Raw genomic sequence first — 144,179 nt, 5'->3', positions numbered from 1 at the left:
TTATACTTGCTTATACTTTCACATGAACTATTGTAATCACGGAGCTATGTCTTCCTGATTAGTCCCACCTTTGCGTAGTCTGTTGTAGGTCAAATGCTTATGGAATATTCATTTTTGCCCATATTTGTCCCCGTTAGAGGTCTTTCGAAGTGTGCTGCTGTCCTGTTTGTGTTGCAACTTGCATCATTTTGTCCTTGACTGTGTGCTTCACTGTTTTAAAGAAGGTAATGACAAAAACATAACCTAATCTTAACCTACAAACACACTCATGTTATTCCAGGATGAATAGCCACACAATCCCCTCAGCCTTTGACACATTTTATGTTAAGTACAACAGGGGTACATTTACAGCATTTATTTGACACTCTTATCCAGACTTACAATCAGTAGTTAAAGGGACAGTCCCCCTGGAGACACTCAGGGTTAAGTGTCTTGCTCAGGGACACAATGGTGGTAAGTGGGGTTTGAACCTGGGTGTTCTGTTTCATAGGCAGGTGTGTTACCCACTAGGCTACTACCACCCACCCATAAATCATAAATGCACACTGAACAGGTCAGGAGAACTAGAAAGCAAAAGCTCCCATTGAGAATAAAACTGAAAATAATAGGGATTTGGCCCCAAAAAGGCATAATTCCAAAACAAAAAGCAAAGGACCCCCTGGTGCAGGCTGTATAGACACTTACACAAAGGATGAGGCAAAGCAAGGGCACAAACAGGTGAGAAAGCAACTTGCTAAGGGTACAGATGTGTGACTTCTAATAATGGGGAGCAAGGAAATTAGCTCTTATATTTTAATGATTTTTTTAAGCCACTAGGGCACAGGGGAACACAGGTTCAGAGAGGTTTAGCCACTTCAGCATTGTGCATTCACTGCAGTAACATCAGCTGCAGACTGTTAAATGATGGCGAGGTATCTCTATTTATATGGCTAAAATGGGGGGATTTATAAAGCCTCTCTAGACTGGTACTAAATATAAATGTGTCCTTGTGATAGTGTCCTAAAATGTGACATTTTTCTCTGTTGAAGAGTGGTCATTTTTAAAGTTTTCAATAAATCTAAAAAAATGTTTTTTCTATGGATACAAAACCCACTATAAAGCATGAAATATGTGTCACAATCACAATAAACCATCCCGAGAAAGACAGGCCCATTAAGTATGGTGGAACTCACCTGAATACACCCCACACCCGCCTGGACCTTGAATCAGCAAACTCAGGGAGATTAATGACTGTTCATTTTTCTCCATGTTCTCTCATTCTGCTTACTCATTCTAACAGAAAATAGCACCAGTTTCACCGAGCAGAAAATAGAGGTGGGGTATAGTTTGGTAGTTTGGATGCATCCTCTCATTTATTGTTCACAGGACAATGAAATGACACACATGAGGTTATGTAATAAATTATTTATTATATATATATATATATTTTTTTTTTTTTTACATTTGAGGCTCCAAAGCAGCAAACTTCTGCTGCGATGGCAACATGTCATGTTCGTGGCTTCTCTTGACCATCTTAAGTTAGAAAATGGGGATGGTTTCCAACAGTTCTTAAGGCTTATGCAGAAAAAACAGATTCATCAAGCATACTTGATCCGACATACATACACTTTTTTCTGCTTCCAAAAAATCCGAAATATGTTATTTGCATTGGATTCTTGACACGTGAGTAATTTGAGAGAGAATGTTGCATTCAAAACAGAGGAGGTTACGAGAGTGGATGCAGAGTGTGAGTTTGTATGCGTGTGCTGCATTACTTCCATGTTAGTCATGTCAGTCACAATTCCGTGCTCACCTATATTCACATTCCACACCAGTGGTTGGATCTTCTCAGTTTTTCTTATCTGGCTTTATTTGAGAATTGCACCAGATAGACTCAGCATGTTTATGCCTATCTGTGTTGTTTACAAAAAAAATCTCCTTTTTACAATGCTGGAATTAAACAGGCAAAGAAGGCTTCCTGAAAATGACCTGCCCCCTTTGTGTAGGGGGTGGAGATGGACCTTCTTCAATGTTTCTTACTAATAATTTCCATTTGAGAACTTCTGGATTGTCAGTTTTTTTTTTGAAGAAACAATGAGGAAGAACACTATGCTGTGACTGGTTGATTTGCTTTATGTTCAAAATCTCTGTATGGTGAGGGCTCTTGGAACACCAGTGGCTACCTGCTAACAGCAAGAGGCTCCAGAAAGCTTATGCTTGCATTGCGTTCTAAATGACAAATATGGACACACACACACACACACACACACACAAATAGGAAGCTGTGTTTGATATAAATCATTTTACATTAAATTATTTTTTAGATTAAATGTAATTAATTCAGTTGATCTTCCTTTAAATGCATTTACTAATATTAGCTTTTGGAGACCAAAAGGGGGCTATTGTCATTGTTAAACACAGCACAGCACACGGTGACACAACAAAATGTGTCCTCTGCTTTTAACACATTACCCTTGGTGAGCAGAGGGGCAGCCATGACAGGCTCAGTGGTGGCTCAGGATTCGAACCAGCAACCTTCTGATTACGAGTCTGTTTATTACCCGCTAGGCCAAACACTGCCCCCACTTTGGTTGCATAGTCCCAGTGAGTCACATATGACATATGGAACTGAATGCCAACAAGTATGCTTAAAAAAGTTTACAATGATTGACTGTTATGACTGACAGTTGTGTGCATGTGCTCACTTAAAACCTCCTTCTGTAAAGATGTTACACTCAAAGGTCTCTTCATCATTGGACATCACAAGACAATACCCTCTACCTAAACAAACATGCAGACAACATGCACATTTATTTCTTAATTCTGATTGGTCATGGATATGACATTAATGAATTTCATGATGTTTGGGTGGAGGTGGGTATGTATATGTATGCTGGCCTGGATGAACATGAGCTTCAAAAAGGACTGTGAGGGCAATAGAGACACAAGTTATCTTCTTACTATTCAAATGTTCCATTAAATAAATAAAAGTGATAAATGTTCTTGTGATCTCCTTACATATTATACTGAGGGTCTCATCTGTTGACGTATCTAGCAGAAAGACCAATGGTGCCCATTAAGATATGTCAGAACTTTGGTAACCATTATAAATATTGATGTAAATTAGCAAATATAAAATTGTCCAGAGTGGGTGACAGCGGAACTCCTTGTAATTGCTTCCTTATTGCCTCTTGGCTGCACAAGGTGGCATATATGAAATATTATTGTGGGTAATAATACATCTCTGCCTAATTCAAACTTGTGACAATTTAAATGCCCAGGCAGATTTCTTGCCCGCCGTGCTCTTGGTTTTTTTTTAACATTCCTGATCTTTGGACACCAGGCTCCCAGTAATGATATTTGGAAAAGTACGACCTCCCAGGAAGACTGATTGCTACAGGCCCTATCCATTCACAGCAGCAACAGGATTCATGCTGAAAACTAAGGTAGCTTTGGATAAACTATGAAAAATCATTAGACTTGTTTAATTTTTTTTACATTTATTCCTGACTTTATTTGTGCAAGTAACACTGAAATGTTTTACAGTGATGTCATATACAGAAAACAACAAAACATTATTTCCTGTAATGAAATTTACATACAAAGAGCAATAGCTGACATTTACACTAGTACACTGTCATGGAAAAATAGCATCAAACAATGTGTATTTGTTTATTTGTTTATTATTTATTTATACTTTATTAATCCCGAAGGAAATTGCTTCTCTGATTTTAACCATCACCCTTAGTGAGCAGTGGCCAGCAATGACAGGCTCCCGGGGAGCGGATCAGAATTCGAACCGACAACCTTCTGATGGCCGCTTCCTTAACCGCCAGGCCACCACTGCCCCTAAAAAAATTTTTCAAGCGGAAAGCAACATTAATTTGGATGTTTACTCATGGCACAGTAGGTCAAAACTACAATTCTAATCATCATTTACTAAAATTTGTAACTGTTATTGTTTGTAACTCTCATGTCATGTGTGTGCATGTATGTGAAACGCTGAAATACATTTCCTTTCATAGCTGGCTCTGAATTGTGTGTTGATGCCTTCGGTGAATAATAAATAAAACTGAACTGGGCTTTCCTTCAACCATCTCAACCGTCCCCAACCTCCCCCCTCCCCAAATCGTCAGCAATTAGCACAGTCCCGCGGCTCTGTGTTCAATTAGCTCTCCATCTTTCTGGCCTACTTTAAAAGGCTGCGACTTGTTTGTGCTGCCACACCACAACTAGGCTATCTTAACAGCGGTTGGGAATTCGCATCCTGCTGCGCCATTTAAAACGAGACAAGGACGACTACAGTCTCCCTTGCATCAGAGGAAATGCCCCACGCAGCCTTAGGTTCTTGCAGAAGTGACCCCTCATGCCATCATCTGCCAGCGGCAACGTATCACTGGGTGAGGAGCGGGGTGTGGTGAAGATGGTTTCAGCAGTGGCGTGTGGGTGGTCTGGTCGGCCTGTTGGACCCGCGCCTCTGTACTGCAGCCATATGGCTCAGGCGGTGGGACTGTTCAGCGTGCTGAGCTGCATTATGCAGGAGCTATGCCACCGGCAGCCCACTTGCAACACTTCATGGGCTACCAACCAGAAACATTTCTGAGCAAAAGAAATTATTTTATTGGAACTTCAAGCTTAAATGTAACAACCTGTTTTTTTTTTTTTTGTTTTTTTTAAACCAAATTGAGCGGCGTCGTGGGAACACACACAGGCAAGAAAAAAAGGAATCACAATCTTGTCTCTTTCGCTCAGCGTCCATCAACATTTGCACACAATTAACGCGTTGGCAACTGAGTGACCAGATCAAACGGTGCTGGGCTGGCGATGCAGGTCCAGTTACAGGCGGGGAATTCAGATGCCGCGTGCTGAAAAATAAATAAATGAAAGGTCATTGTTGGCAAAAGCTCGTAATCAACTGGTGAAACCCGAATCTCAAAAGCTCTTCTCGGGAGGTCGGTGCCGATGGCTCAGTGTTCAATATTTTGCGGCGGCCCTTGGCGTTCTCCCAGAATTCCAGCAGGTTTATTGTTAACCAAAGCCAGGGATTTCTCCTTTTTTTTTTTGTTTTTTATCCTTCCCCCAACCGCTACCCCTCACTTTCTTCCTGAGAGGAATGAGGCATATTATTACAGCGGCATTCATACCATTTGGCATTATAGTTGTCACAAGCCTGCCACTGCCAAAGGATGATTGGGGGCTGCAGTGTGCTCTGACTGATAATCAGGAAAAACAAGACACAATAACAAAATGGTGCCGGGGCCCGCAGCCGTCCCTCGCTCTTCACCGGATTTTCACCGGAGTACAGGCGCCGCTATATAAACTGATCTCTAGATGAATAATGAAGTCAGGGTCACGATACTGGGACACGCATGTCATTTTATGCAGATTCATGCATAAAGGGTAATGGCTCTGCATATAGCAGTGTTCTCAACAGGCCATCAGATGAAAGAAAATGATTCTAATTACCTCCCCCTCGTTGGCTCGTCTCTACCTATAGCTTCCTGTATTGCTCTGCAGCTCTCTTCTAAAGATCCGCGTGAAACCCAGAGCCTTGAATAGCCGCAATTTCAGCACACGCACTTCTAAGTTGCACTTCTCACTTTGAGAGGAAGTAATGATCATTGCCTTATTTTTAAACATGAGCATGTTCTCACCCACGACAGTCGCTGCTGTCTCCTGGAAGATCTTTTAGAACAGTTTCATGGCCCAGGGGTCTTGTCTTATGGGTCTTGCTGGTTAACCTCAGTAAGATAGACATCTCGTCCATTCAGAAGGCTGGGGCCAGTGCCAACATCATCAAGGGAAGGTGAGATGAGGGCATCTGAAATTACATCTATTAGGCAGTAGTCTTCTGTGCACAGAGAGAATAATGGAATAAAGAGAGAGAAGGAGGAAAATGGGAGTTCAGTGTCAAGACAGGTGTTGAGAAGACGAGGTGAACAGAAACAGGGAAGGAGGCATCTGTTGAGCTTGAGTCCTGTGGCTCATGCTGTCCCCGCGGACACACACAATGAATTCAGATCGGTTTAAGCAGATTTTCCACACTGCTGTTCTATGCCAAGATCTGTTTATGTCCCCATCAGTCAGCCTCTGTGGAACATTTGAGATTGTCCCTGAGATTTATATGTGGCAGGAGAAATGTCATATAGTGGGAAATACAGCGTGTGAATTGGAATCATCTCCAGGCATTTCACTGATTTGTCTAAAACGAATTAACAATGAAATTGTTGGAACAATAGGGAATTTTCCGTTAAATGCTGCATGGTTGTTTTAGTCCCACAGCAAATACAACCAACAGACTCCTTATAAATACAAACAACATATAATCAATGTACTGTATTTTTGATCTATTGTGGGTCTAGAAATATCTGTGGCTTAAGGTTCATTTTACCCTCGACCCTTAATTCATTTGGTCTATGACTGTTTGTTGTCCACTTTGACACCTCCAAAACCATGAAAAAAGAAAATAATGGCTAAAATATTTTTTTTTAATTAATTTGTCACACCTAATATTTTAAAAGTGAAGTGATTGTCACATGTGATACACAGCAGCACAGCACACGGTGCACACAGTGAAATTTGTCCTCTGCGTTTAACCCATCACCCTGAGTGAGCAGTGGGCAGCCATGACAGGCGTCCGGGGAGCAGTGTGTGGGGACGGTGCTTTGCTCAGTGGCACCTCAGTGGCACCTTGGCGGATCGGGATTCGAACCGGCAACCTTCTGATTACAGGGCCGCTTCCTTAACCGCTAGGCCACCACTGCCACCACCACTAGGCCACTTAGCATTGTCATGATGTGAATTACTATAATGTACTGCTACCAGTACATTATAGTAAAATTAAAGGATAATTTAGACAGGTTGGTTTAAAAGTTAACCCATCAACCTTTGTGGGCAGCCATGAAAGGCGCCCGGGGAACAGTTTGTGGGGACGATGCTTTGGAGGATCAGGATTCTGATTACGGAACTTCTGATTACAGAACTGCTTCCTTAACCGCTAGGCCACCACTGCCCCCAAAGAGCAAATAATGTTTTTTAACCACCTTAATGAAAAAAAATAACACATTAAACAAACGACAGCTACGGTTTACTTTTTTCAGTGTATGCACTGGAGATGAACAAAAGAAATGTTTCACCGTGACAATGTGTGGAATTTATAACGAACATACCATCAGAGATGCAGGCTTCTGAACTGAGTGTTGATAACAACTTGTGTTGTCCTTGTCCTCTTTGGTCCTGGTCCTGACAGATTTCCAACAAGAATCATGACTTGTCTGACCATAGAACAGTCTTCCATTTTGCCACACTCCATTTTAAATGATCCCTGGCCCAGTAAAAATGCCTGAGCTTGTGGATCTTGCTTAGAAATGGCTTCTTCTTTGCACTGTAGGTCTTCTGCACAACATTGTGGAATTGGTGATCCTCTACCCATCTTGGCTTCTGAGAGACACTACCACTCTGAGAAGCTCTTTTTATACCCAATCATGTTGCCAGCGGCAATTAGTGTTAATTGGTCTTCCAGCTCTTCGTTATGCCCAAATTTACTTTTTCCAGCCTCTTATTGCTACTTGTACCAACTTTTTTGGGATTTGTTGACACCGTAAAGTTTTAAAATGATACATTTACTCGGATTAAATGTTTGATCTGTCATCTACATTCTATTACTAATAAAATATTGACATCTCCACATCATTGCATTCAGTTTTTATTCACAATTTGTTTAGTGTCCCAACTATTTCTGGAATCCGGTTTGTACTTAAGATTAACTGACTGACTTTCAAGCAAAGAATCAGAATGACTTTGAATTAATAATAATATTAATAATAATAATAAAAAGAAGAAGAAGAATACAAGAGTGTCTGTTCACACTCATTCCAGATGTATGTACACTGTAAAAGTGAACACTGGCTAAACATAATATTTTAGCCCTGATGTAATGTAAATAAGCCAATGAAGCCTGTTGCAATCTGTTTATTTACATTATATCAATGCTAAAATATTAGGTGTGACAGATTACTTCAATTTAGCCAGTGTTCACTTTTTACGGTGTGTGGATGCACTGAAAAAAGAAAACCATAGCTGTTTGTTTAATGTGTTCTTTTCTCATCACAGTAGTTAAAAAATATTCTCTCTTAAACTGAGCTGTCTTATTTATGCTTATGAATAATTTTGATTTTACTTTAATATAATGCTACTGAAATCAGGTTTGTGACACCCTGGAGCAGATCCTACATCTTCTGATGGACACATTGCTCTGCCAGGTCTGTAGTTAATGACTGAACACTCTCAGTAACGTTTGCTTTAGATGTAACATGGTGCATTACGTCATGGCATCAAACCATGACTTGGAAGTGCTCTCAAAGCCCCCAAAGTGATTCCAGAACATCTGGCAGCATTCACAAAGGTCTGGAGGATGCTGAATGGAATAAACATTCCGTTTTCCACCTCCTTGCTTCTAATTTTCCTCTAGATTTACGACATTGGTTTTGACAACAGGCAATAAATAGAACCAATAATTTAAACTGTCTGCCTATGAATATGCCACCACACTCTTTCTGTAATCAAGAGGAGTGTACAGCATTTCTGTGATGTGGGTCTGTGTATGTTGTGTTGCTGCGCTGTGCCTGCGCGTGTGCGTTCATGCCGCTTGTCATAAATGGCCTAATGTGAAGTGATGAAGTCTCTGCAGGGCAGGTACATGGTGCTCAGCGACTCAGCTTATTGCTTTCATCTCAAAGCAAGAGAGAACGTGCGAGAGAGAGAGACAGAAAAAAGTGATGCCTAAAGGAGCCACGGACATGTACTCGGATAACATTCTGAAAATACAAAGTAGAACAAGATTATTGCTGAATCGTTTTCTCATACCAGAAAGTAGTTTTGGAAAATCATTGCAGAGTAAAAAGATTAGAAACTAGAGCGGTTTCTTCTATACCCATTACTCATAAACAAATAGTATACATCTGTATTTAAAATATGAACATGAAATTCATGCACATATGTTTTGTGTTTATGGTATTTTGGGGTCGTAACATAATTAAAATTAACTCCTTATTCATTAATATTAGTAATAAAGTCTAATTAGCCTAAGTGTGTTTCCCCACACTTATTTTGATTCCCCAATCAAAATTCTCCTATTAAAGCACTAATAATCTATCTGCATTTTGGGATTGGTCTGGCCAGGGTCCCCAAGACCGAAAGTGGACATGTGACATCCACCAATGTCCAGGAAAAGAATTGTGCTTATGACGTATTGGCATTAGCCAATGGTCCAGAATGAGGACTTAATGTACATAGGAGCTGTCAAGTTTATCATCTGTGTTTCAGAAATAATAACATGCAAACACCGTTATTATGCATTATAAAGCTGATAGCCAAAATGAGCTCACAGTCCTAGACAGTACGTTGTAAAGCACCTATGTAAAGTCATAGGTATTGCTGGTGATGGGCTGACAAGGACAGCAGTCCACTAAACCACTAGTCACATTTTGTACAAGATGACACCTGTTCACATTATTTAAATGCACTCTGTGTAATGCTTATATTCTCACAGGTCCAGAGGAGGGGGATTGTGTACATTCATTGAAAATGTGTTGTTGTCACAGTAAATGGGAGGTCATGGAATTTGGTTAGAATTGAACAGTACCGGCAGGGGATTTTTACTTATATTTTCTAGATAGCTCAGAAGCAGGAGCTTGAGTTTGTGAAACATCTGTAGGATTCCCTGAGCCACGTACCTTGTTCCTGACCAACTTCAGTGTTCATGTCTACAAGAGCAACTGGAGACCTCTGGATCAATGGCAGTCCAGCTTTGGAGACTGTTCAACAGCCTTGCTCATGTATATAGATCCTGTTTCATAAAGAAACTTAGCCACGTCAGATCAATAGCCAGGCTCCACGTAAAAAAAAAAAAAAAAAAATTCCATTTAGCTTCACTACTTCTACACAGGTTTAAAATTCACCCTCCGCTTTCCAGCTGTTGTTTAAAGCTAATGAGCAGAGGAGGCATCTCTGACAGCTCGATAGGCCATCTCCACCTGACCTCCCTCAGCATTGCATTGGGGAGACACGGACTCGGGGAGGATAATTCGCAGAGTCCCGTCTGTCTGCTGAGTCAGGCACCTGGTTTGGCTCGGCCATCGACAGCCCGGCCACATTTCAATAGCGGATCCATAGCACGGCATGTGTTTCATCCCATGGCGACAGCCATATTGACACAGTCGTTTACTCGTCCCTAACAGGGCAGATTGTTTCAAATCTTTTCACTGCGCTCCAGATCCCCCTCCCCTCTGCCCGAATGGCCAAGGCTTAGTGTGAGGGGCCAGTGGGAGTCACAGACAGTGTCTGTCCCTTTGTCACCAGGTTAATTGATTAGGTGCCTTTCTCTTGAAAGGGCAGAAGTGTCCCTAGAGCGGCCAGCGAGAGACAGCAGAGATGAGACAGAGGCATTAGAGGCGGCTCGGTTCGGGTAAAGACATATTGGAAACACTGTCTGACATTTCAATGACACAGAAAGCCACATGTGATCTAATGAGAAAAACTGGGAAAAGCAGGGGGGGCATAGAGAGGCAGAGGAACGTGAGACAGTGATGGAGGAGGTGTGGAAGGACAGCCAGGAAGCCTCTGGGCATTCTTCTGTTTCCAAATACATGTCACTCGCTTGCCGCGCCGTGTCGTAGTGTCGTGTGTCCTGTCGGTCTTGGCGTTCGCAATCAGGGGGATGGACAGCCATGACATTTGTGCTGATTAATATGCTAGGTATTGTCTCCACGTGTTTCAGGGGCAGGACAGAACCGTCCCCGCATCGGCATCATCCAACCTCTTCCCACCCCTCTTTATTTCACTCGCCCTCAACTGTGGTGTTACTGTAGTGTTACTGTTTCAGCTTGAATTCCATGTAGTTGCATATGCTGTTTACTGTTTTCAAAAGGGTCAATGTGAGTCAAACATTCATTGTTGAGAACATTGGCAACGTTCTAATTAAGTCAATTATCCAATAATGTGTTGCCATTTGGTTTGTTAATCCTCTTCAACAAATGACATCTCCTTAGAATTCGAAATATCTTAGATGACTGAGGTGATGCGCAGAGCATTTACATTTACATTTACAGCATTTATCAGACGCCCTTATCCAGAGCGACTTACAATCAGTATTTACAGGGACAGTCCCCCTGGAGCAACTTAGGGTTAAGTGTCTTGCTCAGGGACACAATGGTAGTAAGTGGGATTCGAACCCGGGTCTTCTGGTTCATAGGCGAGTGTGTTACCCACTAGGCTACTACCACCCAATACGATTAGATCTTATTAAGCAATGCTATGAAAAGAAATGTATTTCATAGTTATTAACAGTGTAATTATTATGAACCATTTGTTAGTATTTCAGTAATTAGAAAACCATAAAACAAAATTTAATATTGCCTGCAATATTTTAACTTACTCTAATTTGGACAACATAGTTTTCCTTTTGTATATACCTTAAAATAACTTATAATTATATTTATTGTGTTATGTTTTTATGTGTTTCTTCCTCCAATTTTATTTTTAAATAATCGCTTTAAAAAGTCAATTTTCATCCAGTTCATGAATATATTAGTGTGGTAACTGTGTCTTGCAGACTGCTGTCTTATTCCACCTCTCTCTAGCGGGAAGCAGCTTGTCAGATTTGATTATGTGGGTAGAGAATCTGAGATGACATTTGACCCTCAGGACCCCACTCATTTTTAACCTGGCATGTACAGTGGACAGCCCTCAGTGAGTAATCAGTGCCAAATGAACCTTGAAAAATGAGCCAAGCCCCATTTGTACATCTATCATGGTGTCTCTAACTGTTCGGACACATAGCTCTACGGAAGAGCTGTGCTCTCCTGAAATTTAGGAACTGAGGGAAAACGGTTGAGAGATTTCAATTTGCTGCTTTCTTGCCTTTCTAATTTTCTTCGTTCAGATGTTTTCTATTGAGAAGTATGGTGCATTTATCAAATTCTAAACAGTGCGTACACATTTTCAAAAACCAAACAACTTGGAGTACTACTGAAACATGAACGCACCACTATATATCATCAATGTACCGTATCAAATCTCCTTTTACATTATGTACAGGAATAAGTGCAAGGAATTTCATGTTCTATGCAGATGTGCAACAATACAAATGAATATGAATACATTAAAAGTAAGTAAGGGAACTAAGTAGCACATTCACAAAGGAGTCCGCTTCCTTACTGCTAGACCACCACTACCCCGGATCTCCGAGATCCACTAAGTTCCACTAGCATAAAAAAACATAGAATTTACTTTTTGAAGCAGTTTACACAAGATTTAATGTTACTCCTAAAATGACCATGAATCTATTGAGAAATAGGGAAATGGATCATGTAAAAAGTGTGAAGATATGGGTAGATCTGTGAACATGATGTATGTAATCTCTCAGGTAAATTTGAATGAGAGCGAGAAATACAGGCTGTGGTGCTGCCTTGTCGGGGCGCAACTACCAGCCGACAGGCCTGCTAACGCAGTGATGATCCCTGCTCAGGCATCATCTCACATGCGACTGCACACTGTCTGTTTTGATAAATCACTCCAACTCTCCTCCACTCTTCATTCCGTACCTGGCCAAACGAATCCACTGACAGCCATCATGTTTCAGCACAGAGAGGTCAGATTTTCACCCGTAGAACCCAGACACACCATCTCACAATAGCCTCTTGTTATTTTTGCTACGTAAAAGCAAAATTTGCTGAATCTTAAAGACTTCAGAAACCAAATCATCACAGACTATCAAAGTTTTAAATATATACAACTTTGATAGAGTCAGTTTATATCTTGGTTTTTAGAAGATGCTAGAGCTGAACTTTGCATAATGCATCTTTAGCGGTGAGTTGGGTGTTCCTAAGAAGACGGAAGGACTCACTGTTTCTTCAGAAATGAATCAAAACAAAAGGAATGAATTGCATTATAAGATTTTTGTGTGTTGATTGAAGACTTGGGATATCTGCATCTTAAAGAAGGAAATAATTACACACCAACAAAAACGATTATTACTCTGTCACCCAGAACACAATCTTGTCAAAGTACACAATGTTTTTTAAAAAATAATTTAAATGGGAGGTTCCTCATGAATGACAGCTCTCACACGCTAATTCTTCATTCTGGAATCCGTGCCTGTCAATAAATTGCATAACCAAGGAGATCATCTCTCTTGTTTTACCTATTTATTCATGTAAATCCCTTGAATGTACACTAGAGAACAAGCTTATTTCGTATCACATTGTGTTGCGCTTAGCACTGCCATGCTGGTTTGACAGTTGGAAAAAATGCCCAAACTTGTACCACATTCGTGGAACCTTGTTATCTAAGCTATCTGGTCTCAAACAAGTATGACTGCATCAACAAACAGTAAAAGCACTTTCACAAGAAATAGAAGAATAGAAACAATATCCATTACCAGCAGGTTGGTAATGTGTGCCATTAGCTTACTGGTTTTCATGAAAGATGACGCTTCAAAAGTGGTGTAAGGCTCACTCAGGGGGCACCCAATGGAAATCAAGCAGAACTGGAGAATCGGTAGGCCTGAGCCTGACCTGCCTCTTCCTGGAACTTGGTGTCTTCTGGGGGAGCCAGTATTAGATGTTGATCCTATTCTGCTAATTTGTCCCTGATCTTGAAATGATTCCTGTGCGGTATTGGTGGTCATGTATCTGATTATGCCACCATTAAGACGGGGGACTGAGCCGCTCACCAGGCATGCTGGAGTGTCTGACCCAGATTACACAGACGCCACTTTCGCCGTGTTTTCGTGTCCATGTCAATGCACACTCTGCAATGGAATGATCGTTTGTTTTAGCGCTGAGTGTTTATATGTGTGTTTGTGTGTGAGTGTATGGGTGTTGAAGACATATCAAAGACAGTCAGTGGTTATTCGGAATGGTTCAGAAACTGCCGCAGCTCAGTTAATTCAGGTGCTTCTGGGCGCTGCTTCATCTGTGGCTGTAATGTCGGAGACACAAAGTGTTTCTCCCAATGATTTTTCGTGTTGCTCCACTGAAATGTCTGCTGCCAAGTGCATGAGCCATACATTATGTGCTGCTGATGTGATTATCTTCACAAGAAAGATGAGAGACGCTATGCACAAAACCAAGCCGGCTAAATGAAGACAAATGCAAGCATTTGGTTTCAAGGTGATATTTTATTTGGTATTAGCCTATAAATTTGCTAATGCACAACTTTGGCGAGTCGCTGGAGGGAAAAAGTGACAGTAGAGGGAAATGGATATTGATTATAAACGGTTGCTGTTTTTTTCTCTCTTTTTTTCTCTTTTTATCTTTTTTGGACACGCTTCCATGTCTGATGCTGCTCAAAGTATGATGGATGGCCAAAAGCTGATTTTAAAGCTTCAGGACTGAGGGTTCGAGGATAACTGATTGAATTTTAGTCTTTGCTTTCATGAAATCTCTTGGATATGGCTATTGATTTTCAGGCCATGAGCTTTACCATGAAATGGGGATGCACAAGAATAATGAAACAAAACTCAACAGAATCTTTAAATATTTCTTAAAAAATAATACACACAAACAATAGACTCATGGATATTTCTTTACCCTGCCCAACAGTTCATCTTATTACTGCATAGTTTCCTGGAATTATTCAAGTATTAATCAGTATTCATATTCTATTCACTAGCTAGAGAAATGTTATTCCCAAAGTTATTCCATCTAGTTTCCATACAAATGTTCATTGCAAAAACTGTATTTTTCATATTTAATGGGCCTCGATTAGCACAAAAGAGCACATAATTGTCTGCAGGAGTAAATAAATACAGACACATGATTTAAAAACCTTGAGATGTGTCAGTTTCAGGTTTTGAATCACTTTAAAATGGCCATGCTATGGTCGGATTTGTAGAAGTGGAGTTATATTTTAGTATTATGGGACAACTTGTCAATTACTATTTACAATTGTTACAATTGTTATAATCTTTTATAAACTCAAAAAACATCTGTTGCATTGTTTCTCTCAGTCTGAGCATATCAAGATGCGACAGGGGTTTATCATATTTATGTTTTTTAAATATGAATTTTGAAGAATGCATATCAAACAGATATAACGCAATGGACAGTTTTGTTAGCACTAGCATTGATGGGGTGGGTGATTTTTCTATAAATATGATGGTGCTGGCGAGAGAACATAAAAATGTGCTCAATGTGATGAAAACCTGGTACAGCACTGTCCAGTGCGTCCAGTGTGCACTCAGTGAGGAAATATAAAGCGCCTGCTACTTGAACCTCATGTTTGGGCCTCCCAGCACATAGCTGTGGTTTTATGTGTGTTTTCTCTCATCCAAGTGTGTCTGCATAAGTAAGCTTGGCTGTTGTCACCCTAGAAGGCGCTTCTTCTTCTTAGTGAAATGTAAATGTGTTCACCCATCTGCTCAACAGCTGTACAGCTCCACAAGGAAAGGGAGGACGGGGGGTGGGTGGGTGGCTATGCAGCTCCATATTCAACTGGACACAGAAGAGAGGGGTTTGGGGGGGTGGCAGCCGTTTTGAGTTCTTGCCTTAACCTCAGATACCAGATCAGTCTGTGTATCGTTCGTGTCCGTTGCACCATATGTGATTATGTCATTTGACAGGTCCTATTCATTTGAATGTAAAAGAGATAGATCGATATAAATTGATTTTCAGGACCTTATAATTGCCCAAAGGTCCAAGGGTCAATGAGTTTGACAGATTGTTAAGAGGGAAAAAGGGGGAAAGAGACGTTAACACATGGGACAGAGCTCTTTGTCTCTCTTTGCCAGAATAATTGAGTTGTTTATGAGGGTGCTACAGAAAGTGAAAAATGCAACGAAGAGTCATTAAATTAGAAACCATCAGACAGCATAATAACAAGAGTGCTATTTAAGACACATTACGTAAGAACGTAATTGCACTTTCAAGATCCTAAAGAGTTAGTTAAACAGTTTATTCAATTCTTTGGTAGTTTACTCAGCTACATAATTTAATTAGGATATGTTGCTTATCCAGAAATTTCATTTTGAAAGATTTAGATTATAGTAAAATATTTAATGGTCAAAATAGAATATGGTTTGACTCAACAAAATGTGTGTGTGTGTGTTTATTATACAGTCAAAAATATAAGGTTGGTTTTTCCCTAAAAATAAGTTGTCTTATCAGATTGCAGACAAAAAATGCAATCCGGAGAGGTGCAAAATATGAAACTAATTAGATTTAACATCAGGAGTTAATTCTTGACCTAATTTACCTGAAGCTATTCAGTATTTTATAAGAATAAAAGTTTTTTCATTTCATTTGTAGTGGCCAAATATTCCCCTTTATGTCTCTCACTTAATTAATCGCCTTCTTGATTCCACTTTAAAGTCATAAAAACAAAATTGTGAGTTTTTTTGTTTGACAGATGTATTACACTGTGATTGGATAACCTGCTCAGTTTGACAGATTGGGGACATAGCGGGGTTCTGTTTGCTGTCTTCGTTGACACATCAGCCCTCTCTAAACCAGCATAGTGTCTGCATGCTAATCTGGGCATTTGAAAGGGACACATTTATTGCTGAGTTTGACTTCGGAACAATATGGAGGTAAAAACCTCCACAATCTTTGCAGACAAATGTCATTTAAAGATTTCCAAGAGCAGGGAAATTACATAGAAGTCGGAGTGACTCAGTGCAGTGACAAATGCTCTGTTTAACCTGTCTATAGGGATGTGAATTCAGCAAGCGCATTAACTCCGTTTTTAACAGAGAGGAGCGGTAATTAGATGTTAATTTAATTTCTCTGTCTGGCAGGCACTCCAGTGAGAGCCTGGGAACATCTTAGCATCCATCTTGGAAAGGGTCTCCCATTTCCTGGACTGGCCAGGGTGTTGCATGAGAATGCTAAACATGAAGATAAGGACCAGAGTGTGCTTTATTTTCCTGGGGTTTGCTACAATATATCTGTAAGGATAGGATTAAGAATTAGGTTTGAGGTTAGAATTAGGGGACATGATATTACATATGATGATATAGTATAACACATTGCTGTATTATATAATAGTATAGTTTAGTGCTACATTTAGTTAGTACTCTAGTATAAACATGTAAAATGTTTTGCTGGAGGCAGGATCAGCAGTGATCTGACCCAGAGTGGAAAAACATCTAATTCTATTAGTGTTTTATTTGTCACTGATTACAGATTTTCCCATGGTATGGTGCAGAAGAAGGAAGAGGGTAGAGATAAATGGAGAGAGAGAGAGAGAACCAGGGAGGGGAGGATATCATTAACTTCCCCGTTTCCATCCTGTTCATTTCCTGTGTACCAGACGTTATCATAAACCAGTAGGGAAAGTTTATCAAATTGTCCTCCTCACCTCAAAGCAAAGAAATATATTATTTTATTTTTCAGAGACATTACCTCTTGAAAACATTCAATTTTTCATGATTAAGAATTCTGCATATTAAAATGTCATGGACTGGTTTTGCGGGGTGTTACGTACGGGAGATTGCTATAGACTGTGCGGTGTGTTTGCACCTGCAGTTATCTGTATAAATCTCTGTTTGTATTCATTGGGTCATTGCATGTCCTGTCCAATGTGAACATGCTGTGCTTACAATCATTTCCCCTTTATGTGTATAAGTCGAGTAACAGCATCATCCATGTCTACCCTGCAGCTGCAACTGTGACAGAATGATCCGACCCATTCAGGGGCCAGGAGAGCGGAACGAGGGGATCATCACTCTTTTCTTGTTGCAACATCCGGGAGGAGAATTATGCATGCCAGGTGTCATGCCTTGAGGAGGGGGTACTGTCATGGACTGGCATTTTGGGGTGCCACTGGATCCATGCCTGGACCATAGATTACTCTGGACCCCAAATTTGTTTGCACCTGCTGATATCTGTATAAATCTTCCATGTTTGAATCGTGTCTTGATCGGGTAACTTTGTGTGCTATGTGCCCTGTCCAATGTGATCATGCGTGCTTTGTTTCTATGTTTATAATAAATCCTCCTGTAGGGTAAATTGAACCCATATGTGTGGTTATGAGGTACGTTTCATTCACACTCCTTCATACAGACTTCACGAGTACCACAGAGGCAGACTTATCAACTTATAAACAGTCAATGCTAATATACTATGCACGCTCTGTAACGTGTTCCCTATCTGACAGATGATTACACAGTAAGGCACAGAACGGTCCTATTTTATGAGTAATAAGGCGGACGCTTGTGCTGCTGGTCTCTTGTGTCGACTCATGATGACAGGGTGTCAGTGTGGCAGAAAATTAAAGAAGTTGCTGGTTTTGCTTCTTGGTCTTCTTCTTCTGTTCTTCTGACCTGCTATGCTCAGTTGAGTTCAGTTTCCTTTTTTGTTTCATTTTTCATTTCTTCTTCCCTACTTCTCTGCTTAGTTAGCAATAGGATGCCAACTTCTTCTGCAGTGAGACCACACCCCAGGTTGTGATGCTGCAGAGAGGGCTGGCATTGTTTCTCCCTTCCTAGACCTTCTGACTGGAGATTACTTCATTTTGATGTTCATTATAAGAAAGTGATATAAGACTCATGCAATACACTCTCGCTATTCAATCATTCCACATTCACTCACGTAACAAATTGCTGGTTAGAGACACCAAACAGTACATCTGTATAATAGTGTACCACATTCCTGTCAATAACTAGAGAACCTGATTTACCTTGGATTTTCTCATCTTTAGATCAACAGAGAAAGCTCTGTAAACCTTGCTATAAAACTATATGCATTTATTCTTTATGTCCAATGTGTTTTATTACTATAATATTGTACCATGCTGGATCACTGAATATTAAAAAAAACAGTGGTTGTTTTTTTTGCCTGGCCCCAAGAATGCTAAGCAATACAGGCTGCAACAGGCCCTCAAAAAGACAGTAAAGTCTATGACTGGATAAGGACAGGGAAGGGAAACATTTACACGCTTACAAATAGACAAATAGACCTTCCTGACTGCTTTGCTCACTTTGTCATCATCAAAAGCCCCTTCATGACGTACTCATTAACATGAGTGAATGATAGTTCACATGAGTGAATGAAAGTGTTCAGAAAACTGGTCAGAATTTTCTCAATATTCCCTCTATAGAAGGAGGTGAGGATGGGTGGTTGGAGATGGAGATTTTCATTTTCTGAAAATGTAATGACACACTGTTACAGAACTGGTGATGTTGTTCTGTCATAATTTTTTCCCCTTTGTGGGTTAATTTGGGACTTTATGGTTCCTTTTAATCATGTGCCCATGACAATTTTGCATTAACTACAGTATATTCATATTTAAATGAGTGTAGGTCTTCCTTATTGTAACTAAAGCCATCTAAAACTTTACATACTGTCTGTTGATATTACATTGTTGAACTATGAAGTTATGCTCACTAAAATATGATGTGAAGAATTGTATTATAGTTTAAAGAATTACATGAAGAATCATTAAATCATTGTCTAAAATAAAACAAATCATGACTTGATGCAACAGTCATTCAAAATGTTTCCTTCTCAGATCTGTGACAATCTCTTTGATTTGCAAATGTTACTTAATTTAAGCTAGAAATGTTGCAGCACCATTTTAAATTTGTTATTGATTTGTATTTGTACTTTCAAAATGACACGGGCTTATTCTTATGGGGCATCAGTGACATTTCACTCATGCTTACAAATGCATGACTGCTGAAAAAAAAAATAAAGTAAAAAAGAAAAAGGCAGCAAGATCTCATTTTAGCTAGCAAATTATCCCCCATTCACTTTCTATCAGAGAAGAAAGTGGTCAAATTGAGATTTGAATTTTGAGTACTTAGATCTGATATTCACAATCAAAGCTTTCAATTATGACGAGCCTGGCAGAGCGAAGCCATGTGTTTATGTTGATTTCTGCATCTGTGGCCTTTTTGCTCCAGTTTAAATGCTCTGTGATCTCTGTGACTGAGGCCGGCTGCTTTACAGCAGTGCTCTCTCCAAAGCCTGGGGACCTTTTTTATCAGTCACAAAATAATGAAATGGACTCTGCTCAACACAATACAGTGCTATTCTAACATATTAAAATGAATTTAATTCTGCAAAGTTTAAGAGTGTCATCGGCAGTGTTGCTGGAATTTTCCCCTATTTGTTAGCAGCACAGTTGCACCGTCAGTCAGCATGGAGCATACAGCAAGTTGTGTTATAGATTTAAAGGCCAGGGATGCTATTAGGGGCGGAGGTGTGAGCAGTGGCCTCAGGCCTGCCTCAGGCCAACATTGGCCTCTGTAATCTTCAAAAGATCCGGAAGGTCCAGATGCCCCACAGCTGAGGTGCAGAGAAGAAGCGAAGAGATAAACAGGGAAGCTGGGGCCACAGCTGAGGTGCCACAATAAATGGACCTGACCAGCAGTTTATAAAGAAACTCGCGCTCACTTTTTACATCCCAGCTACTGTGCTAATACACAATATATATAATATTGCTTTCTGCTTTTTGTTTTGTACAATTTTATTATCCTGGGTTTAGTTTGTTACCCACTGGACTGTTCGCAGCAAAACAAGACTGTTTCTTTTAAAAGAATGTTGGCCAACCCTCCAGAATAATAAGAATGAAGAATCCATGATAATTAGGCTTTTATAGTGAGCAGTACCTTATTGCCACAATGTGTCAAGCAAAAAAGGTTGCAGGTTTCCTTGGTGTGATGTGCCATGCTACACATAGCCCATCATTATTACCATCGGAGGTCATTTACTAAGATGCACCCAGGTCAGTTGTGACTGTGTTGGTCTGTGTTACTCGTCACTGCATGTCCGGTCATTATTACCACAGGACTGATGTGCAGTGAAGATGCCTCGGCCTTTTTAGCGGCACTCTTAAAGTCAGGTTTTTTTATTAGACCAAAATGTCCCAGGGGTTGCGTTTTCCATAATGCATAACTTCATGTTTGAGATGAGAGGCCACTGATCTTGCATCACTCTTTGAAATGAATTTAAGCCATTTGAAGGGTTACAACGGAGGGAAATAAACAAATAATTTAACAGCAAATGCGTACAAATGAACTGTTCTTTTTCCTTGCCCCCTCCCCGGCCATCACGAATAACCCAATTTTCTTTTCATCATGACAAAGTAAAGGAGAGAGAAAAATGCAAGAGATAAACAACAAGACCACCTCTGTTCATCCCTCCACAGCATAAACATCATCTTTCATGAGGTCCGAGTGCTCGTCCCTATATTCAGAATATTCTCCATCACATGAGCAGACAATGAGCTCAGTGTGCACACTGCTGCAAGCACACCGCTTCCTTCCAAAGCCCTTCACGTTCGCTGCTTTCACTCCAACAAGAGGATTTTTGTTAAAGTAAGAAATTAAGGGAAGAACATTTTTTTGTCTTAAATGAAAAAATCGCGCACAATTTACGACTTGAAAAATGGGGTCGTGTCCTGCATACACTTTAGCCCCCTGGATGCTTCTGAACCAGCACATGCTTGGCTTTTATTAATCACAGGAGTTTTGTGTTTAATTTATGAGTGCTGTGTACTTTTACTCTGTGAACGCGTGTGTGTAGCTCAAACTTGAATAATCATCCTTGTTCATTTTTAAGACTGTGTGTGGTTTAAAATGGAACTTTACAACCAGAAAGTGGGTTTTATTGTTGCAATTCATCACTGCATCATAAAGGAAAATAAATCTGTGGAAAAATGCCGTTTATTGAGTCATTTTCGTTTTCACTAAAAGCAGCTGGAAGACGATGCAACTTGAAGAGAGGCAGACAGTCTTTGAAAGTTCCCGTCACATAAGTTCTTGCTTCTTAAACCCATTCAAAATCCATCATCAAAAAACTCTCACAGCAACTCTCAGAAAAACGTTGCTTAAAATTAGAGGGGCAATTGATTTTTCATCAGTATGGGTGATTCACGTCGGTGATTCACGTCTATGGAACATTTTACATGCTGCCAGGCAGAAGGAACAAGTACGCAGAGCAACTGTTGTGCTCGCTTAATTTACTTTTCAGTCGTGTTTTCGCACATATTACTTAAATATGACGCCACGGCAGCGTTTCATCCTGATGGCAGACGGCATTTATGTAACCCCCCCCATTCCCCACACCTCTGTCAACAACATAACTTTGCAATAGCCACCTATGCATTCATATGTGTTCATGAATGTTGGCAAGTGAAGGTAGCAGATGGGTGCCATGTAACAGATTGTTCAGTATGACAAATGCCCCTGATAGTCGTACACTGCTACATTATTAGGAGATGCTTTTTGGACTTGACTGCAGCATTTGTTTGGTTCATCATAAAGTCTTTTAATATTGGTACCCCTCTCCCTCCATGGTGTGCCACGGTGCCAAGTCTGTGATCCAAAACTCCTGTATTACCTGTGTGTTGGTGTGTGTGTGTGTGTGTTGTTCTTAACAGTAAGAGCCGGTTCCCTGCAGGCAGTGCACCGAGAGAGGCCCGGGGGCGAACTGCTGAAGAAGCAGAATACCAAATGAAAGTTGGGGTCTCTCTGCCTCCACCCTCAACGCTCCTGAGATTCTCTTAATGCGGCTGCTCTCCTCTTTCATCACACTCCACTCGCATAGCACTGGAGCTCGGAGAAAAACGCGAGCGTAACGGGTGCGGCAGCATTAATTGTGCCACTTGGTTCGCGGCGATCTGCTTTTGGGCAGCTCTGGTGATGGGGTTCATGCATTAGCCGAATGATTAAAAAGTGCAGTCATGTTTATATATGGTGCATGCTCAGAATTTGTGAGCATTACCGAGACGAATTTGGCTGGGTGTGTTGAAAGCTACGAATTTGTTAAATCATGTTTCTGTCAACGGGATGCCTACAACATGTGTGGGTGAATGATGGTGAAACAGAAGACTCATTGGGCTGTGTAGCAGATGAGACTTGTTCACTAATGTCACTAGAATGTCAGAAATAATGACTATCAAACTAGATAAACTAGATACAGATAAACTAGCAAGCAGCACGTTCTTGTTTTATATCTTGCTTACTGCTGTGACCAACAACCCTGATTGGAGGCAAATTAGAGGTTGATAGATGATCACCAGTCAAGACACACCAAACATGACAAGATACCTAGCATGGTAAATATCTGGTGAAAGTCATTTATGCCAACAAAAGTGCAGCATAAATGCAGCATAAAACCTGCCCATCCATGGATTGACAAATGCCTTACCACATCATCTGTTTATTTTTATAGGGTTGCACTTATCACTCATCCCTTTACAGCAAATTGACAGCTTTGAAAGTCCTGTTTATATAACATCTGGGAAAGTGAAACTGATTGTCAATGTGAATCAGTGCAGCACACTTTGCATTTAACCATCACCCTTGGTGAGCAGTGGGCAGCCATGACAGGCGCCCGGGGAGCAGTGTGTGGGTACGGTGCTTTGCTCAGTGGCACCTCAGTGGCACCTTGGTGGTTTGGGATTCGAACCAGCAACCTTCTGATTATGGGTCCGCTTCCTTACCCGCCCAGGAAAGGTGGGCTGCTATGTAAATTTGAGTGACTGTGCTACATAGCTTTGTTAGGAACTGATCTGAGACTGGTATCTACTGAAAACCTGTTTTTCCTTGCTACTGGTGGTCAATAATCATAGTGAATAGATGAAGACAGCTAGACAGCTATATTGTGGAGTGAAAAATGTATGGGCCTGAACTTCATGTGTTATTTGACCACTACCTTTGGTCATGAAACAATCAGAAGACAAATGTGTATCTTATGTCTGACCTTGTTGACGCAAAAGCTGAACATAAGCTGATAAAGGGAAGGTTCTGTAACGGAAGGAGTTCTTCTTGCGGGTCCTCTCCATGCGCATGGTGAATTAAGCTTGGAAAATCAACTAATTTGACATTCATTTGCAGCTCCCCAGTCGGGAAAATTTCCCACCACAATATCTTCAAATCGCATCCTAGTGAATCAAACACGGGATTTCAATGATGATTTTTAATTGAAATCTCTGGATAAGAGCATTTGCCAAATGCTGTAAATGTAAGTACTGGAAATTAATGCATCCATCCCTTTTCCACTCACTACATTGGGTCAATTTTACTAAACCATGAAAAATGTTGTATAGTTAAATAGAAAGAAAGAAAGAAAGAAAGAAAGAAAGAAAGAAAGAAAGAAATAACAACTTTTCTCAGTGATTTTCAGTTTTAACAGGGTGTCGGAAGTGAAGCTGTGATGTTCAATGAAGCAAGGCTTTCTATTCTTCTATTCTGCTTTATCACATCCTGCTCCTCTTGCACTCGACACAACAGCTTCTGAAAAGAGAAAAAGAGAGAGACCAAAGAGCACATCCCCTTAAATCAGCCTTTAACACCCACATGCCTCTGATTGCATTTTTTTGCCTACATAGTTTTTGCTCTGTTATTTTTTGCTCTGAGTTATTATTAGAATACATCAATTCTAAAATATAATAAAGCCTTCTAGATGTTTGAATGTTTGTTTCATTTCATTGTATTTAAATTCATTACACCTTGTTCATGTGAGGTGAGTGTTTGAAAGCAGTGTCAGAAGAAAAACATTTATCTACTGCACAAGCTTTTTCCCTTTCAATAGCATTCATAGCATTTCCATAGGAATTTCCATTTCCATAGCTCTAAGGTCTAATAATTCATATCATTAGAGATGTAGTAATGAAGGGCCTTACATGGACTACCCTGTAACATGTGTTTCATGTTGGTCCTGTGTGATTATGTTTCCTGATTGTGTTTACCTGTGTATGATTGTATAAAGCGTCTCTGATGGGCTTTCAGTCCTACTATTATTTTATCAATGTATCTCTAAAAAATATTTTATTATTTTTATTTTATTTAATCAGTTTTATGTAGCATGACGTGCCTGTCAAAACCCTCAGCTGGTTGGATGTTTTCACTGAAACTCCGCCCCTGATGCTTTTATTTTCATGTGAGATTTTTCTAAGGCTAGCAGCTTCATGTCTAGAACTCGTGTTTTTGTCTATTCTCTGTAAATAACAGTCACTAATAAATATCTAAACAGCACAGACTCCCTAGTTCTGGTGTCTTTTCCCAGTGTAAATTTGCTTTAGTGTTACTCTGGCCAGATATTTTTAGCGTGAGATGATCTGTGCACACATCTGTCTCCTCTGATGTGTGAACTGTTTCTTTCATACTAAAGAAGTTTTCTTCAGCAAAAGGAGCAAGTCCCCCCAAAATTAACAATTCCCTAGCATGTTATTTTCCTAACAAGTTAGGCCTTATCAAGGCTCTTAGTTTTGTAACTCAAAATCTATAGAAACCAAATGAGAATTGCTGGTGTCTTCCTCTTGTAAGTCGCTTTGGATAAAAGCGTCTGCTAAGTAAAGTAAAGTAAAGTAAAAATGCAACTACTCAAGCAGTAGATCAGAATTCATTGTATGTATTGTTCTATTTCTCAGCCAGTGGCTTCTGTTCCCCCAGATGCTGCAAGGAGCCTGGTGTTTACCCACTGCACTGACTGGACAAACTATCGTCTCCTCTGGCATCACAACCTGGCTTTTTTGCTGCCGGCTTCAGTCTGCACATCTATTCGTAGGCTTCCACACAACTGTTCCAGAACATTTTTTGCTTCAATTTCAAGTTCTGGACTTCACCCCCTAGGTTGGTGCATCTATCACCAACAAGCCTCTGTGAGCATAAACCTCAATCCTATAATCAGTGTCCTGATGTCAAGGCTGCAGCACTACTGAAAAGCAAAAAGTATGAAAAACAGCCGGCTTTTGGAACACACACATGGACACAGACACTTTTTTTAGCACATTATTCTATATTTCCTGTGGGGGCTTTGCAGTACTGGCAGATCACAGCATGTATGTCTGCAGAAACACATCTGTTTGCGGGAACCATGGAGGACACACAGCGTGAGAAAAGCCCAAGGATCGGTGGAGGGCTCTGGCACAATGTAATCGGACACCACAAGTTGTCCGAGAGAGTCATAGAAACCGATGAAGATTTAGCCAAAACTTCCAGGAGGTCAACCCCTAAGCCAGCAGATCTTTTTTTTCACACAACATTTTGCGACAACTCTTAATATTTGGAGACAGCAGCCAGAAAAAGAAGAACATTTATTTGCTTTTAAGGATGACAAAAAAATGGCTGACTCCACCTCTCAAGTTAAAGTTTTTTTAAACTTTATAGGGGAATTAAATAAGTTTCCACTGAGGTCCCCTGGAGTAAGACACCGTCCCTGCACACTGCTCCCTGGGCACCTTTCATGGCTGCACACTGCTCACTAAGGGTGATGGGTAAATGCAGAGGACACATTTCTTTGTCACTGTGCGTCACAATAAAAACAAAAAAAATCAATAATGTTTACAATAATAATATAAAATAATAAATGTGTGTGTTTGTGTGTGTCTGTCATGATGGCGAGCTGACGGAGGAAGGAAGCACAGAGGCGGGATAATATGGGAACAAGGATTTTATAAATAAACACAAATAAAATGCGGTGCGGTGGCCGAAAACAGGGGGAATAACGGGGAGAGCAAAAACTAGCCCACAGGCGTGTGGCAATTGCCAGAGCTCAAAATACATACACATAAGACTTGCCAGGTCACCAAAATGTCGGAGCTCCAGAGGGGCGGAATCAATCAAGGCTGTAGCCAATCAAGGCTGTCTTGATTGGCTACAGATGGCAACATCAGCTGTGGCCAATCCTGCCAGAGCCCCCCCTCCAATGGCTACGTCCTCTGAGCCCCAACAGTAATATTGTTATGGAGTCGGGGGAGGAGGAAGCGAGAGGAGAGTTTTGGAGTTTGGAGTTTTGGATTGTTGTAGAGTTTGAGATAAGCCTTTGTTGTGTATTTGTACTCTCCTTTCATGGTGTGTTGTCCTCCTGTGGATTGTTGTGTTGTTGTTGTATATAGCACTTTAGGTTTGGTTGGTTGTTCACTACTCACTGTAAATAAAAGCACAATATTTCACTTGGGCCCGGTATCTATGTATTCCCACCACACACATTTCCCTTGTTTGTTGTCATGTTTCCCAGCCCCTAGATGGGGACGTGACAAGTGGGGGCTTGTCCGGGATCGTCGCCATTTTGGTGTAGCTGACGGTTCAGTTTTTGTGGTAGTGCAGTGCAGTGGTGCTGCAGTTGGTTCTGCTTGCAGACCTTCCTTCGTGGCACTGCTTTTTATTTTCTTTTGTTATTTTTCCTTTCTTATTTTTGAAGTGACTCCGGGAGTAGGTACACGGTCAGGCTGCTACTTCAGTCTGAAGTACACAGGGCTGGCGTTGTGCGTTTAAAGTTGCCTGCCATTGGTAAGCTTTGAATTTCCTCAATGTGAATAAAGTTAGAGCTGGAAGCCCAGGAAAATGAGCGTGTTTTAGCGTGAGTGTGATCGGGAGGAACGCAACTTCACCTTAAGAAAGCTGGAACTGGAACTAGCTGTCCGTACTTGGGTCGATCCATGACCTGCGCTACCACTCGGTGGTTCCAGATTCAGTTTGCCAGGAGGTTCGCCAGAACAGGGGGAATCGTCGCGGAGAGTTTCGCCACATTTGAAAGAACCAGAAAACATACAAAAGCCTGGTAATCATTTTGATGTTTTGCGTAATATATGTATGGTGCCACCATTTAATGAACAAGAAGTTGAGGAGTATTTTAATCACTTTGAACTTGCTGCCCTTACATTAAATTGGGCAGTTAATGTGTGGACTTTGTTATTGCAGTGCGTGTTGACCGGGAAAGCACAGGATGATTATTCCGCTCTGACTGTAGACCAGAGTTTAGATTATAGAGTACGGAAAACTGCTATTTTGAATGCTATAAACTCGCACCGGAAGCGTATCGGCAGAGTTTCCGTGGTCTTCGAAAATATGAACGGGTCACATTTGTTGAGTTTGCTTGTGAGAAGGAGAATGCATTCGATCACTGGTGTTCTTCACAACAAGGTTACCACAAAGGAACAACTATGTAAGTTAATTCCCACTGCTGTGGCCACCTATCTGAGCAAAGCTAAGGTGACAACATTAGCTTAGGTTGCCAGTGGAGCTGACGAGTTTTTGGGTCTTCTTCATAGACTGTAGGATCGTTCGGGCCAACATTCCCAAGGCGGGGCTGGAGAAATCCGAGGTCGGACTGAGCATCCATTCAGATGGAGTCTCGTGAGTGTTTCTACTGCCAAAAGGTCGGACATCTTATTGCAGATTGTCCTGTTTTGAAACAGAAGGAACTATCCTTGAAAAACCCTGTCAAAAGTGGGGTTGGCCTTGTAGATAATGTTGGTGTGACCCAGGTGAACGAATCCGTACATAAGGAGTTTAGTCCTTTCGTTTTTGATGCATTTGTTTCTGTGGGTGAGTCTGAAAAAGACCGTGTGGCAATTAAATTAGTCAGTCTGTAAAGTATTATTGGGATGACACAGTGGTCATGTTTAAATAGACTCCACCACAGAGTGCGGTGGTTGGTGGTTCCGGCTAGATTTCGGGAGCATGTGTTGACGTTGGGACACGATCACGATTATGGGGGTCATTTGGCCGTTAAGAAAACGTATGATCATATCTTACGTTATTTCTACTGGCCTGGCCTCAAATCGGACGTGGTCAAACATTGTTGTGCATGCCATGCTTGCCAGTTGGCAAGGAAGCCTAATCAGGTCATTCCACCAGCTCCACTTCAGCCTACCCATTTGATTGGAGAACCATTTGCACATGTCATATTACACTGTGTAGGTCCTTTGCCAAAGACAAAGGCTGGAAATAATTGTCAATAATTGACAATTATTTGCCTAGTGAAAGTGCGTGGAGTTCTGGCTGGCGACCTCCCGTCGCCTTGTTCCATCAGCTTACCCTTGCATCACCGTCTTCCTCCTCGCTGTCCTCACACCTCTGGAAGGGACGTGGGTCTCCACAGACCTCGTGACGATCCTGGACGGGCACAATGGGCGGATCCTTCCCGGCACTGAACGTCCACTTTGCGTCTTTGTCAGTGTCTCCCTTGTCTTCCTCATACGCCTGGAAGTCACGTGGGTCGTCACAGACTTCGCGAACATCCCGGCCCCTACTGCCCACCAATCTACGTCATCTTCGCTCTCACTGTCGGTGTCCTCCCACTGGTGGTCCTGAGGGTCATCCACCCTGCTGACATCCCGGACCCAGGGCGCGATCATCACCCACGGGCAGTACTCTGGCCATTCCAGCAGGAGCCGCCCATCCCTCCACTGGAGGAACGCCTCCGTTGCCGCTTTTTTAATATAATTTATTTTTTCAGTTCATTGTGGAGCTGTAGCTTCACAGATTGTATGCCAGGTATCATGCAAAGAAATAGATCAGCACCGTTTGGAAAATTGGAAGGTACCTCTGATTCACATGTTTTTAATAACTAAGCTATATAATGGCACAAATATGAAGGCATATACAGGGAAACTTTATGTCTTGGACTGCAGCAACCTTTTTTCTTTTTGATTATATTTTACTTATTTCTTTATTCTTAATTCTTAATATTAATAATATACAGCATCAAAATTACTGTTCTAATCCAAGATTTGTAAAAGATGAAATTGGTCAAAATAATGCTAAAAAATTAACAAGTTTATATCCACTATTAAAACCAAATGACTGAAGTCAGAAGTCTAAAGTGCAGGACCTTCTGATGACTGCAAAAAAACAGAAGGTTCGAGTATGCGCCCCTCCTGCACCTTCCATTGCAGAAAGCAATAAGACGGGACCACGGCCTGCATTCTTTCCTGCATGGGTCAACAGTATCGAGCGTGCGTCTCATCGCCTGTGCCTGATCAGAGGCGGCGTGATGGGAACCATGCATGTAATGTAATTTAAATCGCCGCGCTCAGTTTTCAAATTGAATAAGGAACTTTGATAGCTAATGAAAATTTGAGGCAGGAAATGCTTTGATAGGCAAATTGAACTCCCATGAGTATGAAATGACCTAAAATGAAAACAAGTGCATTTTTTTCCCCTCCTGCTCTTCTCTCTTTAAGGGCTTGCTGGGTGGATTTGATTAAAATTTGATGCACACAAAGGCTGTAAAAGGCAGCATATATTGCAGTTTAAAGACACAGGGAAAGGCCTATCTGTAAACCAAGGAAGTCATATGCATAATTGATAGCAGGAAGAGCGCATATTAATTTCAAAGCCGCAAAGACACCATGGTCCAGGTCAGGCCTGATCAGCGCATGTCCGGCCGGACTGAACCAAATACCTGACTCATCAGCTGCGTTTGAGTGATGAGTGCAGCATTCTGACAGGCTTGGAATGGACGGACAGTCCCAACAGGAAACCCCAGAGCAACAGGGGTGGAAGTGATATAAGCAAAAGGGCCCGGGATGAAATTACACAACGGCTTGAGTAGGTGCTGTTCTGTTCACCTTGGGGCGAGGGTGTCTGTGTCTGGACAGGTCCGGGTTCTTTACCCAATGTAAGACTGCAGCAAAAGCATCAAGGCATCTGAGCATCTCAGTTCTGTTCTGTTGTTGTCCAGTGGATCATAATCCTTGAAGTACAGCAGAAGTAGACACCAGACACCATGGACTTTTTGAAGCTATTGAACTGACAATGTAGTATTTTATTAAAGAATCTGTTGTCTGGATGCAGTCATCTTATTAATCAGACATTTAGTTTTGAAAAAAAAATTGCAGCCATTATGAAATCAATCAAAATAGTAGTCCAGTCCTCTTGAAGTACTTTACAGAGTGGTTTACTTTTGCTAAAATTTGTTCTTCCATGTGTGTGTTTGTGTGTAACCCACATGTTTGTGCGATTGAGCCAACTGACGTAAAAAGAGGATTAGGGTGACTGCTGGCCTAATCGTTTTAAGTGTGAAGATGGCCATTGTGAGTTGAGTGGTGCATTTTTTTTTTTTTTTGCCTTCGTCCTGTTTGTGAGAGATACAATGGCAGTGTGAGGGGGTTTTATTATTACCCCAACAGTTCCGCACTGCAGCAGCCACTATGGAATCACTCTAGTGAAGGGGGGATGCCCTCTCGCAATGCCACAAGGATGTAATAAATGAATCACGAGGCAAAAAAAAACAACGTCTCCATGTTGAAGACACATGACGAGCTTAAATGATGCGGGTCAAATGATCTTGATGACCGTTGTTCTTAATGTTGTGTGACATAACTCTCAGTGTTCTCCTCAGTATCAGCATGCACAATTATATTTATAGCAGCCCTTTAGGTCTTTGAGAGGATCATTTGAGATACCCACCCTCTGCCCTGATTAAAGTCTGCTGCAGACTGTGTGAGGTTATGAAGCGTACCTTTCTGTGATCGCCAAATAATAGCTGTTTGGGTTAGTGGCACCACGCCATTGTACCTCGGGTACAAATAAAGTTTTTTTGAAATTGAAGTCCTGTTGGCTCCTGGGCCGGGCACATTGTGAGATTCAGGTGCAAATCTGACTCACTGCCTGTATTTGCAGAAGCACTGAGTGCACTTCGCCCTTTGCAATCCCACGTTTCTTGGTGACCCATGTTTTTTTTTCCACGGTCAGAGGTTCTCATCATACTGCAAATGCCAGACCTAATTAGATGAGATTATATTACCTAACAAGGAGAGGACAAACTCCTCTCATTTCTCAGGAAGATGGCGGCACTTTTTTTGTATTCAGCTGGATGTTTTCATGCTTGCTGGTCAACATTAACATCTTGCTTACATCAGAGTAACCTGTAATTTATTCAGCTTTTCAAGAGCCTATAATCAGAAAAAAATCAGAGAAAAAAATGGACCTAATTGTTCTGAATATTTAGTCCTAAAATTTGGGGAATACATCCCCAAATGTATTATCAAAAAATACATTTGGGACACATAAATGGATAAAAAAGGAAAGTCTTGAAGAGAAACAAACTACACTTTTTGGTAATTGGTAATTATTTCTGCCATTCAAGAAAATGATTTTCTTTCTACTTCCGCATTCTGTGCCTATCAGTACGTCTCATGTGCAAAATTAATTCTTGTTTTATCCATTTAATTATGTAAATCTTGAGGATGTTGTATCTTACACTAGCGAAAGAGCCCCATCCTAACACACAGCGTCAGGTTAAGCCTAGTGCCCACAGACTCATATCCATGAGATTTAGCCAATAGTTTTAAAAATGTGTGCGTGCAATATTTCAGAATTTTGCGCAGGAACAGGATGTAAGCATTGTTCACAGCATGCGTTATTATTTGCGTTAAAAAAGGAACAGGAGACAGGAAATCCCTTGTTGCAGGTCAATCACTTCAAACCAGCCTGTAATACCATGGAGGGTACGGACAGTGTGGTGTGGCCATTTAAAGAGGAGAAGATACATCACCATCTGCCATTTTATTATAGTTGAGATTAGCTTCTGATCTTTATCAGAGCAGCTGTGGATTACACTGAGTTATTGATCCATTGCCAAATGCATATTGACATAATTTGAAAAGGTTACATGCTTCTTTGAGCAGTGTTCAAAAGGCCAAAAGTGATAGATGGGCTTGTCAGAGAATACACACTCTCAGCCACTTAGAACCCTCCAAGTATACACACACACAGCCCTAAAAATGTCTCTTGTTCATAATTCCTTCTATACACATCAACTGATCGCTCTCTCTCACTCTCACTCTCTCTCTCTCTCTCTCTCTCACACACACACACACACACACACACACACACACACACAGCAAGTCACTGGGGGCCTCTGGTGTAATTACCCCCCTCACTCATCCTGTCAAGGCTGGGGTTTAGGTGTCTCCTAATTTGGGTGCTGCAGCATTAAAACAACACAGGAGCCCCAATAAGCTATAGATCTAGCCTGACCTCAGGAGGTCTGGACGGCTGTTCAGGAAAAATGACCCTCTCCATTGGCACTCTCGCCTAATGACCTCTGCCTGCGACCAGAGCAATACTGTCCATGTACAGCGTCCACAGTACCAGGCTGAACTTTATGCAGCACTGGTCTTGAGCGGAGGAAGGAGGAGGTTGTGTTAGAATCGGATTATACATTGGAGCTCTATTTTCAGTGAATGCTTGATGGTGCCCAGCGTGTACACTGATCCTCCACTACATTAAAACCACTGGAAGGTGAATGATATTATGATATTTTGATTCCAGCTGTCAAATGGGCATATGTGTTTTGCATGGATTGTTATCAGTATTAGTTACTCTCAGTGGCCCAGAAGGGTCAACACAAATGCAAATGCCGCAGCATGAATGCAAAAGCCATTGTAAGATGAGGGCAACCCAGGTCCATGGCATTTTGTGCTTTTTTTTTCGTGAAGGACTCCTGACTGTGTCTTTATCAAGCTGCGAACCTCCCCCAAAAAAGAAATATCAAAAGCCAGCAAATGGCTTGAGGTGTCATGACGAGAAAGTCCTTGTCAGAAGATGACCGGGAGATGGGTTTTTCTGTAACCTTGGTCCATTTTTATATACAATATTTCCATGTAACTGCAATAGTAATCTACTGGTGTTAATAAATTAGAAACTGTACTTTCTTGTAACCTCTATTGTGCAATGCGTCTTTCAAATATTGTATATTGCGCTTAATATTTGAATTAAATGAATGCAGTGTCCATTATCCCTTACACAAACACATCACAGTGAATAACATTGCTCATTGTGATACATGTGTGGGGACAGTGTGTGGGGATGGTACGTTGCTCAGTGGCACCTTGCTGACCAACGGTTGTGGTCTCATTGGGCTGATCTGTGAAAGTGATACTTCAAGACGAGACTTAAATGAAAATGATTTGCTTGATGCCAGATATGTCCACTTTCAGAGGTCTGACCCACACGGTAGGTGGTTTTAATGTTGTTGCTGGTGTATTTCCTCACAGTCTGTTACATTCTCATTGTCATTTTAATAGCAGGTTGTTAAAAATAAAGAAATAGTATGGAAAATCTGTTCTTACTTTACCTTAAAGTGAACAGTCATGTTTAAATATGGAAATAATAACCCTAATCATGGCTGCAACAATCATTTCTATATTTAAAGCCACTGTAATGGCCTTTATTGAAAAATAAGATTAGGATAATTATTTCCATATTGTAATGACCTTTTACTTGATATTTTAAGTTGTTCAATTACAGTTCTTTTTTTATTACTTTGACAGAACAGAAGTTTAGCAAGTGACAGTCATTTTATTCCCTGGGGGGGTATTTGTTCACCGGTTTTTAATCTAAAACTAGTGAATTTAAGTACTGCCTGTCATGCTTTACACTGGCTTGAATGATGGCAGTTCACCATGGCAGTTCAGTCATTTCCGGCTCGCATGTTAAGGAAGGATGAAAAAATTCTCCTTTGCGTGATGGATGCTTTATGTGTGTGTAGAATGAGAGGGTGAGGGAGCACACGGCGAGTAATGGATTTAACATAGACTGACAGCGGTGGCAGAACTACATTAAAGAGCCTGATGCAGACCAAAAGGTCAGCGACCTCCCTCTCCCAGGAGAGCAGCAGATCCATCACTGGGGGATATTCCGTTACCACACGTTCTGCCAGGTCAACGAAGCCCGCTGGGTTCAAGATTAGAAAGGGGAAAAAAAATGTTGGAAGAATGTTGGATAAACAGCTGTTTATCAGAGTCCCCTTGACAAAGGACACTCTCCATAAAACTTTTATATCCATAGAACTTTTTTTTATTATTTCTAGATTATATATATATATCTCTCATCTGAAACTGAATAAAGTATATAGATTTAATCTTGAAAACAGAAATGAGACGCCACACTTTCAGGTGAGAAATTAAAAATATTAGCATATTTATTACAGCAACATGAAGAGCATCAAAATGCATACATACTCTTTTTTTTATTTTCCTCAACAAGCTTATAGAAACTGGAAATGAGAAAAGACATGGGCACAGCTTACAAAAGAACTGGGAGGTCTTCTCACATACAATCAGCCAATGACAAGAGCAGAAAAAGGCCGACAGGCTAATGGGACAGCAATGGGACACAAATCTGACTTCTTGGGGTTTTAAGAAGATGACAGAGCCTCATGTTCCTCAAACCTCACGTTCAATATGGTGGATGAGCTCCCTCACTGGAATTAAAAAGGCCGACCGAATTCAGTTCAGGTTGATCTAGGAATCATGCAAGGAGAAGAAAGCTTTGTCCCAATCATAACATCAATGAAGTATCCATGGAAACACATTTTCAAAGTTTGAAAGGAAGGAAAATGCAATTTGATATTTATTTATTCATGTGTCTCATAAGAGCTGTCCCTACATATGAACACCTGCTTGCCACACCAAATTTGTGTGCTCTGCATTTAGTGAGATGCAAAGTTCTTGTCCCATCACACCTGATATCAGGTAATAAAGAAATGCTGATCTCCTGGGTGAGGTGCATCAGGAATGCAAAAAGAAAGAGGACAGACTCTCGTATTCCTTAAAAATTTAATGCACAGTTCTGTTGCCTCATATTATAAAGATAAGAAAGACTAATGTTGTTTTACGGTGATTGGAATGATTTTAAAATCACAATGAAGCCTAACGATCAAACTGTGTCTGACACCAATTAGTCACTAATTAGACATTTTTTAATACGTGTGCATCATTTGCACTGACATTCACAAAACAGGGCTGAAGGACTTGCTTTTTTTCTACTGGTCAAAAAAAATCTCACAAGACGTCTTTTAGTTGATGTGACATGGGGAGGCCATCTTCCTCGGCTACTTCTAGGAACACAACATAAAGCAGCAATGCAAGGAACAGGGAAATGGCACACAACTGTCAGCATGGTGCAATCACTGCACTGTAGCCTTGCTGTCTTGAGTCTCTCTCATGCCACTGCATCATGAACGTGGACAGATTGAGTGGAGAGCCATGGTCTCTTGGCCTGCGTTCGCGCTCTAAGTGCTGGTGTTGACATGGAGGACGTCCCGCCTCAAACGGGACCTTCAACGGCGCAAAAAGGAAATGCTGACTGGATCCGTTAAACTCGGTCGAGTGGGAGCGCTTAACAGTGCCATTAAGAAGAAAAGCTGATAAATACTATATACATCATAGTTCATAATACTGCCTCTATATCAAGAGAGAAAAACAAAGAGAGCACAGTCAATAAGGCATCTAAATATCAAGCAGCTACTGAACGCCCACCACTTGGAGTGACAACCTCTGTTACCGTCGCCCTTCAGCCACAAAGCCTGCTTCCCCCTACTACATTCTTCTGATCAGCGGTCCCACGCAACCCACGCTGATCCTGTTTGTCTGATCTCAAGGAAACAAACAAAAAAAAAAAAACAAACAAAAAAAAAACTACATTTTAGCATCCACATAATTTTCCGTATGTCCTTCAATTTCTCTTCGGTCTAAATAAAAGAACATCATAACAAACATTCTAGAGTGTCAGGTCAACACTGTACATATTTACACTATTTACAATCTCATACGCTGTGTTTCCAAGTAAAAAAACAAACAAACAAAAACAACTGATAAATGCACAGTGAAAATGAAGCAGAAGATGAAAATCTCTTCGTTCAGCACACAGGTAACTGACTCTGTGAGGGAAGATGGGAAGACGACAGCCGTGCAATGTAGTCTGTTTTGTTAGTACAGGGTTCTTTTCCAAAGACTCACTTGAACTTCACAGATTTCTGTCAGCATTTTGACTACAGAATGTCCAAATATTGTATTACATTTCCATACATCTCCATGCATGTGAAAGAACCCTGTACATTTACGGATGTTCCCTTACACAATGTTGCAGGGAAAGTGACGACTGCTATCCAGCATTTTGATCAGACCCTTTAATCTCTGTAATCGACATTCTATAGACTATGCAGAAACAGCATAATATTAAGATAAGATAGTAGGGAAAAGGTGAGGTGTTTCCTTTGTGTTTCTTCTTTCCCATATTTTTAACCTAAAAGCCTTGGTGACGAGTAGCTAAAAAGCCATTGGCTAAAGATGATCTTCACTTTGCAGAACTACTAGTTCTACTAGCGGTAGCACAGGAGAACCCTGCCTATGACACTGAGGCATCAGGTTGTTAGTGCAGCAGCTTCTGAGACCATCCACTTCAGTATTATTTTTCTGGCTGAAAATTCCACTCTTCCAACTTTACTAGGTGCAGGGGTGAAGTCTGCGTGTGAGTGACTCTGTGTGTGTGTGTCTGTGTGTGTAATTGTTTGTGCACGTCCTTACAGAAGCAATGGCTGCTTACACAATAGCGAGCTGAGGCTGGGATTTTCAGTCCTTATCTACCCATATAAAAACTCTATTCACAGTCACATAATACCAAAGGAAGCATTAGTCGCACTCGCACGCAGCCCGCCCACACGGTGCCCAGTACATTAGCGGAGGACGGTGCAGCTAATAACCGGCCCACTATTGTGAGAGCAAAATAAATGTGGTCCTAACACAAGCGTGGTTAGCTTACGGCACCGAGAGTCGCCAGTTGCTGGATGTAAGTGTCCATTTTCTAAAGAAGTGTTGGCACCTAGCTGTGTCTCTTCGAATAAATTTCATGTCTTCTGATACAGATTAAAAAAAAACAATTATGAGCAAAACAATTATTTTTCCCTCAAAGCAGTGGTTCTAGCTGTTTCACAGTTCTACATTTTAACCGTGTAAAGTCTTTAAGATGCCCTGGTGGTGACCTAATGTAGATCAGTCTCTCTGGTTCTCGGATGCAGCAGCCATGGCTTGTTGTGTATGAGCTGAAGCTGTAGTGTACCCATTTAAACACAAATATCCAGAATGGAACGGACGGTGAAGGTGAAGCGTCAGGAGTTTTCCTCTTTCGCCCACCTGTCCCTTTGTCTTTCTTTCTCGCTCAGTCTCTCTCGTGCTCTCCTTCTCTCTTTTTGATGGAGAAGGTTATACGTGGACGTGGGTCCCTCGTGCCTGCAGACCCTGCACGCTGGAGAGAATCTTCTTCTGATGTCCAACTAGAGTCACCCCCATCTTAACCAACTCACTGCAGAACAAAGAAAATTGTGAGGAACACACAAACACGTTTCTCAATTTACACACAAATAGCTAGTAAACTCCTCATTAAACATGAATTGAACTGACTTAATGGTCCTAGGTGAGAAGCAATTAATTTTAATAACTGCCCAAAAAGGGGCGTAAATCCTCAATCAATTTACCAAAAATCAAACACACAAACTACTGATATTGAATTCTGTGTAGGTAACACACAGAAATATTGCTACCTACATAGGTACACTTAGGTAGCAATATTTGGACCTAAATACATATTTAAAAAAAAAAAAAAAAAGACTGATGTGGATGTCACTGTGTGATCTGAACTGTGACTTGAACTGTGAACTGTGTAGCTGATTTTAATGTGATGAGCCCAGGGCATCGCCCATCCTGCTTACAGCCCACCTAAGAGAAATGGACAGGCGTGGGGCCATTCTGTGCCACAGAAATGGAACAAATCAAGTCTCCCAACACTGTGACCATTTCCCATAATCCCCGGCAGCCCTGTGGTGGTCTGGCTCAGCGCCTCACTGTCATGAAGCAAATTACACAGCATGTGGCTCAAGCCACTGAACAGTGAGTGGGGAAAAATTCTGCCGACTCACTAAAAGGAGCATTTGTACACCGTACAGACGTGTACCCTGTATCCAAACACACCTATATGTTGACTATGGGTCGTAAAATGGTGTAGTTTGAAATAGGCATTGCCACCCCAATGCACTCACCTGACGCTGATGTACAGGATGGAGTCTAAGGTCACATAGCCTGCACTGGCAAAGTTCTCCTTGTACTGGCCCATCTTGATGGCATCTAACCATTCCTCCACTGTACCAACACTGAACTCTGGGGTGGTGGGGTCCTCCCTGTCATAATAGAGAAGAAGAAAATCTAAATTTAATTCCATCAAGTGGAATGAGCCTGTATGCTTGTATCCCTGTGCAAACAAAGCTTAATAGTTACAGAGTTGTCAGAGTGGCTATGCTGTCCACCAACCAAAAGGGTCTACAATGGACCATGAGCAACAATCCAAGTTGATGGTCCTGTTTGTAGAACCCTCAGCGTGAGGTGGACCTACACATGTGGCTGATTTGGTTTATGTACAAGCATCACCTTAATACTTAAGTGTATATTTGTGTTTGCACGCAATTTTCATTTATCGAGATAAGTACGTGGCCAGTAAAATGATGTGTCTTTAATTCAGATAATCTGCCCATCCTCCCTTCCTTCAACATGCACTCAGCAGTCAGTTGCAGCCAATGTCAGCTAGAGTTCCCAACTAAAGTGAAAGTGAAAGTGAAGTGATTGTCATTGTGAAACAGTGTGGAAGATTTCACGGTTCACACAACAAAACGTCTGCTTTTAACCCAATACCTTGGTGAGCAGTGGGCGGCCATGACAGGCTCCCGGGGAGCAGTGTGTGGGGACGGCGCTTTGCTCAGTGGCAATTACAGGTCTGTTTCCTTACCCGCTAGGCCACCACTGCCCAAATTGTTTTCCCAAATGTTATTCTAAAGACTGACTGAATACTAAACCAGAACCAAACATTTAACCTAATCATTCTCCACCAGGTGGAAAATATGCCTGATTATTAAGACTTTGTGTTTCTTTACCATTTCTCTGGTTCTTAAGAAAAGATTGTGGAGTTAAGAGGGCTCCTTTTTAGTCTTCTGAGCTTTCCCCATACAAAAACTGTAACCATGCTGGTGAGTCTTTTTACTAGTCCTGCAAGGGTATTAAGATTGGACCATAGGAGTTAAAAAAAAAAACACTGGAAGGTTTCTCAGTGTTCATTGCATTCCAAAACCGTCAGCCAAATACATTTGGTGATAAACTACAGAAGACAAAAAAAACTTTACTATCGCAGGGGCTGAACAGCCAAAAACCTCAGGCCTTGGCTGGCGTGGGTTCCTCACCACATCGAGCAGTTGGCCAGCTCCTTCAGGATACTGGGGTTCCGGATCAGTTTGTCCAGGGTGTTGACGATCTGGCCAAACTTGGGCCTCTCACTGCGGCCTTTCTCCCAGCAGTCCAGCATAAGCTGGTGGAGAACCAGGGGGCAGTCCATGGGGGCAGGGAGCCTGTAGCCTTCATCTATGGCCTTTATTACCTGAGGGGAGGAGAAGGGAGAAATACAGGTAGTAGTAGCCTACTATTAAGTCACATGTTTGATCAAGACACCTAACTCCAGGGAGACTGTCCCTGTAGCCTCTGATTGTAAAAGGGAATCTGATAAATCTAAATACACATACACATTTATCTATATTTGAAAAGCGGTCCCACAAGGGTATTACATCTAAATTGATATAGAGTATTAATTAAGAATAATTGCAGCATTCCTCTTGCAAATACATACAGTAATTTATTATGCATTCTCAACATAAAAAAAGAAATTAAAAGAAAAGCAGGTAAATTGTTTACAGACCACTACATGTTATATATGAGCATGTTATGTGTAACAATCTCTCTGGCCACAAAATTGAATCATTTCCAGCACAGTCTCAGAGGCAGATGACGGTGCCTCAAATTCTATTTTATTTGAGGTTTTTCTTCTATTGAAATACTTTTTTCTATTGGGTTGTAACAAGTAAATTTGTAACAGTGTGGGATCAATACATTCTTTTTTAAATATCTTTTTTTTTTTAATTTTTTAAATTTTTTTTTAATTTTTTAAATATCTTATTTACATTTACATTTATGGCATTTATCAGACGCCCTTATCCAGAGCGACTTACAATCAGTAGTTACAGGGACAGTCCCCCTGGAGCAACTTAGGGTTAAGTGTCTTGCTCAGAGACACAATGGTAGTAAGTGGGATTTGAACCTGTGACTCTGTAGTCTTCTGGTTCATAGGCAAGTGTGTTACCCACTAGGCTACTACCATCCCTAACTTAACTTTTGCCTTTTGGGTGAGCAGTGAAGCTCCACACCAAGCTCTTCGGCAGCCTGAGCCGCTATGCTGGCTCTATTTTTTGTGTCACGCTGACTTCTCCTTAAGTAGTGAAAAGACGCAGAAATGTCCAGGAGAATGGAATTATCATTGTGGAGCAGTAATGGGAAGGGGCTTGTGCACTGTGAGTGTCTGGGAGCATTATATCAGAGTATTGGTACAGAGGAGGTTTTTCTGAAGGGCTCTTTGTCTGTGGAATGCGCGTGTTTTTACAGCGCTGACCCTGTTGACATCTGTGTGAGTGACATTTTCTTGACTGTGACCAAAAAGGCTAAACTTGGTTAAGAGGCAGCAGTCATGAAGGATCAGGGAACACCACATCTAGCTGATGACATATTATTGCAGAGAGACAGACAGTAACTTGCATTACCTGTTAACGGAGGCAAAAAAGAAAGGCAGAAAAAAAAATGAAAAGCAGAAATGTCTTACATCAGTATATCAGACTTACATCTTGATTGGACATCTCCCAGTACGGACGTTCTCCATAAGAGATGACCTCCCACATGACAATCCCATAGCTCCACACATCGCTAGCTGAAGTGAACTTCCTGTAGGCGATAGCCTCTGGGGCTGTCCATCGAATCGGGATTTTTCCTCCCTGTAGAACAAATAAACAAAACACTACTGGATGTTCTTCATATTCCCTTTTTTCTCTTTCCCTGTCTCTCTCTCTCTGGAAGTATCTCACTTCTTTGTACTTCATAGGCAGATTTGGGATCAAAAGAGCCAGGAGCTTTCTTCCCCTTATAGCAGCGACAGTCTTTACTTTTGAAACACTGCAGTCCTTGGTGAATAATCTCGACAAAGTCAAACAAAAGGCAAACTGCTGCTACTCTATATAGACAATCGTGACATGAGTGCCAAAGAGCCAAAGCTTGGCCCAAGGGCTGAAATCACTTAAAAGTGTTCCCACAGACAATCTGTACAATTATTAAATTATATTACATTAAAGACAAACAACCCATAATCGAGCTGAGGACGACTGAATTCTTCTGGTGGAAAACTTCAATCGCATGATTCAAACGTTCAAATATAGGCTGTAAAGCATCCACATCACCAAAATGTTCATGAGGGTAATTTTGAGTTCATTGAGGAAATTTTTGACATGCTATACATGACAGTGTGTATGGGGTAATTTTCCACTTCACCAATCACATATCTTGAATAAACGCACTAATAATCTACCTGTATGTTTGGTTTAGTAGTGCATCTCAGTGGATGTGGTCTCAGATGACTATAACAGAGATGGCAGAGATGTTTGCTAACCGCACAGTAAGTGGAGTGGTAAGTTGTACTATAAGCAATGGAAACAAAGGAGAATGCAGGAGGACAGGAAAAGACAGGACCTTGGGCTCGGCTTGCCAGATTGGGAGGTTCTCCCCGGCACAGATAACCAGTCATTTTCCTAATTGATTATATTATGTAAATCCTGAAGACATATTGATGCATTATTAGCAAAGACATTGATTTAAGGGCTACAAAAAAACTGTTTTCATGTGTTCATTTCATGTCCTTATCATTTTGAGGACACTTGGTCCTGATAAAAGTATAAGAGCAAGGATACACACTCAAACACAAATACACAGATGGGCAGAAGCATCACAGTTACAGTGGTGTGGTAATTGGTTCTCCTGCTGATATGGCGCTCAGCACAGCTGACCGTGCTGACACAGACAGGCAGAACAGCGAGCCCCCAACCTCAGGGGGGCAGGTGGGATAATGACATGCTCAAGGTCTGGGGAACCTGACGGCCAGCGGGGTGGCCTTCTTCTCGGACGGGAATGCGGTTAACACATGCTGTGAGGAGAAGGACACTGACCCTGGAGCGGTTGGACAACTTACTCATAATACACACACATACACATGGGTGCCTGAGTGTTGTGTTGTATTCATGCTCACAACTCAACATTAACATCCAAAAAGTGTTCTCCTTCACAGGCTCAACAACAGACAGACCACTGAACCAGAGGAAGTGTGACTCACCCGAGTGGTGTAAGCAGCTTCAGGGTCGTCCTCTAGGACCCTGGAGAGGCCGAAGTCTGACACCTTGCACACAAGGTTGCTGTTCACCAGGATATTTCTTGCTGCCAGGTCCCGGTGAACGTAGTTCATGTCTGAGAGGTACTTCATCCCTGACGCGATGCCACGCAGCATCCCGACCAGCTGGATAATGGTGAACTGCCCGTCGTGTTTCTGCCAGAGGGAACAGTATGAGTGTTGACCCACAAATACTTTTATGGGTAAGGTGAATATGACAATGTACAGGAAATATACAGGAAATCGATGCTTTAACAAGTTCTTTTCACACAGAGACTTTCAGAACTCACCGGAGAACCCATCTGTTTCCAAAACTTTCTCTATTGCACCGATCAGAGCGACAAGCAATTAAACTGTTTTCAGTGCTCCTGTATCTGCACTGTAACCTAATCCATTGAATCCCTCATGCTCTGGTCTTTCAAAGCAATATCCATCAGAAACATGCACCGCTATATCATGCCGCTCGTAGAAGGAAAAGTTAATTATGTCTTGTTTTGTGAAATGCAGCTGGCTGATTGATCACCCACCCGATCAACCGGCAGACCCCTGTTATCAATCTCCCCGGGCCTGTCTCGCCACACCACCCCTCCCACATCCCGCCCGCTACTTACAGTAAGAAGGCGAGAAAGGGAAGAAAAATGCTTTGTTTTTGGGCTAGCAAGTGATGCTAAATTGATCTGTGTCCTAATTAAACACATGTACCCTGAGCGGACGGGGCTATGAGCTATTAGCCATAAAACTGATCCCGTAATTATATTAGCTTTTTATGTGGGCTAAAGGGAATATTTATAGCATTCATTATAGACTCAGCAGAGAGATCGGAAAAATTTCAGAACAGCCTCGCTCTCTCTCTGAGTTTTCATTTTCATTTCATCCCAAAGTACAGGCAATTAAAAAAATAAAAGACTTGCACTTAAAGAAAGCGTGTCTGCTGTGCTGTAATAAAGTTATGGGCGTGATTTGTGACAGAAGAGGTAATAAATTGAGGAGCGGCTCCAAGAAGCAACGGCAATGAGGGAAGACAGGGAATAAATCCTCTGAATTTATGCAACCTCCGTCCCCTGCTCTGGTTTTGGGGTTTTGTAACACCTCACACAATGGAGTGAAATGTTCCCCTTTAGCTCAGACGAGTGTGTGTGTATCCACTCCGTCTCTTTTCAGACAGATAGTTTGTGTTTAATTTCCCAGCATTAATAGGCTTAGCCAGAGTAGCACTGTATTCATTCACACAGCCGGCAATTTCCTTGAGCCCATTAGCCATGAATAGGGCTTCTAGAAGCAGCGTGATCAGACTAACTCTGCTCAGCAGTGGCTGGAATTGAGTTCTTTTAGGAAAATAAAAAAAAAAAACATACACACCTTTAGGAAGGTATCCAAAGAACCGTTCTCCATATACTCCGTAATAATCATCACTGGCTTGCCTGCAGATAGAAAAAGAGAAGTAGTAATAATTTTGTTAAAAAACAAATAGAGAGAGAAAGCAGAAATGCAAAGATTTATACGCGGCCATAACAGTCCAGTTTCCATTAACCTTCAAAGTGCACAAAATGAAATTGTGATAAGAAAATGTGCCTAATGGAAACATGTCTCAAAAAACTGCCCTATATTACATTAATGTTTGTATGCTTGTATGAGGTGGTATTTCAGGTGATTCCAAAAAGATTTGGTCATTGTAAAATTCATGGCACACTATGTCTGGATGGAAGAGCTTTTTAATTTAACCCTTTAAATCCTAAGAAATATTGATTGATTATTGATTGTCTTAGTTAGAATGACATACATCCTCCTAAATACTACCTTATTTTTCAATTTCCTCCCAGTCATTCAGAATGACAGTGGCTCATCTCCCAAAACACTGTAGCATTATGGGAACCAGGTTGTACAGGGCACGTTGAGGATTAGGCCTGGGGGGCATTCAGAGAGTGGGGTTTGTTTGTGATGCACCTGCATGTTGGTGGCAGGCTCGCTTAGGACTGATGATTGATGGCGGAGCTGCAGCGAATGTGTAATGTGAACGCGGTGTGGCGTCCCACAGGGCACCCGGTTTGTGTAACAAATGACGAGGGCAATGCCAAACAGCGCTGAGCCGAGAAAACAGAGTGTCTGTCAAACGACGCCGTGTATGCCACTCCACAAGCACTGCTGCTAACACACACATCCCACTTGTAGCTGGTTGATAAAATTAATAAGAGTTCTGGTCATCCACACATGCATGGATGATTTTTATGAATGCAATGATGACACAGGAGGTTATCAAAAGGTGAAATTTCACAAAAAAGTTATCAAAAGGCCAAGTTTGACTGCCTTGTTTGTTTGTCTGTAGCTAAAATGAGTCCTTAGCATGACTGCATCCTACGTTGTGGCAGACGACACACAAGGGAAATAAAGTCGAGGCAGCAGGAGGGAGGAGGCAAACATGAGGTGCACGAGTCAATTTACACAGCAACACACATTTACACACCCCTCACACAGTGAATGAAACAGACACTAGCATACGGGCAATCACAAAACTCTCTCTCTAACACACACACACACACACACACACACACACACACACACACACACACACTTTCACATGCATTCTGTACCTCCTAATTATTTTGTTCACACAGGGGAACTGACAACCCTGTCTACTAATTAAGCACTAATAGGCTTGTCTATCTCACAGCTCGAACAGAAAAGATCAGAAGAAAGGGAGATGAAGCAGTGTTTGTGTGTGTGTGTGTGTGTGTGTGTGTGTGTGAGCATGTGACCATCTTATTAGAAACACCAACCCACTGCATCCCACTACCAATCACAATGTCCCTGCTTGGTGGAGAATGGAGCCACACTTACCTTATATCTAGTTAACAGTGGTCCACTATCAGCACTGATGAATGGGCTTATGTTGTTGTGGTTTTGCAGAATGCAGAATTTTTTTAGTACAATATGTGCTTTAAGAGAGTGTTTGCTTATGTCACATCATTCGGGGCATTTAAAACACATCCAATGCAATGTAGCAAATGAAGCAAAGTAGCAACAAATATACAATTTACTGAACAAGGAAATTACACAAGACATTGCAATTTTTTCATGGAATCAAAACCTCCATTTTATGTAGAAACAGTGTTTTGTGTGGTTGAGTGTGTGTTTGTGCACATATGTGGTTATGTGTCTTTTATTTTACATGGATAATGCATTATATACTGATGCCCATATTCCTCAATATCGGAAACAAGATGTCAGACCACAGATCTATTTCATCCTATAGGCACATGTGTAACATATGTGTGTGTCAATTCTCCTATTCCTTTTCCAGAGCTAGAATACAATGACTCCATTTTACCCAGAAGCCCCTGTCCTGCAGCCTACCAGGTGTAAACACATGTCTTGTCAGCTGTGATAAACTGAGACCATTTGCTCCATCTCTCCCCTCGTAATACTGGGGAAGTGTTTGTGCACAAGAGGGCGATGGAAGAGATGTGTGTCTGTGTGCATGTGTGCGTGTGTGCGTGTGTTTGTGACATTGTAGACGTCTGGTTGTACATCAGCCAAAATTAAATCACTATCTCAACGTGATGAATGCTCTCCGTAAACTCCCTATTCCTCCTGACACTTTTCTTAATCCCCACCGATCTTCCGAAAAGTGGGAGGGAGAAATAGAGAGTGGGATGGAGAGAGGGAGCAGGGGGAGGAGAGAAATCCAATTCCCTTTTACTTTTCTGCCTCAGACTAATGTGGCTGTCAGAGGGGACGGCGTGGGCGGCAGACTCGCTGCAGGGGGACAAGGGCCGTCTGATATCACTGTGGTTGCAGGTCTGCTCCTTCACTGAGATGGATGAAAAAGGGCCTCAGGCATTGATCCTGTCCCGCAGGGTGGTCCCGTCACTGGATCACATGCAGGCCCAAACACCCCCCTCAAACGGCCAATCATCCAGACCTCTAGACCTGTAGCCAAGCTACAAGCCTCTAGGTGCTGTTAGATGGCAAAAACTGTTTTAGTGGTTACTGAACAGATGGACCAGACGTGGTCACAGATCAGGGTCCTGGCTTGTGAAAAAGTATCTAAACTACCTTGAGCAACAACAATATACTTGTGTGTGTGTGTGTGTGTGTGAGAGTGAGAGAGAGAGACAGAGAGAGAGCAATATATATTACTTTTTTATCCAGTAATTGACTTTCATGCTTTCAGACCCTTGAAGTGAATTCTGTGGAAAAACACGCCTCACGTTCATCTCGGATGTCTAGAGGGGAGGTTTTTCATTACTCCCCAATTCAAACGCTATCAAAAGCCATCATCTGGACATCTGACATGGCAAATTAGCCTGACACGGTACAAAAGGTCACCGCAAAAACCACACGCTCTCCCTCTCGCTTTCCCCCGACAAGTATCCACACAAAAGAGCTCATTGACTGTGCCCTACAGCTTTGTCACATGGCTGGTAAACAGGCCGCAGCCACATCAGCGCTTCAGGCCCCTGAGGACCTCTCGGTCGAGTTGGCTCTCTCTCCGCAGAGGACAGCGATGTGTGAAATGACGGTGCTTTGAACATAACATGGGCTTGCTGTATGCCCTGCTTTAGGAGGAAATGAATCATGTGTCAGTCGGCCCTAGTGCTCAACACGCCGGGAGCAGATCAGCTGGAGCGATGAAATTTCAGTCATCAGTGCTGCGTGGACATCAACAGCGTGTTAGTCATGCGGGGTCGCTGGACGCTCTCCGTTTGCCTTCAGCCCTGTTGCAAACTTCTGTACTCTATCATTACCACTGGATCGCTACGTTGCCGCAGAGCATAGTGCTCAGAAGATACAATAATTACATAACTTACTGCATAGTCCTTTCTCTTCAATTCTTAAAAAAAACGCAAGACCCATAAACGACTAGGTGTGTTCAAACTTTTGACTGGCGCATCTGAGTTGATTGGTGTTGGTCTTAATCTTAAACATTTTGTTTCTAATCCAGATGCATTCTCCTTATTCACAGTAATAAGTGACCTTTCTTTTGTTTTGTGACCCTTCATTGGCTTCTGACCAATAAATTATTTATTCTACTCCAAATTTGGCCAATATCAATCTTTAGCAATCTAACATACAGAATGTATTTTATAAGACGGTGTTGGTACAATAGGTTATGTTACATAAGCATTTATATGCCTTATACACACATACTGAAAGCTGCTAATTCACTGTTAGTTTTCCATTATGGTGTTGAGTGTCTATCCTCTGCTGACCTAGAATCATTAGCAGTGATTTTACGACACAGCTCCATTGGTAATTGGAGCCACTGGATAACAGGGTTGATGCAATAATGTGATGCAAACGATGCAACAAAATAAATTCTTCTCACAAGTACAAAGTGTCTGCTTCACTTTTAAATGGAAAAACATTGGACGTGAAGTGATTGTCTTACACAGCACAGTACATGATGCACACAATGAAATGTGTCCTCTGTTTTTCACCATCACCCTTAGTGAGCAGTGGGCAGCCATGAAAGGCGGAGCAGTGTGTGGGGACGGTGCTTTGCTCAGTGGGACCTTGGCGGATCGGGATACGAACCGGCAACCTTCTGATTATGGGGCCGCTTCCTTAACCGCTAGGCCACAACAGCATAGGTTATAGAAGAAAACAATCTAACCGTTTTTATTTTTACCTGTTCCTTGAATGAGTTTCAGGGGCAGTTGTGGCAGTGGCCTAGCGGGTAAGGAAACAAACCTTTAATCAGAAGGTTGCCTGTTCGAATCTTGAGCCGCCAAGGTGCCACTGGGATGCCACAGAGCAAAGCACCACACACTGCTCCCTGTGTGCCTTTTGTGGCTGCCCACTGCTCACCAAGGATGATGGATTTAATGTAGAGGACATTTAATGTAGAGGACATTAAACCCATGAGTAAAGTTAAATTTCATTGTGCTGCAGTGTTGCGGCAGTGTATCACAGTGACAATTACTTCACTTTTACTTTTCAGTTTTATGCCTAAATAGATTTGCATGTAGTGTAACCAGCCTTCCAATACTTCACTGGAATAATTTCAAGCAAAATCAACCAAAAATTGGCAGAAAAAAAAGGCAATTTGAAGTCACCAAATTATTCTCTCAGAATCAAGTTAGTCTGCCAGTCTCTCTGTTGATTTTTTATTCTTAAAAGAAATGAAAATTGTCACAAAGTACAACATCATTATGATGGCCTTAGTTGTTTCAGTGAGAAGAACTGTCCATAGCAATGTCCTCCAATGACAAAAGGTTTTGTTTTGGGTTAATCAGGTGTACAAATGCCTCTATGTTCTGGTTTTATTACAACACAACTCTGTAAATTTTTACTGTCTTCTGATGTCTGATGGCTTCCCATAAAGACCACATGTGTTGAACGTGTTTTAATTCTCACTCAGGATTTTTATCCTTTTCCTTTTTAGGAAGCACTGTTTTTTTAATTCCCCCCTTTTGTAATTTTGGATTGTTAATGGAGGGCTAAACTTTGCTGCAGATAGGCTATTCATTTTTACACCAGGTGTTAAAGCACTTGGCTAAAGGTACTTTCGATCTTCTATAAGAGCTGCCCTGAATACAAAAACAAACTCATTCTCACCTAACATTGTCCTCCCGGACAAGAGGACGAATTTAAAGAGGCACAACAGGCTTCAAGATTAAGGCAATATTAAACAGGTCCACGACCTGACCCTGCGCCTCGGTTCTGCTCTTTCTTATTCAACAATAAACTGGAGAACAAAAGGAGGCACGTCATTTAACTTCAGTGGCCTATTGATTCCTTTAATGGCTTTTTAACAAATGATGCACAGTGTACTTAGCACAAAATCACTATTCATGCAGATGGTGGCTAGGGCTGGATGGGGGTTGGATGGAGACTCGGCAGCTGATGTTCACAGTTTAAGAGTGGCTTAGTTTTAAAACTTGCATTGTTCTTCAGACAGAGTGTGGGTCACAGTGATAATTACCTGTTTCTGGAAATAGAAATTCCTGTGTTGGAAGAAAATGAAGCACTTGCCTGGAGTGTGAGGTCTTAGATCTGTGAATATGATATGTTTTGGCAAATTGAATGTTACCAGATTAGCCAATTCTTAGGTCTCACAAAAGGAAGATGATGGAGATAGAGATTTGAGGAAAGTGTTTCACATGTCCTCACTGTTCACCAAGATAGCAACTAAATAGCAACTAAAAGAGCTGTTCCTGTACTTTTCATTCTACATTGGCCCTAATCTGCATAACAATGTCAACAATCAACGGCGGGGAGATGCTTTAAATAATATTCTAATGACAGGTCGTTGATTGGAGCCAGGCAGAGTAGCAGGCAATGACAGAAGACACGTGCCCACTTAAATTTGCAAAAACACACTCACTTTAGAATTTAACACTGATCCTCAAGTGCTGCATAACACCTGAGATTATACATTTAACAAGAGGATCTCATCATGGCACCCCCAGTTCCAGCTGGGTCCGTCTCATCATGGCTGCCCCAGGCTGGCTCGAAGGTCGCCTGGACGTGCTCCGATTAGAACGCTGCATAAACTCTGTCGAGCTGAATTTACATCGCCTCAGGCTGGGAGTGTTACTCAGGCCTGTCGCCACCTTTCACCCCAGCCTTGGGGGCTATCTTGGTCATTGATGGATGAAATTGCTAAATTGCTCATTAAGGGTTGAAAACATGTGGGTGCATTCGCCGACTTCCCCTCTGGCATCAACGTAGCCGTAGCTCTATTCATCTCCCTTCCACACATGCCACCTCCTCTCGCTTCCTCATCCATGCAGAGAAAGCCTTGAACCTTCAAGCCTGTTGCATCCAGGGATGTGCCAGACTGTCTGCAACCCAAAAAGTATGCTGGTTCTGCCCTGTTCCGTTCAGCCCCAATTGGAAAGCATTATTCTCCCCATTCCACCTATTGTTCTACTTGGAGTAAAAATAAAATAAACAAAACTCCAAACCAAGTGTTGCTCAGCAAGCCCCAGATATTTGCATAGCCCATTAAATTGCACAGTTACTACTGTAAGAGACGCAATTAGACAGCATCTGCCTTTCTGGAATGAAAAGTCACTTGATTTAATACTTCTACAAACCGTATAAACCATTGAGAATGAAAGGTCAGGATTTGCATTTCATATACAAAAGTGAATGGGAGCTGGAGAGTGAGAGAGAGAGAGACAGAGAGAAGAAACGCTAAGGGACCTCCATGCAGTTAATATGCATGCTGTTGAATATTAATGACTGCAAAAACATAAGCAATTAACTGCTTAAATAATTCATATTCATTGGGTCTTAAATTTGCATATTTCTTTGGTCACATGGTAAATAAAGGTAGAAGTCACGTTGAGCCTTCTGCTCAATGCCCAACAATCATGCTGTTGCATATCCAGTAAAAGAAAGATATTTTCTTTATTGCTTCTCTGCTGTGCAGTCTCATTTCCTTATTTAAGGGCTACCTGACCTTCAATCTGTCGACAGGTTTGAGAGAGCTGAACAGATAAGCGTGTCAACACAAAAAAATTCGCAAAAACAGACAGTCGGAAGATTACAGAAAATTAAAAACTGAACAATAGACACAGCAAGCCACTGACATGTATTTGTGACTGCAATCTAATCTTAGGCTTGTCTCTCTTTATTTTTTCTGCTGCGGTGCGTTTGTTAGAGTGCCTTGCCTTTACGCTGCTCAACCTCTCCTTTGTTGGCTTGTGCTTGGCTCTCAGTGTTCAACAAATCCAATCAGGTAAAGCAAACAAGCCTGTAGCTCCCCACCAGATGCAGCTGGCTGCTATCAGATCCACGTCCCTGCCTGATCACCTCTAATAGGAAAGCGCCCGCTTGATCTCTGTGTGAGATCATATGTTTGTGTTATATTGCAGCAAGTAAAGTTTCATTCTATTCTGAACAGCACATTTAATGACATAAGACACACACAATTATACAAATCATACACTGGGTTAGTGTACAAGGACCAAACGGGGTAGTGGTGGCCTAGCGGTTAAGGAAGCGGCCCCGTAATCAGGAGGTTGCCGGTTCGAATCCCGATCCGCCAAGGTGCCACTGAGGTGCCACTAAGCAAAGCACCGTCCCCACACAATGCACCCCGGGCGCCTGTCATGGCTGCCCACTGCTCACTCAGGGTGATGGGATAAATTTCACTGTGTGCACCATGTGCTGTGCTGCTGTGTATAACATGTGACAATCACATCACTTATTTTCACAAAAGCGGAGCTGCTCTTAAGATGCTGTGAACAAACATGACAGATGTCAGTCAACTCACATCTGGTCACTACACCCTCCAGGCGGATGATGTTGGGGTGGTCGAACTGGCCCATGATACTGGCCTCGCTCAGGAAGTCACGTCTCTGCTTCTCAGAGTAGCCTGCTTTTAGACTCTTGATGGCAACATAGATCTCCCTCTTGCTGGGCAGCTTGAGGCGGCCACTGCAGACCTCGCCAAACTCACCTGTGGGTGACGACAATTCGGTTTGAGAATCAGCATGTAAGGGACTATGACAAGTTGGGTAAAAGTGAAAACTACTTTCGCTATTGTTTAATTTCACTAAAGTATATTATAAACTGATATTATATATATACCTCAACCATTAAATTAAAATAATTGACATACTGTAAGAAAACAGTAGAAAAATGTAAAAAAAAATTGACTGACTGGTTTTTGAAGTGTAATGTAACAACAGACAGTCTAAGTGCAAATCAATGGATGTGAAATTTACATTTACAGCATTTATCAGACGCCCTTATCCAGAGCGACTTACAATCAGTAGTTACAGGGACAGTCTCCCTGGAGCAACTTAGGGTTAAGTGTCTTGCTCAGGGACACAATGGTAGTAAGTGGGATTCGAACCCGGGTCTTCTGGTTCATAGGCAAGTGTGTTACCCACTAGGCTACTACCACCATCTTATGTATAAGATTCATCAACATGCATCACAAATTTTAATCATCGTTTTCAGCAATTCTTTCGAAATAAAGCCTCCCATCACATTTTCAAGCTAAAGAAGTGACATGATAAAGCCTTTTTAGATAAATAATGTGTTGCTGCCGACTAGTGCATTTAGTATTTCTAATTATTTCTTAATTTTTTTGCAGCATATGCACACATTTAAATATGGTTCCTTACAAATGTACTTACGATCCTCCTTTAGCAATAATTGCTGTTTTGAATCTACTGTGCTCTGTACTTGCTTGGTATGCTTTTCTGAAGTGTATGTGACCCAAGTTACATAAAAGTGGTGCTTCACATCTACAAAAGTCTTTACTGTTTTCTGCAAATAGAGGATCTCCAAATATAAGATGCAAGTCTGCTTTAACCTATGAGGTCAGGGCTACAGGAGTGTTTCTTACATGTTACAGAGACAGAAAGCGTCTTCTGTGCCCATACACTCAAATATGAAAAAGTACTGTACACACTCTGGTGAAACACTCTGGTGCTAGAGCTAAAATAAACACTTTATTCTTTTTAAAATAGCCCTTAATTACAGAAGAGCTTTGCTAAAAAAAGTATAATAATTTAGACATTACGAACAGAGTCTCAGAAATTATTTAAAAGCGCATGAAAGAGTTAAAGTTTGTATATTATGAGGAGAATGAGGTGAACAGTTTACTGACCTGCACCGATCACCCTCTCAATACGAATGCAGGACGCATCAATCTCCTTAGCAAAGTCTCGGACGGCTTGATTTGGGTCTTCGTACGTGTGAGGATGAATGTAGGTTCGGCTGCCTGGAAGTTTGACTGCAGGGGGCGGGATGGGGATGGAGGGTGGTTGGGGGGATGAAGGTCCTCTGTTTTAATATGCACGTAACAGGGTCACGGATGCATGCATAAGAAGTCTTTATCTCCTCAGTGCAGAACCATTACCAACAATGTGTAATAGTGTGATTACCCACATCTCACTAACTAATGCGGTCATGGCTAGCGGACCGCTGAAATTATACATGGCGGTGTGTGAAGAAGCCACTGGGCCGTGCGGTAGCCGGCTGTGATGGGCAGCTGTACCTCGTCCATGCTGGAACTGCATTTTCTCTTCATCTGGGTCTTGCTTGGCTTTGATGTAACCACAGTGTCTGTGTAAAGAAAAACAAAACAAAACATAAACAAACAGGACACACACACACACACACACACACACACACAGGCGCATGTCATTAGCCAAACCAAAATAAAACCACGAATAATAAACCAATGTCAGTTCATTTCCTCCAATTTTATGCCTTGAGATATGACTGTGGAAGAAATTTTAGACAAAATTCCTATAATGTATGCAATCACCTTCACATTGTGTTGATTTTTTAGTGTGTGTAGAAAAAAAAAAGTTATTTCCAAACGTTACACAGCACGGACATGAATAAAATACCTAAATGTACATTTACATAAATGTAGAACTAATAATCCTATAACTATACTAAAAGATACATACAAATCTTTTAAACTATCCACTATTAGGCTAATCATAGTATGGCATTTGAATTTACATCAGTACATTGGTATTCCACATAAAATGAGTTGGTCTACTAACAACAAGTTTGTGGAATAGTTAGATAGGTACATTTTCACACTGTTCATATTGACTAAGACTTTTATCAGCAACTTTGACCAGCTGTCTTTTATCGGTTTATAGTTTTTTTGGGGGTTTTTTTTTCCGCAATGATCACACCAGCTAAACCAACTGGTTTCATCTGGTTCATCACCTTTTTAAAATTTCACTCTGAAGATGTTTCTGTAAAAGTCAGACATTCCATGTTCGATCCCAAAATGTCTTCAAAATATCGTGAGCATGTGAATGTTTGTTTGACAAACATTTATGAAAGGCATAACCAATGAGCCTGACTCCCATAAGGAGGTCTCCCAGGGATTATAGCTGCATTTGAAAATACCGATATATCTACTTTGCTCTCACCGGGCCTTGCTGCTCCAGCTCTGCTACACGGCAGAATCCTGATAATTAGTTTACAGAGGCTCTCATTGATAGGTGTTTTAAAAAGCCCAGGGAAGCCTTGAGTTTATTAAGTGAAGAGACATAAAGGCTGAGACAAACCAGTTATAGAATCCTGGAAAGAAATCTATAGTAACCATTCATAATGCCAACAATGGCAGTTGCATGTCCCTTCCCCAAAAGAGCCTTGTAACTGTAATGGTAATCTACTGGTGTTAATAAATTAGAAACTGTTCGTAACCTCTATTGTAACAATGCCTCTTTATGTCCAGGTAACATCAGATTGAGTGTTTTTAATACAGAGCGTGTAGTCTATTATTTTACAAGTACACACACTGTCACCTCTTTGGCAATTCATTTCAAAATAAAAATTAATAAGGATAATAATCAGTCAACACTACATTCTGATTATAATTGGCTTCATATAATTGGGTTCCAGAGATGCTGTGATTATAGACATCAGAGTTTTCATCCGCATTGCTTGTCACAGGAGATATTTGTCTCAATAAATTGACACGTGGCTGTTAATTTCACCACCTCCCTCTTTGCCCAGCTAACTCGGATTGGGCCAGGGCTGAGTTGACTGTGCCGCCAGGGGCTTGGGAAGTGCGACTCTTGGTGCATGAAACCTGAATGACATTGTTGGGCTCCATCTCCAGTTTGACATTGATTTTGTTTGGCTGGTGCAAAACCGGAGCTTGACATTGTGTAAACACTACTAATTGGCCAGTTTGATGAAAATCTCTCGGGTGAGCAGCTGTGTGTGTGTTGGGTGTAATAGATCTCAATGGGTAAAAGGGCTTCATCAGTATTCAACAGTAAATATGATGTTTATTATCACAAAAAAGCTAATAATAAATGTGATGCATCAACAGGGTCTGCATTCTGAATTTGTGTGTGTGAAACAGATCTGAATGATTAAATGGAGCTTCATCAGTAATTCATTTGTAAATGTACTGTTAAAATTAGAATATTTAATAATAAATCAACAATTCTAAATTCCAAACTAAGTGTGTGTGTTTGTGTGTAACCAGACTATCATGGGAGAGTGGAGAGCATCCACCTGTCTCTATTCATGCTGGGAAATAAAGGTCAGAGTGCTGTTGTTCTCATGTGACCTCTGATATAACAGTACCCCATGCTGGACAACGCAGGGGAACATACTGTCATATCAGACTGGTCTACACACGCACTTACACACATCCACACACACTGCAGTCATACACATACAAACACTTTACTTACAGATCAGCCAAGTAAGACTGAACAAAGTGAGGGAAGAATGTGTGTGTGTTTGCATAGTCATTATAAATGGACTCTTTTCTCATAGTTAAATGTGTCAGGATTTATATGGCAAAGTGTTTTAAAACAAGATGCTTTTGTCAAGCAACAGGAAACACACCAAGGTTGTTCTGTTGAAAAGCAACTGACACAAAGTAGACGCAAATAAACTGATGTATGAAGTGTCATATAAGAAAACACCGTATGGAGTCATCCATTTGAACATGATAATGAGATACCAGGTAAATTTCCACCATTATGACCAGCATTTAAATTGAAATACAGCAATGCTTCGAGATGTAGCCATGGAAAAACATATAGCAATGAAACAATCCATTACTGATCCATCAATATCATACAACATAGAAGAAAAAAAAAAGGGGGGGGGGCTAGATGAACAAATCACTATTATCATGTATACATGCAAGAGTTCAGTATTCCGCCGTTCAGAAGCATTATAGTCAAGCTAACAGCATCCCGCTTTGGGAATGTAGGTTTGCTGAAGATGGACGGCTCTGTTTGTTGAGAATGGGTACTTTGTGTTCCTTGCAAGACCTTCGGCACTCATCTTTCTCTCTCTGGCTGAGCCTGTCACACTAAATTAGCATAGTAATTTACTTTTTTCCCCCCAAATAGCTAGTAGTCTGTGACTTGAGACCCATTTTTCATATAACAGAAGAAGGTTCACTTGTAGTCCTGACCCAGCCATCTATTTTTCTCATTATTCTTCCCCTCGATGTTCTTTCTTCCTTTCTTTTGTATGTAAATCCATATCATCAGATGTAAAGCTCTGCACCTTTTCTGGGGTGAAGGTTGATTGTGCTGACAGTGGAGTCTTTGTCTTTAGGTGAAGAGCATGCCTGCTGAGTGCCATAGTCAGAATATTAAAATAAATGTGAGCAAGAGAGAGACAGCAAGAGAGAAAGAGAAGAGACAAGAGGCAGAAACCGGAGCTGTGAGCTACATGGCAGATGCTGACTCAGGTGTCCCTGACTGCAGGATCTATGGATGGAACCCAGCCGAGAATCACTTCTTTAAAAAGCGATCTCGGATCAATGCCAAAAGAAGATGTACGCAAGTACCAGCGTCAGAGAGAGACAAAGAGCTACAGAGAACTTTTTGCTGAAAAGGGACTGAGAAATGCCTTTGACAAAGCATTGCTAACTCAAATATTGATAATGCAGCGCTCACGGCCAAATAAAACCGTGCGCCTGGCTGGCACGACCACTGCACAACCTTGACTAAATATCACGACAACCAGGATGTGCAAATAAATGACGTGCTAAAACAAGCAGCATCATTCAATAATCTTTATATGACAGGAAGCCTTTTATTGGATTAATAAAAGAGTGTGAGCTGGAACAAGGAGAAATTGATATACTGGCATTTTTTGTGCCACTCATGCGAACAAAAGGATAGGTCAAGCCCTCTCCCTACCCAAAAGCCCCTCCGCCCCTGCTGGAATGACGTTTATCTCATTAGATCCTCTTCTGTCACACGTCCTTGCCAACTGCCAGCGACTTACTTTGAATTATAGCTAAAAGAACATAAAAAAAAGAACATGTTCCTCTGCCACTGGTTCTTATACCCAATCAGTCACAACCAAAAAAAATGTAACTTCAAAATAAGAAATGTTTCATGCTGGAATACTTCTTGTGCAAAACTTATACCTTGTATTTACCTCATTACTGAATTTAAAGACCCGATTTGTCAGGATGTAGGGTTGACGTTATTTCTGCTGATAAAGCTTAATTGCCCATTTTGATTACCTTGTGTTTTCACTGGTTTTCTGATGGGATGTGGCTGACCTAAGCTTTTCAAGTGGTAATAAACATTTAACCTTGAGGTAACAGCATTCTGTGAGTCAAGAAACAAACGGGCAGAAGAGCTCATGTGCACTTTTCATTTCCCATCATGCAGGGAAAACATATGTGCATATTCTGTATTAAAATAGCAGCATTCACTATATTATTATAGTAGATAAAATTATAAATATAATAATAAATGGATAACCTGTTAAGTGGCCTAAACATAAAACCACATTTAACACCGCATGAGTAATATCTGGTATTAAAGCAGATATTTTCTGCATAAAAACAAGATGTTTTGGAAAAGGAGTATTTTCTTATATAGAAGGTTTTTAAGTGACCTTTTTAAGTGAAAGCACCTCTTAAACAAGTGAACACCAGGGTTAGGAATATCCAGTTATACATTTGCACCAGTACTCTTACATATTGTTGCTATTATTTTTTCCACAGATTCTCCACAGATTCTCTCTCATTTCAAGTCTGTATTGCTGAGCAGTTATGCTTCATTAGCTTATATTTCCCTTGCAAATCATGACAAGGCCAAACTATTCATTCTGAAAAGCTATACACAAGTTCACAATGCATATTTACAAAATCTCTACTAGTGTGACACACACACACACACACACACACACACACACACACATATATATATATATATATATATATAGTAATGAAAATAAGCGTGAAAGAGAAAGGGTGATATGGGTGTAACGATTTTTTTTCACTCCAGCTATAAGAACTGATGGACAGCTATCTTGCAATGCATTGAATAGCAGCCAGTGTGAAGTGTGAAGTGAAGAATATGATGGGGAGAAGATCTTTGTTAATGCAATTACCAAGTCAGAGAAAAGGCCCTGATATCTAAAGCTAAACCATATTTTCTCAGGCATCACACTTCAGTCACACTGATTTAGTTGGTTAGCATGGGAAGCAATAGGTTATAGCCGTTTACATTTACATTCACAGCATTTATCAGACGCCCTTATCCAGAGTGACTTACAATCAGTAGTTACAGGGAGTGTCTCCAGGGGGACTGTCTTGCTCAGGGACACAATGGTAGTAAGTGGGATTTGAACCTGGGTCTTCTGGTTCATAGGCGAGTGTGTTACCCACTAGGCTACTACCACCCCACCCCAGACAATCCCTAAACATCTCTGCTGTCACATACTACTTGCCAGACCCCCACAAATGGCCATTTCCACTCAAGGCTTTAATCAGTGAGAATCACACTGCAGTTCATGGAAATCAGCCACTGGCGTTAGTTAGTGGAGAATTAGAAGGCAAAAATGCCGAAGGGCTGGACACTATCATATCGAAGTAATGTTGCTTCTGGTGCCAAGCGGGGTGAAAAACAAGGCTGCCAGATATGGAATAGGCTATAATGTGGCGCTTGTCTTTCGATTTTTCATCTCCCCTCTGATATGGCTCCCTCGCGGAGAGGACCTGGCGGGCGCCCAAGGTCTACTTACTGCTTTAAAAAAGATTTACTCCAGCTAAAGTAATTATTAGAAGCAAAAGGTATGATTAAATGGAGATATCAAATGAATTTGGCTAGTTGCTTTTCATAGGTGTGCAGAAACATTTCATTTGGAAACTATTCATTACGGTAATTGAAGACGCACAAGGGGAGGTTACCGATAATGTCTCCTTCATCTTCACTTTTATCTGGTTGAGTCAATGCTGCAATCCACCTCAAATTAATTAAGCTAGCTAGCACAGGACCCTCTGACAGTGGCACCCACCACACTGCTGAGGGCACGTCGACAATAAAAATCCAATTTGCTAAACTGCCCAGCATACAAATACAGCCGAGTCCTCAGAGAACCTAGACATCCAGGCTGGGCTTTATGGCAGGTCACTCAGGGTATTAATGGTCTATCTACAAGAAACAATAGTAAATAAAAAATCATACTTATTTTATCAAGCTAAAATAATAATAATCATAGCATCTTGTGTTGAATAGGGGTTCTCTTTGGTCTACCTCAAACTCAAGATGAGTACAAAAGTACTGGTCATATCATAAGACTATGCCCAATTTCAATGAAACACAAAAAGACATAAGACACAATATTCTACTAATATAGCTTTTTTATTATGACGGCAAATGCAAGGCAACATACATTTCTTGCAATTCGTGCATTTCCATATATCTTATTTTGTGTCATATTTTGAATGTCTTCATTTTTCATTTTATTTTAAAGTCTGTTCATGTTTTCTGCAGTTGCAAAATCACAAGGCTTTAATAAACTCTCGATCTAGTTGTTACACTCTCGAATACAGCCAAACCAAAGATTTCCATGGGGTTCGGCCAAGTTAAGTCTCACTGTATTATGCCAATATAAATAATCTTCAGCCCACACGCCATTGTCTCAGGTAATCAGTGTAAAAGAGCAACAGGCCCATCTGTAATAAAACTCAGTGTGGTAAAAAGTGGTGTGAAACCAGGGCTGACAGGAGGCCGCTTGCTTTGTCGGCTTGTTTGTTCTCTTGCTTTTTGCCAGCTAAGCAATCCTTCACAAAGCGGCTACACTTCAGGGCACAGAGTGGCTCAGGCAACATAACAGCATTCACCACATAATGAAAACTGTTACACTGTGCACACATAAGCATCGCCAAAAGGCCTCCATTAGGAGCATCTGGTCCATTGCAGGAGATAGGCCACTAGATTATATTACAAAGGAGCCAAAAAACCATTAAACAATTACAGTCATTAAAACAGAAGCTTTGCATGACCCTCATTCTATGGTCCTATGGTCATATACAGGAGAAAAATGGACCACATTAGCCATTAGAGTGGGGCTGTTCCCAGTCCAATTTACCAACATTTGGCATGGGATAGTCATTATCACTATTGTGCCGCTATCAGTGCTTCGGAGACACTCAAGCTAACACAGATGCGGTTGAATTTGGCAGGGGATAGGTGAGAGACGTGAGGCCGGCAATCGCAGAAATGAACAAATTTGCATTAGCATTGCTGTTTCCCAGCAGGGGTAGTCAAAGTCGCTGTTTTTTCATTTGGAGAACTGTGAAAAGAGAGCGGAAAGGTTTGGCCGTAGACTAAGCTTCTTGGAACAATAAAATGTGACTTACAGTTCTTGACTTCCACTGATGATAAATACATTTGGCAGTTGTGCAGCCCAACAGTGTAAAATAAGGCCTAAATATACAGCCTTAATCACTTAAGATTTTCTGCACCAAAGCCCACAATATGAGTGTGAGTATTAATTACATGAGCTTGGGGTTTAACGTTTATATTAGCAGGTAGTATCTATGCACTTTCTTCAGGATTCAGATAAATTTTTTTGAATTAAAATAAGCCAAGCTAGGTTAAAAAACTAAAATGAAGTGTGTCTTACACATTTACGGCCTTTAGTGGACACCCTTATCCAGAACGACTTACAATCCTCCTTAACTTAGGGTTAAGTCTCTTGCTCAGGGATACCTGGGTGTTCTGGTTCATAGGCGAGTGTGTTACCCACTAGGCTTCTTAACACTTTCTAAACACTTGCATGCAAATTGCAAATGAACGACAGCGTCCCACAAGTCAAATTGCACTGACCTTTACTTGAAATAAGGATATGTTGTAGGACAACTAATGACTACTGAGAGCCAACTTGCTGACACCTACTCAGTGCGCAGGGAAGAATCTTCCTCTCTGCCGATGCACTCATTCAAAACACCTTCCTATTCCCTTACTGTTCAGGTTTACCAATAACCCAAGGCCATGAACAGATGTTCCTTTCTTTTTTCATTCCCGAAAGACAAAGAGCTTTTTCTTTTCGCTGATTAGCCAGGCTTGGAAGTCTTCCTCAACATTTCATCACTGATTACAGAGACATTTCTATCCCTGCTGTGTTTCACTTTTTTTTTTAAGGCTCACATTCAATACTGTAGACCCGTTATAATCAATATAATTGAAACAACATTTCCCATGAATACTATACTAAAAGTCCAACCACTGTGTGTCCAATTGGGATTATTTCCGGGTGCATCTTATTTAGGTATCGATCTAAGGATGAGACCAAAAGAAAAGTGATCTTCAGCACAGAAACAAACAAAATAAGAAAACAAGCTTCCCTTTGCAAACCTAAGAGGGGAAAAAAGGAAAGAAAGATCTACACATGAAGCTGGCGGGGAGCAGATGCTCAAAATTTTGGCCAGAAAATAAAAGTCAAGCAAACAGAATTCCAGTTGGTAGCAGAAAACTGGCATATTTTAATTAGGGAAACGGGAACAAAAGATGAGGAAGAAAAAAGGGGAAATGAGACACACTTCGATGGGTCCACACCATCTGCTAACTTTACAGCTTGCCAATAGCTTGTATTGTTCCTGCATACCTGCTGGACTGCCAACTCGCCCGTGGACAAAACAGGCAGATTTAAATGGCATACATTGCAATAACATAAGCCATTAGCTGGCTGAATGGTTTGTTCTCAGATGTTTGGGATAGAATTGTATCTTATAAGAATCAAAGAGCTTTTACCACAACAAAATGTCCTGAAATGTTTTTTTTGGTTATTAGATCTGTCTGTCAGAATTCAATTCAGCTGAAATATAGGAAATATTTTTAATTCATGTTAAGAATAAGTGCCAGAATCTGGCCTTCTTACATGTATATAGGCCATTAAGCACAGTACCATGTGGTTGCCATAACTTATACCATAACCTCCATCCTAACCATAAAAACATATGCCCACACTTTAATATTGTTTATATTGTTCATACACTGTATTGGGCTACCTGTCAAGATTGGCTGCTTTATGCTGACAAATATTATAATTTACTAGATATTGTGATGCAAACTGTCTAAATGTGATTTTTATATCACTTGAGATAAAAAGTGCTATATTAGTTAAAGTTTCCCTCCCATGTTGCTCAGAAAAAGTGGGCCAGTGAGAGGCACCGTGGGGTCAGTTGGGCTTTCAGTCCAATCACGAGAAAAGTTCCCAAATTGTGCCTAAAGCTAGGCCAGAGACGAGCCGGCAAGGAAACGTCAGTTCATGGGATAATAAACGTTAGAAGGAAACCTAAAGTACGCTAACCTAAATACTCAGCTCTGATGAAGTCTTTCTTTGTTCTGCTTCTTTGTTCTGTTACGCTTTGAGGAGGGGAGGGCTTGGCACAGGGTGTTATTCTAATCTTTTATGCAAGACTAGGTAATGCAGATCCCCATATGGTGAACCCCAGCGTCTTCCCAGTTGGGCTCTGCAACGCAGGCTGTGGTATAAACACAAGCTCCTGCCCAGGAGATTTGGGCCTTCGAGTCCAATCAAAAAGCGAAAAACAGGCATGTGAATGAAAAAAAAAAAGACAAGAAAAAAGTGGAGAGGGAAAGATAGAAAAAAAAAGCTGTTCAATGGAAAAGAGAGAAAATGAAAACCGAGAGATGGAGAGAACCCAGCCCCACCTGATGTAACATTCCTTCTGTTTCTTCAAAGCTGACGCTGGCAGTGTGCAGGGCGCAAGTGAAATTACACCTAACGGTGCAACAATCTGTCTCTCACCCGCCCTCTCATCTATCTCTCCATAACCATCAATCCTCTCACTGTGTTTTATTTTGAGTGCTAGGTATGCTCTTCTAGGATACGGTAATGTAGATTGCTTCAAGAAGGGGTGACATTTGAGTTTTGCAAGAATTTTGCTCTAGGGATCATATGCCACGTTAGTTGCTTTTAGTTTTATTTTCTTGCTTTTTAACTTTCTCTAAGTATAGGAATGGTGTGGTTTACTATAAATTGGGTGACCACAAAGTTTTCCTAAATTAGAGACTATTATGCAATCAGGACTAAATCCTTCAAAGACATTAACCAACAATTAAAAGTTTATTTCTTCTTTCTTTAGTGGCTTAATGCCCAGAGTCTGTTGCACAATAGTATTATAATTTTGGACCTCTTTTGAATCGGCTGCAGTGATGCAATAACTGACTTGGTTGATGCTGTAAATGTAAATGTATTCTCACAATCCACCATCATTCCTGTGTAGCGCCTTTCTCCTGTCCATTTCACATCCTTAGACAAAAGCTGTGATTGATCTTTTGATGGTCTACAACAAACCACATAACCCAACATATGCACACAAACACGCACACACACACACACCCAAAAAGTCCACAACTTTTCACCTTTCAATTCCAAAAGAGCTAAAGGGTAAGGAATGAGGAGTGTAATTTGTTAAGACATATTGATGTTTTCAGTAAAACCTGGTTAGCACCTTGTATGTCTACAGAGACCTCAGGATTCGTTTTGTTTACATCATTCTTATATTTCTGTCAGAAACAGGAAATTTTTAAGGTATTTCATGAATTAAGGACATGATTAAAGTGTATAGTACTGTGTGTGTTTCTGCTGTGATGGTGTGTGTTTGTCTGTGTGCCTTCATAACCATTACTGTGCTTGTGGGGAAACAAAATTCCCATGCACAGGTGAAAAAAGACAGATAATGTAGGTGACTGTTAGGATAAATGCTGCTTAAAGGTGCACTCACTTAAAATCTTTTTTTAACATATAGTGCACAGTAACTAGGGTGGGGAATATATATATAATTTTTTTATTATATTTATCAGTATCCCATATATATATATATACACACACACACACACACACACACACATATTCTGTTTGTGATTAGATGCACTTCAGCCTAGTCTAAGACATAACAAAAACATCAGATATATACAGAATGGACTGTGTAAAAATACAAAATATCATTTTAATGTCTATTATTTCTCTTTAAAAATACAAATGTCATTCTTTTATAATTAATATGTCTGTTGTCTTAGCTGAAATATATGCTAGTAGGGAGAAAAAGTCACACCAGGAACCACTAGCATATGCCATGCTGGATATTAGAGGGCTGATTAGATCTGAGGCCAGTCACTAGTGACCCTATAATGCAGTCTGGGTCCTGTTTCCGAATCCTGCTCCTGGAGGAGCCCCTGTCAGACTGTTTTCACTCCAGACCTATTTTAATAAGGCTCTGGCAGTTTATTAGGCTAACTATGAGTGTGGCAGTTTGGAGGCAGTGCATGGTCTGAAAGAGAACCTTCTGTTCTGCAACTACCAGTAGAAGGATTTGGGAACAGTCACATCTGCAGACCTTTGAACAAGGCTTTGTTGAGGAACCAGATTTCCACAGTCATCACATAAACATCAGTGACTGCAGTACTGAACATTTCTGGAATCACTACCACATTATACGCCATTAACACAATCTGTAGGAACAATTGGTCCAGAAACTAATTCCAGTGTCTTTGTTCAATGCAGTTTCTAATTTAATAAAATGTAGGAACTGTATAATAACAACAGCATGTGTATTTTTTCAGCATGACTGTGACAAAGCAGGATATCTGAAATATTTAGTTCAATCCAATCACCCATCCACAACAAATTTACCAACGAAAGCCACCAGAAACAGTGAGAAGTAACAAGTACGCTAATTAGCATGCAAGGGAACGAGAAGTGCAAGGAGACACCCAGATGGGCCACAGACACAACAACTTTCTTAGCAACATAATCATTTTACAGAACAGGAATAAAAAATAAAACAGAAGAAGGGACCTTACCTGCCACTCACAACAAAACAAGCCACCAGGAAGATCAGCAGGACGATGCCTCCAGCTATGGACACGGCCAAGATGGTAGACTGGTTAGGATCTCCGATTGCCAGCATGTCTATGAAAAAAGTTAAGTGGGAGAGACTGTAAATGTGTCTGTAGTACAGCCCAAGAGAATTTTAATTCCCAGCAGCATGGTGAATGCCAACGTCAATTGTCTCGTTTTCTCCTGCCACCCAAATGGATATGTTTACATTTGAAATAACAAGCTGCCGGATTAAAAATTTCACTGCAGACTTATGGATTTTATGCTGCTTCAATCGACCGATTACACAAAACAAATAGATCGTTTATCAAGGCAGGCGCTTTGCTTTGAGTAACTGCCCCTCTCTGGAAAATTAATATGCCCAGGAACAGGGATTGATTTAGAACCACGTTTGCTCCAAACTCAGTCAGGAGACGTGGAACTACAGTGGCCCCTCTGAATTTTATAAGAATTCAATTTTTATGAGGCAATCCTAAATAAATTCCAAAAATACTGGGTAGAATAAATTATAATCCATTTAAACATAATAAATATGTGTGGGTATAGTATGACTCAGAGTTAGAAAAGAACAGGGAAATAAAACCAGAAAGCTCGTAAAATGATGATTGAAGTAACACACAACAACAATTGAAAAAAAAAACTGGTGAAAAACAAGTAAACATATTTTGGTAAATATAAGTGGATAAATCAATCATTTTTATGATTGCTCAAATGATTGCACACTTCTCCTTGGAACTGCAACAGTATAATTTGCATTTTGTAAATATTTTAACACAAGGTAGTGTTTGCTTTGTGCATTTTAATCTGGAACCTTGAATTTTATGAATCATAAAAACACTAAAGTAACAGATTTTTAAAAATATTAATTATAAATATTTAACATATTGAAAAAATAACTAAAAAATAAATAAATATACGTTTTTTCTTTACGTCCTGTCTGGGATTCTGACCTATTACATGGATGTGGTATTCATCCTAGCCAAAGACCTTTTACATGTAATATTTTTGTAGGAAGACAACCATGACAAACACATTCCACACTGAAGTCATTTTTCACTTTGGATAGATGTCACTGAGGCTGAGTGCTGTCACAGTTTTTAGAAAGTCTTTCACAAAGCATAATTAAATTGATTGATTCATGAGTGGAGTGGGTTTGAATTGGAGCGTTTCAGACTGGTGCTCTCTGTGAAACGACTCCAAAGAGAGTCAGTGGGCCGAGACCACATTCTAAATGAGGGGCATACTGCTCTCTGACTCTCGTGTTGAATGCCCCCCTACATCTTTTGAAGTGGAGCCAGATTGCTTGATCTAAAAAATAAAAAAACACAGACAGAGGGATTAAAGCAGGGCTGCCATTGTCTTTGGAGACATTTAATGATGTGTACTGTATGTGCCTCCCGGGGAGGAGGTCAGTAAATAAGACACACTTCAGTTCACAGCATGAAAAACCACGCAGATTACACGGCCTCCCCTCCCACATCTGTTCTGCTGGAGAGTGAAACCCCTCTCAGGGGCAAGGGGGAGAGAAACAGGAGAGCACGGGGACATAGAGGTTAGATGGAAAAGGTGAGGAACAGAGTGCTGTAGGCTAAAGAGCAAGAGAATGTGAGTGTGTTTGGGTTCCCCACTTCGTAAAATACTAATTCTTATGTACATCGCAGTTCTTTTTCATCACAGTTATTCACTTTGATTTGACACAACAAAACAAACATTTCTGTGTGTTCAGAATTTAAAATATTTATATATAGAATTTGGATAGTAAGGTTTGGCTACTAAGTTTAGAATTATATTATTTAACATATAGTTATTGCATGTATGCATTAAACATGTATATATATATAAATTAGTGTGTGTGTGTGTGTGTGTGTGTGTGTTTATGTGTAAAAGGTAATATTCTTGACACATTCTGATCTTACCCTCATGACTGGTCTCTAGCTCTATCTCTCCGCCATAGTTCCCATAGCCTCCGTCTGTGCGTGCCCTGACCCTGAACACATAGGTGGTGCCTGGCTTCAACCCCTCCACTGTCATCATGTTGGACTTGGTCTTCAAGACAGTGTAGTTCTGATCCCTCTGGTTCTGCAATGGGGTGAAACACAGAATGGATATTCACATGGTGTTTAAAAACACTACTCGCTTCTCATGCTGCAGAAGTGGAAAAATAGATGCGCATTGTGCATTTAGAAAATTAAAAATCGTGGGGAGAGAAATGAAGACACAGCCATTCTTATGGTTAACTTACTTCAAAGGTAGCAATTAAAATATTCATATTACAACAACCACAACTTTACAAAACTCACAAAACTCTTGCACATATGTTGTGATGTTTCAAATGTTTTGCCAAATTTGTTGTGCTGCTCGGCAACTTTGAAGCACTTCTTGCAAATGGGCTTTAGTTTTTCCTCATTCATCTGGTTGATATCCGAAATACTTCCAGAGAGTGCTCCTGCTTTTTACATTTTCTAGCAAGCTTGGTGCTGCAGAATTATGTTTAAAGCGCCTCTCATGTAATCATTGGGTCCTCCAGGTAGTCGGGGGAGGGGCTGCCTGCTGCAATGCCTGTTAAAAATATTTGTAGTCTGTCCGTGATTTCTGTGGACCAGCAAATGCAAAACTGGATTTTGGGTAATGATACAATTGTTAAATGATATCAAAATCAATAGAAAATTTTATTAGTACCTGAGTACTATTATCAATATTACCATGATTCCTGTTAAAGGATCGTTCCTGGTAAACTCAAAAGATGACTGAGTGGCAAGCAGCTCCAGTCTTTACATTTACAGGATTGGTGAGCTGAACATGAATACATTTTTGACTCAATAGAGCTTGTGTGTGATTTAGATTGGACAGCTGTAGTGTCTAAGATGGGTTGTAAGAATAAATTGTAAGAATAGTGGACACTGATATGTCTCTCCAGAATGCCCTGATATGACCTAAAGCTTCATGCACATCTCATACTCTCAGTTATTACACAGCAGCTCACACTGCGAGGAAATGGATCAAACAGTCACTGCCAAGAGAGTCACCCCCTCACCCCCTTCTGTGGGGCTGCGCTCAGTTCTAATAAGAACGAGGGATTAGCAGGATTAATCAGGAATATTATTTCATGGTTGTGCCAACTCACTGCCCGGCTGTGCTCTTTTTCTCATTTCCAAACGGCCCTGTGACCGACTTTCTCTCATCTGTGAAGGCTGTTCTCTCACAGCTGTTGGTTCCTACTTCCCTTCATCATCATGATGATGATAATTCAGTGCAAGTGATGAACATTTCAATTCACACCTGCGCCCTGCAGCATGCTACATTTCACACACATGCCTGCATAAATACAGTGTGTTAATAAAGCTTGGGTACGTGCATATGGAAGTGGGTGTGTATGTATGTGTATTTAGCGCCATGGACCCTCAGCCCTGCTGTCAAGCAAAACTGACTGCTGTAATAAAAGGAAGTTGGCACAAGCGGCAAGAGTGTGCTTGAGGAAAGGCTTCCACCCCCTTTCAGACCTTCAGCTGTGTAGCCGGGGCCTGATTATAATGGTTTTATTCTCTGCAGGCATTGGTGAAACCTCTCATCTGAATCACATGACATTTTTTCCCAGGCAAACTGACAAACGGGGTCAGAAAAAGTCTGTGTGTGTGTGTGTGTGTGTGTTGGAATGGAAAATGTGCAAAAAGATAGCTACTGCCAGACCCCCATCTGTGTGTTGAGCTGGAAAATCCACACTCCATCATCCCCCAGCATGCACCACACTGGCCTACACACCTCCATCCCTGATTAAAGTAAGCAACACCACCTTGTAATGCTACGAGCTGAGCAACTCCACATGCTTCAAAAAATAATAATTCATTATAAAGTTTCTAATTCAACACTCTCACTTTGGGTCTGATTAACGGGGTGAGCTTAATGTTTGAAAAAATAAAATGCGTACACACTGTCTAAAACACCTGAATTTGCATCAACAGTTTGAATTAAGTTAAAACGCAAACGTATTTAAAAAAAAGATGTGTGGTCGTTCTACCTCTCATGCATGCAGATGTATTATACAAATATTTCCACGCAACATTAAAACAAAAGAAAACACATAAACACTTTTCAGCATTTTTATAATGAGGGGCAATGTTAATGTTATAAATCTTGCATGAACGTTTACGGATTCAGCTCTGTGTTCAAAAATGCAATGGAATCTCTGCCACGCGCCTCGGATGCTGCAGAATTTATGTGACACATGGCCACGCTTTTATATTAACCATGAGTGCCAGTTATAATGATGCTCTGTGTTCAGGAATGGGTGACATCAGTGTCGGATGAAACGGTGATAATTAAAGAAACATGAGCGTGCAGGGGGTCAACGCTTTTAAAAGTCACCGGCTGCTTCAATTTTCGAAGGCACGCCAATGTTTTATCCCCCAATTACTCATTCCAGCTCTGCCTTACACTGTGTAATCATCACAGCTGCTAATGGGGGTCAGAGTGACACAGGAAGGAGGTGGAAGAAGAGAGGAGAGGAGAACCGAACAGAACAGAAGACACACCTTCTCGTAGTAGATTACTTCATATTCCACAATGGCTCCACTGGCTCTGTCAGGCCCCTGCCAGGCAAGAGTAACGCTGTCCTTACTCTTCCTCTCCTTCAGAATGACGCTGACTGTGGGGAAGAGAAGAGAGGGGGAGGGAGGGTGAGAGAAAGGCAGAGGGGGAGGTCGGGCAGGCCTGATTGGAATTGATCACAGTCTTTTCGTTAATGAGAAATCACAGCATCTGTGGACCGGAGGTGTGAGGGATTGATGTCCCTGTGTGATGGGCTGCGAGTAGGGAGCAGATTCTCGAGTGCTCTGTAATGGACACAGGAAAGAGCATCGTACTGCATACATACAGACACAACAGAGTCTTATCTGTGTTATTGTAATACACACATGCTCATACTTGCTTTAGCTTCACATTATTATAACATGGCAGGAAAAAAAGACAGGAGAAGGGAAAGAAATCCTTCCTCAACTGATCAGACAACTAGTTTAATTTTCACACCATGTCCCACACCTTCAGTGTCTCATATCTCTCATGTGTGTCTGTGTGAATTTGTCATGACCTGATCCTCCAGACACGTCCTCATTATTATTCCTCCATTAACACACCCACTCTCAAACAGGTTGAACTGTCAGTCCTGTGGTTTTGTTTTAAGAATATAACGATAATCCCACCAATACCATCCATCCATGAGTAATACAACAATACACTCAGGAGAGCTGCCACTGTAATTAGTAAATATAAGTCACTTTATGCAGCTCAGGGGTGAATAAGAAGCTTTGATACGAGTAGTTGTGTAGCGTGTAGAGTTGATCTGGACTGACTGCACATATACATGCAGATAGGTGGAGAAGCTATGCATCATGAATGATAAACATCTGTATGTTCGCTCTCACTCTTCATTCCTCATCCAAGAAGGTCACAGTACACAAACACACAAGAAAAAAAATGTACATTAGTTTAAAAGCATATTCAAGAAAGTGAACCAAAGTAAATCGTTTGTCTGATCCTGACAATATATGCTGTTAGTTAAAAGGCAATGAGTAAAGGCACACACACAAACACACATTCATCCAACAGTCATTCAATCACTGACACAACACGCAAACACACACACCCTCGCTGACACAGGCAAACAAACAGCTGCCCAGCACTTGAGTGGTGTGAGGACACAGGGTGAATAAATCGAGAAGAAGTGACAGGTAGAACGAGGGGGGGAATTTTAATGCACAAGAGCAGCGCAAGAATTCACACACAAACACACAACGCACATATACACACATGCATGTCTTTTTTTTCCTCAGCTCAAGGCCAGTTTTCTAAATCCATATGAATAAATCCTTTTCTTAATCACACCATATAAATGTGTTTTGCAGCAGAACGACTCGTACAAGAAAGAAAAAGAAGGGAAAGGAAAGCAGAGAGAAACGAAATGTTGTACCTGTCTGGCTGGTGGTGATGTTGACAGACACCAGCTGTTTGGGGCTGGGGCTGAGGTCAGACACTCCGTTGACAGCCTCTATGCTGAAGGTGTAGTTGGTGTGGGGCTGCAGGTCAGTCACCAGGACCTTGGTGTCGCTGAGGCCAAACTGTCGTGGCACAAAGTGCAGGCCGCTGCCGCAGGGCCCACACTTCCTGCCATCGCCAGAGCACTTCTTGCAGTGGATGCTGTAGGTGACATCGCCGCGGCCGCCATTCTCTCGTGGTGGGCTCCACTCCAATGTCACCGATGTCTCATTTATGGTGGAGATGGGGTTCTCTGGAGCAGAGGGGGAACCTGGGGTCATGAGGGAAAGAGAAGGGACAGCTTGCTACAGTTGACGAAAAATGGATTTAGGTTGCCATTAAGTTCACCAGGGTACATCTCCTCAGTCATACAGTTTACTTTACTTTTCAGAAATAATAGTGAAAGGGAAAGAATATGTGCTGGGATTACTGGTGTATGCACAGGAGTCAGCCAATATGAAAAATTTACATGGATTGCATTTGAAAATTAATGTGGCAACATTGACAGCAGTAGGTATTTAAATGGATAATGCCAATATTCCAAGGCAATGCTATTTTTTAATATTTCAAGACAATGTAATTATCCAATGTAAATGTTGAATGCTAATGTTTATGCCACCAGAATATACATTAATTTGGTGTGGTAGTAGCCTAGTCTGTAAGACACTCACCTATGAACCCGAAGACGCAGGTTGAAATCCCACTTACTACCATTGTGTCCCTGAGTAAGAAATGCAGTAAATGTAATTTGACTGAATGTATGCACGAAATAGGTGGAAACCAATTTATAGGTTCCGTCACTCGGGAAACAGGGAGACGCTGTTGCAGCGAGAGCTGCATGGGATTGTGGTTAATAAATTTCCCATGGAGAGTGTCTGTGGTGATGTATGAATCCTCCTCTCTTCTCATTTCAATTCAACATCCTTTGAATATAGTATGCAATACAATATTATACAATATTAACAAAACTGATTATATTTATAATGGCTTGCGAATCCATGAAATAAGGGAAATGTAGTCTAGAAAATGGACAACAGAACAATGTAGAACATGTAAAGATAACAGTAATTTTTTTTTTTACTGTAATAATACTGTACTACCTTCCACGTAGGTCTTATTTTTCTTTATGTGAATCCTTTTTGCAATTTGCTTGTAATATGTATCACGTGTGTATTCATGGGTTGGCGTGGGTGCATGTATTTCATTTTATATCCTCACTCCCGTCTGTGCAGTGTGTGTATTTCATGCCCATGTGTGTTTTCTGATACCTGTGTGTTCATTGTTTAAAAAGCATTATTGATCAGTCCGTCTCATTTTTCTTTAAAGCGAGCCTCGCTACTGGGGTTGAGGGAATTGATGAGATAATTCCAGGATTGCAGAAATAAAATGGAAGGATCATAGAGGGAGGGGGGCTTTAAACGGCCCCTGTGATGATATTTCATCAGATCCAGAGTGTGGACAGGTGACGACTGATCCCCTGGGTGCTCCCCCGACAGACAGGCTCTCTCTCAGGCTCAGAGTGGACAGACATTAGAGAACGAATGAGAGGAATGGCTTCTGATGGCAGGGTCTGATGCATGAAGACAAAAAATGAATTTTCAATTCCTTTTTTTTTTTTGGTAAATATCATATGTAAACATAAATATCTGTAAACATTTGTTGTAAATCTGTCTGTCTGGCTAATTTCAAAGCACCATAATATATGTAGTGCTTGGGATATGTGTTCTAATGTCACATCAAATGTGTCGTCAGGACGACTAACTTAAATGATGTTTTTAGAAACTAAGTTTAAAAAATGAGAGGTTCTCCTGAACCCAACTTCTAATTTTATGGATAATTTAAACCGCTTCCTGTCAATACATCACACATGCAAAGGAGCACAAGGAGTGTTGCCAAATAAATGTGTGTTTCAGTTTTGTATCAAAAAACACACACAACTGGTGAGCTATGAGATAATTATTTAACTGCCACAATTATTACTTAACAAACTTAAGAAATATCTATTCTCCTGAAATATCACATTCATATCTGTTCAGTCTGGCAAATATGAGCTCAAGATGCTGTCTCTTCCCTGCCTGTTTGGTTCGGTTCTGGTGGCATAATTTTTCCTTAGAGACCAGGAGACGTTTTGGATATCTTGAAGCAGAAGCTTCTCTTTATTCAGATGCCCCCTGCTTTTTATAGTGAAGTGATTGTCACATGCGATACACAGAAGCACAGCACACAGTGCACACAGTGAAATTTGGCCTCTGCATTTAACCCATCACCCTGTGTAAGCAATGGGCAGCCATGACACCCGGGGAGCAGTGTGTGGGGACGGTGCTTTTCTCAGTGCACCTTGGCGGATCGGGATTTGAACCGGCAAGACAGGGATACATTGTACTTTATATACATTTAGGGGGTGGTGCTTAGATCTAAAGATCAAGCACCTGGGTGATGACCCCAAAAAAAAGCCTGCAAATGAACCACTCACACCAGTCCTAATCAAATCATCAATCCAATCAATCAATTGTCTGATGTCACCTTAAATGCAAAATACAATGTACTGCACCTTTTCATATGCTGCTATGTCAGCACATAAGATCATCATATTTTCAACAGGTTCTTAAATTTGTAATCTAACAGTTCACATTTGTTTTCTCTGCTGAAATTGACTCCAATTGTGCAAGGCACAGCATCTGCTATCAAACAAAAGACACAGACAGATTGTCAGCATTTTAATTCCGTCTTCCCTCTAAATCTACATTGATTTTCTCCATCTACAGTGGATGTAAGGGTCTTCCTTGAATGTGCTTTTTCTCAGAACATGATGATTATTATAAATAGTTTGAAGTGTTTTATGCAGTTTATTCATGAGGAATATGGAGACGTGTAAATGTGCTGCTGTAAGAAATATAAGTTCTCTCTGTACGCGCTCCAGCTTTGCCGCTCTAGCTCCCTCGCGCTCTATTTCTGTCTCCGTCTCTCTCTCTCTCTGTGCAGCTGGGCTGTAATTTCAGGCAGTTTTGGTGAGAAGGGGGGTCTTTAGGTGATCATCTCCTGGCGTGTACCCAGCCAGCGGAGGCGAATGAGAACAAGAGCACACACCTGTGCCTAATCAGGCTCGACTTGAGTGAGATTATAGCGCGCATGATGCCCACACCTGCAACGCACGCCCCGCCTAATACCAGACTCAGTCCCACCGTTTCTGCTGTCCATCTAACTGGATGATAGGGAGAGAGTCCATCTAGCACTCAACAATCAAGGAAGTGTGTGTGTGTGTGTGTGTGTGTGTCTGTGCATGGTGTATACATCGTTTTTACATGAAGCCTTTTAAAATGTTCTGATAATAAAATCTGATTGATTGAGATAAAATAACACACCCGTGAGTGTATATCACTTCAGCTGTAATGTAGCTTTTAAGTGAATTGAACTGGGCAGTAAATTTACTCCATTATTTGATTAAATAATCGCAAGCACTTATAATGTTCATTAATGTCCTTAAATATAATTATTTATTTCTTATTAGTGCTTTTACATCAATCTTTATAAAAGCAACACATTTGGTATAAAAAAACAGTAATAAAAAAAGTCACATTGCCCTGAGTGTATTTTTGTGTAATGTGTTATTGTGTGTATTCTGTTTTCCTGTGAGCTTCCGCCTCTATTCAAAAATGTGACAATAGAGACGCGTGTAGTCTCATCTGTCTGTGGTGTGGGAAACATCACTGCCACATGTGTGTCAGTCTGGGTCTGATTTACGTTTCGCTGCTCTCTAATTAGATTAGCACCTCCTGGCTGCTTCCTGGCTGATGAGGACCATGTACAAACAACCACCCATCTTGCCCAGTGTCTGTATTCTGAACACCATTAAGATAATTAAGATCTTCATAGATGAACCTCTGGGATTTCTTTACTACAAAGGTTCAAGAATGCGTAAGGATATCATTAAATTAATGATAATTTTAGCAACAGCATAAATGTTCATCATGTACAATGAATTTCCACATTTGACAAACTGGATTGTGCTTTATTTTGAACATTTAATCTGGATTCAATGTCTTTAGTGCATTAATATAATGCCTTTTCTGAATGATGCATTGTCAGTGGAACTGTTTAATTATAGCTGATATAACTTTTAACTAATAACTGATAACTGTCACAAACACTTCAGGGGTTAAAAATAAATATAATTCACATGCCTCTCTCCATGGGCTGCCTTTTACTACTGAAATGCCACTCCAGGCTCTTTAAGTACAATAAAGGTCATTCAGCCCCATTCACGCCGATGGATTGAAAAGAAAACACTGATAACTGACAATAAATAGTGATTTGGGTGAATTCTGTGGTATCTGCCCTCTCATTATCACTCTTTCTCTGCCCATCTCTGCCTCTTGGGTTTCCTCGCATCACAGTGGAGACATCACTGTTGTTGTAAATGCTGTGAAGAGAAATGACTGACTCTAATAGCACAGGGAACATGACATGTTGAAGCCCATCTCCATTACAAACTATTAGGGTTGATTGTGTCACATATAATTATTTGTGCAATAAACCAGATTTTTATCATTATTGCCACATAATTCAATATAGCTTTGAATTGAATGCTTTATTCTCTTCTGAAATTAAGGGCTAAGAGGGATTTGGAGAGTACAAGGGTATTTCAATGCAACCAGTGTCTTATGTAAGGACCATGGCCCTCTGTTCTATATATTTCTTTATACATTGCATGCATACATCTCCAATTCACTCACTCACTTTCCATACCCGCTTAGTCCTACTCAGGGTAGCACTACAGAAGCCCATCCCAGGACACTGGACGCAGCACCCAAATTAAATTCATAATTAACATTTTCTATGCTTTCAGTTAATATTGTCTGTATTTAAGTAAGTCGCAGACACAATCACACGCACACGACTTGCACGCATTGAACCAAATCTACATTTGTTTTGTTTAATCACTGTAACCTTTCTGCAAATATGGCCAATCATAGCAAAGACTGACTGCTGCCACTACCAACATTGAGCAGAAATGGTGAATTCTGCTACTACACACAGAGTACACAGATAGGAGATGTCGTTCGTTTGTGTGTCAGTTAGCAAAATCTTGGTTGGCAAAACAATTTAATTGAAATAAACAAATGACGACTCTGTAATCGTGTACATTATCTTTCGTAGGGTGGTAGTAGCCTAGTGGGTAACACACACTAGATCCAGAAGACCCAGGTTCAAATCCCACTTACTACCATTGTGTCCCTGAGCAAGACACTTAACCCTAAGTTGCTCCAGGGGGACTGTCCCTGTCACTACTGATTGTAAGTCACACTGGACAAGGGCGTCTGATAAATGCCGTAATGTAAATGTAATCTTTCAAAAGTCTTAAAAAGTGCACATACACATGTACAGATCACAGAAATTAATATACACTGAACCAATACATAAATTGAACTCATGAATACATAGTGCATTAATGTTCTACTAAAGTTAGGAACTTGATCCTGTTCTCCACTAAAAATGCTCATCTTAAAAATTGTGTGCTTTCACTCACGTGTACAGGCCATGGAGCGCGGGTCTGTGTGTGTCCTGTAGAAGTCCTTATCACAGGCACACTCTGATGCCTTCTCCTGAGGGGAGTAGCTGTGTGGGGGGCACTTGGTGCAGTAGGTGTCCATAGAGGAAGCTTTATAAGATCCAGGTCTGCAGGCTGTAAGGGCAGATAAATCAAAACAGGGGGGCTTAATTTAATGTCATACCAATTACATTTTTATCTACTTCTTTCATCTATAAAAACCAAAACATGCACACACAGTTCCCTGAAGCTTACAAAAAGTCCTCTAGCAAAAGTCACTACAGTGATCATCTTCTGAAAACTAGGTCATTTAAAAGATGAAAAACGTTCAGACTGCAGGAATTAACTAAAATAAAAATGACTAAAGGCTTTTTTACTGCCAAACACACTGCGAAATATTTCTTTGAGCATCCCCAGGACGCCCCTTTTACCAAACCGAGTGCACACTCCGCAATTGGACAAACAAACCGCGGGCTTAGAGACTTCTTTCAGCCATTTTCAGAATGAGAAGAAGAGCTGCCCGTGGCTGCCTCATGCACTTAAAAGCCTGTGTCTGTCTCCTCCCCAACCCTCCCTTTTTCTTAAAGAATGCCCCACATTTGTAGGTTCATCTGAAAACATGTACCCCCAAGACTTCATTCCTGAACTCCGGTTGGCATGAAAACCATTAGGAGCGATGAGACGAAAGAAGCGTATGTAACACACTTCCAAAGTACGCTGAGCAATCACTTGCAGTTTGCATATGTATTTTTTATGTATTCTAATGTATGTAAATCCAGCACGGTGGTGAATACTAATGAATTGGGGGGCATATTTATTTGATCACCTCACAGGCACAGAAATGAGGTTTGTGCGTCTCGCATAGGAAATGGGCGGAGTGTGGGGGGACGTAAATTCTGCGGGCGGTTAGGTGCGAGCATGCAGGCAATCTGCACAGCGAGCAAATTAGACAATCCCATCTGCCTCGGGGGTCAAGCGATCGAGAATGTCGGAAACGCAATTCAATTGATGGATCAATGCTGTGATGAATTTATCCTCCTGTTGATTGCGCACACAAGCGCTGAAGGTCGTGGATTTAATCAAGCCCTGCCGCCGCGCCCAACTGCTGGCCGTAAATTCATGGCAGCAGGCGGGCGGGTGGGTTCAGGGCCGTGCTCTGGTCACACCTTATCTTCCCTGGGCCTTCATTCTCTGCTTTTATCTCTCTTTCTTCAGTGATTCTCCATTGCAGCTTTTTATGGACTGCTATTTATAACCTAATGTCACGCTGAATATTTTAATCAGGATTCTATAATTGCAATAAAACATACAATAGTGGGCTATTTATGGTCAGATATTAATCTAGATTATTATCAGATATTATCTAGATTACAATGGCACTGTTATATGTTATACATATTATACATAATTTTATTATACATAATTTTACAATCTCTAGTTGTAGTGCTGTGCTTCTGAATGTGCTGTATGTGTGGCATAGCAAACGTAAAAATGCTTAAATAAAAGAATTCTAATCATCACAGTGGAAATATGGTGACAGTATACAAAAAAAGTATTAGTCTGCTTTATTCTGTTCTGGGTCTGCTCAGAATTTCCCCTGAAGGTGTTGCAGTTAACTGCATCTGTGTTGGCTTTAATAGACACAATTCAAATACAGTAGATGGATACCGCATTCTCTAACTCAAAAACCAGCATGGTCGACAGAATGATGTTGTGCTGCAGTTAAAGTTAATAAAACCCAAAGCTGTGTTCATTCAGGAAGCATCATAGCCACAGGCACTGTATTCATTGCTGCGGACAGACAGAATGTGCTAACTGCAGCAGTCCAATACGGATAGCTCCGCATCGCTGATGCGCTTTGTTGTAGCTAGAAATGCACTTGCTTTGTCGTGCTTGATTTGCAAACACATGCTACCTTTCAAAAAGCACCCTAATGCCTTAAATCCTTGTTCAATGAGCCAGAGTCAATGAAAGGACATAGTTAGTGTTGAGAGGGAGTAAAGTGTTTAGAGTTCTAGCGGGTGCATTGCTCAGAGGAACCCCGTGGGTGCTGCAGGGTTCGGATGGCGCCGTGTTGGAGAAACCTAATCGCATGCTGAGCGGCCTGGGCTTAATGCCCCCCATGGTGGAAGAGATGGCCCACTGAAGGGGGTTGCCTGGCTGCTATGCCCTGGCTGCATTCCAAATTAGTCTATCACGGGCACACACTAATACATTGGACTTCAACCGCTGTGGCCATGTTATTCAAAGTTATTGGGCTGTTGGGAGAAGCAACTGGCACCCAACAGCCCCAGTGACCTTCAAAATGTAAACTTTATAATGAAAAAGTGTTCCTGATTCTCACAAATGGTCGCTTTGTTCATAACAAAACATAAACTTTCACTGCAAATACAGAAGGCAGCATTAGTGAACACAAGGTCCTCAACAGCTACACCACCCATGTGGAGTAACTGCAATTCACTCACTCACCTGTCCAATCATGGGCTGTGATGCTATGGTGCCCCTGGTACACCGTGTGGCACAAACCCACTGTTTTGTTTTCCTAACGACGCATACATTTTATGTAGTTATGTGTAATTAAGAATGATTCATTGGATATGTGCTGGTGTTGACCAAATGTACATCAGTGTTTTTATGTAATTTTTTGGCCTAAAAGACAACTTTGTTAATTAAGAGTCACTTTTCACCATGTTGAAAATGCCACTACATGGCATTAAATGGGATTACATACAGAATAATAAGTGTCTATACACTATAAACAATTAATATATATATATATATATATATATATATATATATATATATATATATATATATATATATATATATATATATATATATATATATATATATATATATATATATATATATATATATATATATATATGCGCGCAAGCCAAACAGGAAATAAATTATATATATATTGACAGGGAACTGAATATATGGAATGAAAGTCTGAATATATGGAATGAAACCAGAATATATGGAATGAAACCCAAATATTCGGGGTTCATTCCATATATTCAGACTTCATTCCATATATTCAGAGTTTCATTCCATATATTCAGACTTCATTCCATATATTCAGAGTTTCATTCCATATATTCAGAGTTTCATTCCATATATTCAAGTTTCATTCCATATATTCGGGTTTCATTCCATATATTAAGACTTTCATTCCATATATTCGAGTTTCATTCCATATATTCAGACTTCATTCCATATATTCAGACTTTCATTCCATATATTCAGTTCCCTGTCAATATATATATTATTTATTTCCTGTTTGGCTTGCCATTATATATATATATATATAGAGAGAGAGAGAGAGAGAGAAAGTTAATTTTACTGTGTCCCACAGCAAAACCACAAAAATGCAGCGGCAGTCAGTCAACCCGTACATAAAAAAACGGGGTCTGGATGTTCTCCTTCTGGGTTATTTTTTTTATACCAAGAAGAGAAAGAGTGGACTCCCAGGAGAAAATGTACTCCTTTCTTGCAGACTCCCAATGGAAGCAGGGTTTGACAGAAATAAAAATGGCCTTGGAAGAGTCAAACCCTGTGCCAGCGGTCAGCATATTAGCCCACATTGATGCACCAAAATGCTTTTTTTGGTGAAAATTGGTGTTTGATGTTGATGATCTTCAAGCACTATACTGTTTAATTGTGCACCATCAAAACGGAAAGGGTTAACCTATACCCAACTGAAGCTGCACTTACTCAGGTAGTAAATCAAATGAGAGGAAGAAAATAATACAGAAACTACATCTCAGATATCTTGAGAAGGCCTGCCCCATTAAAAATTCATACGCGATTGACTCCAGTTCTCTGTTTATGCCGATCAATAGCTTTTAGATATGATGTCCAAAGATGGCAGAACACAAAGTCGGAGCTGAAGTTGATGGCTGGAGAATTCGATACAGCAACAAACGCACACTGTGTTTATGAAACAGTCGTTTGTCATTTTAACGGGCCGTGCTTCATTTGTTGGTGGGCACTTGCAATGTGATTGCTAATTTCTTTCAGTTTAAAGCCTTTGATGGGTGCAGCAGAACTGTTCTGAAAAACACATTGAGGTGAATGCAGCTTGAGTGATGGAAAGGAAGAAAAACAGACAGCAAGAGAGACAGGGAGATTTTCTGTGTAAGCAGGTACGGAGGCAAATGAATGGCATAAATAAATAGTCTCTTCTCGGCAGTAATATCAAACTCAATGGTCAAACGAGTAATCAATGACGGGATGAATTATTCAGCCATCAAAACTCCTCACATCGGCCTCAGTCTGACTCAGAGTTGATTCACTTCCTCTAGCTCTGACCAAAAGGTCACTTCACCTCCGATTCATATGATTTAGCTGCCAGCATCTGCTCCTGAAGGTTTTGAAGGGTACCGAATGTCCCTGAGCACCTTCTATTCACAGATACAGGTGGTATAGGCTGTGCATAAAAATATCCACTCATTCAACCATCTGCTTATCCAAATCAGTGTTGTGGATGGAAATACTGAAATTGACAGTGAAGTGATTGTCACTGTGAAACATGTAGCACAGCACATGGCACACAAATCTGCTTTTAACCATCACCCTTGGTGAGCAGTGGGCAGTACCTTGGTCAGTGGCACCTCAGTGGCACCTTGGCCTTGAACCACAACCTTCAGATTACAGGTCTGCTTCCTTACCCGCTCGACCACCACTGTCCCCTTACAGAAATGTGTAATTTCAATATATAATGGATATAATGGCACATGCTGTTGTGTGTATATGGACACTTGCAACAAAAAAAAAAAAAAGATCTATGAGATGTTGGAGCTATCAGCTCATTTGTGAAAATGTTTCAATGTCAAGGCAAAGCAGAGGACAGAATACTTTTAGTGGACAGGTCAGACAGATGAGTCCAGCAAGGCCACACGGGGTATTTTCTTCTTTGGAGAAAATACCCCCAAAAAGGCTGCATTTACTGCATACAAAGGAGTCTTGATATTTCTGTTGATTGTAATATAAACAAATGCAAGCACTAAAACCTACCATATTCATTTAAAGATTAACAAATAATAATATATTTCATAAGGAACATAGTGGGAAACTTAAACATTCACCACATTCCACACCTTGAAATGTCAAGGAAAGTATTTGATCCCTTATCCATTCTTCAGCACTGAAGTACACCTTTTTCATTTTCTTTTATAAGGACACCAAATTCATCAGAAAAAAAATCTAATATACACATTCACCCACCCTGCACTTTGTCAGCCATAATTCAAATCACTTTGTCTTTTAATTAAATGATACCGTGTAAACAGCACCTTAACATGGCACCCAAGCTCTTGGCTCATAAATAAAGGCACTTAAAAAACAGGGTCACATCACATGTATTTAAAACCAAAGGCATGTGAAAAATGAAAATATGCTCTGTGCATAAAATGTCGTTGCTTTTTATCCCAATAATAAGACTTGACTAAAGCTATTAAAGTTAAGAGAGGCAGCATACGATGAGGTTGCATTAATGAAAAGTAGTGTATCAGGTGTATGTGGGTTTCCTCATGGCTGATCTCACTCAAGGATCATTCACAATCCTTCTCTTGACTCCCTTATCACAGTGTGTTTGGGGGTCATGTGGCACAACATCTAGGGTCACTGGTCGCAGTTATTTGGTAGAACTGAGCTTGGCTTGGTTTTACACCAAAATTCCAAGGGAAAATGCAGTACAATCCTCACCTTTTCTCTGAGAACACTTTCTAAATATGCATTACTATAATAATAATAATAATAAATCAATGTGTTTTCATTAAGGCAGCAATCAATCGGCAGTTAGGAAGGCAGCAGAGGTTTGTGCATATGACTCAAGATTCCAGCAAAATTTATTGTCAATACAACAGTATACACAGTATACAGTGTATTGAAATACTGACACAAAGACCCCACCCATATATATATGCATATTTATATTTACAAATATTGTAGATTACACATGAATTTACAAAAGAAAAGTGCACTGAATTATTTTGTAAACTCACACTAAATACCTATAAAGACTATAAAATACTGTAAAATGTTCTGAACAAGGTCAAACAGGACAACATAATGTAAGATGCTTCTAAGTGGCTGTGCATTGACTGGTTCAAGCATATGTAGAATATTTCAGACAAGACAACAATTTGCAAAATGAGCAGTTTTAGGAGGTGCATACGGCTGGAAGTGTAGAGTTGAGTGATGAGTGGAAGTGGAACCCAGGTGATGCGCTCTGCAGTCTTCACTATCTGCTGCAGGGCCTTCTGCTCAGTGACAGTGCAGTTCCAGTACCAGACAGTGATAAAGTAGCAGAGAACACTCTCAATGGTCCCCCGGTAGAACAATTTGAGGATGGGAGGAGGGAGATTGGCCTTCTTCAGCTTTCTGACGAAGTGCAGACGTTGCTTGGCTTTCTTGGTGGTGTTGAGGCTCCAGGAGAGGTTGTCTGTCATGTGCACATCAAGGAACTTCACACTGCTGAGGACCTTAACAGAAGATTCATCAATGTTCAGTGGGGTGGGGACAGTTGGTTTCTTCCTGAAGTTGACAACCATCTCTTTGGTCTTGGTGACTGAGTGTCAGGTTGTTGCTCTTGCACCAATCCACCAGATGTTTTATCTCCTCTCTGTAGGCACTACTATTGTGTCATCTACAAAATCGATGATGTTGTTCGAACTATACTGTGCAGCACAGTCGTATGTCAGCAGAGTGAACAGCAGTGGGCTGAGCAGCATCCTTGTGGGGAACCTGTGGAGGTGTTATTTCCTATAGACACAGACTGACGCCTGTCGGTTAGGAAGTCCACAATCCAGCTGCAGAGTGGAGAGTTTTATTCCCAGCAGGTTCAACTTCCTTACCAGCTTCTGAGGGATGACAGTATTGAATGCCGAGCTGAATAATCAGTAATCAGCATTCTGGCGTAAGTGTCAGTGGGAAAGGGTTGCATGGAGGGTGGACAGAATTGCATCGTCTGTGGAGCAGTTCGGGGAGTAAGCAAACTGAAGTGGGTCCAACATCTGTGGGAGTTGGGTCTTCATGTGCCACAGAACCAGCCTCTCAAAGCACTTCATACACTGTAAATAACGCTGGGTTTTTTTTTCATCCCAAATGCTGGGTTGAAACTGTTGTTGGGTTGATTTATCCCAATTTGGGTTGAAAACCGGTCTTGATCTGTAACCCAGCGGTGCTGGGTTGGGAACACGGATCTGAAAGAGAGCACGCACGTCACGTCAGCTACCAGGGACATCAGCGAGAGAAGCCGCCATTGTCTTTGTACCGTCTTTAGTTTCTGAGGGGCGATAAATAATACGTTTCTGAAGGGCGAAAAAATAATTTTCTGAGAGAAAGCCGTGGGGGTAGGAGACGGGCGGGAAAAAAATTCTGAAGGGGGGAAGGAGAGAGGAGAAATTTAGAAGTTTTCTGCAACCTTCACTGCTTCATATCTTGCTAACTAACACTTGCTATGCTAACACTGCTTAATATCTTGCGACTGCATTGGCACCACCAATTTGTGTGTGTATTCACTTACACGGAGATCGGTAAGCTTTATTTTGCATATACACTATGAAAGGGGGTTTTGGTTTAATGTTGTATTTTAGAAGTATACCTTTCTGTCTACATTTGTCTGTTTTTCTCAAGTTTGGACCCTTTTAAAATAATTCTGCTTGCTGTAACGAGGAAACCATTTTGTGGGTGAACAAGGTGAGTTGTTTTCTCTTTTCAAATACTACAAATTAGAAACTGCTGGAACATTTGTAGTTTGAAACATGCATTTGAATGTCTCTAAATTATGAGGTCGTCTTAAGTGAAGCATTTGATACTTGGAGCATTGTGTTTTTAGAGTAGCTCTCTACTTCTTTACACACAGTTTTGTAGAATTCAAATTATTTCAATGTAGGTTTGAAAAAGTAAACACCCACTTTCAGCATTTTGCCAATTTTTTTTGCACTACTAGTTTTGTTTAAAGCCACTTTAAAATGCTTTGGAAATACAAGTACTGCTCTGATATCTGCGAGAAGAGCACAGTTTTTTAAACATTACAGGCTAAAACATGGAACTTATGCAAGAACTAAGCCCTTTCCTTGCTTGCATCAGGAATCACATTTGCTCTTAGACGAGAGGAGGTTGTAAAGGGTGAGCCTGACATCAACCAGATGATCCAACGCTGGTCAGCACTTTTCACTGAAAGCAGGTTTGTGAATGTGTCCTTTAATTTTTTTTCTTATTTGTTTTACATACATCATGTTCAGGGAGGTTTATTTGTGTTATAAATAATTCTGCCTGAATATCAAAACTGAGCATATTTTAACAGGATTGTTGGTAGAAATCTTAAAGAAGAGTTCTTTGGTGTTCTTGATGAGTTGTGTCCAAGTTTGATGAAAATTTCAAGAAGAAGACAGGTCGGATAGGAAAGCAATTAGCTGACCTGCTACAACACACAACGGTGGGTTGATATTTCTTTTTTTTCTTCTTGTAATGGTATTATGGTTAGCTCAATTCATAAACTTGTTCTCCCACCTTCCCTTGTGGTATTTCTCTACATGGACAAATAAACTGATATAATATATATTTGTTTTGTTCTACATTCAAGTGTGTTTTATACCTTTTTGCAGAGCACAGAGCCAACAGCCATTAGATGCCTTGTCCTGAGAGGACTTCCAATCATAACTCGTCTATGTTCTTCAAGAGCAGTTCAGTGAGTAAACCCTTTCTCCATTTGTACCATTCAAATATCAAATTGTGTAATATACTACAACATGAAAGACGCCTATATATAAATGCACACAAAAGAGCTTGTTTACAGTGCCTAAAATAAAACCACATTGAATTATAAAAATTATAATATTAAATAATTCTATATAGCTGATTGTAGACAAATTGCTGTTAATTTCTCTGTTTGTCTTGTTTCTTGCACTATGTAGAGTCTTAATGAGGGAGACTCCATGGACATCCCAGTGGGTATCCTCTGTTATGAGGACAACAGTGCTGCAAGCCCAGCATTGCCACAACTCAACCCCTCAAGGGCCTCCTAGAGGGCAACCTTGCAATGGAAGCACTCACCAACCTACCTCAAGCTATGTGCCTCTTGTTTGGCTTTACCTACACACTTCACCTGCAGTACCTGAAGTGCTTGAAAAACACTTTTCACAAATTTAGGTTGAAGTGAGCTACCTCCAAAGGTTCAGAAGCTGAAGAATGAGCTAGCAGGGTAAGACACAATTATTCTTCTAGCACAGCTCTTTATGCCTGTGTCTGGTTTGTTGCACAATTACTTTGCACTGATTAGAGCAAATAGGCTTGCAGTTGTTCATTTTGTTTGGTTCTTCTTGTGCTAGATGTGTCTAGTATTGTATTATTTTTTTTACAGAGGGCACATTTTAGAAAAGTTGCAAGTTTATTTTTACCAACTCTGCTTCTTACTGCATAGTTGCATGTTCTTAATTCATGCTTTGTTGTGTGTTTCTTACAGATGACTCGTATATCTTAGTATCTATTGATGTTTATGCATAATGTAAATGTAATGAAAAGTTTTCACATGTCAAATAACGTTTTTCTAAAGTTAATTTGTCTGACTTCAGTTTGATGCATTGTTACTGACTTCAGTCACAGTGTTTCTGTGATACAGTTTCATACATTTTCATAAAAATTGTCTTAATGCTGAGGTGAAGATGAGAAAAATGTCTTAAATTCATATGGACATGTTTTTACATGTTTTTTCATAAATAAAATTCCATTACTGAAGTATGTATAGCTGTAGAATTGTTTTTATTTTTGTCATTTTAATCACAAGTTTGTAGATTTCTGACCCATTTCTGACCCATTTTGGGTTGCATTCAACCCAGCAATGTAGTCATTTTGAACTAATAGTTAAAGCATGCTGGGTTAAACGTGTAACCCAACTTGTTGGGTCAAAATAACCCAGCGTTGGGTTGGTCCCTTTTTGATCCAGCGCTGGGTTACCAAAATAACCCAAAGTGTAGTGATGAGTGTGAGTGATATGGGCCGGTAATCACTGAGGCAGGACACAGTGACTTTTTTGGCACTGGGACGATCTTGGTGGTTTTGAGGCATGCAGGTACCACAGCTGAACTCAGCGATGTGTTGAAGATATCAGAGAGCTGGTCAGCACCACTCCTTAGCACCTGAACAGGTATGTTGTCTGGTCTTACTCTGCAAAGGTTTATCCTAAGTCTCAAGGCAAATGACAGAGGCCCTTGTCATTGGTCATCTTCCTCAGTGGCTCCCTGATCTCAGCCTCAAACTGTGCAAAGTGGTCGATCAGCTCATCTGGTAGGGAGGTCGCTGCTGCAGGTCTGATGTGTTGGCTTGTAGCCTCTGATGGTCTGGATCCCCTGCCACATGCGCCGTGTGTCCTTTGAAGACGTGAAGTGGCTGTTGATTTTCTCTGCATCAGCTCGCTTTGCCTCCTTAATAGACCATAACTGGCTGTAGAATAAGTCTCTTTGTCTTTGGACTGGAAGGCAGAGTACCTGAATTTCAACAGGTTGCGCAACTTTGCAGAGAACCAGGGTTTATGGTTTGGTCGGGTGGCGACAGTCTTGGAGACGTTGACATCCTCAATACACTTGCTGATGTAGCTGGTGACTGAGGTTGTGTGCTCCTCCAAGTCCACTGAGTGGTCATAGGTGGCTCCCTCCCACACTGCTCCCCAGGTGACTGTCATGTCTGCTCACTAAGGGTGATGGTTAAAAGCAGAGGACACATTTTGTTGTGTCACTGTGTGCTGTGCTGTGTATCACAATGACAATCACTTCACTTTCATATACTACATTGAGTCTGTGCACAGACTCTCCAGAGATTGCTCACAAGAGAGTGGGAGGGCATTTTGCACTAGTGTGAAATTCATAGGGAACACCACAATCTTCACCTCCAAATATAATACAACAGCTAAAAACCATGAGGGAAAGGAAAAGCAGAAACGAATCGAAACGCCCTGGGAACAGGGAGCAGGAATCACACACTTCCAGATAACTGTGAATTATATCCTGGAGTATGACATCATGATGGCTCCGCGAGTCACACATGGAGGTGGCTAATCATCAGCCAGTCCAACGCTCCCTGCTCTGTGTGTGATAAGCCGGCTGTGAGTCCCGGTCGTCCCTTACAAGAAGATTACCAGGGGTTTGCAGCCACAGCGGCTGCTGATGCTGCGGGCGCACATCATTTTAGGGCCCAAAAGAAGAAAAGAGATGCATTAGCACTCTGAGCTGTGGGAACCAGGCTGCCATCACACCTGCTGAGATCACCACAATGAGGAGTATGAAGCTGGTAACAGGTGTTTCGTGAACCAGCAAGCCAATAAGGACATACATGTATATACACAAACAATGTATGTAATAATGATGTAATAACTAATACTATTATGTAATATCTATGCAACACAGGCATTATAATTTTACAGACTTCAAAGTCTATCCCTGAAAGACACATTCTATAACAGGGGAGATAATACAATATTGGTCCGTAGTAGCTCAACATGGCTGGAGAAGTGGCTCCAAAAAAAAGCTCCCACACTCAGGAGAGGGACCCAGTAGCTGAATAGTCGCTATGGCAACACCCTTCTAAGACATCGCTTGTTTGTTTTTCTGTGTGTGTGCGTGTGTGTGTGTGTGTGTGTGTGTGTGTTTGTGTACATGTGTTGCTAAGTGCAGAGGATGGCCTTTTTGCTGGATTACCAAACACCAGCACCAGCCTGCCCACTTAAAAATTAATACATCAAGCATCAGTGGGTTCAGTACTGATGTAATTGGATTTGATTTGTCTTTAAAACCCCCCACACATCCATGGAGGAAGAGGTCTTTGTGTGTGTGTTTGCTCATGTCCCTGGTAGAATGCTGTAAACCTCCACTGGGCACATACAGGTCAGAGCAATTACATGGCCGTGCGTACAGAGGTACTCCGCCTTGAGATATAGTGGGGAGACAGACAGTCTATTATTATAATAGCGCGTGTTTAAGAGTTTAATTGGATTACAGAGAATTATTGTTCATTGGCAATGTTGACTCAAAATGCCCAACACAGGCTTGAAAGCTAAACCAAGCGGTTTATAAGAAATAACACATACAAATCATAAGGCAACTGTGAGTTCACAGGAGGACCAAAACAAAACTAGTAGAACATTTTCACTTACACACTTTTTGTATTTCATAATATATAGAAATGATCATGAGTAAGCCCTTGCAGGGCTGTCTGTCACTGGTTTCACCTCTACTCCATTATGTGACGCTGTATATAAGCCGGTCTCGAAACAACGCTGATGACTCAAGTGTAAGCCTGGTTTATGGTTTACATTTATATGTTGCAGTAGTAGCTATCCCTGAACACCTCCCAGGTATAGCAGAAAGTCATCCTTGAAACGCTGATATTCTAATGACCATTAGTGTCCACGTTGCTGCAGCCAGTTTGCCACGTATTTGGCAGCAGCGGATTCCAAGAATGCATCTTGAGGGCCAAACTGGAAACAGTGGATTGACAACACTTAAATTGCATTGGTGCATGATAAAATACAAGTCAGGTTGATGATGAGGGAACTAAATAATATTTCCTCAATACTGCACACCTACACAGTCAGATGCAGGCATCCTATACACAAGTAACAAACACATAAAATCCTATTCAAATAGAAAGCTTTTCTGACTACCTGTTCCTCCTCATACTGCCGGTGATTGCATAAAGCTCAGTATTGCAATTAACTACCAAATTTCAATACTTGGCTCTGTGCACATCATACGTCATTCTGACTGCACTCCAGCAGTCCATAACACTTAAGCAAAGTGGGTTTTACTGAAGAAAAGTCTGTCAGAATTATCTCTCTATAACTCTTTTAATCACACACCATGTCTAGGATATATCTGAGCGGAAAAGACTGTCATATCATTTAGCCACAGCTTTCATTTAGAGTGGCTTCACAACGTGCAGTGTTTTCATTTCAAAAAATAAAAGTGGAGAAGGGAAAATAGCTAGAGCTCTTTCCACTCATGTTGATGCCAGTAATTAATGCTCAATGTCAGTTCTGTAAATGAGAATGAACGAACAAGAGAAGGAGAGTTGTTGGGGAGTGCATCCCCCAGCGATGAGTTCGCTGAATTTATGTTAATCCAAGGACGACTGGATATTCAGTGCTGCTGAGCTGTGTCCGGTTTTGAGCCACATCCAGCGAAGCTGACAGGGCCCCCGCCCTCCTCTTCCTCCTCCCCCTGGTGTCTGCTCTTGTTCAACCATTGCTTCTTCAATGCCAGCGGTAATTGCGCTTTTCATTCAGGCAATGTTGGCACTACCATATTTAATCATGATCAAGGGTGGAGAGCTGGCCCGTTAAGGAGGAGTTCTCTGGTACTTATTTGCTTAGAAAGTGGACGGCAGGTCACTCCAGGGATTGGCTATACATTCAATACTGTGACGTGAACATTTGCACCACACACACACACACACACACACACACACACACACAAATATACATATATTTTTCCCCACATTGCTCAAAATACAACCCAGGTCTAGAAAACAAACCCTGAATAAATATTCATTAAAATATTGTATTTAATGACTTGCCTTTACTAATTGGATTTCGTCAAGTAAGGTATACAAGAAGGCTAAAAAAATATCAAACTTTACTGAAAAAAAGGATGCAGAAATGGACTGAGAGGCCAAAATGTGGTACATTAACATTAATTTCTAGAGAAGGTTTACTTGACTGTGTGTATTTAGTGTTGATATAATTTACCACTGCTTCATTTATATTATTAAAACCCTTAAAATAATCATATGCTGTCTTGCTACACAGTGTGAATCCACAATGAATTGTGGCATGCTGGGGACTGAACTCCAGTTAATGTATGCAGTGTGAGAACACCATTAAACCAAGGCATGGGAATGGGTTGGTGTGAACTACCTATCAATCACGTATTGAGAAAAAATGCTATTAAAACTCAATTTTAATCCAAATATTCCAAATTTAGGTATCCGAATTTCATGTAATCTTTTACAATTAAAAAATGTGTGTGTGTGTGTGTGTGTGTGTGTGTGCGTGTGTGTGTGTGAGTAAATATATGCTATGAAAAGCTTACTGAACTCCAGACAGTAAAAAAGTATAAGGTTTCATTACTGTTAATAATTTTTATAATTTAGTACAAATTCATGCAGACTGTGCAAAATACTTCTAATAAGGACTGTAAAGAGAATATTTACAGATATTTATAGATGTCTTCTCGCTTTCTATACGAAACCCATCTAAAAATCTGACAAAAAAGGGTGTTGATCATATTGGGTTGCAAGTCAATTAATACGATTTTTAACAAGTCCCTGGCTTCTTTGCCTCGCACCATCTGTCAAGCCTAATAATTGCCTTTGCCTCTGAAGGGACCAAGCCACTCTAGCAACAAAGCATCCTTCACATCGTCTAGATCTCACAAGAAATACATGGACAGGATTGTGCTAAGGAACTGTGGCGGTGAATTACTGCAGTTTAGCTTCAGAAGCCCAAATAAAGACGTTCACGACTTCACAAAACCTCAGTCGTCCCTCTCCAACCCCCCAAAAAGTCCCAATAATCAGCGAAGCACACCTAATCCCTTGCAAACCCCAGTGAAGGAGCTCCATCTCCGTCCATCAGCCCTGCAGGGTGCACATTCACCCGCCGTGACGGCTCATCCCCTCTAACAGGGATGGTGGAAGGGCTGGGCTAACAGCCTGTGGAGGTTGTGGATGTGTGGGTGAAAAACTAAATCAATCAATTGGTATTTCTATTTTATATACGTATCTATGTTATTTTGACCTTGTGGACATTTGTATTGTTTTTCACTTCACCAGTTTTGGGATAAGAGAAAAAGAGAGTGTATTAAGAGAATAGTGTGGCTTTGCAGCGCCTCCTCTTACCTCTGCTCTTCTGACAGTGTAATTGGGACCCGGGCTCAATGGAGCATCGCATTATCTCAAACAGACTCTCTGATACACTGTCCACACTTCACCACAGAACACTGTTTCTGCTCCTGTGCTGTGTGTGTGTACCTCTGCAGCATTGGAGCTGAGACTGAGACAGTGGTGAGGTTCAGACAGGCTACCAGAGATGTGCTTTAATCATGGAGAACATCAGTCATCTCCTGCTGTCTTCACCTTCACCTCCACCTCTCTCGCTCTTGACCTCCACCCCCACCCCATTTATTCCGCCATACTACTCTCTGTTCTCTCAGCAAAACTGGAAGTGTTACAAAGAACATATCTGCTCCATGCATGTGAAATTGCACCACTACTCCAGGATGGCAAGCTGAAGTCAGGGATTTTTCTCTGCGCAACATCCGGACTGCAGCCACTTGTCACCCACAGGGGACCCTCGGCACAACACGGCGCATTTATCTCATCTGTTGGTGTTTTCTGAGCAAAGTGGGTCAGTGAATAATTATATTCCGTCAATGAAAGCGAGAAAGGGTAGAGGTGTGCGAGGATGATGAGGTGGGATGGGCAGGAGAATAAAGGGTCACAGCTTGAGAAACAAAGTGTGATGATTGCAGAAAATCAATAGCAGAATAATGATGCTTTTTCTCTCCACTCATGCTCGAAGACTCTGCCCAGTGTGTGTAACATCTCATTAAAACGAGCAAGGTTAGTACACTCCTCTCATCCCTCTCTCCTCCACATACAGACCTAATAAAAAAGACACGCTTAATAAAAGAAAAAATACTGTGTCTTCTTATATGAATGTATTTAGAAGCTACAGTGCACAAATAGACTTGTCTTGGCCTACCTACTAATATATTTAACCTAATTTTTCAAAATTGTTATTATTTAAAAAAAGATAAGTAATAGTAATAATTATTATTGTTTTTGTTGTTACACTCTGTCTGGACATGTCTGTTTGATGGTGCCGACTGCATCTGTTCTACAGGAGGTCTCTGGAGCTTGAGCTCTCACTCAGTCCCCTCTGATCCGAGGTCGGCCTCTCAGCTGTAAGCCCCCGTCTCCCCACCCTCCCCTTCATTGGCCCTGAGTGGAGCCCCATGTGGGAAATGCTCCCCCCTTTCAGGAAAGTTAAACTTTGCAGCAAAAGAACTGAGTGACCCAGTCACCTCTGACTTCTGAGGTTAAGCTTTCACTGGCTCCATTTCTTCTAATAATGCCCTGCCAAAACACACACACACACACACACACACACACACACATACCTCTGTTTAGACTGTGCACCACATTCAGAATACCAGCACAAGAGAAATTTAAATTCCAATTACAAGTGGGATTTCAGGCGGGGTTCAACCTTCACCAGACCAAGATGTTGGATTCTTACACCAGAAGCAAAAACAGAAATGACCTTAGCCTCCCCACATCTCCTTTTTTCATTCCATTTTTTTTTTCCTTCCCTCTCTCCCTCCCTCGGAAGATTACTACTTCCTCTGCGGACAGTGGAGGATGGCCTGTGAGTGTAATCAGTGTGTGTTCACGCTGCGGCGGTGGCGGCTCTGTGGATCCAGTCTGGTTTGTGGGTTAAGACTGCAGGCTGCTGATTGTTATTCTGTTCTGACCTTCACAGGCCCAGCAAACGGCTTGAAATAAAATAAATATTAGTGCAGGGGACCGGGAAAGGTCAGGGTCACTGGCTGACAGGCAGCCCAATAGGGGGCGTAGACACACACACAGACACAGGCATACATGCTCACACACACTGACTCACACACTGACTCACAGAGACACACATACACTTTTTTTAACAGACTCACACAAGTACATACCCCCTACCTGCCACAATACGTACATTATATAAAGTTTGTGAACATACAGAGACTGGGACACACACAAGAAATTAATACATACATATACATATACGTGTGTGTGTGTGTGTGTGTGTGTGTATATATATATATATATATATATATATAGAGAGAGAGAGAGAGAGAGAGAGAGAGAGAGTGTACCCACTATTAAGATAAATAATCTAACACTTATTGCACAATATTAACAAAACTTTAGGAAGGGATGAATGTAGATGAAAGTGCTGAAAATGTGTGTAATGAACTGTCTTCTAAAAAAAAAAACGAGAAATGGCTCAGAAGAAGACTATTTTAATGTAACAGTTTAGATGAAAAATGAAATACTGTGTGTTTTTTTTTTTCTGAACACACTATAAATATATGTCCAGACCGACACACACGCACACACAAACAGTCCTTTACCCATAATCTCACCCACATGCACAAAGACACACACTCCTACTCACTCACAACTCTAGCACAAACACACACTGTAAAAAATGCCAAACTTTATGGGATGTGAATATTTGACTGGGAAAGAGAGAGAGCCAAGCTGCCCACTGCTGGCACTGGATGAAGACTGAGAGTAGGAGACGTGTGTGTGTATTTTTGGGCGGGGTAAATCCCAGTTGGGCGTCTCTCTTACTCAGCCCGGCACAATTACAGATGGTGCGGAGAAACCCAACCTGATCGCTCGCTAATTTCTTGCATTCCTACAGAGACTATAATCTCCACACATCTGAAAAAAGGAGAAAGTCTAAATTGATCCCAGCTGCATTGTCCGGCCGAAAAGAATCCGACTGCAGTCTAAGCAAAGTAAGATCTTTTTATTCCTGTCCATGATAAAGAGTGAAAAAAATTAATGCCAGAGAAACCAAAATGATGGGTGTCACCCTTCATCAACCAACACATCCCTCCTAGGGACCCACAGTTCGTAATTGGGATTTAAATGTATTTGTAACCATTTTACTAATCGAAACTTCTGACTTGTCACCAGTCCTGTCACGGCTGTTTTTTTTACTCATTCTGGTTCAAAAGATATTTCATTATTCAATTATTGATATAAACCTAAACACCTCTGGGAACTCAAGACTGTTTTCAGGTGACGACCTCTTGAAGCTCATCGAGAGAATGCCAAGAGTGTGCAAAGCAGTAATCAGAGTAAAGGGCGGCTATTTTGAAGAAACTAGAATATAAAACATGTTTTCAGTTAATTCACCTTTTTGTTAAGTACATAACTCCACATGTGTTCATTCATAGTTTTGATGCCTTCAGTGAGAATCTACCAACGTAAATGGTCCTGAAAAAGAAAGAAAACACACTTTGTTCCGTCACTGTCTGTGTGTCTGAGATGCAACTGGACTGCTGGCAACACAACGCTTGACCAACAAAATCACAAATACACTCTTGCTAATCCTGCTACTTTGAGCATGATCCACTAGACAGAAAAGGAAAATTACTCAGACTAAATGAACAAATACAGAATAGAAAACGTCAAGTGGAGACTAAGAGGCAGATGGAGGAAGGAGTCTCTACTGAGAAAGACGAGCGAACGCCAGAAGGACGGTCAAACCGACACTCTATGGACAGAGGGAAGGGGTGGAGAATAAAATGGGAGGATGAAAGGACAGACAGATGGGGGAGAGAGGGAGAGAGAGAGAGACCGAGTGTGGGCAGGGAGGGACAGGAAAAGGCAGAAAGACGGGGGGAGAGGGGAGCGCTGGTGGCGGCGAGATAAAAAGAGAAGATGGAGAGATTGCTATGTCATCTGCGCTGTCATGTGAGAGACTGGGCAGTAAATATTTAACAGCGCTGCCTCTTGATCACGTTTCCACTGCAGGTGCTGTGGCCAGCAGCTTGGCATCTGGGGAAAAAGAAGGAAAACAAAAAAAAAAGAGAGAGAACCAAAGGAAACGAACAAGAGAGTGAACAAAAGATAGAAAATGGATATGAGAAAATACATTTTAAAATACAAATAAATAAGGTAGTGGAGAAAGACAGATGTACAGTCGGAGTGACAGATCTCCATTTCATGTCATCGCGTGTGCAGTCCTCTGGGAAACGTCGGCAGATTCTTGTTATTTAATTCGTCGTTGGACGACAGCCAGGCCTCGCGGCCCCGGCATGCAATTTGCTGTCAGATCGGAGTGTGCCGGGCATGGAAAAGCTTACCAAATCCGACCCCCTGCCGGGGCATCTCACTTGAAAAATCGCATAAAAAAGGGGGCTGATTAGCGGCGAGTGGGAGCGTGTGTTAACCTCTGCGCCGTGTCCACCAAGCATGGCGGCGGCTGAGCACTTCAAAGGCTGGAGCCTCTGGGACGAAACTTGCTTACAGGCCTTGCAGCGAGTCAGAGACAGGCTCCTCGAGATAAATCCGGCACCAACGAGACGGACAATCACTCTCCATTTTACAGCAGTGAGACACCGTGCTGAGGACACTTCCCAGCGTGCAAATCCAAATGTTCGCGAGACCTCGAGGAAAAACTATGACTTGAAATTTTTGCAGCCTTTGAACTTTCTTACTAATCTGGGAAAGAAAAGGGCAGCTCTGGCTCTGACGGTTCAGCACATATGGTCTCCAAAACAATGTTCTGTTGTTAAAAGCACCCTTGTCTCCCATCAGCAGATATTTATCCCGCTGGATAACTGGACACAGTTGGCGGTATGACTGGTGACTGCAGGAACATTGATAATTTGGCCTCTGATCTGGAACTTAGATCACCAACCTCAACAACAGGTTCAAAAACATGTAGTCTGAACTGCGCATTAACTGCACTTTAAACTTCTTCAGTGTAATAGTCAATGTTCAGGATATTCGGAATATTCAAGATCATTAAGATCTATTTTTAATTGGCACTTGTCTAATGAAATCAGGAGTACAAACAGTACTGTGAATATGTTTGTTCTTGCAAAATACCATCCACAGTGTTGCAGTCATTTTTCAGACTTGAACTAAAATGTTTTACATCATTCCAAGAGGAAGCCTGTTCTATAATAAACCAGTTTAGCTCTTTATAAAGCCATAGACAGAATAATAAAAAGACTGCAACTGGGCAATAATGCTGACCAACAAATTTTAATTAAAATCTTCATACAACAATTGTGCTCTTCTCATTAACTCCACTACTTTTCAACTGCGATTAAAAAGTACATCTCCGTTCATCACTCTCCGGGCCCTGAGAGAAACACCAAAGGCCAGAAACAGTGTCTCTTATTGGGCTATTTTATTCTTCTTTAATTTTCCCATCTCTTTTCCTTCAGGTCACACTGGCTCGCTCCCATTGTTCACTGGCAGCCCCTTTCATGGAGGATTTTGCATTCTGATGAAGATTGAGGCAAGCCTTTTGCTTCATGCAACATATTCTTTGATTGTCTGTTCTTTTAACTGCTTTCTATGTACCTCCCTCCCCCAGAACCTTTCTTTCTTCCCCAGCTTTAATGCAGAGTGACTTTTCTTTTCAGGGTGCCTGATACAGATTTTTGACAGGGTTTCTTTGAGGGAACAAATGGACGATGATGAGAACTTCCTCACTGATAAGCTGTGTAATATCCGGGTTTAGCCCAGGGCTGCTTTCTGCCAATTGTCTGGGAATGATTGGAGCCTCTGAACTCTGCTGATTTCGGTGAATCGTGCTCATTATGAGGTCACTAGACAGAGGAGACAGCCAATGGGTTCGTTCCATGAGCTTTCACATCTGCATGTGTCTCATAATCCGAGGAACACCACTATGAATAGATAACATTGATACAAGCCCTGGACGAGGTTGTACAATCAGATAAGATATACCATACACTACAATTGTTATCACCGAATGTGTGAATGCATGGAGAGATGCTGACTTGGAAAAGGCAGATCTACCATATGTTGTCTCAGTCATTTCTCTTTTATTGATCATGGCTCGCCGTTGCTATCGATTATATAAATATATCACTGTTTTACGTGCTTGATATTTCATTTTCTCTAAGGTGAATCTTATTTTCAAGGAAGGTAAAATGATGGATTACAAATCTTAAGGACAATATCCCGAAGCAATTACGTATTGATCCAAGTATTGATTTTATTTTATTTATTTATTTTACTGAGAAGACAGACAGAATATTCGCCTACAATGTGAGCAGAAGACAAACGAATTCAACCACCAAAACATATTTTTACATTTGGACCCAAGAGGAGGTTTATAGAACAAGAGTACTTGTGACTAAAGCATAAAGAGTGGTTAGGTTGTTCCTCCTCTCCAAGATACAGATCACCAGAAAGCTGTCCTTTCTGTTCACTTCTGTAAATTCTGCGAACATACCTGATGTTACTTTGGCAGGTAAAAACATTTGATAAAATCTATTAAAATGTTCAACAATCTGTATGTGTTGATAATCAACAATGATTGTCAGACCAGTCGAGTAGTGTGACTTAAAATGTTTAAACGATTTGGAAGGAAGTTTATGAAATCTCATCATAATACATACAACAGGACTCTTATTTTTTATTTGTTTAATTATTGTGAATGAGCCAACTCAGATACCTTCCATTATGAAGGTTACATGCATCCCTTCCTCTTCAAAATTAAGGGGATGATGCTAAAACAAATAAACCAACCTGGCTCAACCGATTACCTTCTCTAAATGTATTTTGCTGAAAAAGTGCAGCTTGACTCCTTCAGTTTCAGTGAGCAGGAAGCAACAATTACCAAGTCAGACTTCTATGTCTTCGGCTGCTCTGCATTACGGAGAACAAATCCAACAGCAGGAAGCTGGTAGACCAGGAATGGCTATTCCTGCTGTCTCTTCATCCCTCGCTGTCTCCTTCTCGCCCCCTCGGTCTGACTGAGTGCTACATAGTTCTCCTATCGTCTCGCAGCCGGTACTATGAATTATTGAGAGAGATGAACTGAAAATAAAATGGGACAGCAAGGAAGACCGATGGTGGATGGTGGGCACATTGTACACACCTCTCCCTCTGTCTCTGTCACCTGCCCCCATACTGCAACACAATCCACAGCAGTCTGTGCTAAGAGCAACAGTTAATTTAATTAACCTATCGGCAAATGAAAAGAATTTTGCGGCCAATTAACAATACTGCAGAATGGTACTGCATACTGTGACAGTGTTAACACAATGCAAAAACGTATCAAGAAAAAAGAAAACAGAAATGCAGCAGATGTTTATCCATTATCAGAACAAAGCCTTGCTAGCCCTTGTTAATAATAATCGCACCGGTAAATACCCTGTGGTTCAGGGTGGTGGCTCGTTCATATCAGATACCAGATTACAAAGGTTTATTATAAGAATCAAAATCAGAAATGATTGTCATTGTGAAACACTGCAGAACACGGTGCACACAATGAAATGTGTCCTCTGCTTTTAACCATCATCCTTGGTTAGCAGTGGGCAGCCATGAAAGGTGCCCGGGAAGCAGTGTGTTGGGACGGTGCTTTGCTCAGTGCCACCTCAGTGGCACCTTAGCGGCAACCTTCTGATTACGGGGCTGTTTCCTTTACTGCTAGGCCCACCACTGCCCCAGTATGTGTAAAAGCTAGCTTAAGAAGAAGACGACACGTAGCAAATATATAATAAAAAATATGATACAAAATATAAAATTGAAAGGTGAGGTAGAAACATTATTGCACATGAAAAAGAAATTGAATTAAAGGTGGATAAATAGATAAGCGTACATTAGAATGTAGTACAGAATATTTTTAATAACACATAGCAAATTGATTGAATACTCTATGGTGTAAAGCTATTGGGACAACTATAACAAAATATGTGTTGCTCTGTTGCTATTCTATTTGTTTTATAACAGAATTTAATTTTGGACATACAATTAATGATTGGATTATACAATTAAAATTTGTGCACTATGTTAAACCAAAGCCTGTCCACACTGAAATCTGATCACCGAGATCAAGCTGAATTTTATTCACCCAGCCCTATAAGACATACAGGTCTATCATACACTATTAACATATAAAGCAATTGTCAAAAATACATTTTAAAAATATGTTTACTCTCCATTCCAATGTCAAATACTACAATTTTTCATTTGGAAGAAGATTCATCTGGAGCTTTTTCACTAACCTAAACATGTGTGATGCTGCAATGTAATCATAAATATGGTAATATTAAATACCAGCAGTATTAAAATAGAGATGTGCCATCAAATGCTCAGCAGAGATTACGCCAACCAAAGGACAGATCCTATCTTTGCCTAATGGCATTCACATAATGGATGTTGTGAGGGGAGCAGATGCTCAAGCCATATGACAGACAAATCAATTCTAAGCAATCCTCATCACCTGCTGGAGCTTTCCAATGCCTTATGTGAACTAAAAGGTGTCAAGCAATGCAAATTCTAAAATGCTGGGCCTCATTTCACCCACATAAAATTGTCAGTAATGTGCAATTTATTCATAATCAGGACTCCCTTCTCAATCTGCATCAAGACAGGACTCCCTTCTCAATCTGCATCAACACATCTCCTTGTCAAAATCTAAATATCTGTGAACTTTAGGCAAAAAGAATGGTCATAGGTGTGAATAAATTCACCTCACACAGGTGCCAAAATATAGGGTGACAGGTCTTCTGCAGGGTTAATAGGGCTGGTGCTCTTTAATATGAGCGGTTTTCAGCATTGTTTGCAAGGGGAATCATTGAGAGAATGGTCATGTGGAAGAAAGTTCTGAGACTTATCAATTTAGGTTTCAATTGGATAAGCAGGGCACTGCACTTCTCTATTATGCACCAATCAGACAAATCACATTAACCAAACCATATTCACACTAAAGCAGGGATGTGGAGATTTTTCAACAAAGCAGATTAGGTGTGTGCTTAATTAATGTAAAACATCTACGTCCACTGGATTGTAGTGATTCTCCACAACAACCCAGTTCCAATGTTGCATTTCTTCACCTCGGTTTAACCATAAGGGAATAAAGCGAGAGCTATATTCAGACACCAGGCACTCTATTTGCATGCATATATTTACTATACGCTTTCATGGCCTCATTTTACAGCCTAATAGGTAAACGTAATAGTAATAGGTATGAAGGGGTAAATAAACACCATGCATAAGACAAGTAGAAAGGTAGAAGTGGAGGGTGGAGGATGCCGAAATAATGAGAAGCAGCTGTGTAACGATGAGGGCAACACTTGAGGCATTGTCTGAAATGGAAAAGGGCTGAAGCAGAGAGATTGATATTCGTTGAGGCTTTTCTAGTGTCCCAGAGCACCCCTGCCGAAACATCTGGCACGAGGTAATACTGCGCCTACTGCCTCCCCGCACTCACCCTTCAAGAGCTCTCAGCTCAGAGCCTTGAGGCCGCTGCACCCCAGGGCTGTCTGTCTGCCTGAGAGAGCGAGGGAGGGCGGAGTGGAGGAGTAAAGCTGCTGTTCAGGGAGCACTTGACCTTCAAAGATCCTATGCATTTTTTTTCTGAGATGAACATAAAAGGGATCAGGTGGGGCTTGACTGACTGACTGCCTGCCTGCCCGGCTGCCTTCAACCACTGCCTGCCACACACCCACTCAAACAGTCCAATTGGACTCCCACTGACCCACTGATAATATATGTGTTTAAAGATTAGAGCAAGTGGGTTCTCAAATCTTGTTTCATAAACCAGACATCGTTTCCCTGCAGGGACATAAAAAAATGACCTGAACTTGAATGAAGCCCAATGTGTCTTGCAGGGTCGAAGATGATTCATGCAAGTGTTTTGCTCAGAAATGCGTCCACATTTTATGTTAGTACAGAAAATGTCTGTTTTCCAATGCATAAAAATGACATAGAAGTCTAACGCTCAGAAGCCTAAGACACATCGTCCATTTTCAGTGAAATGCAAAAAATGAAGGAAGCTTACACACAATTATTTTATTACATTTTAGCAGAAAGCTACTAACTAAAGGTCAAAAATCATTCATTTACATTTACATTGACATTTTACAGCATTTATCAGACGCCCTTATCCAGAGCGACTTACAACCAGTAGTTACAGGGACAGTCTCCCTGGAGCAACTTAGGGTTAAGTGTCTTGCTCAGGGACACAATGGTAGTAAGTGGGATTCGAACCCGGGTTTTCTGGTTCATAGGTGAGTGTGTTACCCACTAGGCTACTAACACCCTCAGCTGTGATGCCATTCAGCTGTGATGCCTTTATTAGTGACCAATGACATATTTGGGTAGACTACACTAATCCATTTTTTACACAGTCACTAGACAAAGCTTGGCATGGACTCATATGCTAATGACCCATAATAACCCAAATTGGCTTGCGCAAGGCACAATTTTTGACATTTAGAAAATTATACGACTAATGCTGCATTTGCAAGTATACATTTAGGGTGTACAGCTATTGCTATTCAATCCATAGCATGAATGAATATCCATGAATATTCTTATGGGGTGCGCATTAAAACTGTGACATGAAGAGGTAAAGCGTGTTATATTTAATGACCATTAGTGGTCATTAAAATGCAGTAAATTCTGGACGAGTGCAATTTTTGGTATTTTTTGCGAAGATACGGTGGTCCAAGCAAGGTAATGCACTTATGTGTAACAGGTATAAAGTAAATTGTAAGGCTGTACGATGACAATCTTCATGGATTTGACACAGAAGCAATTTTGCAGCATTTAAACTAAACCCGATCGACTAAACCCGATGACCTCATTCCAACTTAACTACCATGACCAATGACATTATGCCACAAGACCTGAACATATAAGATTACAAATTATAAAAGGGTAAGAATGCACATTTGGAAGGAAGAGGGCCAAGAGCTTCTCCATTAGCTGTGAAAACAACTGAAATTGGCAACAAAAACTGCAGTAATTAATTAAGTTAAAAATAATCTATAAAAACATATTTCAGGTACGTATGATAAATACATTTTTAAATGTTCAACATTGCCTCCTTGTAACCCCAAGATAGATGTAAGATAACAAATAAATTTTAAGAAGACAACATCCAGGTCACCTGAGTTTGATGATTCAATGTTTTGAACCTTAGTCCAAACAGTCAAAGCTCAAGTCTGCTTTTTGAGATTCATTCCAGCTGTGCTCAACTTCATTTATCATCCCCTGAACAAGATGGAAATGATTATGGCTCAAACGGAAATCTGGCCTCCAGGATTATATCTGGACCACAGTGATGTGGCAGTCTGACCTTGCGTTTACTGACCTTCAAGCATTTCACAACCCTCAGCCCCAGATCCACATGACGTGGACTCTCTCAGTCTCTGCCTTCAGTTTGTTATGTGTGGAGTCTCTTTCTGGAGACACGCTTGAAGGATACATATATTTGCAGCCACAGCATGTTTTGGCCTTGGGCCTGCAGGATCACTGGGCCATGCTGGGTAGAATGTCTACTGACCAGGCTTCATACCAGACTAGTTGAGAGTAATTACGTGTGACTGTAGGGGGCTACACCCGCAATGTTAGAGTTGTTATGCTTGCTAATGCTGATGCTAGCCTACACACAAAATGATAGAAAAAGAGAGTAAAACAACTGGAGAAGATGATGGAATAAAGTAGAGAAAAGCAGTTTGATAGTTTACATACTTTTGAGACTAATTGTGTAAAGAGAAGTGAAGCAATTTTGATAAAATCTTACTAATCCTGGCTATAGGTATTACAGGTATCTTCCAGTTCCGTGAGTATCCTAATGCTGAAAAAATATTCCATGGAACAAGTAGCCGGAAATAATCAATAGCCGAGTTTTCTGATGAATGTCATATTCTTGCAAGATCTCATTAACAATTGACAGTTGTCACTGTCTTTATTCTGTGCTCATTCCTAAATCTATTTAGACAATATTCTTTGGTTTCACAAATACAGTCCTGTGGCTGCCTTTAAAATAATAACCTAAAAAATATTTCACACCAAGCTTTGCTCTTTCTCTTATTGCACACAGACATTGCGATCACCAATGCAGGCATGGTATAATGTAACTTTTATAACTAAGCTATTTATTAAAGTTGATCTTGATGCCTCCAATGTCTAATCTGGAGACATGATTTTTATTTAATTTTGCCCATGGACCTGTGTTCAGCCTTTCAACAACTGCAGCTGATGGTGGCAGTATCAAACTGAATGGCAAAAAGACTACAGGATTATTCACTCAACTAAAAGATATGACCCACGTACCCTGCCCTTGCACATTCAAGCTCAAGGAATTGCTCAGGATATGATAAAAAACAAATAGGAACAAGACAGCAGGAACATTCTGTGGTTACTGGGCAACTACTGAAAGAAGAATCAGCAGGATCCTCTGAATCTCTGCTGTTGTGCAACTATTCAAATCCTGCTCTCCATTTGTGTTTCATTTTACTCGTAAGGGCAACAATGGATTTTCAGCTGGAGTTACACCCTTGCAGCACACAAAACCACATAAACCATTCCCCTTATTCTCTGTGACCAGTGACATGACCCCAAACAAGCCAAGAACTGAGTCTACAGAAGTGAAACTGGTATGATTGAGGATCTCAGAAACAAAAGACACATCCAGCTTGGATATATTTCTTGGATATATTTCTTATTTTATCATCTTTACTGAAATTCATAATTTTAAAAGGTTTATTTTCACACCAGAGTCTGTGGAGAGTAACCTTCTGTTTATAGTGATTTGTTATTGTGAAACACTGCAGCACAGCACACAGTGGACACAACACAATGAAATGAGTCCTCTCCAGTGGGTAGCCATGACAGGTGCCCGGGGAGCAGTGTGTGGGGACGATACTTTGCTCAGTGGCACCTCAGTGGCACCTTGGCATCAACAAGGCTGGCAAAATCGTCCTTGTACCCACTGCTGCCCACTGCTCACCAAGGCGATGGGTTAAATGCAGAGCACACATTTCATTGTGAGCACCATGTGCTGTGCAGCAGTGTATCAGTGTATTTTTTATTGTTTTTTTTTATTGAAGACCAGAGACAAACGTTGGGGCATTCATGATTTGAAATTCAATGTATTACCCACTTTCAAGAGTTTGATTGAATGTATGTCTCGAATCAGCACCACGGACAGCTCTTCTTATTGAAGAAGTGCATTTTAATGCAGACTGTTATTCAACAAAGACACTGAGTGGACGGGCATGCTTTTCATAGTACTACAACATAGTGCACGTTGGTCTGGTTCACTAATTTGATTACCTCATACAGTTTCTCAGCTCATAATTTCACCTTTTCAATAAGCAGACATCACAAACACGATTTCTGTTTTGGTCATCAGTGGACCACGTCTGCTACTGATTGGTTAACTAGTGAATTCCAATTGGTTAACTAGTGACACTGACATTCATGAAGACATCCAATGTAAACCCAAGTGTCCAAGATATCCCTGGGTGGCACAACTGTGTTTGGGTCACAGGGGTAATAGAACCCCACACAGGGTATAGCCTGAAGGAGTTTAACAGACCACCACAGTGCCACGTCAATCCACCGCAAAAGTGGAAAGTAAAAGTTCATCAAAGGCAAAAAAGTAAAAAAAAAAATGGTGGAAGCAAATTCTACTGGCCACCCTAAGCAGGGAAAACTGAAGGAAGGGAATGAGGATGTGACGGGAAGCGTGAGTGAGAATGAGCAATGAGGGAGATGGAGGCAGCTGGAGATGACAGGTGTCTGGGCTGCTGAGGCCTCAGTGCTGAGGCTGTAATTGGTTGTGGCAGACGCAGACAGCGGCGATGCCCGGCTTCAGTCCTCCAGGGGTCAGGTATGAAAAGCACATTTCAGACCAGACGGGGAGGAAGGGGATGTCACGGAGAAAGGGGGAAATTCTGAAACGGGAGGACCGGGATGGGAAAGGATAGAGGGAAGAAAAGCACATATGAGTGAAAAGGGATAGTGGAGGGAGTCATGGTAGGATATATATAGAAGTGTATAAATTTGATACGGAGAGAGAAAGAGAGCGAGAGAGAGAGGATGTGGGGATGAAATGTGTACATGTCTATGGCTGAGTAAACCCAATTGGACGATTACATAATCCTCTGACATCGCGAATCAGGGTGATTTGCTGTAAATGCATGGGATTTCACAGCCTGATGGAGCCGAAGTGTGGCTCTGAGCGGGGGTGAGCACACACAGCTCTCGCTGCCCTTACAATAACTCGCACCGATGATACACACTCACAGCCGCACAATGTACGCCACCTGCTATGCATCTGTGCAAATTTCACGATTGGTTAATATGCGTTAGAAGCTATTTAGCCATTAAATCATGTACTACCCATGTTGCAAAGTCTAAACCTTACAGATTAATAAATATAAATCCATAAGGTATAGTTATAATCAAGTAATCTGATGGACATCACCCTAAGAACATGTGTTCCTTGTAGGCCCTGTCCTTATGTCATAAACAATATATACAGAGAGAGTTCGGTAAAAAAGAAATAAATCGTAAATAATACCAGTGGTGGCTCACTGTACTTTGTATACACATTGTACACTCGCACAAAAGTTATACCAGTAACATCAAATGTTACATCCAAAGACCTGTCTGGCACCAAAATGATCAAGAATTCCCATAAGGTTTGTCCTTTAACAGCAAGTCCTGTAATGGTTAGAACCAGATTGAAATCTGATGAATTTTTGATCAATGATCAAAGATCAAACATTACTCTCTGCTGATAGCTCATTAAACTCTCATATATGGCCAGACCCTTCAAGGCAAGTGCACACTGAACTGAACTGACTCTCAACACTGGCTGTGTCCCAACCCTGCAGACCTGCGACGGCACAGAAGCTGCCCCAGACATGTGGCGCAGCCCAGAACTATGCTGGCTCTGGATAATGATGAAGGCCTCCTCGTGGGAGCCAGAGGACAGCAGGAACAAGCCGATCACCCAGCTGGACTGAAACCTCTTCGCACAGAGGCTCTGGCTCTGCACGGATCCCAAGGGACCGGGCGACACAATGCCTCAGCAGGAACGCGGAAGTACGGCCAAACACCTGTTTCATACCAGAGCAACATTCCTCATCCCAATGCTGAGCTGAATTTGGGTAAATCAGCAATGGCTCTTCAGAAGCCTAGTTAATAACCAGCTAGAACGATGAAGAAGAACGGTTAATAGAAATGTTTTAAACATGATTACCACTACGGTGTAGCCTGAGCCCTTCAGCGGTGTAACAGTAGAAGGAAGTTTTGGACTATGGCTGTACATACAGCAGCTAGATACAAGCAAGTTTACATAACAGACTATTTTATGTCCAGGCTATGTACACTAAAAGTAAAAAAATGTGGATTTTTGTAGCAGGGGAACTCAAAGTATGTTTGTTGAATCAGTATATTTTATTTCAGAGTGATGTCAGAGTGATGTCTCAGCACATTAGAGAACATTTATATTTTTGATATTGTAATCTCTGTAATAAAATAAAAGCATTTGAGGTTCTGTAAAAAATGGATTTCAATATGCTTCAGATCGCCAGACCACTTCCACAAAGATTGTCATGTCCCAAATCACATCTTAAAATGAGCTCTCCCAAAAAAAAATTCCCATCACCCACACATTAATACTGTATGAACAGTAGGGAGGTGTCTGCGTCACTGGGATTGTTAGCCTAGGCGGCCTTGCGTAGTTGATGCATGTGGTGATTGACCGTCCTGATCCCCATGCTCTTTCTAGCAGTCAGATGCCTGCCTTGCTGCCTTACAAATCAGGTCCAACGATGTCCTGGATGTCTCTGACTCTGTAATTGAATTTCATTGCTTTCCATTTCCATTATTTGTTTGCTTTTTCTAACCTTGGCACTCAGGAAGACTTAGATCCACAAGGGTTTCATATAAATTTTTAAAGAGCCTGGGGTTGTCTCATCAGAACATGAGTGGTCTCTGAACACAGTAAAAATTAGGGGGTGATCTTGACCATTACCAAGGAAACAGACGATGAAGATGAGGGGGTAAAAAAGAAATGTAAAAAATAAATCCTTTGAATGTAAATGTCCATAATTAAGAGGGCCCACCAATTGTGTGGGAGACAAGGACACACTAATGAATCCATTAGCACCTCCACAGCATAAAAAAGGCAAAGCTAAAGGAGACTCATTTCAATACATTAGCGCGCCGACAATTTCACAGCATAGACTATTCAGCCGGGCCGGTGCTCTCAGAGGGCTACGACCTTTAGTCTTCGGAGAAGAGGGAGGATTTAGCGCTCTTGAGGGGGAAAAAAGGAAAACAAGAAAACACAAATGGCAGAATTAAACTGCCTTTGTTTCCCCTTCTTCTTCCTAAATGCCTTCCTTATCTTGGGCTTTATGAACAATAGCTCTTTGCTATTGCGCTACAAAAGAGGATTGGCGAAGTCTTGAAGCTGTTCAGGAATGCTGGTTAGCATTTTTGGAAGGGCTATTTTAAGCTTTCGGCTGAAGATTCATGTTTTGATTCATGTTGCTGAAATAGGACCATGCAGAACCAGTACATAGCCTCGAGCAAGCTCAACAACATCACTGTTCACAGACTGGCTTAATACAGAAAATGGACATTATAAAAATTCTCATGTAGTTACATTTGCTGTCTGAAGGATTCCTGCTTCCTTCAGCTGATCTTGTGTTGATCAGGTCACTTTCATTTACATTAATAGCCTTTATGCACATTGTTTTCTTGTTACTTTTGAAGCACTGACAACGTTGTAAATCACAGCATGATGAGTAAACCTGCTACTTGATGCTTTGTTGAAGTCTGTTTGCTTTCTTGCATCGTATAAGTGCTCCAGATAAGACAGATGACATATCTGTGGCAGTCAATGTTAATATTGTGGCAGGCTACTTCTAAAATATTTGTGGTTGTAGCAGTGGCCCAGAGCTCAGAAAACTATACTGTTGTTCCTTAACATGCTAAGCTACCCTTGGACCCATGCTCATCCATAGAACTATTACAGCAATGATCCTGTAGTGCAGTAGCAGTGGGTGAATATTCTATACAGGCATGAGAAAAGGACTGCAAGGATCATTTCAAAGAACTCTCCTATTTCTGGAAGCCGAAGAAAGTAGTGTTTCTACCGGGTCAGGCAGCTAGACGCATGACTGCAATGCAGATTCTACAATTAAGAGAGATTCACCTCAACTCAACACTATTGTTATAATTATATTCTGCAGCACATTGTATATTGTTTCATATCTGTAAGGGTGAATTGGCAGTGTTAGGCAGTCTGTAGTCTGCATCCCATTCTGACCTCATTTGCTGCGCACATAACTCTAGAGGGATACAGACATATATCGTCTGACCTATGCCCTCTGCCTGTCAATACTTGTGCATCATTATCCACTTCCCCATCCGTGCTGGAGGCTACTAAGGCCTGTGAATGAGTTTAATGCAGTCCTCGACTGTTTATTGAGTTTTGTACCTTGTTAAAGGGGCTTGCTAGACTTGCTCTGTTCTTGTCCTCTCCACTGAGCAAAGCTGAGGAAGAAGGGATCCCATTTAAATGCCAACGCAGGCCACTCTGCTTAGGTAGGGCAGCACTAGTACTTTTATTCAACATGTGAACATCTTGAATCAGCTGAAATTTGATAGAAATGCATAGCCTATAATATTACACACGTGATAGAAATCCAGCAATATTGAATATTGGTTTTACTGTTGTGGCTGATGTTGCTTTTAGTCTATGTTGATGGACTGCACTTTTATTTGTTCATTTTAATTAAAACTTTTTTTTACTGATTTCTACACCTGAAAGTGAAACTCACGCTTGGACAAACCTACAAATGGCATGCAGAGATAAGCATCCGTGTTGGCTTTCAAAGCCTTTCAGTCCCTGTGTTCTCATGCCCACGGTGGATCACGGTCATTAGCATCTCTGCTAGTCCCCTTCAGGAGCTTCATCCAAGCCATTATCAAACACCATGAGGCCACTCAGCAACCATTAGCAAGGCACAGAGAGCCAAGATAAACACGACCCCACTGGCACTTGTGGACCCACACACACATGGCGATACCCCATAAAAACCATCCCGTGCTTAAAAACATCTTCTGCTGCCGACAACTCAATGAGGCTTTTTCAGAATACGGAACTCCAAACTTCTGCATATTTCTATGTTTACATTTTTGGGGGGCTAAATAAAGTGAAACTCAGATGAGGGTGTGGACCAGTCCACACACTGCTGGGAAATTTGGACACTGAGCTTCAAGAGGAGGTTTTTCAAAACAGAGAACAGCAAGTGTGAGTTGACAATGTTGTAATTACAGCGTCTTTCAATGAGAAGGGATATGACGATGTGCGCCTCAAGCACACATGGGAAATGTTTCAAGGTTGCTGCTGAAATAGCAACGCGCACCCACAGATTTGTTTTCGTAAACTCATTCAGACAGTCGGTAAAACAGAACACCACGCTCGAGTCTCAAATCCTAAGAAAGGCACGTAGACAGAATAAACTGAGCCCAGGAAACAACACATCAACATCTCCAGGCTCTGCTTGCTCTTCTCTCTTTGTCCAATGTCGCAGGGGCTTCAACATAAACAGCATTCACAGCGCACATCCAAAAACACCTTCCCTCGCGTCACAGAACACTGACATGAATTTGGTGTTTCTTCCAATGAAATCGAGTTCCTAGCAAGACTTCCACCACTGAAAAAAAACTTTAAAGTGCTTTTCAAGCAGCTAAAAAAAATACTATGCAGTCAAAATACTATACAGTCAATTAGCCTCAATTTTTTAACAAGACTAGTTAGCTTTGCTTATGCGTTTGGACAGCTACTGTAATGTTGAGGAATATGTTAACCCGTGTTAGGAGACTGTTGCCACCACTCATGTTCTTGTTTATTAAATTAGAGAAGAAAGATGTTCCTGCCTTGTTTATTACAAGGTTACATGCTCTATGTCTCACTTTATAAATAACAAGGCGAGGTGGGCCTTTCCTCCATCTTCATTATTACTCTTACGCGCTTTTTGTCTGCCTGAGATTGTTTATAACCTTAATGGGTGCTTTGCTGCACTAACCCTGGTGAACACTGGACAATACTTTCAAAAAGTATTGATAGCTGAATAATGAACAAATTGCCTTCATGTGGGTGGGATTTATGACTAAGTAAAAGCAATAGAAGGGTCTTAGGCAAAATATGTGAAAAAGCAAGTCCTGTGCAGGACAAAGCAATATAAAAAGCTTCCAGGCTAATATGCAGTTAGCACTGCATGAAAAAAAATGTACATTATGTTTCATTAATTATCATCCACATTTTTAAATGGTGGGTTTATATTACTTTAGATGTCTTCCAAAAGCATTCTCGTATATATTACATGGAGTGAATACACATTGTTGTATATTGAATAGGCATCTCCAAAGTATTTTACATCCCAACCCTGAATTTATATTTCTAATAAATAAAAAGCCAGTTACTCACGTTGACAGATGTCCTTGTGCTCTTCAAAGCCTGGTTTACAGATACAGCGTCCAATTGGCACCAGCCAGCCGCCGTCTGCACTGCAGTACATTCGCGGAGCCTCAAACTCTTCTGAATCGTTGACGCAGGCTCCACGCACCTCCACCAGTGCTGAGTCGCCCCCGGTGACGGTGTCAGGAAATTGGGCTAGGTTGAGCACGGTGAGCGGACACTTCTTGTAGAACACCCGGACAGACACAAGGGCAATGCAGGCCCCAACGTCCTGGAAGGCAAGGTAGAAGCCCTTCTTGCTCAGGTTGCTGATGTCCCTGACCTCAGTGTTGAGCTTCATCACACGATCGCCCACGTCCACCTGCGTGAAGCTCTCATCGGCAGCTATGGTGTCGATCTTCACGTACTGGCTCTCTTTGATAAACCACAGGTTGGGATTGTTGGACTCATAGTAGAACATGTTGAAGGTCTCCTTGCAGGTGCCTGGCACGCCTGGCAGACTATTGCAGTCACGGAGCGTGAATTTAATCTCGATGTACACGCGTTGGGCACCATCACGTGCAATGTGACGAGTGCGCAGCCAGTTGTTCTGGTTGGCCTCCATGACATTGCAGACCTGGTAGGTGCGCATGGGTGTGTTCCTCTCATCCATCACACTTATTTCCTCCCACTGTGGAGAAACACACAGGATAAGCTTACACTTGCAACATTTGTATCTGTATAGATAAGCTATTGGTTTAGCCTAGGGCTGTCAAAAAACCCATCATTTTCTACAATGAATTTAGGGTGTAGGGTGGTAGTAGCCTAGTGGGTAACACACTCGCCTATGAACCAGAAGACCCGGGTTCAAATCCCACTTACTACCATTGTGTCCCTGAGCAAGACACTTAACCCTAAGTTGCTCCAGGGAGACTGTCCCTGTAAATACTGACTGTAAGTCGCTCTGGATAAGGGCGTCTGATAAATGCAATAAATGTAAATGTAAAATGTAAATATGGCAATATGACATGTGCCTCTCTACGTTATGCACAGTGACGGAGTTCATACGACTGAAGGCCACTGCTGCGTGTTTCACCAAGCAGCGGCCATTTCTTTTCCATTAACAATAATGCAATGCTGTGAGGGTGCTGCAATTTAGTTTTGAATTTATGTGAGAAAACACCAAGGCCAAAGAGATGAATTTATTAATAAAACACAGGTTTAGATGGGTGTTTTTTGACGAGTTTTACATCTCTGGCTTGTGCCAGGCAACACAGAGCTACTTTTGTCTCCCTTCAGTTCGAGCCATCTGCTTCCACTTCTGAGGGCTTGTAATTGAGAAGACTTCACACATGAGTAAGAAAACATTTCTATTTCTCACAAAAAAAAAGAAAATAACCCAACAAAGGCAGACGTTGGGTTAGCGCGGCTCCTCAAGCATCCTCATTGCGGTACGAATGGAATATGCTGCGGACCACCTCCTCAGTTCTGAAGCGCTCTAGATTTCAGGCAGGCTGCAAGCTACTGAGCTGTACAAAAAAGCATCCTGTTATTCATCAAGCCGTGAGCGCTGAGACAAATGCTCTCATTTCTTGCCATCAAAACCTCTGGGTACTGCAGCTGCCTGCCCCTCGAGAAACCTTTCCCAATGATTTCACCCCAACTAGATGCAAATGAGGCCAGAACGGCATATAATGGATGTGCTGTGGATCACGGGGCGCTGAGAGCTACAATCCTCCAACAAAAAAAGAGGAAAAATACGGTTTAGAACAGACAAAAAGCCCTTCACCTGTTTCTAATCCACAGCAGGGGCTGAGCTAGTGAGCGGGGCAAGTTTCGGTGTGTCAGTTTTCCACATCAACTGAGCCATTAAGAGTTCAGCGCCATTTCATTCTCTGCACAGTTTGTGTGTGCGAGGCTCTAAGTGCATTAGCGAATCATTGCTCTGTGTCATGATGTCACAAGCAATAACGACACAACTCTCACGTGATTGGATTTTCCCAGCCGATGGATTACATTATAAAAAAGTATTCTGGGTCTAGAGGAAGAGAGAAAAAAAGGAAAATAAAAAAGGTAGAAGGGTCAATTACAGCCATGTCTCGTCATTAAACGGATCCATGTGTGCAATTCTGTGAATGGTCAGGCACCTTAGATCAAAGCTATGCAGTCACTAAATGTCTTTAAATGAAAGTCCCAGCCTTCCCCTTGAGTGCAATAATTGTGGCATTTTGAAGAATATTTATACAGGGATAAGGACAGGTTTATGGTTTCCTATTTATTTATTCATTTATTGGTCTGGTCTAAACCGCTATGGAACACATTCACAGCCTGATCCACAGCATGGCATTTTGAGTCAAGTAGCATTACCACAGTATGTGAAAAAGTGCCAGTCCTTCTACAGCAAGTTTGGAAATACAGAAATTCCCAGCAGCTGACCCCTCTCTCTCTCTCTCTCTCTCTCACACACACACACACACACCTCCCAATGATTGTGATTTGTGGAAAAGGAGCTGTTTGGACAGCTCTGCAGCCATGAGAATAGAGGAGCAGATCCTTAATTAGAGATCCCCAGCTGGGCCCCAAACTTTACCCCCGTTCAACAATCACATCGATTGCTTGGAAGCTGAGCAAATATGCCAGAACAGGAGTTCGGCAGGATCCTTTATTGGCTTAACATCATTTCGCTCAATGATCATCTGGCAATTTATGGTACTTCAGGATAATGGGCTTTAACCCCAAAATAGCTGTGATGCCCCCTCCCCTCAATATTTCATCTTTCACCTTCTCTAGAACAGTTCCAAAAATAAAAAATAAATGGAAAGATTCATGTCAGACTTGATGCTAAGCAAATCCCTCCACATCTGGACTGGGACAGGTTATATTGAGTTTGACCTCTGAAGTTCAAGTGGCAGACGATTGACTCGCTAAGGCAAATATCCACCGGAGGTGATCTCTGAACGGTGGGAATGGTCACCTCCCTTCCTGTGGGTCCTCTGCCTGCTGCGCTGGCAGTCTGGGTGAGGGGTCAGAGGTTAACGGGATAATCCCCTTGTATAAAACAGAAGATTTGGCAGCAGCTCACTTGCATTTCCTTCCCTACTTGCTCCCTCAACAGGATTTTCAAAGTGGTCTGTTGCTGTTCATCTCAACAATACACCCACAGTACATCTCAACTTTACAATACAAAGCCTTGAGCCTGATCGCCTCAAGAAAAGTCAGTGTAACAATGAAAATATGTTGTAGCATTTGAACAATTGTATATATGATGTATGAGATAAATCCTATGTTTATTGTTGATGTGATGTGATGTGATGTGATGTGATGTAGGAAAACACATTAACAAATCACATTCACCCTGTCCATGGGCTTTACTCAGATTAATTAGATAAACCAAAAATACTAACAAAATGATGGTGGGTCTCAACACTTTTCCAGAAACCTTAAGAAAGAAAATGATATATTGACGTGGGTTGCTATTTGTGGAGTCAATGTCTGTTTATTACATCGGCATTGCATCCACCACCAATTAAGGTAATTAAATGTGGTCGGGTGGGGGTAGCCAGGGGTCATCGGCTAGTGCGCTGCATGCTTTTTCTCAGACAGACATTGACACATGCTGTGGCTGTGCTTAAAAAGGGAACTACAGGCCCATGTAGAGAATACAAGACCCCCAGGACATCCTGGCGCCCCCTGAAGAGACGGCATTGATCTGCTGTTGAGGCAAAGCAGAAGCAACAGCTGACCTTTCCTTTTTCTTCCCTCCCCGCAACATCCAAAAACTGAAATCTTCAATCAGCAAAATGAGAACTGGCACTTGTCTTTAAATGACCTGAAAAAGGTAACGTTAAACTGAAACAAACACATATGAATGTTTCATAAAAGATTTGCATACATTCACACTAATGTTTGGGGGTGTCAATATAACAAAAAAACTACTAGCCTGTGAGTAAGTGTGTGTGTATAGATATAGATATTTCTCACATATATCCAACATCTCCTTATTTAAAAGAAATATAGAGCTCAGCCTGCGTGACTATTTTAAGCGTGGCAGATATAATTTGTAAATTCTCCTTTCCTCCAGATTTAGCCGCTGCATGACCAATCTTTCAGATGGACGCGGGTTCCGCTGGGTTCTGCCGCATCCTGTGGAACGTGAGGTTATCTGATACCGACACTGACAGCTCTATTGAATCATTTAGGAGGCTGCTGTGAAAATTCCACAAGATTGATTTTCTTTAAAGCTCAGTATGGGTTTTGCAAACTTGATTACTTTTAGGCCGACGCGAATGATTCATGAAAAAAAGATGGAAGGGATCTCACTCAGTTTGTCGCTCTTTGGGGGGCTTTTCTTTTCTTAGAGCTGAATCAAAATCACACATTCTACACATTCAGCAGTCATTTCACAAAGGCAGAAATATCAAGTGGGTTGGGGTCATTATTATGGATTTGCATGAGACCTGCCTATGTATTTTACAAAATGGCCATATTCAGAAAATTAGGGTGTAGAAGAACATCATGATTATGTATATCCCCAATTATATAAAATCATATTGACCACACAATTGTGATTTTGTTGCCAATACTGCTTTACTCGTTGCAGAAACCTTATATGACAAATTACTGTAATTTTATTCAGCTTTGCTCATTGCTACCATGTAGCCCTAATCTTTTACTTTGTATTATCGTAAGTTGCATTTATGTAGCCTAGTGCTTGGGTTTTCAATGGATAAAGTAGTGACTAAGGAAGGGAGGGGGGACGTGACTTATAAAAAAACTCTCACTCCTACTTCCTCAAACATCACTCATGTTCCTTCTTCAGCTGTAAAATTTCTGGCCTCACCTGCCCATGGGGGCTCCGCGATGACCCCCGACCTTTGTTTAAGGTGAATGTCAATACACATGGGAAGAGACGGCTCTATTCATAAGAGCAGAGAAAAGTGCTTTGCCAGTTTCTTTCCCATGACCCCCATCTGTATGACGCTGCACACTGTCACTCATAAATATACATGAGTGAGCAGGGCTAGACTTCTCTGATGCTATTTCTGCTGTTCTGAGGGCTCTGCGCATCTGTACACCACAGCACCGTTGGCTTAGTCACGTGCAGATCTGAGAGAAAATAGACATACACTCACACTCACTTACACTGTAAGTATTAAAGAGCACCATGCCAGTGTTGAGAATAAAATGAGTCAGTGCTGACTCATTTTATCCATAATGAAGTGCCACAGGGTTGTGTGGGGTGGTAGTGAGCGAAAAATCTTCTGACTAATCAGATCTTTTTCAAAAGGCACGCTGAGTTGTTGTGCGCTTGCAGCAACATAGATCAAATTATGCTGATGAGGTACAGTAGTGTTTATTGGGTCTGTGTGTGTGGGTGTGTGTGTGTGTTTTGATTGGTTAAACTCACCCCTTCTGCTGGATAGGCCTCCCAGCCAAGGTCCCCCAGAGCAGACATGGAGTCCAGCAGCGTTACTAGAGAGAGGGAGAAAGTAGAGCCTAATGAATCACTCAACACACACTAACCTTGTGACTTTCTGTGAGGGAAATACACTGTGTTTTAGAAGCAGCCACATATTTGGCCAGCAAATGAGCGAGCAGTCGCAGGCAATCAGTGTGACAGCCTCGGGGGATGCAGCAGCCTGCCCCAACATTTTAAATCAATCCCACAAGGTGCTTATTCATTAGAGACAGGGAAAATAACAGCCAAGGACTTTCATTAAAAAGAGGCCTGCCTGCACCCAAAAGAAAACATCAGGCAAGAAAAAAAAAAAAGTCCAGCCAAAGTGGAAAGGGGCAATGCAGATGGAAAGCTGTACTCAATAATGTGTGCGATGCATTTGTAGAGAGCATGGGACAAAATATAGCTGTATCAAATGTCTCATTTGGAAGAGAAAAAATATTAGAACATTTATGATGGCACTCCAATAGTGTTGATTTTTTCAACAAAATTTATAATGAAATATCTTCGTCAACAAACCTTCACATAATGAAGATGAGACAAGACGTAAATCCTGGTCTATTGTAATATTGTTTTAATATCATGTAATATTGTTGACGAATAACAAGACAAGATGTGTTTTATAAGATAAAAACTAAAAAGTCTTCATTTTCGTTGACAAAAATGACAAGAGACATTATTTCTTCATGTTTAATTGTGTATATCATGGTTTCTTGGTGTTTGTACTATATTGACTAGGTTAAACAAAATTGCATTGACCAAAGAAAGATATTGATATACAATTTCACTGACTAAAATCCATATTCATAATTCTTACTAAAGAAAGACTAAAATGCTCAGACTTTTAGTCGACGGAAACTTTACTACACTAAAATGAGTATGGATGTGACTAAGACTGATAACTAAAATGACAGCTTGAAGCAAAGATTAGACTAAAGCTAAAATTAAGACAGAACGACAAAAACAACTACACAATCCAACACAGTTCAGTTTTGGTAACCTTCTTTTTGTGATAAATGATAGGTTTTCTTTTGTTCCCTAGATGTCTAAAGATCACATTTGTGATGTCTGCTGATATATTGATATTGACAAAAAGGAGATAAAACTGAGGTGTAACGTATCAACGGAGGGTGGAATAAATCTACTAGAAATCAATGAATCTTTCATGCCAAAATCTTTGAAATTTTAAATCATGAAGATGTGCTTTGGGTTTAGGGGTATGCCTATTTCTCAGTTATAAACATAGGTTGTTCGTATGTGTGTGTGTGTATGACACAGAAAAAGACATGTCAAGGGACAAAAACAAAGATTAGCGAGACCAAGAGAGGTTAAGAGTTGGCTAAATGGTCATTTAAATTCTGAAGCCAGGTTCCCTCTGAGTTCTGAACTGTTTCCCCCACTCCAAGCTCCATTCCAGAATAATTAAGGCCTCTGCACCATGAGCAATTAATTTTTAATTATACTCCAGCTCCAGATGTTGCCCTTTCACTCTCTGTACTGTATTCCAACAACACAGTCCCCCCTCCCATGCTTCATGTCTCAGAGAGCAGCATTTTTTACAGCAGAACAAAACTGTCCTCCTTCATCAAACAACTGAAAGACCCTTTCACAGAGTGATGGGCATGATACCCATTCAGTTCACTTTTATACCAACTCATTTATGCAAGGTCATACTGACATCATACCAGCCAAATTACGTACTGTAGACAACTAAGGAAGCGGCCCCGTAATCAGAAGGTTGCTGGTTCGAATCCCGATCCCCCAAGGTACCACTGAGGTGCCACTGAGCAAAGCACCGTCCCCACACACTGTCATGGCTGCCCACTGCTCACTCAGGGTGATGGGTTAAATGCAGAGGACAAATTTCACTGTGTGCACTGTGTGCTGTGCTGCTGTGTATCACGTGTGACAATCACTTCACTTTCTTTCAACTATCTATACAAGCATCTATACAAATTAGACACTGCACCTAGATGATTTTCAAAAGCCATCAGCAAGAACAATAAATGGTAATAAAAGGTGACCTTGGATTTTTTTAACGATGGTGAACCACAGTGTGGTTCACAGTATCGAGTGGCTCCTCTTCTAAATGTTTTTACAAAGAGCACAAAAGAATCCTTCAAAGATCAAAACCCCATAATGGACACCGAATATGACTCTCCCACTGAGATCCTTTTTTGTAGGTCTCCAAGAGTCGTAGTCATTGCTTCCAAATGTTTATATTCACTGTCAATCCATTAGGGAAATGAAGCGGAAATCCAAGCATATCATATTTAGGGAGAAAAAACGTGCAGTAGGTTATTTACAATACGTCTATGCAAGAGAAGAAATCGATATGGGACTCTCCATGCAAAATTCCACTGGAGAGATGATCTGGGAAAGGCCGTGCAGGCGATGTGAATATTTACTACTGGTAGTTGTGTGATTTATAATGACAGTAGCTTGCTTGTGAATGTGATTTATCTTTCACAAATCATTTCCCGGAGGCTGCATATCACACTTTTGCCCGAGCCCATTTGTCTTAATGCCTCTTCAGGTGCGCCGAGTAGAATTCGGTGAGAAAAAAAAAAAAAGTTAGCCACACAGATCACAAAAATAGGAGAAGTGACTAATGCACAATTCAGGTTTTGTATGCCCCCCTCCTCTCCCTCCTCTGCCCCTTTTCCACTGGATGCGGCTAACTGATGAGGACCGCTTTCATTTAGAGACCAATGCTTGATAATGCAACGCATTACCTTCCCAGCTTGTGACATTTCAAAATAAATAACGTAACGGGAAAACTGTGCCAGCTCTCGCCGAGACCATTTATCCCGCAGGCAGGTAGCATTACGTTAAGCTACGCACTAAGCTATGTCTGAGAGGAATGAAAGTCAGTCCAGTAAGAACAGCGCAGTTCTACGGCCTTCTGTTCCCGAACACGGGAGGCAAGGCTTCACAGTTTGCTTCTCAGTCTTTTATTTGTTGTGCCCAGTGACATCAGAGTTGTCCCAAACTGAAGAGAAAATCTATACCCAACAAAATGAGATGGTGATGAAAACCGCATCCTTACTTTGTGAAATTCTGGGTCAGTAAGAAGCATGCATGTAACATGCATTTTTTATATATATAAAATCTAATAATAGAATAGAATAATATAGATAATATATTATTGAAATTCAGACATGACTTTAAGTCTTAAATTACATTAAACACAGCATCTCAACAGTAGGTACTGATAAAACCAAATGAATACATTAGTTTATAATGATTAATAGATTGTATTAATCCTACCCAAGAATAGAGAGCTTTATAAAACTGCTGCTGTATGGTAAAGAAAGAAGATAAGAAACTCTCTGGAAAGGCTCTGTGTGAATTCAGCATAAACTGGAAGAATCTGAAAAAAAGTGAAAGTGAAGTGAAAGTCATTGTGAAACACTGCAGCACAGCACATGGTGCACACAATGAAATGTGTCCCCGGCAGTGATACTTTGCTCAGTGGCACCTTGGCAGTTCGGGATTTCCTCACCCGCTTGGCCACCACTGCCCCATAGACAAGTTGCTGCTCTACAAGACCACGACGTAATACTGGAGGTACAGGAGGTATTTAGTTTGTTAGAAATAAAATCTCACCGCCCACCCCCCCTTTTCAACTCTCTGCTGAGTCTAGACACTTGATAAGAAATAAAGACCTACGCATTAGTCTTTCTTCTCAGGATCACGTTTCAGTATTATCCAATCAGCCCGGCGCATACTCCATCAGCAGCTTGGAGCTGAGTGGAAAGTGCTAAAAAAAAAACCACATTTGATTCGTCTCATCTTTGGGCGTCTCATCTCAGTGATTATGGCTTCACATGAGCGCAATGTCATCCTCTGGATAATACACAGCACTGATTCGTAAGGCGTTGCCCGCTGCCTCTCACCATCGCTTTCTCCATGAATAACTGAGGCCTGTCGGAAAAAGTGCACACTACAGCCGATCCCACTGATAAACCGCCACTAGCGGCTGCCCCCGAGGACACAGCACAGTGATTTCCAGAGGGCTCCGGTTTCAAAGAGCCATGCATGAGTTATTGATTATTGTCATCCAGCTGAAATTTACATAAAAAAATACTGAGCCTGCAGACTAAGGCTGGGAATGAGCCCGGCCTGCTGAAACGCTGCTGAGGCACACACTTATTACCCGAGTATCATTCATGTCCAGAGGATCGATTAGTCTTTGGTCACCAAATTCTATCAACCAACTAGCTTCCAAAGTCATAAGTTCAAAGCCCATACTTACAAATCCTGCAGACAATAGTGTGTAATGCTAATTTACTGCTGAGGAACAGAACCAGTACAAGTGAAATGAACATTTCCCCTAGCCTGTCTATGGTCCTGAAGTGGCTAGAAATATAAAGAGTGCTTTCGGCAGCTCAGATGGTCTGATATGAAATTTCTCCCCTTATGTCATCATAACGGGAAAGGTTACCTCCCATTTCAAATGCTTTGTCTGCCCAGAGAATTTCCCACCCCTCCCCTAAAAAAGGGGACCGTCAAGCCTTGAAAACGTGTGAAGCATTGCATTTGTTCTGTGATTGGATGTAAAAATGAACACAGATGTATTTTTGAGTTCAGTCACACGAGACACCAGTCGGTTAATTACATTTTTTTTCTGGAAAGCGACTTCAGATATATTAGGGAAGCACTAAGACATATATAAAATAAAAAAAAATAGTTCAGAAAAAGTAAAGTCTTCAAAAACTGCCAATGCATAAATCAACGAACCACATTTCCATTCTGCACTGATCAGTGACCTCACACTGTGCATTGTGAACTCAGACACACTGTTATGTTCTAATCAGATTTGCTTTATTTTAAATTTACACAGTTTATCTAATTTTGACATGTTATATATACTTAATTTTATATTTTGGGAATTTTCTCAGTTTTAACCTTAAAGATGATTTTATGAGGATGAAGAAAAAATATTTCAAAATGTACTTTGTGATTCTAAAATAAAATAAAACACATTCTCTGCAGATCAGAACCAATCATGTGCAAGAATATGCCTGAATATTTTAATATATATTTTTAAAACTAGTGCACGAATCATTAAAGAGAGTTGTGTTTCCAATCCCCAAAACTACCTTTAAATTATACAGTTTAATCAAGCATCACACATTCATAAAAAGACTAGGGGCAGTGGTGCCACAGAACCGCCAAGGTGACACTGAGCAAAGCACCGTCGCCACACAGTGCTCCCCGGGCGACTTTCATGGGTGATGCGCTGCGGTGTTATGTGTGACAACTGAGGGTGGTAGTAGCCCTGTGGGTAACACACTCGCCTATGAACCAGAAGACCCAGGTTCGAATCGAAACTTACTACCATTGTGTCCCTGAGCAAGACACTTAACCTTAAGTTGCTCCAGGGAGACTGTCCCTGTAACTACTGATTGTAAGTTGCTCTGGATAAGGGCGTCTGATAAATGCTATAAATGTAAATGTAAACTGATCACTTTCACCATAACAGAATGGAATGATCCAAATAAAATCCAAGCCATGGTACAGCTATCCTTATTGGGGCAGTGTTGGACTAGCGGTTAAGGAAGTGGCCTCGTAATCAGAAGGTTGCTGGTTCGAGTCCCGGTCGCAGTGGCCCCGTAATCAGAAGGTTGCTGGTTCGAGTCCCGGTCCGCCGAAGTGCCACTGAGCAAACCAACATGCCCACACATGCTCCCCGGGCGCCTGTCATGACTGCCCACTGCTCACTAAGGGTGTGTCCATGAGATGTGCTGGAGTGTATCACAATCACTTCACTTTCACTTATTGAATCATTTTTCATCAGCAATTCTAAATCTTTAAAAAACATTGAATATGTTTATGAGAGAACTAAATAAAGTGATAAACCCTCAATATATGTCGGCCCTTTAGGTCCAAATACCCATTTCATGACTTTCTGTTCCATGTAGAACAAAATGCACCCCCTAAATAACACCTCTAACACTCAGTTCTTTTTTACTTATTTTGTTCTGATGAAAAGGAGAAGAAGAAATTAATGCAGTAGATAAGGAAAGTTTGACACCAGCAGGAACCCATGATATAAGATATATAAGGGTTTTGCATGGTGTTTCCACATTTTCATGCTTCAGTCCTATTCTGTGCTGCCCATAGCAAAAATGGCTGTCAGCATAACTAAGGATCAGAGGATCTGCCAATGTTGTTTTCCACTGGGACTGAAATGAGCCACTGAACCCAGAAATGATATCATGCTTAACAATCGGAAAGAATTGACACACAAGTAAAACAAGGCTGAAACTGGCAACTTGCCCACCAGTAACTCAGAAAAATTCCAGTAACACCACACATCCAGACATAGAGTTCCTGTAAAAAAAAAAAAAACTTGAACCCTGTAAGCTGTAGAGCCATGCAACACAACAAAAGAAGAGGCATCTCAGCAATGGAAGCCTACCTATTCCCACTTCAGTGGACCTAATAGGAGCTTCTGTGGATAGAAACCCCAAACACTTAACTCTGTTTGGAATTTAATTTCTCCTGGCTCAGAGTAACCCCTCTCTCAATGGACAGAGCAACTATCTCCAACTATACCCACATCAGCAACACAATAGTCAAGTATGCTGATGATACAGCACTGGTAGGTCTGATCTCTGCCTATGGGAAGGAGGTCCTGTGGCTGTCTGTGTGGTGCCTGGTAAATAACCTGGCCCTCCAATAAAATGAAAGAGATCACCCTGGACCTTCAGAAGGCACAAGGTAGGTCCGCCCCCGTTCTATATTAAGGGTGCACACTCTCACATTGCTGGGCACCACAATCTCTGCTGACCTCCCCTGGAATGCCAAGACCACGGCAGTCATCAAGAAGGCACAGCAGCATCTGCACTGCCTGGAAGTGCTCAGGAGAAATAACATCAGCGAGAAGCTGCTGGTGACCTTCTGCTGCTCCACCATCCAGAGCATACTGACGTACTGCATCCCAGTATGGTTCTCCCACTGCACATAGACCGAGGGTGCAGAGGTGATCAAGACTGCCCCTCCCCTCACTGAAAGACAGCAGAGCAGAGAGAATCATCAGAGAACAGAACCATCCTGCTTATGGCCTGTTCAACCTCCTGCCCTCTAGGAGGCGCTACAGGTCCATCGGCACAAGGACCAACAGCTTCAGAAACAGTTTCTTCCCAAAAATCATCATTGCACTAAATACACACACCCTGATATCATTACCAGTCTCAGACAATGTGCAACAACAAATGCTGTTTGCTGCAATCCACACACACACACACATACACACACAAAAGCTTCAGAACTGAATAACTAACTAACTAACTAATCCAAACAACAAAGCCCGTTCTTAAATTGTGCCCACCATTGTCTGTGCCATGCACACCAGACCGGTTGCTGGACAGGATTTGACCCCTGGGGCTGGCCTTTTCCTGGCCAAAGGGTCCTTTTTGCTATTGACAAATGGGGAATGGACGCAAGGGAGCAGACAGGCCGCGTTTCCGAGGCTCTGGTCCGCACGTCTGGTGCCGTCTCTCCGTTCTGTAATCCCCCGGCGCTGCGGCTTTAATCCACCTGCCAGCAATCGCAAGCCCCGGGCAGAGCCAATGAGCGAGGGAGGGGGAGACCTCACAGCATGTCCACCTAGCAACACACACAACACACATCACAGGCAGACACAAGTGCTCTCCATCAAGGCCAGAAAGCAGCAACACACACACACACATACGGAGGACACAAAGGACAAAAACAAGAAGTCAGCACACTCCATCATCACTTCACACACAAGTGCCTTCAGTCACAACCACTTACACACAAAACACAACAAATGCATTTCAAACATTTTAAAAGCAAAGAAACGCAAACACACACACACACACACAATACTGTCAGCAGTTTAATGATGCTGAATCAGCAGTGTGGTTCAGAAATCCAGGAAACACACACTGCAGCAGGGTGACAGCGTTGTCAGAGCAACATCTTTTCCGTCTCTATATAGATGGGAGTTTTTGCCCCATGATGCTCCACTGAACCGGTAACAGTTATGGTCCTATTTGGTTTACTTAGCAAAATAAGCCAATCAGGATGCTCTTTGTCCATGAACAGGCAACATACACAATGACGTTCCCTCTCTCTCGCGCACTCATTCCGTCATCTACGGAAGTTAAGATGTTCTTCGCAGACTCCAGCAAGATCCCAAAAGAAAGACCCTCTGAGACGATGGAAGAAAAATGAAGGGAATTTTCCCACACTGTCAAACACTGTCTTTTCTGTGCATTCCGGCACAGAATCTACCCCATCAGAGCGAATCGTCCTTGCAGCGGGAAATGTCTGCTCCCAGAAAAGAGCAAGCCTGACCGGAGACCATGTCAAAATGCTGACATTCTGTCACGTCCTCAGCCTGACTGTCCCGCCCACCGTGTCCTGCATTCTGAACTTCAATCATCACCTGCACTTGTCGGTCACAATCAGTTCCCGGCAAACCCCTGCACATCCAAACGCATGAAAAGACCTTCCGGTGAACATTTCCCGGCCGACTGTAGCATTCCCATTTTCAGGAGTTGGGCTTATGGCTACACCTTTTGAAGTTTCTGTTAGGGACATTGTAGATATCCATGTATACATTTGGGAGTAGTGTTTCAGGGCCCCCCTTTCTTTGAGTGTATTTGGTTTAATAAAAGACTTGCGCTTGGGTCCTCTGTCCATGCTTACACATCCCTTACACATTCCTCAGTATGAAAAAGCGTGGTTGTAATAGCCTCATCATTTTTGCCCGCGCTTGGCAAAAATGTATTAAAATTTGTTTTCAGTGAAGTATCTTGCTTGCCTTTATTATTTGCAACGTAATTTAAATAACTTTATGCTAAATGTAAAAGATGTTAGCTAAATAGGAGCCATTTTATAATTATGCAGTTTATAATCTGACTAGTTGATGAAATTTGATTATTGGTGGTTGTCTAGTTGACTAACAAAATAGACATTAGGTGCTGCCCTAGTGCCACATCTGTGCCTATCATTAACTCAGACAGAAGCTTTTAGCTAAAATAGCTTCACTATTTCCAGTGTTAAATGATGGCAAATGATTCCCGTGTTCTGTATATTAATTGTTAAAGTTTATTAACTTATGTGAGAGCAGGTTGCTAGGACACCTTGAAAAACAACCTTATAATATGCGTGTTCTGCCTTTGCCTCCATTAAATAATAAATAAGATTAAAGTAAAGTGATTGTCACTTGTGATACACAGCAGCACAGCACACGTTGCACACAGTGAAATGTGTCCTCTGCATTTAACCCATCACCCTGAGTGAGCAGTGGGCAGCCATGACAGGCACCCGGGGAGCAGTGTGTGGGGACGGTGCTTTTGCTCAGTGGCACCTCAGTGGCACCTCAGTGGCACCTTGGCGGATCTGCATTCGAACCTTCTGATTACGGGGGCGCTTCCTTAACCGCTAGGCCACCATTGGAGGGACTGCCATGTGACTAGGTCTGCTTTATCACATCAATGTCAAGTGGGGACATTTTGCAGAAAAAAAACTTGTTTCTATTATGTCCTCATTTATGATTTGGAAGGTCTTGTTAGAGGTAAACCTATAGTACACATGGCATGTAGGTAGTACCCTGGGTCCTCACAAAGACATAAAGAATGTGTGTGTGTGTGTGTGTGTCTGCCTTGGCTCTGGTTCTACATGCACATTTAGCAGCCAACAGCACATTAGAAGCAGCGTAATCACCTCCCTGCCTCTGCCCTCTCCACCTGAGGAAACAAGGCTGCGTGTCCAGCATCACTAATGAACTCACACACACACACACACACACACACATGTGAGCAGACTGATATCTGCCCCTACACACTGCTCTGAGCTCAGCACTGATGGTTTCACCATAATAACACTGATAAAAAGCGAGCAGTGAGGGAGCTGGTCCTGGATCAGGGTTGAAGGTTCAGAAGTAATTGGGGAAGGCTGTCTTGGTCATGAGACCATGCATCTGAGTACCAGGAGGGATTACACCGCTGTAGCATAATGGTCGGTTGTGTTAAAGAGGTTAAGTCCGAGAAAAAAGCTGCAGTGTGGTCATGTGGGTCCCCCAAGGGTTAAAATGGAGTTGGTGGTGAGGAGATGGGAGGATGTGATGGATATGGGAATTTTCTGGCCTATTTGAAGTGAACACTGTGTGTGTGTGTGTTTGTATGTGTGACTGTAAGTCTCCTGATGCCCGATAGAGAGAGAGAGAGAGAGATAGAGAGCAGTGTTTGAAATGTGAGAGTGCAGGTGGTGGTGCCAATCTTTAATTCACACAGGACTGGACTAGAATGGCTTCGTTCTGCCTTCAGACTGCCTTCAAAAGCCCACAGTGAGAGGCTGGAGTGCGGGCTGGCAGCCGTCCCCACACACACACACACACACACACACACACAGGAGAGATGTGTAATTGAATCTTCACTTGCTTCGGCTGTGTGTTTTTCTCCCGCTGTTATCTCTGTTTTTCTCGGCCTTGCTCATTCTCCATTGTAACACTCGTCCCCTATCTCAGTCTTTCCCTCGGCATACTTTTATAATGAAATAATCCCTAGATACACCCGATCCTGCTTCCCAGTAACAACACGCAAGACTGCAGCTCATTAACACCGACGTAAAACCGCACGTTTACTTCACCACACGTTTAATACATCCGTTTAATTGCGCTGCAAGCTTGGCACACTGGTTGAAAAGCTCTCAGAGCCATCGGCCATCACGCGTCACAAAGACACAGCGCAGTGTCACAGTAACAAGGGTGTGAGTGACAGGTTCCTCTGGATCCTGGTGTCAGGGGAGGCGGCCCTTTCAGTCTTTCCGGGGAAAGCCGTGTCCAGTGCTGCAGCTTCCTCTGTGTATTTTTACCAGAGCGTTTCGGCCTGGGTGTTGTCTCTAGACCGGTGTATGTGCTGTTGGTTAGACCCAAATCTTTATTGTTATTATATTTTGTACAAAAGTAAATAAAAATATACAGAAACGGCTCAATATTACCTAATATAACTTGGATTGTTTAGGAATATTGTTACTGACTGAGATAAGTCAGTGTTTCAGATTAAAAGTTCCATCAAAAATATTTGGCACAGACATGAGGGTTGTGTGTTTTCTATGAATTTGCCTTTAATTTTTATTTTCCTTCAGTAAGGAAAATAAAGAAGTATGATGAGAACTGAGATCACAGATTATATATGTTACGGGAGTAAAAATATTCCAGCAAGTTCATTTAATTTTGCATTCATTTTATCTCAGTGAGGGAAAACGCCATTACCATATAATACTCATCAACAAAGATGACTAAGGAATGTGAACAGAAGTGGAAGAACAGAAATGCATATTAAACAGCGGCTGTTTCTTCACACACACACACACACACACACACACACAAGCATATCATTTTTAGGATATGCCTGGGTGTAAAAAAATACTTTACAATCCTAAAACAAACCATTGCCACAAAGTCTGAACTCAGTAATGAAAATGCAACTTTTACTGGTCGTCAGTAAGAAAAAGACACGAGCACACGTACAGGCGTACAGCTCACTGCCTTTCCTGGAAACCGCCTTCATGCGGTGCATTATAGTATCACTTTTACGCCATTCTCAGCCCAAAATCCAGGGAGTGGAAGCTACCAGGCTGTATCTCTTTTCGGTTGCGTTCCTTGAGTTACACCGCCAAAGCACCTCGCTTGTGGTCCCTATGAAAAATGGCAACGTCTCTGTTTCCAAACCGCACGTAAGAGACTGACGTCTCAGGCCGATCATTATTTCTGGACTCCATCAGAAGACACCGCCTGAACAGTCAGGAAACAAGAGAACCTCTGATTTGACTTTTAAAAGGGACAGTCACTTTAGAGCCACTGCGACCCCACCACCAAGGTCACATCTAAATGGAAATCCAACCAAGCGCCAAGCCGCGTCACGGGGACCGGCGCCACAGACGGACTGTGCAAACAGACGTTGAGATTTTCAATCATATTGACCGGCAGTCGGGGGAGGAAGTGGACAAATCCCTGTTGGCGGAATTGTTTTTTTCCCACCACTTAATGCCCACAATTCATTTCAGGGCACAGACCTCCATTTCTGTAGAAATCTCAATTGAAATTAAAACCGGTTCAGACGAGAGCCGCTTCATCCGGTGGCGGAACGGGTGCATGCTGTGCCATGTTTAGGGGCCGGCTATTTCTTTATTTCTGTGTGTGAGCTTGGTGTTGACTAGACTGCTAATGAGCTTCCTGCTCTGAGAGGCGCGGCGCAGCCTGACCGCGTCTGAGGCGGTCGTTTGTACGAACAGGGGGAGAGTACCGCGCGCTGAGCACGCTCATTAGCGCCGGAGCGTGGGGCCCGTGGCTAAAGGACTGAAGCTTTAGGGTTGCGGAGGGCAAGTGCGGGGAAAAAAGAAAGGCAAACCGGGAAGTGGGTTACTAGCCCAGTGAGTGAACGCCGTGCTTCTCTTGTAAGGAGCAAAAGGAATGAGCCGCAAAAAAAAAAAACGGCAAGAAAACTCATCTTAACAGGCTGATTCCTTCAGGCAGACTGACGTTTATTAAAGTCACAAACATCACATGACGGCTGGAAGTGCAGTAAGCAGCACATGTATTCCTTTTCAGGGGCAAACTCATGAATTAGAGCACTAATAAGCGCTCTACATGCAACGTGTGCACAGCAAAGGTCCCATTTGTCGTGTCCATTTTGATGAACTGAGCAGTTCAGTTCATAAAAAAAAACATAAAAACTTTTTTTAAAAAAATAAATAATAAAAATTGCACAAAAGCAAAACCAGCTGGGTGTGTAGTTAGCTCCTCCCCACAAGACACGGCGGGCTGTCCAGGGCGATCTACTGGGTAATGTAGAGATTGTATTATGCCGCCCCCCCCCCCTCCTGTATGATTACACATCATTACGTGACCCCTTGGCTCCAGGCCCCCATCCAGGAGTAATCGCGGTAATAGAGGTGAAGCTTTGCGGCGGAGGGAGGGAATCAATGGCCTCATCGGTTCAAGGTTACTGGGAAAACGACGGGAGGGATCCAATCTATTTAATTACATCTGGCCGATTGATCATCTGAAATATGTACTGCCGATAAATACAAGTATTATAAATGAAAGCGATCTGGGGGGGGGGGGGGCGACCTCCGACCTTCCGAGACCAGACTGCGTGTGTAATAACGAGGTTGTTACTACTCTGTTTACTCTCTGTTTGCGCCACTTCACGGGCCCGTTGCTGCTGGCTGTTAAAAGGGCCATTCGAGAGGAAGAACGAACAGGCCAGGCGGCACCCGGCCAAAGAGGAGAACGGGGGGACCCTCAGGAGCGAGTCCGTAGAAGCGAGAGAGAGCGAATAAATCGCTAACCGCGCCGCTGATTGCCCGATGAGTGGCGGTCGAGCTGTCTCTAACCACCCGGACAGCGTGGCGAGGAAGAGGCGTGAGACAGCGTGAGACAGATGTCCTCGTTATTTGGTCACGGCGTCACCTCTTGACTGCAGTGTGTGCGGACGCCATTGTTTAAGTTGTAAAAGGGGCGCAGGCCGTGGAGAGCGGGAGGAAAAGGAGCGAATCTGTCGGTTCCACCACATCCGCCTGACGGCTCCATCTCGCCCCGTAGGTGTTGTGTCGGGGTCACCACGGGGAGGTGAGGCAGGGGTCGGGGGCGCCACCTGCTGGACGAGGTGGGAACTGCAGTCCCGCCTCCCCGACTGGAAGCACTTGGAGCGGTAAGTCCGGGTCAGGGATAAAAAAACCCCACTCACGCCCCTCGCCTCCCCCGGCCAGAGCCCACACTCACCGGGGAGCTAAAAATAACAAACTCCGGAACATCTCTCGGCTCAGTGAGCAACGGGAGCAGGCGAGCGCCGGATGAAGCACCTTCATTAACAGCAGCCCCGGGGACAATGATGAGAAGTGACAAGGCAGGTCCCGGCAGGGACACAAATACACAGGCTAAAACACACCAAAATAATAATAATCTCACCAGCGGATATAAAGCGTCGTAACGTTAATGGAAAGGCAACGGAGGAGACACACGCTCCAAGTTGGCAGTGGACTGAGACCCCACTTCATCCTCCGTCCTCACCATCCACCTCCGGCACATTTCCACGCCTCGGAGAAATCATCCATCTAAATCCCCACTGCTCCGCTTAAATGAGATTTCATCGCCCAAGACACATGGTCCACTTTAAAGGACGCGCTTTTTGCCACGTTTATGTTCCTCTGGAGCGCTGCTTTTGTACCAGGAAGCGCAGCCCACTGTGGGTTTAAGTGTGTGGGTGCCAGAAACTACAAAAAAAATGGCCTAATTAGATGTTTAATTAGGATGGATGTACAGTAGTTTGTTGTGCCTTTTGCCTGTAATGTATTGCGGCCAATTCTGGATCCTGCACTCAACTCGGTGGTACAGAAGAAGGGCAGACACGACACGACACGACACGACCTCTCACCCCCCACGCAGCTTTTACCCCCATAAATAAGGAGAAGCAGAGAGTTTCCACGCAAAAAAAAAACGCCACAACAGAAATAAGGGAGAAGGCGAGGGGAGCCGTGGGCTCGAGCTGAGGTTTCACCCACGACCACCCCGCGCCCCACGGACTCGCGCGCACGTGGGGGGAAGAGGGGGGGGGGGGGGGTCCACCTTCAACAGGAGAGATGTCAGGAGCAAAAGAAAAGAAAAGGGGCAGAATAAACGGCCATTCTTGCTTTTTTTTGTGTGCAGTTGTTCTTTCTGAAGTGAAGCCGCGTCTGAAAGTAAGCTCGGGGAACCGAGTCGGAGGAGAGCCGCACTCGAGCGAGCCGAAACACGGGAAGCCTCGGCGAGGAAACCGAGTAAAAAGCCGAGTAAAAAGCCGCCGAGTAAAAAGCGCGCCTACCCTCGTTTTCCGGGTAGTTCCTGACGGCCCGCGCCGCTGCGAGGAGGTGCAGGAGCAGGAACCGGAGGGATGGGTAAATCCGAACGGGTGCCATTGTCAGCGCTGCATCCCGCGGTCCCGAAGTTCGCTTGTACTCGCCTGGCGAGCCGCGGAGCCGCCGAGTGGAATGGGGGGGTGGGTGGGTGGGGGAGGCGGGTGGGAAGGAGGGCGCGCGCCGGGCGCGCCCCCGCCTGTCAATCAGCGCGAGGCGCGGCGGGCGCGCGCGCGCGAGAGAGAGAGAGAGAGAGAGAGAGAGAGAGAGGGAGAGAGAGAGGGAGGCTGTTATCTCCGGTTCGTAACGCCGAAGGCTCCCGTGGTTTTATTCTTCTTCACTCTGAACAAGCCTTCGCCGTCCCGACGTACAACAAAACTAGCAAAAAAAAAAAAAAAAAAAAGAGCCTCTAGACACGTGTAAGATAGTTCAGGAATGGGTCGAAATAATGCGACGCCTGAAATAAAGTGTCAAAAGTGTGACTCTTTGGCCGGTGAAATGATCTCCCTGAATACTAAACGAGATGAATGGGCATGAAGTCAGATTAAAATGATACGTCTTTGTCTTAATGACTAACTACCCTGGGAAAACTAAATTTACCTCACAATTCTTCTGATGGCACTATGCATCATGTTTGATATGATGGAAGTGCACAGTTCTAGAAGGGCCCTTGAGGAAACTGCTAATGGTGGTGCATCTAAACTGGCCCCTCTAGGGTCCATAATCACGCTGTGGCATCACGCGTGGCTGCATTTAAATTTTTTTTTTTTTATTCCAGTCTTGGGGCCCTCTGGTCCGATGCAGGTTCTCAGTTCCCTTAACACACAGCCCATCAAATCCTTCTCGAACCCGTCATTAGCTGCACCAATGTGTGTGTGGCATTTTCTATGCAAAGTGCACTCAGCAATGCACCTTAGAGGGCACTCATTTTTCTCTATTAATGGCAGCCAATGACACATATTTTGCAGATCTAGAGGGGGCACTTCAACAACGGGGGACACTCTGGATGGGGGCAGTATTCTATACTTCTATACTATTCTGTGTAAAAATGCAACAAAAGTGTATATTATAAAAACCTTGCCATGCCTATTTGCTTTGTCATGGCAATACTTACCATTATCAAGTACACAGTGACAAAAGGGAAATGCGTAAAATAGGAAGTTGTTGAGCACTGCCACCGCCCGTCGCCTATGCTTTTTGCATAAAGTAACTCTACGTGAATTGATAAACCGAACATACAAAAAAATGCCGATTCACGCTGCATAAAGAGCAAAATTAGTACGGCAACCCCCTTCTTTCTCTCTCTCTCGGCGGCCATGAGACTACATTCTTCAAATGACAAAGGCCGTTGCTCTGTCATGCATTCCAGCGTGGACAGAAGAAGGTGGCTCCTAAATCCTGCCGACTCCCCCGCATCGCCTCCAAGGGCAGCCGTCGGTTATGAAGCGAGCCATGCTCGGCGGAGGGGGGCGGGTGCTGAACTTTTTCACCTCTGTCAGGATGAGAGAAAGCCCTCACAAGACCACCACAGAATGCACATTCAGCAAAAAAAAAATCCTGACATTTCAAGGTTCAGCGTGGACAAGTTGGACTTTGTCCCAAGCCTGTTGTTTTCTCCCTCCTCTTGCCAAGAGGAAAACAGACATGAGACAATAAGTCGATTTCAAAAGAATTTCCCCAAAAAAGTGTACATTTACATTTACATTTAGAGCATTTACCAGACGCCCTTATCCAGAGCGACTTACAATCAGTAGGGGGACAGTCCCCCTGGAGCAACTTAGGGTTAAGTGTCTTGCTCAGGGACACAATGGTAGTAAGTGGGATTTGAACCTGGGCCTTCTGGTCATAGGCGAGTGTGTTACCCACTAGGCTACTACCAGTGTATTATGATCAAAGCTGGCAGTCCACAACCAAATTCCGTCTTCTGCTCCTCGGAACCATAGTCACCTGGACTCTCTCGCTTTTTGTAGAAAGGTCAGCCAGACTTTTGCAATCATGCTTTCGATCAGGAACTTCAAACCAGCTGCGGATTGTTCAGAGGATAAAGAATAACCCTCACAGACACCAAAGGCTTGGAACCATGGAATCATGCCTAAAATCTGATCTTGTTATAATAACGTAGAATGTAGCATGTAATTAACGAAAACGACACTTCATTTACAATGCCATGCCTTCATTCATCAAAATGTTTAAACAGTCAAGGCTCATGTTCCACAAGGTATGTGAACTTGTACCGCCATAAAAATGATGAAATGAGTTATTTGGCAACTGTTGAGTAAATATCTGACACGTGAACCTTGCCTGTCAGACTGTGCAGTTCATCCATGCTTTACACTTTTACAAATGTATGATAACACAAGATAACGCATTCTGTTTATTTGCTAGTTTGCCAACGGTGCTCAGACAAATCTGCACAGCCAATAAATTGGCAAATCTTTTGGGTATTTTCTTTCTTCTTTTTTTTCTCCTATCCATGCCAGTGTTTCGGGCAGACCGACAAGTTGATCCACGTTGGGAACTTTATTTTAGGTAAAGCTAGGAAGTGTAACTCGTATGTACAGCGACTTTGTTTTAGGCCATAGCATTAAACAAAATGAACGCGTCTTTAGCCTCGAAATGTAAAATATTGATGTCATTACATTTAAAAACTGAATGAAGATAAAATAACCAAATAACTTGATACAGCAACTGACACAAATCTGGAAAAATGTTGAAAAGAAAGAAAATCAACTGTTCAGGTGGCATTTTTCTGGTCAGTCGTGCACTGAAGTTTAATATAAGGAACACATAATTCCGCTCATGTGCATGATGGATCAGCTTTTGGGTTCCCTGAGAAGAGCTGTGAAGCTCACAACTGGTTTAAAAAAGGGAACCCTTTAGACTTGGACCCCCACTGGTCCACAGTAATCCAGCTCTGTTGCTTCACTCCCTAGGAGTCATACGAAATCCTTCAAAGGGCAGATCTCCCAATCCTTAAACAAGACGCTGCGGGTGACAGCTGAGGACAAACAGATATCTCACATCCTTGATAACCTTGGAGATCAGGGGGAAAAAAGTTAAAACGTCAGCAGTTTTAAATCTGTGCCACTTTGGACAAAATGATAACATCCCGTCCTCCATCATGAGGTCAGTCTTGTCTTCAGCACCATTTCAGGGTATGTACCATGCTGTAGTTGTAGTTTCCATGTGATGGCACATTTCAAGTTCTCTTCTTATATAGAACATGTTTCTGGAGTGCTCGGATCTTCGAAAAACAGCTCATGGTTAAAGCCTCACAGCTCAAAACACAGCACATTCCCACAGTACAATTTTCTACCCAAATGAACCCCACACCATTAGTTTTTGCAATTCACTGGAAAATTGCCTTTTAATTTGTGCCAAGCATGGGAAAATTACATTAATAAAAGCCAATCCATCATCATTGATTAGTATAAACATTCTTTGTGTGTGATTATTATATTTTAATAACTGCTTTGTTAAAAGTGTTTCTTAGACTCTGATACATTGACAGTCGTGTCAAAGTGGATGTAGCTGGTCGGCGAGGGTGTCTGTCAGCCACACTGGACTCACGCTTCACGCTTGTCACCTTTCAGATTCACTCACTCATGTGTTAATGTCTCTATTGTGGGAGGCCGACCGTTTAATAGGCAGCAGCTTGGTGCTCGCATTGAGATGCGGAGAAAGAGTTTTTGTTGGGGGGCATTAAGCCAGGGGGGGGGGGGGGGGGGGCGCTCTGCCACATTTCGAGCTGGCAACGGGTAATGAATGGGATGTGGCTACTACGAGGGAAAAAGAGGTGGCGAGCGAGCGTGTGCTTACGCGCGAAGAGGAGCGAGGGGACGACCGGCAGTAATAAAAGTGATACGTTGGGGAGAAAGGGAGTCCCGGGGGTGGAGGGTGATAATAAAGCGGAACAAAAAAGAAACATAAACAAAGAAACAACGTCCTCTCGCGTTCTGAAACGCGCACAGAGGCCCACAGTAACGGCACGACCAGCGGCACCAAGTCGCCAGTGCCATTCATCACGCCGGGCCGAGCCAGGGCCACCACACAGAAAGTGAGAGTGGGGGGAGAGCGAGTGTGGGAAAGCCCCAACGCACAATGCGAGCGCTGCCCCCATTAGTCCCCGGGCCCGCTGTGGAATCCTGGCCTTCACCTCGGTCCGTGGCAGACGGCTATTCAGCCGCATCCAGCAGCCGTCGCAGAGAGAAGTGAGCCTTCTGCCCGGCGAAGTCACCCAAAGCTCTCCCCCCTTTCACGCTCTTTCCTCCGCCAAACCGCTCTGATGGCCGAGTGCGGCCGAGGAAGGCGGCGCCGCGCCACATCTGGCGGATGGATTCACCTGGAGCGACTGGCTGGCTTTTTTTTTAGGTGGCCAGATCCAAATTGGGTTTTAATATTTGAAGACACGGGCCGGGATATGTGCGCTTGATTTATTTATTTAACGACGGCTGTGCCCCGAGCCAAAATGCAGGAAACCTCAGCAATTTCCTGCATGGCGAGAGGCCTGTGGAGGGGACGTCACTCTTTTTCTTCTCTTCACCTGTTTATTCAATCTGCCACACAGATTTGAACGGTCACAGATCTGATTCTGTCTGTAGAACATCCATCTGTAAAATAAGATTTAAAAAAAAAAAAAGCATCGCGAGAAATCAATACCGTTTTTTGTGCACAAATATAAAAAAAGCGAACCCACCGGGGACGAGATGTTTCGTGAATCGATTCAACAGGAGCGGGCGCATGCGCAGTGCCGCTAATGGAGAGCGGCGGACAGTTCCGCGGCGACTGGCCGCACCCTCGCCGTGCACCTCCACGGGTCGATGGCGGGGATTCGTCACCGTCTCCCCTCGTAGGACGCACGTCCCTAATGGACACTCTCGGGCCGAGCTAAACAAATTAGCCCGACGCATTACGGTGAAAGTGCAAGACAAAGGGAGACAAACGCGTGAACGGTAATGGCAGGCCGCCGACACCACTTCCGTGGACCTTGATGGATTACGTGGTCGTCTGGCCCAGAGGGTGCATTTTACAGCGCCGTGCGTGGCGCGGTCTCGGAAAACTTTTTTTGTGCCCCTTTATTTCTGTGTGTGCGCAAATCCATTAGTGGCGCAGGACGGAGTAGATGTTTCAGAGAAAGAGACAAAAGGACTTTGTAATCATCCAAATGATATCAGACTAAAATGTATTATAAGAGGAAATTGCTGTTTTCATTTAGTTGTGAAGTATTGACGCGAGGAAATAAAATGTCATTCTGAAATAAACTGAAATAATGACAGATGGCAAAAAAAAATAAAGCAGCTTATCTTGAATAATAATGGGTTGGGGGGTGATTATAAAGAGAGAAATGAAGGGAGCGTGAGGGCGTAAATCCTTCACACGTGATTGGCTCGTAATCAAATCGTGGCCGTGACGGATGGGTCTACAGCCCTGACCCCACGCTTCCGCCCGCAGCACCACGCTCTCTCCACCCTTCCGTCTGATTTATAAACACATCACTTTCCCCACGTGCTGATTGTGTTACGCGAGCCGATAACAGACAGTCAGTGACGCCGCCGTTGCATGACTGGCGGCTGCCAAAACATGGGCTGAAGGTCAGGGGTCATAAAGCGCTGGTACTGTTAACAGATAACTGAAAGGGCCAATAAAGAAGGTGCCAGAACAGTTCCTTGAACACGAGTGCATTTTAAGGACACTAGCTGTTTTGGGGAAACAAAAGCAACAGCTTTTTCATGTGGTGAACGAAGATTATCTCACAGATCTGAATATCTTCATGGCTGATATCATATGAGCAGGCTTTCCCAGAGCCTGTCGGGGCCAGTAGATCACCATGCTGGAGTCCTGCGGAGTCCTGACGTGAGTGGTCAGTATTAGGTGGGCAGTGAGCCATCAGCTTGGGGCTCTGCTGCCCAGGACGGGCCCTCGGGGCTCCCCGCTGTGGCTCCAGGACACAATTATGTCCGATGTTTCCAAACATGCCAGGAGGGGGTCAAGCCTAGGGCATAATCTGGAACAAACACAGGGACCTTTCTTTCAGGCCGTTGACCTTTGGGTGTGACCCCGTTTAAGCCTGTTTAGGGCAGAAAGAGAAAGACTGCAACAAGCTCCCATCACTGAAAATTAATGATAGTCTAGTCTACACATCTAATGGTCAAGCTTATATATAAGCTTTAATAGAATACAATTAATTTGGAACAAATACGCATATTAACTCATTTCTTTAGTGACTTTGGTATTAGATTTGATCTGGCTTTCACTTCAACTGATTGTTTTTCACACTTGCTTTATTGCAACTCCTGCACAGACCACCAGTGAAAATGAGAAACAGTTACAAGACATTTTTAACATGCATACATTTTAAGATTCAACAATTTTTAAAAAATGAAACTCAATTCTTATCATTGTATTTGTCGTCACCGATAGAGTTAATGTCGCCCCCTGGTGGTTGTGGGGTTCATTTGCTCTGATTAAAGTTTCCTGTGAACTTTTTTTTCCCCTCGTAAGCCTTTCGTACTTTGGTATGGATTTCCTGAAGTAAAACTGAAAACTGTGTGCTTGTTTTAGTGTTCGATAGCTCGTGCCACAAGAACCATCTGAAATGCAAAGTAGGAGACATGTGCTCTGCATGTATCGGTGACTCATGATCAATAAGGTCGCTGTGAGGCACGATCGGTAGATAATGAGAAGCGACCCCAGGCAAGGCAGCAAGACAATGTGGTTTTGCATCTAAAATAATTACGTTTGAATCACGGGTTCCTTTCACTGCCTTTTGAACCCCAGTGCGTGCAGCAATTAAACTGCATATTGATTGCATGCTGGTGCTGGGGTGAAGCTGTTATTATTCTATTATTATTATAAAAATCAATGGTTTGGATGATTGCTAAACCATCACAAGTAAGGAAAATCCACAATGGCATGACAACAAGTAAATGTGAGGTTATTGTTTCATTTGAAGCATCCCATGAATGCCACTCTTATCAGTTCAGGCAACTGGCATCACCACAGGTGGGTGTTTAAATCACCATGCAGATAAAGAAAGCAGATAAGGGGGGAGAAAAAGAAATGTTATGTGAAAGATGGGGAAAAAAAGCTTTTCAGATCAGTGGCCAAGTAAAGGTCTCAGTATTGATTTGTATGAGGTACCATTGTGCGATATGAAAACATTGCAAAAGATTTTCAATCTTGTGATCGCAAGGATGACCTTATTCAGTTTCTCGAAAGAGCAAAAACATGGCCAAAACCACTTGTATCTTCAGCAAAATCTAATAAAAATAATGATGCTTGAGTGGCATTTCTCTCCTCAGTAGTTTGTATTGAACCTCAGGAGGAGACCACTGTACCATTCACTTGAGTAGCTGTGTTCAAATGTGACTGGCTCACACTCAGCATTCGTGATTCTGGCATATCTGGCTTGACTGACAGCTCTAGATCCCAGAATGCCTCATTTGTAGCATTTTTCCTGCTTTCCACAGTGGTGAAGATCCCTTTCCTCATTATGAAGGTGCAGAGGAAGGACACAGTTTACATCTAAAGGCTTGCTTCTTGACAGCACAAGAAACCACACATGGTGGATGCACCGTAATGAGGCGTCCAGAATAATGTGGCAGTTTAGGGCCCTAGAAGCCCAAGGAATCAATTTTTCACAACCAAAAACTTGTAGTTAGATTCTGCCTGTAACAAAAACATTGGCAAACTAGGTCCAAATAGACTGCAATACAGCTATATAACAGCAGGGGGTGTATACATTCATACAATACTTCAGCTCATGCATGGCATAGAACGCAGCAATATGTCGTCTTCAATTTTAATAGCCTTTAAAATGATGAGCGCCTGAGTTATGTCACTGAAATTAAATATAATGCAAATACATGCACATTTCATATAGACCTTTGAAGTTTTAGTCTGAAAATTTAAACTGAGCCTAATACGAATAAATATATCTACTGTTGGTCAATACTTATAAATTCCTGAAAGACAAAGTGTGAACTGCCTGTTGCTGTTGTCTGTTGAAGTTCTGTATACTTTTGCAAGCTACATTGTCTCATTACCTTCTTGCTTGCATCTGATCACCATTTCACACACAAGGAAGCTTTTAAAACTCTTTTTCTGCTGTAAGTTGTGCTGTGAATGATTAGGTAGGCTACTCGACTGTAAAAAGCAATAACTCCGTTGTTGTGAGATGAAAAGAGCACGGCTCCATGTTTCCTCCAATTATCCAACAAAGAAACAAATGAAGAAAGGGACCTTAAGAGAGAGAGAGAGAGAGAGAGACAGTAAGACTTACAACTCGATTTTAATGGTCAGGTGCTGTGTAATGTTGAACAAAGATATCAAAAGTGAGGATGTATAAGAAGCGAAGATCAAAGGTGGTCAGCCTAGGATGCTTCTTACAGTATACCATCATCAAAGAACCTCTAACTTCTAAACATCTCTCTAATATCCTCTTATTATGATGTTTGTCTGTCAAGATGAAGAAGTTCTTCTTCTTTATATGCGTCATCAAAGCTGTGATGTCTTACAAAAGAAGAGCATATTGATTTTAGGATACACAGAATCTATTTTAAGGCATATTCACATTTTCATCTTAAGTCTAAAATGAAACTAAACAGAGACGTGAGCATGATAAAACCTTGTTATGGGCCGCAGCTTAATTTACATGTGTTACAAGTTTTTCCTGATAGAAGAGAGAATCTTTCAGTCTTGGGGTAGAAAGCAAAACTATATAATCAGCAGGAATCCGCGCCTTCATTCATCTTAATCACCGCATCACCAGCATAAAGGAAGAAGCTCCTGCTGTAGCCCCAAGTGCAACCATTGAGTGAGACAGCAGAGGGCAACATGTCCTTGTTTTTCCCCCCCCTTTTCCTATCGCACTGCTCACCACATTCTTCTCGCACCACCACACATTATCATCACACTGGGCCTCCTCCGTTGTATCATGTTTCACGTATGGACAGGCCACGGAAGGTAATTACCTGTGGGCTGCTATTAAGCTTGGTTTTATGCCCGTTATTTTCACCTCGCTGCGACGCCAGGGGCCACTGGCATTTATTTCCCATCCTTTGAAATATGGCCACTTTGGCCTCAGCAGCACCATAATAAAATTCTATGGCGAAAAAAGCTGTATCTGTCACTGGAATGAAGTCGAGGCAGAATTTTTTACACCTGACCATAAAAGCTGAGAATTGCTGGTGAAATTTTAGGACTGAGATATAAATGATTTTGGGTAAGCACATTTTTCACTTGTTGTTTATGAAAATGGAAAAAAATGTGGTTTACGGTGTCCCTTTAACAATTTTAAGGTGTTCTAAATAAATATTTTCATTTTAGAGCCATTTCATGTGTTTCATTGTGATCTATAGATATGTTACTTGCATAAGGTGACACCCATCCAAGAGGATAATGTTTGGAGGTCATGGACAGTTCATTTACAGAGAAGACTGTCAAAATTCCTGTGATTCATTTATAAATATTTAACATTTAAGTAATAAATGCCGCTGCCTTTTGTTCATTTTTTGTGTCCGTCTGACCTATGACACGGATATGATGTGTTCCTAATACCAATTATGAGATTAAAAAAGAGACACGCTGCAGGCAATACTTTTCAGATTATGTTTTTTTTTTTTTTCTGATTACTGTTGTAACCTCCCACTCACGTGGAGAATGACTTCTGGTGCCTGTTCACCTGACTGTTGGCTCCTGATCCCTCACTGCTGCCAATCATTAGGTGTGGGTGATCAGGACTCCTCAGCCATAAATAATGTCCTGCATCGCCTAAAGACTTGTTCATTTGGTTGAGTCATGTTTATGTTTGGAGTTCCTGGCCTACGAGCCATGCTTTCTGCTTATATTTTGTTTCGGTTTTTATTCAACTCTGTTTCCCCTTATGTCAATGTCTGTACCTCCTTCTCCAAGCATCTTTAACTAGGACTTATCTAAATAAAAAGGATCAATGGAATATTAGGATATTGACTGACATTTATTCCAATATCAATCCAATAGGGGCAGGTGGTGGCCTAGCGGTCAAGGAAGTGGCCCCGTAATCAGAAGGTTGTTCAAATCCTCAGCCGCCAAGATCCCACTGAGGTGCCACTGAGCAAAGCACCATCCCCACACACTGCTCCCCAGGCGCCTTTCATGGCTGCCCACTGCTCACTAAGGGTGATGGGTTAAATGCAGAGGACACATTTTGTTGTGCCATTGTGTGCAGTACTGTATATTACAATGACTATCACTTCACTTTATGACTTTAGCAGTATTGACTGGGCATGATTTGGAAAGGCAAACACAGTCTATATAAAGTCCCACAGTTGACAGATAATGTCACAACACAAATCAATAATGTCAAAACACCAATCAGGCCTGTATGATAGAGTGGCCAGATGGAAACCACTCCTTAGTAAAAGGCACAAGGTAGCCCACTTAGAGATTGCGAAAAGGCACTTGAAGGACTCTCAGACCATGAGAAACAAAATGTTCTTGTATTGGGTGTGAATACCAAGTGTCACGTTTGGAGGAAACCAGGCACCGCCAATCACCATGCCAATAACATCCCTAGAGGGAAGCATGGTGGTGGCAGCATCATGCTGTGGGGATGTTTTGCAGCTGCAGGAACTGGGAGCCTAGTCAGGATGGAGGAAAATATGAATGCAGCAATGTACAGAGACATCCGGAGTGCTCTTGAACTTGACCGCTCATCATTCAGCAGGACCAGTCATAGCCCAGACTTTATTCCAATTGAACATCTCTAGAGATCTTAAAATAGCTGTGCACTGATGCTTCCCATCCAACCTGCTGGAACCTGCGAGGTGTTGCAAAGAGGAATGGGCCAGACTGGCTAAGGATAGGTGTGCCAAGATTGTGGCATCATATTGGCATCAGACCTGAGGCTGTAATTGCTGCCAAAGGTGCATTGACAAAGTCTTGAACAAAGACTTTGAATACTTAAATATGTGCATTCTCAATGTTTTATTTTTAATACATTTGCCAAAACCTCAAGTAAACGTTTTTCACATTGTCATTATGGGGTGTTGTGTGTAGAATTCTGAGGGAATTAAATTTTCAGTTTCAGTGACATGAGTGTAGACGGTCTTCACCTCCTGTGCTCAAATGCAAACTCACAACCACAAACCAATGAACTTTCTGTACATCAGTATGAAACACTAAATATACAGTAAATACAATAAGTATTTACATCCCTGGACCATTGTGTCCCCGAGCAAGACACTAAGTTGCTCCAGGGGGACATTCCCATCTTCTCGAGAAAGCACATGTACAGGTTTGCCACTGAACATTTAAACAATTCAGAGGAGGACTTGGTGGAAGTGTTGTGGTCAGATGAGACCAAAATTAGTCTCTTTGGGATCAACTCAACTCGTCGTGTTGGAAGGAGGAAGAATGATGACAGAGTCAGCTCTGGGGTGGTTGTCAGACTCATTTCACTGACAAAGAGAAGACACACAAGCAGATGCAACAGCTATCAATGCGAGCAGAAAAAAAAATCCTCAATTGTCCTAATTTCTTGGTGAAGCCACTCTGCCCACTCTGCTTTGCAACCTTTTTCTTGCTTGGGTGAACAGGACTGATTCAGCACTTAGGTCACAATGATGAGGGGAAATTGTGATTTGAATGTTGCCCACCTTTGTTTATTTGTCATCTTTCCGTGTCAGAGCATGGAGAGAAACCCTTACTCTGTGTGCAAGGAACCATCAGAGACCACTTTTTAGAAATGAATGACTGAAACAATTAATGATGAACTTCTGCCCTAATAAGTATAGTAAATTTATAGCATAGATGGCAAATCTGTGTTCCGCATCCAGTACCCGCCTCACAGTTTCTCATCTGTGTTCCTGCATCCAGTACCCGCCCCAGGGTTACTCATTTGATAAAGTGATAAAGTGAAGTGATTGTCACTTGTGATACACAGCAGCACAGCACACGGTGCACACAATGAAATTTGTCCTCTGCATTTAACACATCACACTGAGTGAGCAGTGGGCATCCATGACAAGTGCCCGGGGAGCCGTGTGTGGGGACGGTGCTTTGCTCAGTGGCACCTCAGTGGCACTTTGACGGATCAGGATTCAAATCTTCTGATACCTTCTGTCAACCATCTGATTCGGGGCTGCTTCCTTAGCCGCTAGGTCACCACTTCCCCAAAAAATCAGGGGAGAGCGCAAACGCAGTCCCCCACTACCAGTAACTCATCTGTGTACTCGCATCCAGTACCCACCCCACAGATACTTATCTTTTACTCATTAATTTGGCAACTGTCACCTCTAGAAATATTAAATATTCACACAAAAAATAAAAACATTAATTAAAATCACATTTTATATAAGAATATAATTGTTTTACATTTACATTTACAGCATTTATCAGACGCCCTTATCCAGAGCGACTTACAATCAGTAGTTACAGGGACAGTCCCCCTGGAGCAACTAAGGGTTAAGTGTCTTGCTCAGGGACACAATGGTAGTAAGTGGGATTTGAACCTGGGTCTTCTGGTTCATAGGCGAGTGTGTTACCCACTAGGCTACTACCACCCTAAGAATCAAATTTAGTCAATACAATCCAGAAGCACAAAAAACATTTTAAATATACATATCAAAAAGGAATAAACACACTAGAAGAAAAATGTGACAATAAATAAATAATCCTAAATATTTTTAGTGTCTTGAATTTCAACACCTTCACAAATTATTAAAATCATTTGATGGCATTATGCGAAGAAACCATACAGGGGTTTTGTATCAATTTTTGTTAATTCACTGGTCAGAAAGATTTATACTGGACAGCTTTCAGTCTGCTCTTTTTCTTCTTTTTTTTCCTGATG

General features: G+C 41.8%; 1 protein-coding gene and 1 long non-coding RNA gene across 3 annotated transcripts in view; both read right to left on the bottom strand.

Moving 5' to 3' along the window:
* Nucleotides 1-34,615: 34,615 nt before the first annotated feature.
* epha4b (eph receptor A4b) lies at nt 34,616-131,472 on the bottom strand. 2 transcript variants are annotated; one of them, XM_028975616.1, is made up of 17 exons: nt 131,317-131,472; nt 116,420-116,484; nt 111,043-111,703; nt 76,938-77,093; nt 71,346-71,681; nt 69,913-70,025; nt 67,300-67,462; nt 65,347-65,455; nt 53,757-53,824; nt 53,367-53,492; nt 52,020-52,205; nt 44,153-44,214; nt 42,740-42,949; nt 41,205-41,354; nt 39,723-39,916; nt 38,535-38,672; nt 34,616-37,801 (listed from the first exon to the last, which is right to left on the bottom strand). In XM_028975616.1, the coding sequence occupies exons 1-17, from the start codon at nt 131,408-131,410 to the stop codon at nt 37,702-37,704; spliced, it is 2,931 nt and encodes a 976-aa protein (XP_028831449.1). In that variant the 5' UTR covers nt 131,411-131,472; the 3' UTR covers nt 34,616-37,701. The 2 variants fall into 2 exon arrangements, with proteins under 2 accessions (XP_028831449.1, XP_028831450.1); XM_028975617.1 differs by lacking the exon at nt 38,535-38,672.
* Nucleotides 131,473-144,153: 12,681 nt separating this feature from the next.
* LOC114789186 (uncharacterized) overlaps nt 144,154-144,179 on the bottom strand; it is a 2,026-nt gene continuing 2,000 nt past the window's right edge. Inside the window, exon 3 of the long non-coding RNA XR_003749627.1 lies at nt 144,154-144,179. This exon is cut by the window's right edge and continues 492 nt beyond it. This is a non-coding gene — a long non-coding RNA (uncharacterized LOC114789186).

This window comes from Denticeps clupeoides, chromosome 4, assembly GCF_900700375.1.
Source record: "Denticeps clupeoides chromosome 4, fDenClu1.1, whole genome shotgun sequence".
Classification (NCBI taxonomy): Eukaryota; Metazoa; Chordata; class Actinopteri; order Clupeiformes; family Denticipitidae; genus Denticeps; species Denticeps clupeoides.
The sequence above is the reverse complement of the archived record's forward strand: the minus strand, read 5'-3'. Positions and strand labels throughout refer to the sequence as shown.

Bases quoted from the DNA above. Each gene is read 5' to 3' on its own strand.
- epha4b (XM_028975616.1), bottom strand. From the start codon at position 131,410: ATGGCACCCGTTCGGATTTACCCATCCCTCCGGTTCCTGCTCCTGCAC. The intron at 70,026-71,345 runs GTACAACATTTC...TCTTCCCCACAG, and splicing joins CATCACCACCAGCCAGACAG to TCAGCGTCATTCTGAAGGAG. The intron at 38,673-39,722 runs GTGAGGAACCCA...CTATTATGACAG, and splicing joins CTGGCCAACTGCTCGATGTG to GGAGGACCCCACCACCCCAG.